The sequence below is a fragment of the Apus apus genome, chromosome 3 (assembly GCF_020740795.1).
Source record: "Apus apus isolate bApuApu2 chromosome 3, bApuApu2.pri.cur, whole genome shotgun sequence".
NCBI lineage: Eukaryota > Metazoa > Chordata > Aves > Apodiformes > Apodidae > Apus > Apus apus.
Window position 1 is genome coordinate 19,170,537 of NC_067284.1, and position 142,438 is coordinate 19,312,974.

The 142,438-nt window shown below is 38.0% G+C and overlaps 1 protein-coding gene across 2 annotated transcripts; it reads left to right on the forward strand.

The window, feature by feature from the left end:
• The first annotated feature begins 685 nt into the window (after positions 1 to 685).
• Positions 686 to 72,809, forward strand: LMBRD1 (LMBR1 domain containing 1). 2 transcript variants are annotated; one of them, XM_051613713.1, is made up of 16 exons: positions 686 to 777; positions 1,329 to 1,505; positions 9,987 to 10,047; positions 18,857 to 18,954; positions 19,952 to 20,019; positions 24,281 to 24,369; positions 25,100 to 25,173; positions 41,107 to 41,232; positions 43,623 to 43,775; positions 47,683 to 47,747; positions 48,455 to 48,557; positions 49,689 to 49,793; positions 50,936 to 51,085; positions 57,874 to 57,952; positions 71,580 to 71,671; positions 71,827 to 72,809. In XM_051613713.1, exons 1-16 carry the CDS (start codon positions 718 to 720, stop codon positions 71,944 to 71,946), a joined length of 1,620 nt encoding a protein of 539 aa, XP_051469673.1. In that variant the 5' UTR covers positions 686 to 717; the 3' UTR covers positions 71,947 to 72,809. The 2 variants fall into 2 exon arrangements, with proteins under 2 accessions (XP_051469673.1, XP_051469674.1); XM_051613714.1 differs by lacking the exon at positions 57,874 to 57,952 and having other exon boundaries at positions 71,827 to 71,924.
• Positions 72,810 to 142,438: the final 69,629 nt, after the last annotated feature.

Here is a 142,438-nt window from a genome sequence, read left to right on the forward strand (position 1 = left end):
ACAAGTGAGAGAATTAAACTAAAGTAATTTTACATGTTTGTGTGTATAAAAGTAATCCTTGTGTTTCAGGAAGGTGAGCTTGCTTTGTATAATACCATCTGGTTCCCCTTTCTTCACAGAACTGGAAATTAAAGCAAGTATTTCGACTCTATGTGTGGATTGGCTAATTGCACACTGCCTGACGGACCTCGCCTTCGGGACAACACTTTTACAGGGGGAAAAAAAAAAAAGAAAAAAAAAAGTAACAATTAAAAAGTTGGAATTGCCTGATAGCTCTTAGTGCATCTTTTAACTCTCCCCAAACCCCTCCTTCCCTGCCGCCTCATAAACAGGAGTTCCTGCCTCTGCGGAACCGGGGGACACGCCGGCCGCCCCTGGCAGCGGCCCCTCGCTGTGGCCCAAGCTCCGTGTGGCGGGGCAGGGATCACCCGCGCCTCTCACTCGTCACAATCCAACGCGGCGGACATTCCCTGCGCGGCGGGCCCCTGGTTACCAGGCCGTCGCTCTGCTTGCTGCGCCCGTAGCGGGACGTGCCGCACCGGCGCAGGAGACACCGGTTGCCAGCGAAAGCGAAAGCGGCCCCGCACGGAGACACGCCGGCCCGCCCCGCGGGGCTCCCGGCGGGTGTTCGATGCGGTCCCCATGGTGACGTGATGCCCGCCCCCCTAAAAAGCCCCGCCCCGGGGAGGCGGGCGGGCCGTTGGGACGGGAGCGAAGATGGCGGCGGCCGTGTCCGAGCTGTTGACAGGATGGTGCCTCTTCGGGCTGGCGTTGCTGGTGAGAGGCCACTCTCCCGTGGCCGCGGCCTGGCTGGCCCGCGTACTCCTTCTCCTCCCCGGGTTCGGCGGGATCCCCGCCTTCCGTTCCGCTGGTCCCGGCCGGGCTGGCTGCTCCTCCTTCCTCGGTCCCCTCCGTTCTAGGTCCGGGCTTCCTGGCTGGCCTCTCTGCCGGTGTCCCCCCTCGGCCCGCCCCAGCAGCCGGCCCTTCCCTACAGCTCCTGCCGGGCCTCGGCGGTGATGGCCGTGGTGCCGTAGGACACAGCAGAACCCGGGGCTGTCCCGCCTTCCTGCCCGAGTGCTCAGCTCCGCTTGTTTGTGTGTAGCCGGCTTCGTGTGCGAGTGCTGCTCTTGTTGCTCTGTCTATGGTTAGTGAAGGCAGAAAGAGTGAGTTATGTGTGGTGAATACAGTGCAGATACTTAAGCGCTCAGGTAAAAAATGTGCTGATGCTGTGCCAGTCATCAGTGCCAAGGTACGAGGTCTAACTTCCTTACCTGCTTTCTGACATCCGTATTATGCAACTCATAATTATCTTTCCACGTGTGTTTCAGGCTATTCTAATTTTCTGCTGGGTTTATGTGCGCAAGTATCAGAGTCGGCGGGAAAGTGAAGTGATTTCTACCATAACGGCTATCTTTGCATTGGCAGTTGCTCTTATCTCATCAGCGCTACTACCAGTGGACATCTTTTTGGTTTCATACATGAAAAATCCAAATGGTACATTTAAGGTATGGACATTAAAAAATGCTGATCACCGCTTCAAAAGACACACTTGTGTTTGAAAGAAAATCTTCTTGGATTGTCAACAGTGTTTAAAATCGGTGCTAATACCTGTTCTAGTGCCTGAGAGCTTTTTGAAAGCTGAGAACTAGTACTGGGAATATAACACTGATCTGTGTTTGTTGTTTGAAGTGCATTTCAGTTGTCATTTCTATTGTTTATATTCTCTTCACTTACGAATGCTCATTCTTTCTAATGTGCTAAAAGGAGTATGTAAACCATCCATACTTGTAATGGAGAGCCTGAGTTAATAACGTGTTTTTTAAGGAGTTGGAAAAGCCCTTCGGGGAGGGGAATGCAAGTAGTATAGCTTCTTGGCTGATACCAACTGAACTAGGGTTTTTGTTAACTTAAGCTGTTGGATTGCTGTGCACAATGAGTTCTTAATGAGATGAGTACTCATTATAGTCTGCTCTAAGCATTATTGTAAGCATTCTTCACAATACTTAAAGCATTGACTTTTTAAATTTACCTGGAGAGTTCTTGAAGGCATTGACCCAGTGTTGTTGTTAGGAAGCAGCCATTAAAAACAGGTCAAACTGGAGCATATTAATAACTTGAATAACAGCTTAGTTTGGTTTGGAGCCTACCTGCATCTGTAGTATTAAGAGATGATCCTGCAAAAAAATGAGAGCATGGACAGATGGTAAATACCTGCACTCTAGACTCAAAGATTTCATTTCCTTCCAGCCCTACTTACATAGAAAAACCTGCATCCTGCCAGGTCCTCAGTAATGCTTCAGAATGAGCTTGTTGCCAATACAGTCCCTTTTGGCTAATGCTCATGTAAATGCAAGTCATAAGAAAGCTTCAGAATAGAGCTGTGACGTAATTTTTGTTGTATTTATTGTTCAGTGGTAACACAGAATAAATTAACCTATTGTTCAGTTGTTGTTAAAAGTTTGTATCTTCAGACATTTTTTATTTATATTTAAAATAGTTGTAGAAGGTGAAAGAGGCCTTTCATATATCGTACTAGCAGTTCAATGAGAATAATACTGAGAATTAATACATGGAGCCTGATTAGCTAGAGAAGTAACAATGATGGAACTAGGCTCAACTGAAAAATGCGCGTCTGCTGGGCACTAAGCAAAATTTCCTGTTGCAAAGGAGACCTATTTTGTTATTGCGTGTGTCCCCTGACTCAAGACACAAACCTGTGAGGAGAATAGGAGGTCAGATGTGGTCATGCAGTTGCTACAGTTGTAAGTATGATTAATGGAAGGAAAATTAACAGTGTTTAGAAGACTGCTTTTCTTGACTTAAATTTCTTTGTTAATGGCCTCATGCTCTGGTAACACGGGTTGGGTAGATTCCGTTTAAACACTGTACCTGGAAGCAAGCTTTCATGCTTGTGACAGGGCTTTTCTTTCTTTAAATGCTTCTGCTTAGTTCCTAATGTTTGTAGGTGCTGCTGGTGGCCTGTTGAAACAAAATTGGTCCATACAGCCTTGAAGTATTCTTCCTTCTTTTTTTAAGGCTTGGCTGGGTGAGTTTCTAGCTTTGCAGCAGTAACATGAGATCCTGTGATATTAATACACAGGATCCAACATGAGCGTTGAAATTATGAAATAGGATTGTTAATTAGGTCTTCCTGATAAAGTTGAGTGGATCTGAGGTCAGGCAGAACATACAAACCTGTATGTAAGCACGCAGCTTTATTGGTAATTACAATTTAGGAGTCAAGTTAGAAAGATGACTGCATCCTTAGTATGAAGTCTTCGTTAAATTTTGAAGCTTTTAACACTGTCCTGGTTAACATGTTTCTTTTCTGCTACTGCTTCACAAGCAGGACAGACTGGATTGTGTTCAGAATATTTTCAAGAGACTACTTTGAAAGTATCTATCTTTCAAACCCAGCACCTTTGAAGTCCTATGTCTGATGCTGGGATTGGAAGGACTATGACCCTGGCAAGAATCCTTTGTTGTTTTGAGTGGCCAGAGTGAGTAAAGTCTTTGCCAAAATCATCTTCTCAGTGAGTTTTTCAGCCAGATCCAGGTAGCAGATGTGGATAATATTCTCTGTAGATAAAACATTAGTTCATCAGAAAACTTTCCAACTGGATGATTTCAGAGCTTATGCCAAAAGAGCAGTGGCAGTTATCCAGATCCTAGGTAAACAATTTTTTTTTTATGTGTGTACTCTTTTGCTCTATGTCCCAACTGTAATCCCTAGTATCAGTGTTAGAGATGAGAAAGTCAAGGATGCTCAGCTTACAAGGAAAGGAACTATATGTGAACTTTCTGTTCATTTTAACGTGTCTGACCCTGCTATCAACTTGTAGATATTTTTGAGGTTTTTCTGTGAATTAAACTGCAGCAAACTTGAGGAGGTTAAACTCACGTAATAATCTCATGATTCAAAATTCTCATTCTGAATTGTATGTTCGGTGGCAAGTGAAGGTGCGTATCCTGGCTACACAGATTGGTTTAATTGTCTGAAGGGTAATATCCCGGCAGATTATCCTTCTCTTAAGACTGTCAAAATGATGCTACTTTCTGAATGAAGTGCATTAAAACAGTGTAGCACTTTTCCATCATGTGCTCTGAAGTGTTTTCCTTGACAAAGGCCATATACTATACCTTGGTCAGCCTCCGTTAATCTTGAGGTTTTGTCCATTTTTACAAGGCTATTAAAATACTGTTTATATATTTTTCACTTAAGATGAGTGTTTGACCTGTTTGACTCAGGTTCGACAACAATGCTCTTGATCCCCTCCCACCCAGGGAAGGAGAGAGAGAAAAAGAAAGCGACTTTGCTGGATTGAAAACTAACCTACATAGCTTTAATTAAACACTAATGATATAAGAAAATACATACAGTTATATACAAATATGGTCAGATATGTGCAAAAGCCTCTCACTTCCCCCCACCCCCAGCAACTCCCACAGCACTTTCCTTAACTGCAAACAGTCCCAAAAAGTTCCAGAGCTGCTGGAGAAAGCACAGAGTGATGAGGGTCAAGAGAGCTCGAGCCTGGGGGTCGATGGTGATGGATGGATGGAGTCGTCCCCGGACGCTGGCCGTGGACGAAGAGAAGGGAAGAAGAAGCAGGAAGGAAGTTGTCTTCTGTGATCTCTGAGCTTACGTAGATACATGGAATGGAGTATCTCTGGCAAGTTTTGCTGTCTGTCTAATTCAGCCTCCTACGGGGGGGTCATAGATCTCCCTGTAGTGTTTGAGCCAGCAGAGTAAAGGTGCGTTCTTGAAGATCCAGCAGTTAGAAAAACATTCCTCTCTTATCAGCCTTAGTTAGAATAGACTGTTGCTCGTTAAAAGAACCTTACTGAAGGGGAAAAAAAAAAAACAGAGGAAAATTGGCTTCATCCTGGCTCAAAGAAGGAGTTATTCTTTACTATAAACATGTGACTTGTGGCATTTGGTACCTCACCATATTTTGTGATGCCCACCAAATACTGTCTTAAAGCTTTTATTGTGAGTGAATTGAGCAGTTTTAGTATTAGAAGGCTTTACACCATTGTTGTGTATTCCTTTAGTAAAGGAACAGCTGTGTATGGACTTGGGCGGTCAGTGTTCCTATGTATAATAGAATTCACTGCAGCAACACCTTTTCTGGAGGCTGGGATTGCTTTGATTCATAGTGCTGTTAAACAGGAAAGCAGGCTTTTGGTTCTGGTACTAATCAAAAGAAATTGAGTACTAGCTTGTAAGTGAAGTCCTGTTAATATTCACCAGCACTGCTTTAATCTTGAAGATTGTGGCTGTTACATTGACAGTGCTTTAGTTTGTGCAGTGGATTTCAAATACAACCAGTTGGATCTGATGTATTTGATCTGAAAGCTTGTTTGATTTATAACAAGCATTTAGGAACAGAAAACCTTACCCTAGCTTAAGGACTTAAGGTTGCTTCTCGAACACAAGACCTCTGGGTCTGACCTACAAGTCTCATAAATATTTAAAACACAGCTGCTATTGTCTAGCAGCAGGAAGACTGCTTGAAACAAGGATGTTATTGTCACCATGCTGTCCTTTTTACTCTGTTGTTAACACAGCAGAAGGTAGGGGAGGTGATGTGTGCTTTTCTTTTTGAAATGTATGGATTCTTGCTGCTATATGGAGTTAAAAGCCAGTGATATTTTTTTTGGCCTGGTTAGACTGAGCACCACAAATCTTGAGGGTCTGCCTGAGCTGTCTAAAAGCCAGTTGTCTCCTTAATGATTCAAGGAGTAGCTTCTGTTTAATGAGACATCCGTTTTGCATCTTGGGAGTAGCTCATTATGTAGCTAGCGGCTCAGGATACAGAGCCACTAGAAATGTCAGATTTTTTATTTTTTTTATTCTGGAAAGGTGTTAGCTGAGAAATCATTATCGACTGAGACTTTACTTCCTGTCCTGAGTAGGAATTGCTAACTGTGAAGTAACAATACTAGGCCAGAATATTCACAGTAGCCAGATGTGGCTGAGATGTGCATGTTTCTAGATATCACTTTCCATCTGGCAGTCAAAATCCTGGCACTGTCCCATTTTGGTGATAGCAGGCTGGAAGATCTGAAACCTGGATATGGAATTTCATTTTTTCTAACCATGCTATGACTCACTCTTCAGTTTTAGATATCGTATCTTCCTTTTGTTGGCTAAGCTTTGGGAGGGGCTAATCAGCAGACGGATGGCTTCATCTACATCTGATGAAACATCACAAATACAGAAACCTGGAATACTACACTACTTAAAGCTCTTTTAAAGTACATTTGCTGAGAATGGGAGCTATATTCACTGCCTACTCATAAAATTCTTGCAGGCCCCAGCAGTGACAGTAGAAATATGCCCTTTAACAGGGACAAATAATGAAATTTATGGCCATTCCCTCCCCAAAAAGGGTAAAAAAAAAAAAAAGTCTGTTTAACTTGTACTGCATTTGTTTGGGGAAGTTACTTGAACTGTTTGCATAGTACTTTTTAAAAAATGTTAACATAAGTCACTAACTGGGTATTGTTGCTGGGAGAAGGAAGTCTGCTCAATGATTACTGGGGGGGAAGCAAGTGTTTTCCATAACTGATTTTCTGTAATGTAATTACAAAAATATTTTGAGGGACCTCTACTTTGGTTTTAGCTTTTAGTTAAATGGAAGTGTCTTAAACTGCCTTTTTTGTATTCTTATTTGCATAACAAATTTTACTTATCTGTTTACTTTTTATTCTTGTAGCTGTGTTTAAGTTTCCTGAACCCGTCAACATAACTTCTGTTGAAGGAATACCTAAGAGTGATAGCTTAATGTATGCTATTATACTTGTAGCATGTCCCTGCAATTTGGTGATTCCCTTATCTATCAAAACACTGCATTGTTACAAGTATTTTAAAGGTGACTTGATGTGTGGTTCCTAAAGTGCATGAAACAGAATGAAGTACAGCAGAAGAGTGCAGAATGCGTTTTTACTGCAGATCTTGAGTGAATTTGTGGTCACCTTTTCACATCTTAAACTGCTTTTGAAGGTAGTAATGAATTTTCACCTTTGTAAGCTATTGTTCTTCTGAGGTATTTGCTGTATATACTGTAAGCTTGGGCCATAATAGATGGAGAAGAAAAGAGTCTACGTTAGGAGCTGTCCAGATGAGTTCTTAGCTGGGTCCTGGATGTGCTCTTCCAGTAAATTAATGTGCATCAACTTGATATATTAGCACTGCTGCTGAGCATGTCAGAGCTCTGGCACTCACTAGGCAGCAGTGCTGCTTGCTTTTGACAAGACAGTGCTGCTGTAACTAGCTTTTGAAACAGCTCATGAACCGATAGCTGCTTTTAAGCTGCTGTTGACATGCATATCGATAATTTGCCAGTAAGAGACAGGATTTTTACCTTCTTAGTTTGTTTAAATGTGGGGCTTCAGTGCCTGAGTGACACCTGACAGAACAGGTATGATGTACTATTAAGTTGCCTCACGTTACCAATTAGTCTTGTGCAGAGTAATGCAAAGTTTGTAAGTTCAGGCACATGCACACAATGATGAGGTGTGCACATCTTTGAGTCTTTGCATCTTTCAAGTAAGATAACATCTTGATATTTTAATATGCTGTAATGTATGTTTTCTAGTATATTACTCTGGTCCTGTACACAACTTTAACGGCTAAATGAGAAGCAATTACGATGTCCTGTTATCAGTGCTTTTCTGGAGTTGGAGTAGGAACAGTTTTTTGGCAGTTAAACCCTATTGTATTTCAATGACTAGCCACCACCTCCTCTAAAGTGACTGTACCACTTAGTGTCTTACTGTTGCTTTTTTGCTTATTCTTGGTTGGTACGGGTTTTGAAATGTCTCCATTGCTCATAGGAGAGACCTTTATGAAGTACTTGGATGTAAATAGTGCCACCTGTTCAGCTCAGTCTTGTTTTTCCCTTGGGCATAATTAAAGCAGTGTATTTCCTTAATTTCTAACACTATGCAATTTAAGCACTTTAATATTCTGTGGATGTCTTAACTTATCATAATCAAATTCTTTCATGATGTTTCTATATACAAAGGCCTAGACATTTTTCAATTGAAATGCTATTGGGCTTGAGCCTGACAGTCTTTGAAGATTTGGCTTACTACCTACCTGAAAGGCACTTAACTTAAGCTGTTGCTTCTTTCCCTTCTACCAAAATATTTTTGCATCCTTTCTTTTTTGCTGATTAGATGACAAAATAAATGTATAATTTTCTTCTGAAATTCCAGTTGGCTGATAATCTAATTTATTTCGAACATTCAACTTAAAAGCTTAATGTAAAGTGGCCTACTGGAAATCTTTAATATATTAAACACGAAGACGATGCTGATTTTCTGAGATAATAGAAAAACGACATGTTTATGGTATGCCATCAAGCCCATAATCCATGAGAGTTTAGGCAGACTGCCAAATATCATGTTACAAAACATTTCCCTTTCTTAAACCAATAGTTCTTCTTAAGGAGAAGAAAAAAGGGATGGGGCAAGAACTTGGACGTAAGCCTTCTGACTGGGTGTGATTACTGATGGAGCCAGAGTTGTATCTTCCATTCTCTGAATGGAAGTGGAATTCAGTCCAGTTTCCCAGGGTTGGTGGTGCAGTTCTGAAAAAGATTGGCTTTTGTTATTGTTCAAATAAGCGATATCAATTCTGTCACATTTGGATAGTTGTAGGATCAAAATCATAACATGCATGTGCCCTGTAGTTTTATGGTAAGATCTGAGATACATTACTCCACTTTTAATATTTATGGCTTTTTGATCAGCATATGACTTTTTTGATAGGAACTTCAGGAAAACAGTTTGCCCTTTGTTATTATGTAAAGAGCTTCAGTGCTTAGGTCAGAAAGTCAAGACTGGCATGCAGTTAGTGTCTAAGCTTTACTAGTGTGCATGGTATCCAGCAATCCGACAAATTTTTTCTTATACCTAGGTTAGCTTCAGAACACAGTATGCTAATTTGAATATTCATGTAATTCAAATCTTGGTCAAATGAAAAGTTAAAGACTCATATTTCTGAAAAAGGGAATGATGGCTTAAACTATGTGATTAACTAATAAAAATAGAAGTTTTTAAGCTACAATTGAGCACAATAAAAAGCTATTTGCCATTTGTGTGTCTATGTTGTAGTCATAAGTATTCTGTGTTAGAAATGCTGGGAGCACTGCATATGATGTCGAGCTGTGTGGCCCACAAGGCAGACATGGAGCGGTTAGAGCAGGACCACAAAAATGCTCAGAGGGTGGAACACCTCTCCTATAAGGACAGGCTGAGAGAGTTTGGCTTGATCAGCTTGAAGAAGGGAAGGCTCCAGGGAGACTTTTGTCCAGCTGTTCAGTACACAAATAGGGTTTATAAAAAAGATGAAGAAACCCTTTTTACCTGGGCCTGTAGTAACAGGCCAAGGTACAACAGTTTGAAAGAGGGTAGATTTAGATTGGACATAAGAAATTTTAATATGAGGGTGGTGAAACTTGAACAGTTAACCCAGGGGAGTTGTGAATGCCCCATCCCTGAAGTGTTCAAGGGCAGGTCGGATGGGGCTTTGAGCAATGTGGTCTAGTGGAAGGTGTCCTTGCACATGTCAAGGGGGTTGGAACTAGATGATCTTTAAAGGTCCCTTCAAACCTAACTGTTCTAGGTTGATGTTAAGAGACCCTACTATCAAGATACTGTGGGAATTAACACAAGACTTAGGAGCTGCCAAAGCTATTCTGTTTTTTTCTGTAAAATCTTCCATTTATGAAACTGTCCTGTGTTTATTCCCCTATGCTCAGTCATTTGCACCTTTGCTAGCATTCTGTAGCCAGTAATTTTTAGAAGCAGTTTCATAAAAAGATGTTTAGAGTGCCATTTAAATGTCAAGTACAGAACAAAAGTAAATGTACTTAATCGTTGGTTGTTAAAATTGTATGCACTGATAATTTTATTTCAGTTGTGTGTTGACAATATAATGTATGATAATGAAGGATTTTGTCCTTTTTTACTAGGACTGGGCTGATGCTAATGTTTCAAGGCAAATTGAAGACACTGTACTTTATGGATATTACAGTAAGTATTTTTAACTTAGATTTTTAATATTTTTTTCAATGAATAGGACCTTTGAAGTTATGAAGTTTTTAGAGGTCATACTGGATTATTCTTTCTGTTTAAATGTTAATAGACTCAGTAGCAACCTAAAAATGCAAACATACTGAAGGCCAATCCATGAAAAGGCTAATCGCTTCTGTGATACAAACTACTTGTTCTGTGTGTGCACTTCGAGGTCTGTTAAGGGAAACACATGGTTTTGCTGCAATTTTTATGGCACTTAAACTTGTGCAGTGCAAAACTTGCTTATTGTGTATAAAGTTCATACAACTTTGAGTGCAAAGCTTGTGGTTTAAATGTTCAGATTTTAAATACTAGTTTGTCTTCCACAAAGATTCTTCACTATAGAGTAGTGAAACTGCTTTGTATTTACTTTCTGCTCTTGTTAGGTTGCTAAGAACCTGTTTCACATCCTAAGCATTTCACAACTCCTAATATGCTGCAGTCTTCAAACTCTTCTGTGGACCTTTTTTTATAGATTTGTGAAACTGATGGATGAATTTCCATAAGTTGTTTTGGGCTGAGTCCCTTTTTAAACCACGATGTCTCTTGGTAAATCATGAACTAATTTGTGGAATAGGTTTGAGCTTAAACCTGAAGAGTTGCTTTTGGTTTTGGCCTACTTTGGTCTACTTTAAATATTGCAGGACTGTTTTATTTCATAGCATATCCTCCAGATGGTGGTAGAGATTTAAAGATGGCTTTAAAAATATTTTTCTTTTATTATCTTAATTTGAGGAATTGATGCACATTTTTATAACTAGAGCTACATTGAAGTGAACACTAACAGGTGGCTTAATTTTCATCAGTCTCCATCATTCCTGTATAAAAACACAATGCCTCTCCTGCATTGTTAGGTCTTAGTCCCTTGCTGCTGTTGCACAGTAGAGTGAAAGGAGAGCTGAAAAGGAATAAGTTAAATAACTCTTCCAGTCTTGTAATGCTATTCCATTTTTTTCTACTCATACCCTCTTATAAAAGCATTTGATCTTGGCATGTTTTTGATAAACAGAATGAGCAGAATTGAAGTCTCCTTTTGTACTTAAGGACTGGTTTTGGCTGAACATTATTTTCTTGTCTCTCCTGAAAATGTAGTGATAACTATATAGATCTTACTTTCCTCCTGTAGCTGTGTTGGCAATTTATATTATGAAAAATTGGTACACTTATGTCACTGCCCATCAAGCTAAGTCACTTTTAGCTCTAGCAAGAGCTTGGGAGGCTGTGGTTTAACTGATGTTTTAGAATATTGAGGATTACTTTACTGCCTGTATTGCAATTCACTGAGAAAGCTGTTACTAAATGTAGAAGAGGTTGTTTTTTGGTTTTTTACAGAGGTGTTAATGTGATGCATAACAAGTATGATTTTTTAGAAGCAATGTGCCAGAATATAAATTAGAAGTCTGTTAATAGTATTGACACTTACTGTGATGACCTGCTTCAACCTCCTGCTTCAAGCAAGTGTGTGATGATGACTTGAAATTCACTACTGTTTTGTATTCCTTAACTTTCACTGGGGAAAGCAATATGTCTGTTTTTGCAGTCTGGATAAAAAGCTTTTTCAAGACTCTTTTTTTTTTAAGATGTGAGAATAACATATTTTGGGAAAAAACACTTGGGTTTTCTGAAGTAGCTTGTGACTTCTCAGCAGGAGAAGTGAGGGAGTGTGTAACAAAGCATTGTTTTAAGCAACCTAGTCATATTGATATTATGTAATGCAGATGATACTATCTGGAAGAGCAGAAGTTTTGTGTGAAGGAAGAATATTCTTGAGCCCTCCTGTAATCTCTCAAAGGGATTTCAGAAACTGTATTGACTTCTGATACTCTGCTTGAAATCTTCCTAGTTCTTCAAGATACTTTGGTTCTTTCTAGTAACTTAATCTTTATTGTTCCTGGTTGTCCCTGCATAGTAGTAGGAGAAAGAAACAAGGTCAAAACATAAGGGAACACTTCTGTAATTTACTTGCAGACTACTAACAGGTCTAACTTTCTTGTAGTTAATGGTCTTTGTATTGATATGGTGCAAAACAGCAGAAAATTAGTTATTTTGACTTGAGATAAGAATTGCTCTCTAAGTTGAATCTTTAAAACAAACTTTACCAAGGAATTCTTGCTGAAGGTGGCAAGAACCATTGTATTGGCCATATGGTGAAGCACTTCCAGTGGTAGTGCTTCAAACTTCTGATACAGCCCAGAAACATGTTTTAAAACAGATGTTGGACCTCTGAACCAGAGCAAAGAGCAGTCCCTGATTTAAAACTAAAGTTCATGGAAGTGCAATAACAAAAGCTGACACAGTCTATCATGTCACAAGGGAGTTAGAGGGAAGGTGATATCTTTGTCACGTGGTTGACTGGCTGTTTGCTGCTGCAAGACCTTTGAGTTTGAAGATTAACTTTCCAGGAAATAACAGCACTTTTAGTGGGCAGAACAACAGGTAATTAGATACTTGTCTTGGGGTAACTAACTTAAATGAGCTGATAAAAGGTGCTGCTCTTTCTTTTTTAATACATTCTAAAAAATAAAAATTAAAATCAGATGATCAGTCTCCTGTCTTTTTTTTATAGGAACTTTGCCAAATCTTTAGAGTTTCCTTTGCAGTATAATAGGAAGAACAATGTTTTACTGCTTTAACTATGTGAGTTATAAATTTAACTTTCAATTCTAACTAAAAAATTCAGTCAGCTTTCAGACCTCACCTGATGAATGAACAAAAAGGTCAGTCTTGGAACGATTCTGCAAAGCTGCTTTTAAGTTATTTTCTTTCTGTTATTCTTATAAAATTACTATGCTAACAAGGCTTTTCAGCACAGCAAGAGAGTAACTGTTTTAAAAGTAAGTGTAAGGTGGAGTTCATGCTACTATGTATAAATGAAGTTACCCTTAAGTTGTAATATTAAATTGTCTTGAAATACACTGAAACCTGTAACTTATAAAGAGCACATCTAAGGTGAAATTAAGGACTAAGTACAACCAGACTTTTAATGACTGGAATGAGTCTCGTGCTGAATCTTGCTGTGTATGCAGATCCTGTCTGAGTTGATATAGAGTATGCTATTAGAGCTTAAGGTTTTTAATGCAAAACATCTGTTACAAGTCAGCATCGGATGAGGACTTCAGTTCTTTTAGTAAGCATAAATTTGAAGGAATTGTGACTATCTAGTGGCTTCAAATAATGTCTGTGGGACAGAAAACTGCAATGGAAGATTCCTCATTTTAGGTGGAGGTGACTGCCTGACAGGCTTATGAACAGCCTGAAGATACTAGTCTGTATTTGGGTACTTCCCAAGGTTTTTGCTGAAGAACCATCAGTGAGAACCATTGTAGCTCTACGGATCTGCTGACTTCCACAATTGAGCTGGCAGAAACAAAGCTTTAGCTGCACCTGGAATTAACTTGGCTCAATTTTTGTAGACTGTAGCTTAAATAGTGTGAGAAGTATTGCTTAAGTATTACAGCTAGATGCTATCTTGAAGTGGAAGTGCACTATTTGTGCTAGAAGGGGTCCTGTTTCCGACAGCATGCTGATGTACTCTTTGTCCCCTTGCCTGGGCCATTGTTAGCATTTGGTGGATGCTTGTTATGTTCTAAGCCAAATATCAAAATTGGTAGAAATTAACTTTTGACTTTTACAAGTGCTGAGGTTGGAAAGTGCACTCCAGAGATAATCTAGTTCAATATACTCCCTATTCACATCAACTCATTTATGCCAGTATCCAGTTGAATTCTAAATATCTCCAAGGTTAGAGAGTCTACTGTGTTTTTGAGTAGCCTGTTCCAGTTTGACTACAGGCAAAATAAAAGTTCTTGTTTAAGCGGAAATTTCTGTATTTCAGTTTATGCTCATTCCTTTTTACACCTTCCCTGAGCACCACTGAGAAGCCTGCTACAGTCTTCAGTCCCACACAAGTATTATACACATGGATAAGATCCTCCCAAAGCCTCCTTTTCTTCAGGCTGAGCAGATTCAGCACCTCTCAGATGCCCTAAGCCCTTAATTATTCTTGCTCTCTGCTGGACTCTCCAGTTTGTGTTACTCTTGTACTGGGGAGCTGAGAACTGGACACTTCACTCCCAATTCTGAAGTGCTGGTGACATTACATTGAGTCAAGGGGAATAGCTACCTTCCTCCATCTGGTGATGACACTTCCTAATGAAGCACAAGTTGCTGCTGGCTGCCTGTACTGCAAGACTGCTAGATCTGTGATTCTTTTCTGCCAGTGTGGTGGATTAAGGTGATCCAGGAAAAGGTCTGGCAAACACTGGAGGTGATGCAAAGAAGAGTTCTAATGACAAATGGATGGTGGAGAGGGAGGAAGGGGGACCTTTCCTTGGATTAGATATAACTTGCCTCTTAATGCTCACTGAGGAAGGCATTTCAGCATCTGACTGCTGTGGTCAAGGAAAAGAAATTCTGATTTTTCTTTTGTTATTGGTGTGGAATGCTGAAGTGCATTGTGGGTCTTTTGAGTGCTCATGGTTAGAAGTAAATAGTTATGTGTGAATATTTTAGCTACAAACTCTACACAGTCATAAGCTCACAGGTAAGACCCATGCTTTTAATTTTTGTGTTTCCAAGTTAATCTGGCTCTGTAGTGTGGCTTTTGCCCATGCCTTTGGAGTCAAGAGTGGATCCTGAAACAGAGGAGACTTGAATCTATTACTGTGGTACAACTTCACATGCTGAGTTTCTGCTTGAGGGATTTAGTTTAGCTAAAGACCAAGCCCAGTGTGGTAAAGAAAAATCTAAGCTAATCTTATTTCTTAGATGAGGATGAAAACTGAAAGCTTTTCCACAGAAAAAGCTGACCAAACAAGATCAGATGAATCTCTAATATCCAGTTACACTTACTGTTGCTCTAAGTGAACTATAGCTGCTTGACAGTACCACAACAGCACCTTCCTTGCTGCTAGCTTTTTGATGTCATTTGCCTGCTTCAAATGGACTCATTTTGATTAGAAAAAGGGAATAGGCCACAATGCTCTAGTGCTGGCTGTCTGGGTAGTCCTAAGGGCTGAAGCTGCAGGAAGTGACCAGGCTTGCATGCTTTCCCTAAATATCTCCTCCTTTTGCCACTACTGAGAGGAGCTTGATGAACCATTGGTCCAACTCCACTTTTGCATTCAGCACTGATTTTTAAACAATTGGCTTTTTAAAAATTTATATTCAGAATTGCAGACATAGAAGGATGTTTCATTAGCAAGGACTGGCAGAGCTGTACCTTGTTAGAATACTCCAGTAATTTAATAGACAGTTGTCTTTTTGATGATGAAATTCTGTGAAAGGCATGAATTTATATGATCTGGAATGAGAATAAACCATGGGAATCAATCTTTTTAATGTGACTGTATAGATATTGCAGGACTGGCTAGGTAGATATTTCTTGTAGCTTGCTACTGAGCTCTTAGATGAGTTTTGTTCATCTGGTCCAACCCTTCTAGGTAATGCTATAGTTTAAATGAAATGGCTCAGCACGCTGTCAAGCTGAGACTTGAAACTGACCATTGTAGGGCAATCTACCACTTCCTTTGGGAGATTATTCCAGTGTATAACTGTTCTCATTGTGAAAAATTTTCTTCTGGAGTCCAATCAGAATCTCCCCAGGGCAACTTGTGCCCGTTACTGCTTGTCTTCTCCACATGACTCCTTGCAAAATAGGAGTCTTCATCTTCTTTGTAGCCACCCTCTAAGTACTGGGTAATGGTAATAAGGTCTCCCTAAGCTTTCTCTTCTTAAGACTGAACAAACCCAGTTTTCTCAGCCTTTCCTCACATGGCAGGTCATCCAGTCCGCTGTTCATCCTTGTGGCCCTTATCTGGACCCTCCCCAGCCTGTGTCATTTTTTAATAGAACTGTTAGTAACAATGCTTAGTTCAATAGAATTTAATTCTTATTGAATGAAGTACCTTATTTTGATGTGTCTTTGATTTGGTTTTACATGAAGTCTTTGCATATTGCAACATATTACTGAAATGGTGGGTTCAGGGAACTAGTATAATAATTTTTTTGACTGTTTACTGTGAAAATCAGATTGATGTGATATGTAAAAATGTTTAAGGTCAGCCACCTAGTTGGCACACAAACTCTTCTGGATATTTATATAGTCATGGTATTGAACTGTTATAACTTCTGTAAAGGTTTTGGTTTATAGAATTGCCTCTGATTTAAGCTTTGCTGTACTGGTTTAAGCTTGCTAATTCACCATTTGAGTTGAGAGGCACCACTTAGTCAGCTTAGAAGGTTGTAATAGATGACTTAAAGGTAATAAGATATATTTCCAAAGCTTTTTGACAAGTCGCTTGCCAAACATTTGTGATGCTCTTTAAAAGCTGAATATGGTTATGTTAATAGTGTTAAGTGGAAGTACTGCTTTTGGTAGCATTTCCTGAACAGAGTTGAAAACTTTCCTTACTTAATGTGTGCTGTTCAGATGCTTGTACTATGACTGACTTTCAAAACCTGGTAAAGGCTGGACAAACTATATCAGTTCAACAGCCCTAATCCAATTAGATAAGACAATAAAAAGTTCAGTTGCTAAGTGTAACTGATTCTCAGTAGCCATTGAGAGTAGTCCTGTGCTAAAATACTGTAGCAGACTAAAAAACCCACCAAAAAAAAAACCAAAACAAAAAACACTTAGAAAACTGGGCATTAGTGTGAATTATTACAAGAAAGTATCAGGAAACAGCTTTCAGAAAGGAAAGGATTTATAAATTCATAACATGATGATAAAGCATACTATATAAAAAAAATAACCAGGATATAGATTAGCTATGTACTCAGGAACTAAACAGCAGTGGCTTAAATTAAACAAAAAGCCCTTAAGTTTAGTGTCAGAAGCCTGAGCTGTGTGCTCTTAAAATTGGATTAAGTTACTGCAACTACAGCATTTAGGTAGTACCAATGTTCTAGTGGTATAGTGGTAAATGGTAGCCCTGTTTCACACAGTTCATAGGTATTCTCTTGAATCTGAATATTTCTTCCTTCATCCTCTTGGACAAAACATGGATGGATCAGAGTAATTATCTAATGTGCTGTGGGTATACCTTGTATAGTAATGTATGCTGAAGTTAATAGTAGAACTTGTAAGTGAGGATATTTTCTGTGCTTGAGTGCCCTCTGTGGGCTGATTATTCTGATCTTTAATTAATGATGCATATAACTTGCCTAATTTACTTGTACAGTGCAATGTGGATTTAGTACTATTCTAAAAAAGCAGACTTTTAGATTAGAGAGGCTTGATTTATGAAAATATCGACAATATTGAGGCAGTTTGAGTACTGCTCTAAAAGGTCCTAGAAGTTTAAAGGTGTCTTTGAGCCCTTAGTTTTATGCGCTTGACAAGTGTGAGAGGGTTTATGATCTAACCAAGAACTTGTTCCATATGGTCACTAACTTGGCACTCTAAACAGTAGGTACTTATAACACTTTGGAATATATTTTTCCAAAGAATTAACTCAATTTATAAATAATTTCTCATTCATATTTAGTTTCTAGATGTTGATACTTTATTTAGCTTCTATATCACCTTCAGTAAAAATGCTGAGGTAGATTTCTTTGAAGCACATGGTTACTGTCAGGAGCACGCTAGCCAAGATTATATTGGTTAGCAGTGGAAAGGCGCTAATTAGTTACGCAAAATGAGGCAAAGATTAAAAATAACCAAGGATCAGAGGATTTATGTGGTCCTGAGTATCTTTACTTACCCATTCAAAGGGGGGATTTTGTGCTTGAATGAGCAGTCTTGGCTGCATAGTATTTTTAAAGTATTGAGAGCTTGGTTAACTATTCTAAGATACCTTTCCTGTGGGTTACAAATACTGTAACATACAACATGACAGTTTTTAGTTTCTTAATAAACTTCACGGTGTAATTTTTTTAAGTATTGAAGGATTTTGCTAAGTCATGATGTCCTAAAAAGCATGTCACTTGTAATACATAGGATTGAAGATGTAAAAGTGAAATTCTTGAGCCAAAATTGGTCTTCTACCTATATATTACTGGCTAATCGGTCCAGTTGATTTTGATTAGCTTTCTTAATGTTTTCAAACTCGCCGATTAATATGTGTAAAGTCTTGCACATTGGTTTAACCATTCGCTTCTGTTAAACTGGTTTAAAATCTCTTAAGATCACCTGTGCATCAAAGTAATGTGAGAGTGACTGTTTTGATGTATTGGCTGCTCAGGTAAGTGTTGCAATCTCCAATTACTCCCTCCTTTAAAAAAAAAGAGATGTTAAGCAATGATACTATATTGCAACAGCTTGTTCTGTTTTGTACTTTGAGGTCATCGATAACAGAACCACGCCTTCCATCTATCATCTTACATACATTACTAGTAGAACATCCTCTGAAATGGAGTCCAGTGATCAAAATAGCTTTACATTTGTTACATTTATGTATATACCTCTACTATGAACATATTCTGTTGTCAAGTGGCACAGCTTGCTTTTACGCCCTATCTTCTCTGCTTCCTCTTTCCCCATATACTAGTCCTGTATATCACCTGCAAGCAGATAATTACTTTTAGTCTTTTTATCATTGCTGAACTGAAGGCTAGTCTGAAAGCATGAATTCTATAAATCCCTTGGAGTTAACAAAATGGTAATAATTCACATGCTGACTAGTGAATAATTATAACAATGCTTGAAAGTGGCAAGAGTGAGAACAAGAGAACTAATATTTGATTCTTTCATTTGGATTATTATGCAGTAAATTAAATGCCAATGTAAATTTGTGTTTTCATTTAATGAAATTATTTCTCCTAGCTTTGTACTCCATCATACTGTTCTGCGTGTTTCTGTGGATTCCCTTTGTCTATTTCTATTATGAGGAGAAGGAAGAAGATGATGGAAACACATGCTCAGTAAGTTCACTCCAGCAAATTCACCAAGCAATCAAAAGACAAATGAATACAGTAAAAAACAAAAGCAAGAATTATTGTTTAACTTGAAAACGCTATTAAAATTGTAGTATTCAAGTCTATTACTACAATTCCTTTAAATATAGAGACAGCTCTTAATAATAATGCTAAGTCTGACAAAGTCTACTTTAAGCACCGTGGTCTCACATGAAACGAAACTTAAGTGAACTAACTAATTAACATCAGAATAGCCATGAATTTTTTAAGCTTCCTATAAATTCCTTTGAGCTTGATTTCATATGCAGAATGTTAAAACTTCTTACAAGAAATTTTCCTTAGAATAGAAAACATGTATGAACAGGTTTTAAAGTGAAGTGAAAGATTATACTGATTCCAAGATAGACATTAAATTTGAGTACTTTACTTCTTGTAGTGTTTGCATTTTTCTTGAAGTAGGCAGTAGCAATTTACCTGAAGCTAGCACTTGGCAGGTTTTGTAATGCACTGAAGGTTTTTGACATGCATGACATTCCAGGGAATACAATAAATGCATGTCAGTAAGATGCTATCTTCTCAAATGACAGCACTTTTTTCAAGAATCTTTTAATCATTGATCATGATAATTTTACTCTCTATTCCGTTGTAACCTTAACATCAAGAATAAGACTTTTAATCATAGCCATAATATAAAGCATTGGTAATAAGAATTTTGTTTGAGTGTATTTGCAGTGATAACGTGTACCCTGGCTTCTGGCCACAGCTGCTCAAGTGCATTGTTTATGATCGAAGTATAATTCCGTTTCATTGTTCGTAGTTCTCAAGCTCTGAGACTCTTCAACAGTGTTTACTTCTGACTTGTATCTAAAACTACTCATATTTTCAGTGGAGGTCCTTTTATAGAACACCTGTTAGGCTAAGTATGCTTTGCAATAACTTGTTGGACAAATCTCATTGGATTTATTTTACACTAATATTTTAACTTTCTCTTTGATATATGCAGCAGGTTAAAACTGCACTCAAATATACTCTGGGATTCGTCACAATTTGTGCAGTTCTTCTCTTAATTGGGTGAGTACTTACGTATTGGACATTAATGGGAATGTACTAAATAAAAACCCAAACTGAATTTTCTTCTGTGCAAGACTAAAAAGGTAGACTTGTGTTGCACTCAATCTGTATAATGAATATCTAGTTTAACCTCTAATAAGGCTTATATATCCTGAGAATTAGGTACCTGAAAAATAAGAGTTTAACTGGAAACTAAAACATTTTTTTTTAAAGTGTGATAGTGCCTCTACGTTCTGCCAGGTTGTCCAGTGTTAACACCCATCAAGGACATGATGGCTAGGAAATTTACTTATGACTGTATTGATATCCTCGGGTACAACAGGAAGTAAAATATTTGTGCTCTTCCTGTTTTCTGCCTCTGTGAAATGCTTTCACGGACATCCCAAAACAGCTTTGAGGAGTATTTGTTAAGTATTACATGCCTAGTTCTTTCCTAAATGGAAGTGTTCTGTGAAGGACATAAGTATAGTGTGGGGTTGTGCCTTGTATGATACAGGTCTTGCTGGCATGTGTTTGAAAGGCAGACATTACTGAAGTGGATAACATTTCTGCAGCAAGGGCTGTTATTCTGAAACTTCAGACAATACTAAAAATTCAGTGCTGCATAATATATCCAGTTAAAAATTTTTGCAGTACCTCTAGTAGGTGTTGGCTGAATCCTCAGTAGCTGAAAGCATGTTTTTTCCTTTCTTCCAGTAAGATGGAACTTGGTTCTTGACTTCCTAGTTGTCTTCTCTGCCCTTAGGCTTGTTCTTTGAAGTCTTCACAACTTGTAAATTACAGCAGCTTCCACAATCCCCTCTGATACTGTGGTGTATGACAGTGAGATTTCCTTGCAAACCAGAAAGCTTTAGTACTTGGGCTGGAACTTTGTTACTCAACAGTGTTTTCTTGTTAACTTCCTAGTAAATAGTTTTGTGCCTACATGATTGCTCTATCATATCAATACAACCCCTGTTCTGATTGATTTAGCAAGTAACTTGTATAATTAAAACCTGTTCTTCAGAGATAGGTCTACACAAAAAGTCCTTACATCTTTCCTTGTCAGCAATCCTCAAAGAAACCGGAAAAGCTGGATTAAATTTGAAGTTTAGGAATATCTTATTCTTACTTGGATGTTTACCTTGCTCAGTTAGAAATCTTTGTGACTATTTGGGGAACATAGTAACTCTTTTGTGCCGGATTATATTTGGAAGGTTTTTTTCTAAGTTTGTAACATCTCAAGGCAGCATTCCATTGCCTAAATTGTTAGCAGTAGTATTTATGGCTCATATTCTTTGTGTTATAAAGCCTCTTGCTGTGGCAAAGTGCATGTGTGTAATAGCACTTAAATGCTCTGCAGACAGATAACTTGATGCAGAGTAACATTAAAAGCAGAATATAGGACAAATATATACTGGGACACTTGGAACTAGTATTTACTTGCAATGCCTTTTCATTTTTATAAATTATCTACTTTCCTTGAATATAGGTTACTCTAAATATGTGCTGGAGGCAAGGGGCTTCATATACTCTAGTATACAGTAGGGGACTTTTATAGAGCATTCTGGTTTGAACTAAAATATTGGCTTTTGAGGCTTATGAATGTTTGGTTCTAAAAGGAGTTTCCCTGTCAGAGTTTGGAATTAAACTGAGAACCTTAAATTTTCTAGAACCATCAGTGTTTAAAAAAGCTATGGATATGTCTAATGAGTCTATAAATTATTATGCAAATTATTTTATAGCAGAACTCACTTTAAGGAAATGAGTTTGAATCTTGTGTGTTAGTAATTATTTTCCCAAGGATAACAGTTAATGGCAGTCTTTGATTTGAGGTTCAAACTTGACCCTTCTACACCTGTGTACCATGCCAAAATGTAATAGTTTAAAACTGCTTGTCTTGCATTTACTTTCCTTGTTCTGCAGCAGAGATATTGATCTAGATCTTAATCGTAATATTCCCAGGATGTGTTTTAAACAGCATAGCAGTTTGCTTCTACTCTTAAAATTACTGCAGTTAATAATTTCATTTGTCTAGAACTCCCAAGTGTAAGACATCACATCACAGCTGAGCTGCTCTATTTGCTTGCACCAACTCAAGTCTCAGCTACACCTGTAAAACCTTGCACTGGCACTTGTACTCTACTTACTCACTATCAGTGGACTGATTCATGTTTCATCACAGCGATGAGAGGTGAATAGTTACTAAGCATGGAAACTTCTTGTTCTCTTGATAGCTGTGATGGCCCTCAAGCTGCATTGACCATTTAGTCAACACAGCAAAATAACCAAAGCTTTTGTCAAATTTCTTCTTGATTACTGTGTGTAAATAATAAGCTTGGAGTGCTGTGTACTGTGCTGGTGCAATTGATGGGCTGTGTTTTAGACTTTCTTTGGGAATATGGACTGGATGCAAGTCTGTAGATGGCTAGGCACGTTAACTCTGTCTTGTTCTTGTGGCCTGTTAAGCTAGAAGCCGAAAGTCTGTTCAAGTGGGCTAGCTAGTCTTCTGGCTAGTTTGCTGTTATTTGAGGGACTTTGGTCAGTAAGGGAAATAAAACTCCTGCTTGCTTGGGGCTAAGGTATGTGAATGTATAGTTCCTATATTCCTTTGAGTTCCTTATTGCGTGGAACTTGAGCAGGGGCAGAATCGGATGTCCATATCCTTCAGTCAAGATTTTGCTGAGTACTAATTGAGAAGCATGTATAGATCGTACTGTGGCTTCTGCTTGCTCTGATTAGTGTCCCTTGATATGCTGGTTGTAGATAGTATCAGAAAAAAAAAAAATCCATATTGCTCTTGGAGAAGGGGAAAAAGGGCAAGCAAGTTATAAATATCCTAAGATGTTATTCCATCTCATTTGTTCCCTGTATGTGGTCTACAAATTTATATTGATACCAAAATAAAAGGACTTGAGCTCACTTAGAATCTCAGAGTCTGCTATTTTAATCCTCTGTAGTAAATAAACCTGCAGTTATTTGTGTTGCTATTTCTTTTAAGTAGAAATGTTGCTTGACTTTGTTTTAATACCTGTGTCTTGATCTTGCCTGGCTGCTGTTTTACAGGAAGAATTACTACTAGAGTCAGATGCAAGAGCAAAGCCTAGTGTTAGTGAGCATACATAACTTAAGTAAATGCTATCCTTAATCTACTTACACAGTCAAGAAGCTAAGTCGAACATTTTTTTTTTAAGATAAAATTTTTATTTTTAAAATTTAACTTTGTTTGCTGAGTACAAATTTGGGTTTGATGTGATAAGTGCACACAGTTAGTTTTAAGCACTCGCCTTTGAAAAACATGCTTATATGCTGCATTTGTAATATGAGGTGTACTCCTGGAAGATGTGTATTTGTTATTTGTTTATTTGGACTTGAAACAGAGATCTAATTATGTATTCTTTCTTACAAGTGTCCAAAAGATACTTGTGAACAGTCTTTATGGACTTTGGTCTGGTTTATCACATCCTTTACCTAAAAAGTTTCTCTCCAAATCTGACTTGTGTGTGACTTGTAGGCATTCTGTTTTTTATTTGGAAGCTATGGCTTCAAACTGATATAAAGGTACTGGTTTTCCACCTGTCCAAAACTAGCAGTTTTGTCTGTGAAGATGCTGAGGAGTTACTCTTCTCGGACTTCAGACAGAGACTGACAGCAGGGAGCTTTCAGCTAAGGAACCGTTCTATCTGACACTCTTCTGAGCACTCTTCTAGTTAGTTGCTGCATATTTGATGGTCAAAAATATTTAATTAACTTCTCTGCATTTCAGTTCTCTGGGCCATCTACAGAACAAGGAATGGAATGCAGCAGATGTACTATTATAGTAACAGAAGATAAACATGTCCCTTTAAACTTTAATATGGGAATAATTATTTCTTTTATTCTAGTTTCTGGAAGTGTGAATATATAAGAGGATTTGTCTCAACTGATGCTTAAAGTTTTTGAGCTCCTCTGCACATCAGTCAAACCAACATAGTAAATCAAATTATTAAATCTTTTAACAATGCTTGAATGTAGGGTCCTTATCTCTGGTGGGACTGCTAAATAGAAAATCACTTGTTCATTGACCTCAGACCTGACTCTGCACACACTCACAAATGTCCTCTGCTGATCTAAATAGAGCATTTGAGGGGAATGTGAAATAAATCAAATAAACTTTTAAACCTGATGTCATACAATTTTTCTTCAGGAATAAATGGATTTCTATTTTCTTAACTTGGAAGTAGAATTATTTTTAAATTTGACTAATTAGGGTAAGTAAGATCACTTTTGTGCTTTGTTACAGTGCTTTTGTTCCTTTGGATATTCCCAACAAGAATAATTCCACAGAATGGGAGAAAGTGAAGCTCCTGTTTGAAGAATTTGGAAGCAGTCGTAAGTTGGAGATCTGTTCTGAGCTTTGCATGAGTTGCTACTAACTTATTTGTCATAGCCCTTAATGACTGAACAAGAACACTAACTTTCTTGGTGACAGTTTTTTAGTTTGACTAACTGCTTACCTCTGCTAAATCTGCAGTAAGTCAGACAAACTCCTTAGTCCTCTGACCTTGTCCCAGTTTGTACATCTGGATGTACTTGTTCTGAGTGAAGCAGAGGCCTGCAGTCTGACTTGTTTGGTTCTTTGAAGGATCCATGCTTGCCTGATTGTCTGGATAGTGCTTTATTATGAGAAATTAGGTGATACACAAAATAAAGACTAACTATCTAGAATGTATGCAGAAACTGTGGAAAGTACCGCAGCACCCTGTAAAGGCCAGAAATAAGTCTTGAAGACGCATTAGACAGCTATGGGAGCAATTTAATAAGTGGCTGTTCAACCATTTGACTGACTGCAACATCTGTGAACTTACAGCAAAGGAGAGATGGCTGTCCTGTTTCTTGCAGTATAGGAGGAGGGCCTACTACTGACAAAAAGCTATGATAGGTGAATTTTTCATGCAAGTTGTTGCAGCTGGTAACTATATCTCCTATATATATTTTTGGGGTGTTTTCTTCAATCTAATGGACTTAAAAATACCTTCAGGAAACCAATTCAGGAAGAAATGTTCATATAACTTTACTGTATACATTTTCGACAGGCTTTCTTTTTTTTTTTTTATTCCAGATGGCTTGACTGCTCTTTCATTTTCCATTAGTTCCTTGACTGTGATTGGAATGTTGGCAGCTATCACTTACACAGTAAGTTGTTATGCAAATGTTTCAGCTCTTTACATTCATGGTACTTAACAGTTATCACTGCAGGTTATCACAGGCTATATATACCTGAATGGAAAACTGTAATCATGTAAGTAGGTAGCTTCAACAGTTTTCTAGCTATGGATTTTCATGGTTTGAAACACTACTTGTAAGCTTTTGAAATGAGAGGAATAACTTTTTTACTGCAGGTATAAGAATCACTGTTTCAGTACTTTAGCACAGATCAGACTTAAATGTGTTTCTGCAAAGGGAAGTCATATTCCTTGTGGCTTGCAACACATATTCGCTGGCTTCTGGTTTTAGGCCTCAGCCTCTTTCTTCATACAGCAGTGGAGAACAAAATGTTTTTTCTTAATCATTGAACTATGGCATAACCTACACTTGGTCTGGTCAATCTCTGATATTGAATATAACCTTTGCTATAAATTTTTACATTGATGTTTTTACCTGCTGAACTTTTCAATAAAAAGTTTGGCATAATGGCTTGATTTGTAAAGAAGAATGCAACATATTCTTGACCATAACTGTCTCTTTTTACAAAAGGCTTTTAATTCCGTTAATGAAAAAGTGTCTTTAACAGAGCATTGCTTCCCAGTTCTGTATTTCCAGAGTTAGAGTAAGGGTAAATATCAAGGCCTGTCAATGTTCAGTTTTAGGTATGAAGAATCTGCAGTATCTTATGTGATGTGTCTTAAATCAAAAATAGTTAAAATGTTAAAAGTAAAGAGAGTTTGAAACTTTTTAGAGACTTGATTTCTAAAGCCTTTGGAATGTTCTTGTTAGTTCTAGGCATGCAACTGAACTGCTGCAGTTCTTGCTGTAGCTTAGAATGATTCAGAAGTGTCCATTCTGAAAGGAATTGTAAATCATATAATTAAGGTTATGTTAGTTCAACTGTTTTGCTTTTATGTGCAAAAGAGAGGAACTATTTCAACTTACTGGCTTTGACCAACATCTGATGTTCATGTGGTCACTTGCTTTTCCAATCCGTTATTTCTTCAGTCACAGAATAATCAGCTTGTTTATAGTGCTACATGTAGGAACTCGTCATCAAGGTGAAGTTTTGCAGCAAATATGAAGATTTAGATCTTAAGCTAACTGCAGACAAAGCTTTAAAATGTCTGAGATGTCAGTGTTTTCCAGATAAGTTCTAATCTTAAAGTTTGTGTCCTTGCTAAACTAACTTCCTGTTCCATTGCGGGCTGGCTCTGACATGGTAAAGTTGTTTCCATGCAACTTTGCTATCAAATTCTAAATGGCTCTGTAACGATAGCTCATGCAATATTATTTTAAAGCATTGCTAGCCAAGGAGATGTTTTGTGGTAGCTTGTCAGGCAAAGCTTAAATGGATAAAATTGTCATAGGACAAGGATATAACAGAGGAAGAGTGTTTTAGCCATAACTGGGTAAGAGGGTAAAGTACCCTCCAAATACTACCTTTAGACTATTAAGCAAATGTAAATTGAGTAACAGGCATAGCTAATGATTTTCTGTCTCTATAGTAGTGACTTAAGGTGCTGTAAGTTACAGCAGGATTAGGGGAGGCAATTCAGTACAGGTTCTTAAATGTAAGTGTCCAAACATTGACAGCTTGGTGGTTGTCAAGCTCTGTGCAGTTAGGGAAGAGAGCAATTTAGTAGATCAGCTAGTAGATATAATACATTTCATTACTTTAAGCCTTTTGTGTCTGACATTGGTCACTAAATCATTTGGGCTATATTGCTGATATCTTGATCATGTGCTAGTCAAAAAAGATCCAGACCTCTGCTTAGCCTGTAATAACATGTCAGCTTGTAAATTTGTTTCCCTTAATTATGGAAGGATAGATTCATCTCTTGTTCAACTGCATTGCTGCAGAGCATATGTAGTGTTTTTAACCTCCATGAGACTAACATTAAGAAGAAACTCATTAGCTGGGAGAATATCCTCAGTTTCTTTCCAGTTAGTCAAGTATGTTTTTTATAACTATTAATAAACATGTATAGGCATCTAAAATGCAGTATTTTATTTTGAACAAATTTATTGCTGACTGAATTGTAAGCTATGTTTAAAACAATAGAGTTTGGAAGTATTTTAATTTATTGCTAATATTCCCTACTTCCAGTGTTATATCCTTATTTATTTTTGAGCACAGATTGGTAGTAGGCACCATTCAGATGAGTATCACAATATACTTCTGTCCTTAAAACTAGCTGAACCTGGAGATATGTGACTTCTGCTATGTTAAATAACTTCAGTGTGCTGTTGTCTGTGGTTTCTCAGATGAAGACAATACCTCTGTCCTCAGTGTTGTTGCCATAGTCTTACTGTATTCAGAACTTGTACAAATCCTGAGTGGTAAATAAGGTGAAGCAACAAGCATGAGAAATAGTCTTCTCTGAATGCCTTAATTACTAAGATTTTAGGCTAATCTGTGGCTTTGAAAACTTCAGCTCAGGTGTCCATGAAAATACCCGGAACACGGAATGACTATTTACTTACTTTATAACTGCTGTATGTGATCCTTCTGAAACTCTTGTGTTTTACAGTAGGTCTTAAGGCAGGGTAGGAGAAATTGAGGAGAAATGCTCAAAGCCCCATCCAATCTGGTCTTGAACATTTCCAGGGAGGTGGGCATCCAAAGCTTCTCTCAGCAGCCAGGGTCTCACCACTTACAGTGAAGGATTTTTTCCTAATGTGTACCTTAATCTACCCTCTTCCACTTGAAAGCCATTACTCCTTATCCTATTGCTATATGCCTTTGTAAAAAGTCCCTCCCCAGCTTTCTTATAGGTCCCCTTTTAGGTACTGGAAAGCTGCTATAAGGTCTTCCTGGAGCCAATAGAAGGTCTGTGTACTCCAAGTTGGAGCAGGAGTAGATTTTTTGTTTTTTATGTTCTAGTCCTTCCCTAACTCTTTGCCCACTGTCCCTAATACCCGTTCATATGTAAGCCATTTCCACCTTTAACACCCTGACAGTGTGAGCAGTGCTGTTCTCGTGGTCTGAAGAGTGAATTACCATGTGACAGCATGTGGATACCATGTACCTTCATTCCAGTTTATACTGTAGCTGAGCTTTTCCCAGTGGTATCACTTAATGCAAAAGTTACTTCAGTAGTGAAAAGTTCCTGGGGTATCACACTTCCCAAAGCCTCAGAGAGATGTGGGCCCAGAATGTAGCCTCTCAGTCTCTTAACAGTTTGTATTACTCCACTCCCTCTAACTGGGAGAAGGAGAAACATAATTCTGGAAACAGTAACTGTTTTTCTCCTGAACTTCCCACATCTTTGTGTTGTGATTTTTTTTCTTTTTTTTTTTTTTTCCTGCCTTAGTCTTGTATAAAAGAAAAATTGCCTAGATAAGAGAGAGACGTTAGTATACAGGCAAGTCTGTGAGGCATTGTCTGTTATGCCTCTGACTTGACAAGTAAGGAGGTAGGCAAGTTTTTTTTCAGTCAGCCTTCTGCATGCCTATCAAATTGTCTGTCCTGGTTTCTAAAAGTGGAAGTCCTTTGTGTGTACTCATCAATCCACTGCTTGATAATTTGTCATAGATTGGTTTTCTTAAGCACAAAGAGAGAAGGCCTTTATGTAAGGTTCAACACAAGAACAAAGACACCTACTTCAAAATTTTCCAGAGGTGATTGGAAAAAAAGCTAGAGAGAATACATGGGGACACAATGTGGAGTATCTGAGTTACCTTGTCTCTGAACAGAGGGATCTCAGATCTTTGGTTTATACTAGTTAAGAGTGGAGGATATGTAGTACAGATATAACTGAATTTTTTTGTTCCCTTGACTTTTGAATATCCTGTCCCTTTGCCAGTGTTACAATTGTATTGTTAAAGGGAAGCTTAGAACAGGTGTATTTGGTCTTATGCACACTCATATTCACCTTTTTACTCTAAAGAAAAAAAAAATATTCTAAATTAACATATATGAATATTGTATTGTAATCAATGATATGTTAGCAAGTACTTTCATATCTAATTAAAAATGGTTTTACATTGAATGCCCACTACTTAACACAAAATAGTAAAAGTAAATAAGAATACTGTGCCTGCACTGACTGCAGTTGACTAACTCAAAATTATTTTGTGGAAGAGTACCATGAGGCAGATGTATAAAATGATTCTATTTAAGGCTCTTGAAGTGCAGTTTATCCATTCTGCAATTAATCAAATTCAGTTAACTGTGCTGCTTTGTGTGGCCTTCAGTGTGAAAAATAAGATTATCGCAGTTCTAAAATTGCACTTCTGTATTGTGGTAATATACAATACTGTGAGAAGTTGGGGAAAAGAGGCTTTGGCATTGGCAGCAAGCAACCTTGAATTTGAGAAGACACAGAGGAAAAGCTCACTTCTGAATGTGTATGTTCCTAGGCTTTCTCTCTGGAAGCATATTCTTCTGCTTCCACAGGAGGAGGGATGCTGGGAGGGGTGTTCTTTAGATTGTAAATAGCAACACTTTAAATTATGGAACTAACAAATTTACCCCAATGACTAATCTAGTTAAAATCTATTTTTTAAGAAGTACCATTGGCATTGATCTAGTGTTCTGGGCCTCTCAAGGCCTGAGTTGATTTAATATATTGCTCTTCATGAACAGCTCCCCAAATACTTCAAGAAAGAACAGACTTCGTCAGACTACACCATATTGTAACATGTGGTATGGGGGAGGTTTTTTTGGTAGGGAGGAGGTGGATGAGGGACAAGACAAACTGAAGTATCATGCTGGACCAGACTTGCTGACAACTGAGGACTTGTATTACTGAGTATGATAGGTGGATAACAGTACAGTCATTGTGGCTGTCATTATATTTGCTTGCTGATTGTTATGTTCTGTGGCTTCCAACATCAAAATCAGTTCACTGAATTTGACATGGTACCTACAGAAAAGAGCTTTTCTAGTAGCTTGAGGAGAAATGCAAGATTTTGCTATTGAGTTGTGAGCTTCTCCTCAGCTTCTAATTGGAGGTAGCATGAAATACACTGTCAAAGCCAGGGATACTAAAGAAATAGAACTGCTTTGGTATAAAAAACTCATGAGTTACTTAATTTCTCTGAAATACTAGTTAATATGGGGAAGGATTAGTAGCACACACTGAATCTGAAGGCATCTCATGTCTGAGGGTAAATCACTAGGAGGGTACTAGTATAGAAATTGTCAGTTTAAGGAGTTAATGTAGAAATTGCTTCTCCCAGCAGAGAACAGGGCTTCCTCAAAACTATTTTCAGTGATGACTTAATACAGAAGATGGAGTATGTTTCTGCAGATACTCTTAGTTAAAAGCAAGATATTATAAGAGTTAGGTTTTAATTACAATTTTACACTTGCTCTGAAGTGTTGCTCGTGAGTCAACAGTTAATATTTGAATAAAGGAGCAAATAAAATGTTTTATGGCATTTCTTATCACCATGTCATTCAAATGAGGATAGAAATTAGATGCGAGGAAGATGACTGAAGAGGAGGAGAAGTGCTCAGAGAGAGGACCTCAACTCCACACTAAGTGGAAAGTAAATTGGCTTATTCTGTTCAGTCTTCCATGTGATGTTTGGGACAGTCCTGCCACAGAATGTGGCAACTGAATCTGTAATGTTGTCTGGCTGTGGGCAGTGTGGTTTCTGAGTCTGAACCTTTTTCAGTAGTGTTAGATTTCTGCAGGAAAAACAGAGCTTCTCTAACACTTGATTGCAAAAGGAGATGAAAGGTGTCTAGCATGAGGCTAAACTTTTTGAAGACAGTGTGTAAAGATAACCTAGAGCAGATGTATTAGTTTTATTTGACAAATCCTAGCATTATTAAAAAAATCTTTAACAGCAAATTTTCAAATTGCCTCTTACTTTTGTCCTGTACGCCTTTGTTCTATGGGCTGTTTGTTTTCTACTATAGCCATTCCAATGAGCAGTTTTTCTTCCTAAGGTACTTGTTTTATTAGGAGATGGGCACAGAACTGAGCTGTCTAATTTTCCAGAAAGTTAAAACTTCTTATGGAGTGTAGGAGGCTTAAAGGCTAGTACCAAAAAGAAAAAAAATCACTTGGATGTGTGATAAAATATAACACTGTTTTAACAATATGAGTTGTTTGAAATGTAGTATGATAACAGTTTAGGTGACTACTGTTTCTGTACCTTTTTCATATTGCTACAGTAGCATTTTAAAAAAGTAAATATCTGAGAGCAAGTATATGCACAGGTATGCATAGCGCTTAACTTTTGAAGCTTCAAAAATTGTATTCTGAAGAATACTTTTGAACTAAACTGTTTCCAGAGTAATGCTTTCCACTTCAGCATTCATCTCTTGACACACTAATATACTGTTAGAACATGCTAATATCTGTAGTCAGTGACGTAGCCCATATTGAGAGTCTCCCATAAGATCTTCAGAGAAGCTTGTAAAATAGGGGCTGGATTAGTGAGGTGGATTGAAAAATGGCTGAATGACTAGGCCCAGCCAGTGGTGATCAGTGGCATAAAGTCTAGTTGGAGGCCAGTCACTAGTGGTGTATGCCAGAGGTCAGTACTGGATCGTGATCAACATCTTCATTAATGATGGGGATGATAGAGCAGTGTATACTCTCAGGAAGCCTGCAGGTGGCACAAAACTGGGAGGAGTGGCTGATACTCTGGAGTTATACTGTCATCCAGAGGGATCTTGACAGGCTGGAGAAATGAGCTGGTAGGAACCTCTTGAAGTTCAGCCAAGGGAAGTGTGAAGTCCTGCAGCTACAGGGGAACAAGACAAGGCACCACTATATGCAGGGGACCACCTTGTAGGAAAGCACATCGAAGTGAAGGACCTGAGGGTTTTGGTGGACACACAGATAACCATGAGCCAGCAATGTGTCCTTGTAGCATAGAAGGCTAATGGGATCCTGGTCTGCTTTAGGCAGTGTATTGCCAGCAGGCCATTGGAGGTGATCCTTCTCTGCTCAGCCCTGGTGAGGCAGCACCTGGTGTGCTGTGTCCAGTTCTCAGTACAAGAGAGATATGGAGCTACAGGAGGGGGTCCAGTTAAGAGCCACAGAGACTGCTAAGGGACTTTCCTTCTATGTGGAAAGGCTGAGCATTGTTTAACCTAGTTCCTGGGGGGGGGGGGGGCGGCGGAACCACAAAACCCAAAAACAAACAAACCAAACATGTAGTACTTATTAATGTAAGCAATGCAAATTATTTTCCATAATTTTATAACTTTAAAAACTTGGTTTTACAAGAAGGAAACCTTTATGCTTTTGTGGATTGATTTAAAATATATAAATTCCGAATTTTTAACTTTCTAAAGGGAAGTCATAAAATAGTGGTTTTATCAAAGTTATAAATGAAATCTACAAATGTTCACATGATAGATGTATTGATAGTACTGACGAGCATAAACATGGATGTTGTTTTTCTAAAGTACATGCAATGCTTAAATGAATAACACTGTTTAAACTTATTTCTTGATATGGCTCAATTTTCAACATAATAATGAACTGGTAATTGCTTTTCTGTTTTAAAGCTTTACTAACACAAAGTCTACTTTTCTTTGGGATTATATTATGCATAATACTGAAGTATAGCACTTGATATTTAAAATTGTTTTGTAAGAAATTTGAGTAAGCAATCCTCAGGGGGGCTCTGCAAATCCATGACCTTGATGATTTATACTGATAGCTTTCTATGTCTATAAACATGGAATATAACACGAAAATGATAAATTAGGGCTGCAGTGCTTTATTTGAAACAGTTTCACAGATGATGTAGTTTGCATCTATTCTTTCATTAATGTGTTTTGCATTGAAATGGTTTTATATTGCCTTAGGTATTAATGCAGTAGTTGTTGTCAGCTCCAGATTGCTATTTGAATTCAAGGCAGAATAATGTATTACACAATGATAGGCAGATTAATTTTTGAGTGATTTTATGCATCTCATTTAGTATGTCCTTGAAGGATGATTATAATTGGCTCTAATTTTTTGAAAACACTTAATAAGCATTAGATTTCTTATGAACTTGTAGAGTGATCCTCTTTCCTCCATCCTGAAAGAGATGTTGTAAAGCTTAGTTTGTCTACTCACCAATTTAATGACCTCTTCACACCTAATTTTTTGTCTGGAGTATGGTTTACTTTTCTTGCAGTCAACTTATTTTTATTGACGGCTAGAAAGCTTGAAGCCTTTTATAATCTTGTCTAACTTTAGAAGTACTCATTTACTACTGATTTTCTTTTAGGCAGACTTCAAACAGTTATTGAGAAATCTAAGTTAGCTGCATTGGTCATCATTACCACTTAATCACTTAAATGTCAATTCTTAAATATAAAAGTAATTTCTAATGTTCAGTTCTCCATGAGGAAGTAAAGAACTGAAATAGCAAACCAGTTTGAATGTTCTTTGTTTTAACAGCCTGATTCCTACTACTCTTTTTGAGAACAGTAGATATTAAACTGTTGGATCAATGATAGTTTTCACAGAATGGTTTGGGTTGGAAGGGACCTTAAAGATCATCTAGTTCCAATCCCCCTGCATGGGCAGGGACACCTCCCACTAGACTAGGCTGCTCAAAGCCCCATCCAACCTGGCCTTGAACACTTACAGGGATGGGACATCCACAGCTTTGCTGTGAAACCTGTTCTAGTGTCTCAGCACCCTCACAAAGATTTTAAAGTTGCAGCTTTAAAGTAAGTTTATCTTTTGTTTGGTGGTTAATGCTCTTCTAAGCTTGATGGAGCAATCCAGAAGATGGCACCTGGACGAAATAGCCATGTCAACTGAAACAGAGTTAACTTTTTACAGATAATATGTCCAGTAAGAACAAGTTCACTGTGCATAGTAGAACAAGAATAGTGAAGAGGCTGTCATACTTGGTTTCTGCGTTTTAGAAACCCTGACCACTTTTTTTGCCACTTAAACACTGACAAGTAAGTACAACAGTCTTTAGTCTCCACAGTATCGTGTCAAACATTAATATGAAAAATGAAGGTGAATGTGTACCAGAAAATAGTGATGAATGTTAGCAAAATGGTTAAAGAAGTAATCAATGCACTGTTCCAGTGTGCAGCAGATGGCACAAAGTGCCATACTGAACATACCAGTTCAGTTTAGTTGGTCTGTTCCCTGTTTTGAGATCTTTTTATAGCAGTGTTTATACAATATTATGTGCTCTTATATCAAATGAAAAGTTAACCTATTGAATAATTTTTCCAAAGTGAATGGCATGAGATTTTCCTAAATAAACCAAAAGAAAACCCAGCTGTCAATGAGATGGTCTGCCATCTTCAGATGCATTTAGAAGGCTTGTTCCTTTATTTTTCACAATTTAGGGATGATGTGTGAATCATTCACTGCTTTCCATGCTTTATGATGCTCTGGAAATGAGCCTCTTGAATTCCAGTTTTTGCCTTTAGAATGATAGTGTGTGTAGATAGCCAGAAATTGGAAGAGATTTCTTCAATGTGAGAAAGTAGGTGACTGTTGCTCGTAGAATCAGATTGCTTTACAGGAAAACTGTGCAGTCTAGATGCACATAGAAAGGTACAATTTCAAGAAAGGTGGAGTTGTAGTTCCTCTTACAAAAGCTCAGAAGTGTTTACCTGTATTGGTAGGATAAGTAACAGTGCACTGCATTTGAGACTACTTATTTGGACTAGCTTAACTCCCTCAAGCAATACTGACAAGGGTGTATTGTATCCATGTGGAACAAAATTGCTATGAGAGATAAAAGGTATCGTAGTGGGACTTCCCTCATGCTTAACAATTTAAATAAAAAGCTAATTAAGATTCTTGAAATGGAGGTGGTTGGGGGGGGGCATTTATATTGAGATAAATTAATTGCATTTCTTTAAAGCACTGCATATCCTAAGGTAGACTTTACCTGCTTTTTAACTGGAATAGATGCAATTTTGATCACAATTTTGATCAATTTTTGGTAGAGTTGGACGCTTTGTCTTTCATAGTTATGCCTTCAGGTGAAGTCTTGAGAAAAGCTATTGTAAGGCAACAGGAATTCTCATATTTGTGCATTTAAAGGTGTATCATATTTCTTTTATTCGGTGATACAATAATAGGCTGTTTCATGTGGTCTCGCTAGAGGGCAGTGCTATGCAAGAAATGTTTGTCAGTATTGATTTCTACACTTTTTGCACAAGATTATATATCCACCTTTTAAAACACGCAGTGATAACACTTAAAAGCCAAATCTGCTTGATATATGGACCTCTAAAAATAAATGGCATGGGCTGGGGGAGGGTTCTGTTATGCTGTAGAAGTACTTTCTGATAATTTCTTGAGATCGCAGGTTCAATTCTTAAATATCTTTATACAGAAAAAGTTGGTAAACTAAATTCAGTTAAAGTGCTGGTTGTGTACCAAACTGATCAGAAACAACTTACCTGTTTTGTTTGTATTCTAACAAGGAGAGATTATCCTGTTTGGGCCACAAGTTAATTATCAGACTGTTAACTTACTAGCTGAACATAGCAGATGTAGAAAGTTAAACATAATCAACTTCTAGTTAAACCATAATGCCTAATGGCTTCAGGATTTTTGCAATAGATGTTTGAAGTTAGCTTTGACACATTTAAAATCATAATTTCTAAAGTCATTTGTTATGTCATTTGTATGTTTTTTCTGTGTTCCTTATGACCTGTCTGTGTGCTTGTGGCTAATCTGGTTGATAATTAGGTGTTCCCACCTTAATATACCTTGTTCAGTGGAATTCTTTGCTAGCTTCTGCAATTCAAAAATACAAAATTGGTGGCTATGGTTCTCAGTGGAAAACCTTTCTGGATCTTTTTAATACTCAAGAGTTTATTCCTGAAATAGTTGCTTGTAGCAACTTCTGTATAATGTGATTTTACAATTTGTTCCTACTTCAGTTTTTTTGTCTTCTGCTTATGAGTGACCAAACTAGTAAGTACTATTTCATTATCTAGCTATGGGCTATGTGAGTTCAGCAAGTCTGAGGTGTTGTAACATGCTGAGTCTGAATGAGACCAAAGGATCAGAAGACCAACTCTTCTCTCTGTTTTAACTGTGGAAGGACAGGAGAATAGCTGGATCTAATGCAGACAGGATGGGAAGGAAACAAACACCAGAAAAGTGAAGATGAGGCAAATGACATGTAATCTCTATTGAGGTATTTTAGTGCCCAGTGTGGAGCACAGTGTATTTGGGTTTGGTGACATGCTGAGGGAACAGCTAGGGTAGCTTTTCACTGTTCTTCAGTGCCTGCTGATACTGCGTAAGTAATATTGAGCAAATTGTTGCTTTCATGTGAGTTACAGGCTCCTCCTTCACTGATGACAGATTGCTGTGCAAATTCCTGTCTTAGACCTAGCTACCACTTCTGTGAATAACAAATAAAAAGTGTTGAGAGGTTTTTTTAGGCTGTTCTTTTTGTAGGATAGGTAAGCTGGGTTTTCTGTTGCTTTCCTTGAATTGGTCTGTTTGGTTTTGTTTCTTCTCCTTCAGGGTAGAAAGCCACATACTTTAAGAGATCTATAAAGTATAAATATGAACTTAATCCTTCCAGAGCTATTATCTGTATTGCCTGTGGGCAGACTTTAAAATCAGCTGCTCACGGATGGTGTCTTTAATTTGTACTTAATAGGTAGTGAGCTCTTTAGATTTGACTTTCCAGCCCTTAAGCTAACTGATCGGGATGATGTCAGAATATTCTATGATTCTATATCTTGTATGGATCACTTGTGGGGATTCAAGAAAGAAGTATTAGCTAAAATATGTTGGTTTAAGTATAAATATATGATTATTTTTTCCTACTGTAAAATGGGGTTTTAATGAAGCTTATCAAACATTCAGTAACAGAAGAGGTAGAAATCTGAGACTTTAAAGACCTTTGGAGCATATATTATCAGATACCAGCCTGAAGAGTTAGTATTTAGTACTAGATTCAGTTCATTGTGAAGAACATGTGGAAAAAAACAACCATATATGCTATAATTGCCTATTACGTTAGGATGACAGTTTTTGCTTTTTAGTGCAGTGCCTTTTACCTGACTTAATACTACTAGGCAAAAGTTGTCTAAAAATAAGTCCTAGAAACTGTTGTTTCAGTGATATAAGTATGTTAAGACTTGATTCCTGGTTTTATAAAAAATTATAAATGTAAATTAAGTTGTGTTAACTACTTTAAAGGTTCTTCTGATCTGTTTATAATCATATTCAAAACTTTGAACCAACAGTTTGTTTCAGGGCTGAGCTCTCTCTTGACTTAAGGGTACATCCTTGGTTTTCTTGTGCTGTCTTTGATACATTGCTTGCTTGTTGAGTTGCAGATGTTCAAAGTAATAGCCCATGAAGGACTCAACGCTTGCATTTACCCAGGGGATTAAATTGTTTTTTTTAGAGTGGTCTTGAACTTCTACATCAGTCTGAAGAGAAATGCAGCCCTGAACCTGAGCTAATACAGCTTCTATTCAGACCTGTGACATGTGAGGTGATTCATCTTCATGTCCTCCATTCTATGTATTTGTCTTGAAGGATCAATATGGCTTTTTCCCCCCACTGATGATGAGAGGCTTACTTGCATAATCATCTCGCTATTAGCATCTTTTCTATTCAAGGAAGGAATTAAACTGCCTTTATCACTAGAGAAAACTTGATGTTCAAGTATGTAATGCACATCTGCAAAAACAGCAAAACAATGCATCACTTAAAGATTTGGCACTTTGCTTTGTAGAAACTTAAGTTTAGGAAATTTAGAACTCTGGGTTTTATTCCTTAACCCTGTCTGTGGAGTGAATAATTATCTGTTAGTTGATGGTGGCTGTTTGAAGAACAGGTGGAAGCCTCTGCTTAATGGTGAAATCTAATTGCTTCTAAGCTTATATTTGTAAATTTGTGTAGACATATTGTCATAGCAGTTTCTCATTACATGTATTTCTCCATACTGAATGTCTTTGGCTCTGGATGGAAATACTTTGAGTTCTGCAGAGAAACCTTGGTTAGATTGCAGCTTGCATTCTGGTTACAAAATTGGATGGTGTTTATATTTTTACTTAAGTTTTGGAATTAATGCTACTAGCAACCAGACCTGAGTGAGGTCTTTAGGGTCAATATTGGCTCAATATTACTTAGTCTTCATAAATTATATGGATGATGGGATTGAATATAAAGTAATCAAACTTGAGAATGTTATCAAACAGAGAAGTATATACAACAGAATTAAGAGCCATCACAGAGATACTGGCAGGTGGGAAGATTGAGCCAGCAAGAATGGCATCAGGTTTAGCAGATGTTAAGGCTTTATCTTGAGTGGATTAGTTCCAAGCAACAGTTCATTGTGGTGTCTGACTGGCTGGGGGATGGCCCTACTGAAAAAGACATGGAAGTCCTAGTAGACGGCAAGCTGAGCATAAGTCATCGGTGTATCCTGTAGCAGAAAGGTAAACAGTATCCTGGGCTGCATCAGCAAGAACATAGCCAGTAGATGAAGGGATGTGGTTATTCCGCTGTACTTGACACTTCCAAAGCTCCACCTGGGAATACAGTGGCTTGTTTTGGTTCCCTAGTTTAAGAAAGTGAAACTGTAGAGCCTTTAGTGCAGGCTTGTGAAAATTATCAGAGTTAGAGAACACAAGTCATAAAGAAAAGCTGAAGAAGAGATAGGTTATGGATTGGTGGAGACTGCTATCTAGCTCCTGTAGATAGCAAAGCAGCTTGAGCCTCTCATAGGAGATACTCATAAGGGGAGATTTGAGTCTTCTTTATAGACAGCATTGTAAAGTTAAATTATTTTAAATTATTTTAAAAGTTAAATTCTTTTCCTTACCTAAAATACTTGCTCTAGTAGGTAGGCCTTTCTGTGGCTGTATAGCTGTGTTCAAACCAGAACTTTTAGAATGTCTTGGAAAGCATGAAATGTTTTTGCTGTTACTGGCCTCTAATGAGATGTCTTCCACTTGTACAGCTTTTACAACAGAAAACTAAAATAAGGACTGAAATTGTCTCATATCTTTTGTAGCTAAAGAAAATAGAGTTTAACTTTATTTGGAACAGTCTGTAAACAGTGCTGCAAATACTTTTTTAAAGCTGTATTTTTGGGTGACAAATGAGGCTGTGTCAGCTGTGAAATCATGAAATGCTGAGCGGATAGCTAATAGCCTACCTTATTCTCTAGGAGTCTGTGGTCAAAACAATTCTAATACTTTATAGAAATACAAGTTATGTAGTTACGAGTTGTCAAAGATCTAGCTGAATGTGTTCTTCACTAATACATACTTGAAAAAATATTTGAAAGAAAATATTTGTCTCCTACCTTTATTTAAATGCTTTAAAGTGATTGAACAGGTACCACAGTTCCTTGGGTTTGAAACCTGTTGAGAGTCACATATGCTGTCTGCTTGTTGAACTTACCTGATACTGTTGCAACAATTACTCGGAATTGTCACTCTGAACATAAGAAATCTAATTCCACAGTAAGTGAACAAGGCTATCAACCACTACAGTTCTTTTTTTATGCTTTCATAGCCAATACTTGGAGGAAGGTTACTTGAAATCAGGTACTGTCACTCTCAGGGTAGAACTGAAGATTGTGGACTCTGTACCAGATATTATATTGAAATGGTAATTAATAAGTTCGTGTGGTTTTGAGCTACAATATTACCATATAAGACCCCTTTGTAAAAGGGGCTTAGAAGCGGATGTTGGTGGCAGGGTATAGGCTATGTTGAAAATACAACCCCAAAATGGACAAAAGTGTTGGTTTGAGTACAACTCGTGGGACATAAGTATTTCTGTGTAGGTCCTTACACAGGTCAAATTAAGTCTTGTGTAGAGAAAGCTCATGTGATCTGTCAACATGTATGATGACATAACACACTAGCATTTGCGTTAAATCTATTCTCAGTATGAAATACAAAGCTGTGCTCGAAGAAAGGAGTGGTATTCCTGTGAAAATCTATCTCTATATATATTTCTAAAAATCTATAAAACTGCTTATTTCTGAATTTACTGTATGTTCAGATAGCAAGCTTTCTAGAGGAACTGTGTGTGCTAATTGTGATTAAGAGAAAACTGAGAGAAAACTTGTCCTGCTGAGCTCTGTACCAAGAACATTGTACCACCAACAACCTCCCACTCACAGTAAAACAAATAAAAAGTCTGTGGCTAATGTCTCTAAACTGCTTGGAGAAGCTTCTGACCTTGATCTAGATCTGTAAGACTCATAGGGTAGTAGGGAAGAAATAATGACATTTTCTTGTCTATCTTGCCTTATATAGGTTACTACTTACATTAGTGGAAAGCTTATAGACTGCATTGGAAAAATCTGGATTTAGTTTTAATATAGAAGTTGGCAAACACTTAGAATGCTATAGAATTTATAACTGGGAGTAAATGCCAACAAAATTGATTAATATGAATGAGTATGTAAGCAGTCTTTGAGTGTAACTGAGTTTAGGTTTCACTGAGCTTTTATTGTATCTTTTTACTGCAGAAAGCTGTTGTTTTTTTGAGGAAATCATGTATTATTTTTTAATTTAAGTAGAAAGTAGAAGACTACTGGCCACAAAGAAATTGTGCATACTCTGGCTTCTAAAATTATTTAAATTCAATAGCTAGAAATTTCTGAATGAGACTCTGTTTGGTTATGATCTAAAGAGAGAAAGTTAAGGTTTTAGGAAGCTACATGATTTAACAAAAAAAACAAGGGCAAGCTTGTTTAGTGAGCTATGTTTTTAGGAAATCTTAACACATGCTATTGTTTCACTGATAATGAGACATTTAAGTACTGCTGGAACAATGCAGGACACTGGAATCTGTATGTTTGTTGTGATTTGCTCAAAATGATGATTATTGATTGCATTACTAAGGGTTTGTGAAAGGAGGCGGGGAGGGAGAAAACCAGCTGTGATACCTTAAGGCTGCTATATGTTGCAGCTGTATCAGATGAAAATACATGGCAGGTAACTTGAGTATGTACATGTCCTTTTCATTTTAGGCTTATGGTATGTCGGCTTTGCCTCTAAATTTGATTAAGGGAACTACCAGTGCAGCTTATGAACGATTAGAGAACACTGAAGATATTGAAGAAGTGGAGCAACATTTATCAAGGATTAAATCAAAGGTATGGGCTTCAGTGTTCTTACTTTCTTAATTTCTTTCTAGTTTGCCTGTAGTTTATGGTCATGGTCAGAGTTTTTGTTCCAGAAAGTATAGCAAGTCAGAAGTGACTGGCTTGGTTATCTGAGTTATTTTGAAACAAATGTGGTCACTTGTGTAGTAGAGAACAAGTTTTCTCAGTCCTGTAGCAGTAGTTATTTATGTCTAGTTGATAATGGTGCTGATGAGTAAAACTTGGACTTCTCCAGTCCTTCTTGGATGTATTGAAGAGTTAATTTATAGAAGTTAAGAATATTAACCACAGTCTGCTACCAGATACATAATCCAATTTGTTCATACTTACTCAGTGTAGTTGTCAACACTGGCTACTTGCCACATGGAGCTGGTATGAGTTAGATTCATCAAATTATTAATCGTGTTAATGAATAAATTACAGCTCTAGATATTCTTGCTTCCCAGTTAATGTACCTTGGTGTTATAAATAATGTCTTTATGAAAAGTGTACATACAGAAAACTCTGTTCAGAATCCTAAACATCCCTAGAATATTAACATCACTCATAAACCCATGATGGCTTTGCAGCTCACTGAAATGTTGTGCCTAATGTGAGCAGGACACTTAACAACTGAAGGAAAAGATTTGTTTATGTACAAGATGCTAGGTATAATTCACCCTTTTCCCAGTCAATTTCAGAAAATGGTTTGACCTGTGTTTCCATAGTCCTGATTGGAGAAAAGGCGCCGTAAGATGCATCTCTTCCATCTTGGCAGTCCATTGTTTTGTGCTCTGTGATAGCAGACCTTGGCAGTGTTGAAACAGTTCCAGCAGTCCTCCCTTGATACTTGGCTACCTCTACACAGTGTGGGCATCTTCAGTGTTCTAGAAATCTTATTGCATAATGAAACCCAAAATAGTAGTCTCCCCCCAGTTTAAATTGTAAACTTCTGGGTTTGTACAGGGTACTACTACAGCAAAGGCACCTGTATTACTGAAATCAATATGAGGAAAATGAGAATTCCCTGAAAAATGCAGCATTACTTATTACAGAAGGCTATGGTGGATTATGAGACTTTGCAAGCAGCTAGTCTTGCTGTTTGATCTAGTTAACAAATAGGATCACAAAATAGAAAGTCTGTTCTGTCTGTATTTTGATGTGACCACCAGTATGAAGTATTTTTCCTAGGTTTATGGATTATAGTCAGGATTCTACCTTGGTGTGTAATTGAAATCTTAGTTTTCCAGTGACATTTGCATGAGGTTAGTAAGAAAGTGAGTGTTACTGAGGGTATTGTACAGTGAAAGCTAAACATGTGAAAATAGGCTATTTATCTAATGAAGAAATTCAGTGTGCAGTGTGGTCTTCTGCTATTAGTACACCTGGTAGCTCTCTTTCATTAGTCTTAAATCATCAAAGCTTGGACTTGCAGCTTGGGAGCTTGGACTGTTTTCAAAAAGTCTTTTTCAAATCACGCAGGTGTTACAAAGGGTATGGAGGATTTGTTCCTGTTCAAAGTACATTGTGATCTCCAATTCGTTACATGTGCCTAGAATGTGGTCTTATTCTTGGAACCTTTTTGAGAAGTGTATCTACAATAGATTTAAAGATTTGCTTTACCTTCACTGGGTGTTCAGTGTTTCAGCATTTGCCAGAAGGCTCTTTAAATAAGAGGAAAAAAAAATGATGTAGTAAAACTCCAAGAATCTTTTTAATCCAAGGATCAGTTTGTTATACAGTAGCATCAATGTTTGAAACTATTTTGGTTTAGTTACATAATGCCTATTTTGTTGCTTTTGCTTATTAGTGTATAACTCAGATTTAAGGATATGCTACTCGATTTAAAGAGGGCAGTGGTGCCTACTCAGTGTTTAGAGGCTCAGAATTAAAGTACATTTTAAATTGTTTGATACTTATGTTTATCTGAAACACTCAACTAGTTATTGGTGTAATGGTGCCTCTTGTTTAGACTTCTGAAAGGTTAATTTTTGGAACAGCAAGTCATCCTGTTCTTGCAAGTACAAGAAACATATCTGGGTACTTGCAGTAGGATGCTGAAAATAAAATTCAGATGTCAAGCTTAATTTACTGGCTTAATCGTGGAATTTGATTGGAAGAGACTTCTGAAAGTCATCAAGTTCAACGCTCTACACAAAGCAAGGACCACTTTCAGGTTAGATCAGGTTATTCAGATCACATTTGGGCATCTTAAGCATTTCTAGCCATGGAGATCACCCATCCTGTTAAAATTTTTTACCACCTTTTTTGCTATGCATAGAAACAGTGTGTATTATGTGCTATGAAGTCTTTAGAGCTGTTGTAGCTCAGTAAACTTGATACAAGTCTGTTTTCTTGATTCAGTATCACTTAATCTCAACACATTATGTTTTGGTAACCAGTGCAGAGATGGTCGGCCTCTGTCATCAAGGGATAGACGGACTGTGCAGCAGCTGGAAGAGAGACTAAGGACGCTTCGGAGAAGAGAGAGGCATTTGGAGTCCATTGAGAAAAGCTGGTGCACCAAGTTCTGTGAAGCCATCCGACCTCTAAAGGTAGAAGTTTTTCTCACTTTTTGAGACTTAAATGGGAGTAATTTCCAGCTTTCTTCTTCCCATGTAAACCATAGGTCAATTTTATCAATTACCAACCTGAATATCAATTGCTTATTTTTTAAATTTATTATTTACACAATGACAGCTCCATAGCAAACTGAGTTCTTGGAAAACTTTGCTTTGCCTGAAGTATGATTAAGATTGTAAAGGATCAATTCCTAGCTGACCTATTATGTTGCCACTACCATAGAAAGTATGAATATTTTACTTTTTATCAGGCATGTGAACATGGGAAGAAGAGATGGAAGAATTCTGTAGCTGTCAGGTAGCTTAGGTTAATCTAAATTATCTGTAGCCAGCAGAAGCTAGAGATACTTTGATTTGGAATGAGTATGTTGCCAAGTAATTATTTGATCCTTAGTAAGCTAGCTGTGTAGAACTTAGATCTTGATACTTAACCAGTGTGAAGGAAACTGTTACTGGGGCAAAGCTTTGATCTTGTTCTTTTTGATCTTAGCACTTTGATTTTTAGTAGATACCGGGTTTTAAAAAAATAGTACTTCTATGGAATATCAATCCAAATTCATGGAACATATCATAAAGACAATAGTGTACTCATGACAGAGTGGTACACTTGAAGTCTAGCAAGGGAGAGGTAAACTGTTCTCCCGTCTAATCTTAAGGATAATAAGGACTTTAGGTGTTATCAGTCTCTCCACCTCCTGCTGAAGGCCTTCAGTTCATGATGTCTTGAGGGTGGAGGGCTAGGGTATTCCTCCTCTTTGTCTCCCCCCATTCTTTGGAGAAAGTTGAAAGAGGCGAAGCTGCAGGCAATTCCTTGGATAAGAGCCATGCTGTCAGAGAGTCAGTGCAGTCAATTGAGGTGATGTTGCTAAATGCTAACGGGCTTTCTTCCTTTCCTCCTGCATTCATAGCTGCGTCTTGTACATTGGAGAGCTTGGCAGCAAGAGATGTGAATATACTATGTCATAAGTTTACATAGTGATAACTTAATACTATTTTGTTTTATCGAACAATAATTTTTAAGCCATGTTTGCCAGTTTACCTGAACCTTCTTGGAAAGTAGGTCATGTTGTGCAATAGAGTGGTGAGCTGACCTGGCTGTCTTCAAATGCCCATGTAGCTCCTTTCATGCTCCCCATCAGCAGGATGGGGGAGGAAATAAGATAGAAAAACACGTGGGTAAAGATGAGCAGAGCCATCATCAATTACTGTCATGGGCAAAACAGAGTTGAAGAAAATTGCCAATTAAAATTTATTTTAATGGTAAAATCCAGACCATTTAAACCATCTTCTTGCTCCCTACTTATGCTTCTGTAAGCTCAGCTTCACTCCTTAAGTCCTGCTACCAGTTTGCTCTGGAGGGTACCAGCCCTGAGAGGATGACCGATCCTCTATATTTTTGTATTGCTTCAGTGTTGGTTCAAAGTCATGGACCAGCTAGACTAAACAGATTCAGGTTTGGTTGTTTTTTTTTCATTGATACATGAGTACCACTGTAGAAAAGAACTATGCAGGTGGACATTCTTGTAGCTTCTTGGAGGGGTGAATATTAACAGTTTTTGGAGGTTATTGTTTGCCCTGACTTATTAAAATGAAATGTTTTTCACCTTTCCACTGTGACCTAGAAATAGCATGCTGCCATTTTTGCTCTATTCTGTGTTGACCTTTTTGTCCTGTTTTTTTGCTGAGCTGTATCTTTTAATCCCAGATGTTCGAAAGCTTTAAGTAACCTAGTTCTTACCATCATCTGCTTTAGCTGCTTCCTTACTTGCCTGTGTAGAAGCAAGGAATTAATTTCAGGCATCAGCATAAGTTGTATTGGTAGGTATTTCAAGTAATTGTTTTTATAGTGTCTGCAGCCTTGTACAAAAACGTGGTTCACTGTTTTTTGGCAGTTGAATACATACTAGCTTGTACAGCAGATTGTAGATTAGAAAACCCAAGCAGACACTTAGAGGTGGTCAAAGTCATGCAAGTACAAGGCAGCAGCTCTGAAACCTATCCTGTTGCAAATGCTAGTGTATAGATGGATATGGCACCTGTGTTTTGTAGCTGAGGGTTATGAGGAAGTGGCCTGGCAATGGAGCAGTTCAAACTGATTGTAGTAGAGGTTGTAACATAATTTGAAGTATGGTTGCCTTGAGGTCCTACTTTCAAAAGGACTAGGGAGTAGGAAATAAAGACTGTGTTACATGGCAAGTTAGATTTCCCTTAATATAAATCAAGGATTTTTTTTTTTTGATTTTTTTTTTTTTTTTTTTGTTAATTACCTTACTAAATTCCTCTGTGTGGTGTTTGGCTGAAACCCAGGCTTTTTGTTTTTGCTGTTTCTAATACTAAAAGCTTTTCAGCATCAGTTGATAAGTAGTCCTACTCTGAGAATAAGGGGTTTTGATTAAGTGCTGTCCTTTGCACTGAAATTGAACATGTGCTCATGATCTCGGGGGCTTGGATTTCTACTGATTCATGCTGTGACACAAAGCAAAATGATTTTGTAAACTTTAATGGCTAAGTGCATCTAGAATCTTTGAAGATATTCTAGTTGGTTTAAAGCTAGTAATCAGCACTACTGTAGTGTCACAATAAGATTGTGGATGACAGATTTGTCCTTTGCTGTAGGTGACAAGTAAAAGGTTGGTCTACAGAGTTTTTGTTTATTCCTGGTAAACTTAGTATACAGTTTCAAAAGTCTGCTATTGCTGTTTTTAAAAATAATAGCAACAACTGATTCAAGTATAGCAGTTGTTAAAAAATTTTTACCTTTACTTATCTATGTTTATGACTTGCTTGCTAAATAGCCACCACTCTTACACTTTTTTTGTTTCAAATTCTTGAGTAGAGTATGCACTGCAAAGGAAGACTGTAGGAAAAATTACTAAAGGGATAAGAAAGTTCTTCCAGAACCTTCTCCAGAAGAGAGGCATTTATCTGGTTGTGATGTGGTCATAGTAATTTCATCTTATGTTAATTAATTGTGGATAGATAGTGTTTGAGAATAGTATTTAAGTAGTACTTGTTTAGACTTACTGAAACTCAAGTATTTTTCCTATTACCTTGGTATTTGAGTGTTTTTTCTAGTACATTCTCATGTCTTCACATCACTTTGAAGTTAACCTTCTATATGACTTAAACCTTTGAGTCATAATATTTTGAATGTTGTTGCTTGAACTTTGAAAATTGCTTTGAAATGCTCTATACTGATGAGTTAACTGACACAACTTGCAGACAGAAGTAATAAAGTTCACCAGGTATTTGGGCTAAGTTACTTGAGCTTTACATCACTTCCTCCAAGTGATTTGGACTTTGAGTGTTTGAGTAGTGCTTTAGAAGGGATGTCTCTCTAGGGGAAAGTGAGATAGTCCTTGTAAGCTGTGCACATGTTGCCTCCTGTTGGAAGATGAGCACACAGTGTGGTGACCAAGGGAAAAGACATCTAATTTCCTTTAATTATACCCCAAATGTATGTATATACTTAAGGTTTTCCATTTAATACAGCAAGTACAGGTTGTGCCTTGTACTAAATGCTGTGTTTCATTTCATGTAACATCTCATCTGTGTTCTTAGTGATGCTTTTGATGTATGGGTAGACTTCTGTATTGCAGTGTAGCACATGATGTACTTTAACACTGGATTCTGAACTCAGTGTATGCACCAGGTGATTCTCATCTTGGATTATCAACTTTTTAAATGCTAGACATAAATCCTGTTTAACAGAGTAAATATTTTGTTAGCACTTCTCTCAAGTGTTTACGAAAAAGTTAGTTTCAAGTGTGTTTGAGGTGGTCCAATATCATTAGTCCTTTACAGAAACTTAGACAAGTCTTCACTTCTTGTATCAACTGCAAGCACTTTCAATTATATTGTAATAAGTCTTTACTTCTAGATTGTGTGGGGAGTATTCTTCATCATTGTGGCACTGCTCTTCACTGTCTCTCTGTTCTTGTCAAAGTAAGTACATTTCAACATTTTTCTTAACCACCTAAACTATATAGTTTCTGCTCTAACATAAAAATTTGGGTGGTTTGCTTCAAGAATCAGCCCACTTCTTCTCTGTGGTACATTTCTGTAACTAGAGCTGCATTTCTTATTATAATAGTGTATATTGAAACTGAACAAAATGTGCTAAGACAGATTCAAAAAAGGACATGGTTCAGCTTGATTGACTATATGTTGCTGAAAAAATTCTGATTTGGCAGAGAAATTTAGTATAGGATAAGGAAGCTTAATTCACACTATAGAATAATTTTGATTGCTTGAATGACTCAATGCATCTAGGTACTTCTTAGGCTGGTAACAGGTGCTTAAATTCTTGCAGTAAATGACATGTATAATCCATTTTTATGTATGTTAAATTGCAATTGTTTCATGATATTGAGCCAGCTACAAATCTGGTGGATTTCAATGAAGATTGAAGGTCTTAAGTGTTGGCATTTTTACTTCTTCACACTGGGCAAATAAGCCCAGAAATCAATATTACTTTTCACAGGACAAGCACAAGAAGTGTGGTAGAACAAAGCATGTGTCCATATAGATGTGAATAAGCTGTCAGTCTCTGAGCTTAGTTCAGCTTCTTCTGAGCTGCCCTTCTAAATGAAATTGAGGACAAAGCTCTGGGAGAACCATAGTGCTTACCCAGTTTTTCTTAATTACTGCAGTTTGGACAAAGCTCTTCATTCGGCTGGCTTCAACTCAGGATTTATAATTTTAGGAACTAATCTGACCAATCCATTGAATATGCTGTTACCTGTTCTTCAAACAGTAAGTAAAAAATGGGTGATATGCAATATGTAAGGATGCCCTCTCTGTTTTCTGGTAAGCTGTCAAAAGGCAAACTACACTTCACCCCAAGTAACTCATTAAAACAAAATTGTCTAGATGTTTGCTCTGTAAAAGCAAGGCAACTTACTTTTTAAGAATCTTTTAGTAACTAGATGCTGATTATAAAATTTTGGGTGGATGGAAGCCAGTTGCTGGAAGAAGGTGGTGCTTGAAATTAGCTTCCATCTGATGAGAACATAGCAGCAATGAAGAAGGACATCACTTGTAGTTATCATGCACAGAATAAAAACAACTTTCTCCCACGCCCTAGTTGTTTGCCTAATTTATGGTTTATACCCATAAGTGAAGTAAATGCACTTTTTCACTTAATAATTTATTGTACACTAGAAGACATATTGCACTCTGTGCAGTTATGTATGTTACGGTAATGCATTAGTCTTTGAAGCAAACAGTACATAAAAACAAACATCTGTTAACTTCAGTAGGGTTGAAAGGCATCAAGGCCACATATGAATTTAGCAGTCAGTCACTGGTAAGCTAAGAAAAGCCTTAATGTAGCCTAGTGCTTTACTTCCCCTATTGGAATTCTTTACATTTGCTTGGTATAATGCGTTGGCACAATGGATTGCTTCCCCAGGGTTTCTAAAACTATTGAACACTTAAGCTTGCAGTATATTGAGAAAAGTAGTGTTCAGCAGTACAATTATCTCAAACTATTGTTAAAGCAAATATAAAAATCAAGTTTTGTATGCAAATATGTACAGAAATGTTCACAATTTATACAGTTCTAAAATTATTACTGCCACTGTGAACAGCCTTTCAGCTGAGCTCTCAGAACATACATTTTTAGGCCAAGAAATACTTAATTCTAACTCTTCAAAATTAAGGCAAGTTTTAAATGAAGAAAAATGCTTGGTTGCTTTCCCAAACTAATAGTGCAAGCTCTGTTAGCAACATTTGGAGCCAGCTATGTAAAACCTTTAAATTGAAGGACTCTTACTACCTCAAATGCTATAGGTAGAAACTACTTATTTAGCTTTCAATGGGGAAAGAGCTTGTTCTTGAATTTCAACATTTTTGTCTTTTTAACTGCCTGTGTTCTTGTTTTAGGTTTTTCCCCTCGATTATATTCTTATTACAACTATTGTTATGTACTTTATCTTCACTTCGATGGCAGGGATTCGAAATATGGGTATATGGTTCTTCTGGATAAGGGTAAATGTTACTTCAGAGTTCATAATGTTCAGTAGGATGTTTGAAGAATGTGATCATATATTAAATAAGTAGTAATTATTTATTAACTGTGTCATAAATTCTTGACTTTGAGAATAGCATTTTCTGTATGTCTAATGAGAGTTAGAAGTCTATTGTACAATTTTCACTGCTTTTCAAAGTTGTTAAGGTGTTTGCTAAGCTATCAGACCAAAACTGATGTTCTACTTTGATAATACAGTCAGCTGACTCAGGTGTTCAATCCATGGCATTTTGGCTTCTGGCTTTTCAAAGTTAAAACCATATAAATCTGATATACTGGAAGTATTAGTAAATTCTGTGGTTAAAATAATAGCTTGAGAAGAGAGAAAACAGTACGGTGAGGACAAGGCATATCTGCATAGATAATATTTTAAAAAGGAGCTTCGTATGCAACAGTACGCCATTTAAGCCTATGATGCTTGTTTAAATATTTCCCTGCTCCTGTGCCTATTTTCCCTTTAATACTGTAACCCTTTCATGTGGTAACACCCCAAAATTGTGAACAGTGACCCTGAATCCTAGTAAAGAGTTGTAAGATTGGCTGTTAGTTTGGGTCTTCTGTCACTTACCTCAGCTGCAAGCTTCTTAACCATGATGTGGTACTCACATTGACCCTTGGGGGATTACAGAATAGAGTGGTATCTACAGGTTAACAGTGAAGGATTATATGCAAGTTTTCTCAGAGCCTGTGAAGATTATTGCATAACTCTGTCCACTATTTTCTAGATCTGAGTAGAGGTGTAGTGATAGATGATGATGCCTCACCTTGACCGAAGGACACGATATTCTTTTATAAACTAAGGCACAGTTGATTACCAGTGATAGGCAACACCATTTAAAGCTTACTAATAACTGCCACTTTAATCAATGTTCTAGGTCATTAATATGAGCAACAATTATTTGGTTAAGTAGCTGTGCTTTCAAATTCAGGCAAAACCACCTGAAAACCTGTTTTGATTAATTGCAATTAAGTTGTCATATGATAACTTTAGCAGCCTTCTTCTTCTGTCTATAGAATTAGAGCTGTTACTTGAATTAGAGAGGATTTTAAATGTCTTCAGAAAAAAAAAAAATATTAATATTTGTATGTTTTCTGCTTTTAGCTTTATAAAATCAGACGAGGAAAAACTCGACCTCAAGCACTCTTGTTTCTCTGTATGATTCTTCTGTTGATAGTTCTTCATACAAGTTACATGATCTACAGTCTTGCCCCTCAGTATGTCATGTATGGAAGCCAAAAATACCTGGTACAGGTGAGATGTCATTTTTCTTAAATGTAAATTTGCCTTCTGTATCAAAAATGCACTGTTTACAGTGACTTTTAAAGCAAGGTCCATTATCAGTTTTGAGGACTTGTGTAGCCAAGTTACTTTAACAACTGGTAAGTCTCTGGATAATACACTAACCAGAAACTAGTTGTACCATATATAACATAATTCCCAAACATCTTCAGACAGTGTAAAACTTTGAATATTGCTTCAGTTCTTTTGACAAGACAGCTGTTAGCTTCTACTAGATTTTGTACTGCTATGCTTAGGTTACTGAGTGATTGCAATGAGGATTAATTTTAGTGTGCAAGGATGTCTATAGAGTGGAAGCAATGTTATTGTTTGGTAGTTGATAGCTTTTACGTGCATATGTGAGAAATGACAAAGATAATTTTATATAGTAGAGGATAATAAGAATTAAGCTGAGTATGTGCTGATAGATCACATTTCAGACTCTTTGGACTGTCTAGCTTCATGAAACTCATTCCAGTTCTTGTTCTATAAAATCTTCTACAGAATTGAGTAGTTAATATTAGTCTCTACTTTTGTTATTACACTTCTGTGTACTTCAGGGTTGTGGTTTAAGTCTTTTGTCTTCTGTACCTAAAGGCTTTAACTGTTGTATTTCATCTTAGTTTGAGTGGAGGTCTTAAGATCTTTTGGGAAGTTCAACGTTACACATCATAAGCATCTTGAGGGGCTTTATGGACAGCTCTTTACCATGATCTGGTATCCTACAAGGGTAGGCTTTGTTAGACCTGGTCTTTCAAACATAGACAGCTAACCAGGTCCAGATATCCTGGTGTGCTGTTTGGTGTTAGAAGTATAAGCTTCACAAAGACAAAACAATGGAACCAGAGTTGTTGGGAGAAGAAATTTTAATGAGACTGAAGTAACTAGGTGCTGTTTTGAGCATTCAGAATACTTCTATCAGTTTTCCAGGAGGCTGTGCCTCTGGGGAAAGATTACATTGCTTTAAAAAAACCAATCACCTACCAACCACATTCAGCTGAAAATATTTAGTAAAATGTGTAGCTTATCAGCATCAGTTATTTCAGTTTAAGCAGAACAGATGCAGAATACTTTGAGCAAAAGGATTACAAGAAGAAATTGAAGTTGACCTAGTGTTAAACATGCTGAAGAAGAGGAATCTGATCAACTTAAGTGGGCTGAGTTGATGTGGTAGAATTTTCACAGCAGGAGGTAAAGCATTTAATAAATGCTGCTCTTCTACTATACACCTTCTAATGTACTGTACACTCTTCTACTCTTTACACCTAAATTGTCTGGTAATGGGAGGCTGGTCATCCTCATACCAATCCAAACGCAGTAATAGAATCACTGTAGGGGACTTGAATATTTGGTGTTTAGGAATGCATTTTTAATATTATGCTAGATATAACTAATACAAAATAAATATGCTTAGGAATCTAGAAATGGGCTCAACTGGTCAGAATTAGGGTAGCAGCAAGAAACTAAGCTGAAAATCAGTTTAGGAAAATGGTTGGCTTCTGTGGTGAGTTTTCATAGAATTCCTGGCATGATTACTTACTATGTATGTATTCTAGAATATGATACAGCTGTATCTGAATTAGTTATGAACTCAAGTCCCTGAAAAAGGCAGTTTGTTAGGTTTGGTTTTTTTTTATATTGCAGACTGATTGTATGTCTCTAATTACAGTGCAGAACAATTGTGGGTGGAAAGGTAGGAAACACAATTACATTAAGTCTCATACCAAGCCAGTCTTTAAACCTTTCAGTGACCTGAAAAAAGAATCCATCATGATAAAGCTTGCAGATAACAGGGAAGATAGAAAAGTAAATAATAGTCTGTAGCTAGCAGTTTGTTTTGCTTTATGAATGAAATGACAATGTTTCAATAAAATAGTGTGTATATTAAGGGGGCAGAAGAATTGGGACTTGCATGTTAATAGTTTATGACAGATGGTATCAGAGCATAAATACATAGCTTGTAACAAATAGAGCACAGCAGTAGGAAGGCTCTTATGTCATTCAAACAGCTATTGAAATGCAACCCTGGTCAGTACTGCAAGAAGGATTAGCTGGAGTGGTTGAGTAGAGCTACAACTTTTAATTTAAAGGATTAACAAACTGTTACAGCCAAGATAGCTATCCTGGATCTTTAGCTTCTTATATTGTGTTTCAAAAAGCTTTGAAAAGAGCTATGTTTAAAGTCCATAGTTGTTTTTATTGTTAAAATAACATAAAGCATAAAGAGTATGATCGTAAATTACATCTGGACTTCTCTGCCCTACTGAGTGATGACAAGGCTTTCAGACCACATCCTCTCAGCCTTTCAAAATGTGCCAGACACATTTCCTGTGTCTGACTGTCCTGGTAACTGGATGTTAAATTTTTGTATTTTGAAATGCAGAGTCATGTTGGCTGGAAATCAAGAGTTGTACATTTTTCTGTGAATGTTAGCAATAAGGAGGTGGTTAAGTTATGAATTGGTTATTATGGAACTGAGGAGTGACCAGGAACATACACAGGAACTGGTCAAATTAAATAGATTTTGTGCATATGTCAGGCTTCCTGATGATGGAAGCTCTGTGCACCAGTTTGCTTTGACAGCCTAGATTTTTATTGCTCACACACACCATAGTCAATTTCAACATTTCAGGTAAAACCATGGTAACCAACACAGTACAGAGTCAATAAATAAGCAATATTCTGTATCAGCTCAGTGTATGCATGGGCTGATAAACATGTATGTCAGAATCTGGGGACTCACAGTGTGTAAAAGGAGCACTTCCCCCTTTTCTTTGCTCTACAGTGATTCCCAATGTAGTGACCTGTCAAACTCATTTGTAACCAAAATTTATAGTGATGCATTAGACAGGTTAGAATTCCATTTGAATCTTGAATTGTTTCCTTTGAGACTCTTATTCTTGACAGGACATTTTAACTTTGAAGTGCTGTCTTGTCTTCCTTTCCTGCTACAGCTAGAAAAACAGATCTCTGGTGAGGCAATTAATGTTAGCTAGACCTGGGCTACTTGCTTTATTTAAATCTTTGACCATTGGTATGTTCAAAGCATTTGTTCACAATCAGGTTTCTTTAGTTATGATGTCTGTAGGAAACTTTTGAAAGTTCTTTTGGATTTAGTGTCCTTACCAACTGAGGGCCTGTTTAGGTTTGATCAATGGAATTCTTCAAACACTGAGGAATGGTTGGGGTCATCTCTTAGCCTTTTTAACATCTGTGAACAACTGTGAGTCTCTTTATAGCCTTTCACAAAGGTAGAGTTCTGTCCACATCCAGACCTTCTCAGCTTTGTAGCAAAAACAAAATATTGCCCATAAGTGCAAGTGCTATTTCTAGTCAGTGAGGCCTTGTTTTTTCCATTTGTTTGAAAGACCACTGCTTGCTGATGTTTCTGCCTAATGGACTTGTAAGACCTGACTGGCCCAGACAGGAATTAAAAGGTCAGCATTTCCCATAAGTGACACTGTCCCTTTGCCCTGGTTGAGGGCCAGAGCAGCAGCAGTCACCTTCCTTCCTCAGCCTTTGCATAGATAATTTCGAGGAGTGGGGCTAAGTTGCAGGACACTGAGTATCTCCATTGTCATCAGCAGGAATCCAAAAGTATTGATTAGGTGGTGCACAAATAGATGTTTTAAATGTCTTGATCTTGAACATAAGCAGGAATAAATTATGTAATGGGCTGTAACCTAACCCTTTACATGATAGCTTATTATTTCCCTAAGTGTCCAAAAAGTGTTAGCTTTTGAAGCACACACAGAGTTAACAAGTGCTTGGTTTTGTCTTCGGCTTGACTTTGAGGCATCCCATTTTCAGCTTTGGACTAGGAACTGGAACACTGGAGTTTTACTCTGACAACATTCATACTAGAAGTATCTGAGCCTTGAGTGCTCTACTCTGTAGTGCTAAGTAAATTATTTTGAGGAATTGTTCTGTAGATATCTCTCTGTCACTTATGCATCTCTGTCCAGTCATTTTCTTGGGCAAAAGGGGCTCTACCTTCTGTGTATGTATGCTAATAAAAATCTGCTGAGGTGACAGCATTATGGGCATAGCTCTCATAGCTTTTCTGGGAAATAGCACGATTTGGGTGCCTCTGAAGTACCTGAATGCTAATGCACAGAGCAGGGAAAACACAGGAGGAATTAGAAGCTTACATGTAGTTGCAGCTCTGCAACCCACTGGGATCAGAGACTTGGTGAAATAGCTCTCACAAGTGGAGTGCTGCCATGGCTTAGGTGTGAGCTCTGAGAGAGACAGTGGGAATGGCTAATAGGGAGAGTTGACCTTTATGTGAGAAAACAGTGGGAATGTGTGGAGTTTTGCTTTAGCACCAGCTAAGTGCTTATGGAATGACATAAGGAAGTAGTAGTAGATGATCCCTTAAGACAACTATAAGTAAGTTCATGTTCTCAGGTTTCCAGTCCTCACAGGAGGCATGAGCCACCCAGGTATCTGCTGAAAAAACAACACAGTGAATACAAGCAGTACAGGAGGCTTCTAGACTGCACTGACAACTTCCTGACACAGGCAATTGAGGAACTGAAATAGGGAGATGCTGTCTTGGACCTGGTGCTGAAACAAGGAATAAATGATCATGGGCAGTCATGGCTGCAGTTAGCATGCAATGGTGAAAGTTCAGTATCCCAAGAGGATCTGAAGAATACAAATAGTAGGATCACAGGCCTTGGGCTCAGGAGAGCAGATTTTGGCATGTTCAGGGACCCGTTTAGAAGAGTTATAGTGTATAGAAACTGATTATGTACTGGCAAAGGTGGGATTTTTTTTTTTCTAATTTCATTCAGTGGATGAAATGATACTGAACTCTTGTTAAATCTTACTATAAGTATTGTTACTTTTTAGCTAATCTTTTAATATAAGTAATAACTTGCAACTTGTTTTTGTGTGGGTTAGCTTTGTGTAAGACTACTTATGCTGTAATACTTGTGTAGTTCGTGCAATACTACTTATTCAAATTTAAGTTTCTTAAATATATGTTAGAAATTCTAGCCACGTAAAAATGAAAATGGTTCGGCTGATAGTTATGAGATTATCATTAAGTTTAGCATGGCAAATGTGATTATTAATTTTTGTAAGGTAGGGTTAATGCCATGAAATGCTTTACTTTGTCTTGGTTTTCAAATACATGTTTCTATTTTTCATACCTGTTTTGGGAAAATGCAGTAAACTTTCAGTGGACCTTGACAAGATTTTTACTAGTGTAGGGGAGAAGGACTGCTAGGGAAAGAGGCTGATTTTATGGCTTTAAGGTACACCCTGGTGCCTGGAGCTTGTGGAAAGCATTTAGAGTTGAATCTAGATATGTCAGATGTCTTAAATTACAGGATTCTTCATGGAGAAGAAGGATGATAGCAGACGTCGAAAAAAGCATAGGTATTATCAAAGGAAACCTGCAGGTCTAGCTATTGTTGCATGTTGTATTTTAAATTTCTGCTATTTTAAAAGAAAATGGATAAAGATATGGAAGACAGAATTTTGAGATTGCAAGATACTGATTGTTCTGTGCTTTTTTTTGTATGTCTTTGTATTACTGTACAATGTATAATGCTTTTCATTGAAAAAAGCACTCCCCTTGACTGATCAGTGTAAGCTGTGATGGTGACAGCCAGCAGGACTACCTTCTGGAGCTGGACAACTGCTTAATGTGCACTAAAGAATTGAGATTGCATGTCATTTGTTCTTAGGCAGTTGATCCTATCTGCACATTGTCCTTTTCTTTTCAGTTCCATTTTATTTCCTGGTATCTGTACCTAATAATTCTCCTTTTGGATCAGTCTCTTCTAAGGGCACCAGTGGTTTCCACGCTTCCACGTGTTTGCATGAAATGAATGTAACTCTTCATGTAAACGGTTGCTTTTTTGGATAGACACTTGGTTGTTTTTCTTGAATGTTCAGAGTGAAAGCTGAATTTACTCAGTAATGATACCTTTGTCAATTAAGTTGTCAGAAGTACTTTGTTTTATGTGCCATCTTGTGCTGATTTCTGGTGAGTTTTAAGGGACATGTTTTCTTCAGGCTGGAAAGGAAAAGGTGTTGACCCCTACTGATTTCTTTAGAGGGCTTCCTGTTTCGGAAATGAGGGTGGAAGTAAGTACAGTAGATATGAGACCCTTTAAAGTGAGTTGGTGTATGCAGAAATCAATGTTGTACAAAGGATTTGCACTGGATTCTGCTAAAATTATTCACTGACTATTTAAAAGTAAGTGTGGTACATAAAGAGTTCATATATTCTCTGAAAGGGTCAATTTGTACCAAGATTTGAGACATCAAGCAGGAATATTTAGGTTTTCTGTGGTTTGCTTTAACATAACTTGTCTTCCTCCACCCTGGCTATCTAAGTACACTGGATGCTAGAATCTAGCTTTTACCTCAGAAGTAAACAGTATGTGGTAACTTTAAGTATAACACTTCCACAGTGTCTTCAGCACCAAAGTTGAATTCCAGGTTAATTTTATGCACTGTTAAAAGGTTTAATTTCAGAGATGAAGTTTTCCATGTGTCTGGAAAAGTACACAAGCTATTACTCTTTTTAAATGAAAGCGTATTTAGAAATATTCATGTTGTACCACTTAGGGTTCCTCTGCATATACTGTTCAAAAACCATTTTAATCCTTTTGAATATTGTAAGAGATTTTTCAAAGGCTTTTTTATAAAATTAATAATTTATTGGGAGATACTTGTTTTGCTGTGTATGAAAGAACACTGCTGGTAAACTAGTGTACTAATTATTCATCTTTATGATGCAGACTAATAAGACAATTGATGGCCAGCCAAGGAATGTGACAACATTTGTATCTAAAGATTGTGATGCAGATGCACCTGAAGGTAAAAAAAAAAATAAATTCTTCTATTTCCCTTGTGATATGTGCATGCTCAGCTCAATAACAAGCAGCTCAAAAGTAATGAGCAGCTTGATCTCTTCATGGTTTTGATTTGCTTTGGTCTAGTATGAAGCTTTTATTTATAGCTATGTCCAGAAAATAGCTTGCTTACAGCTTATTTAATTAATTTGAAAAAATTACTGTTTTTAGTAGAAACCTTGTGTAACAATGCATTCTAGTTACTTTTAAGTCTTTCATTTGCTTTAAGGTGTATGTAGAAGACCTGAAAAGTAAACCCTGTGCTTTGGATAGTTTAGCATCTCAAGTGTCACTTCAGTATATACATTTATCATGCAAACATGTAAAGAGTATTCTGTCACATTTTGCAGTGTACTCAGGAAAACAGATCTGAACTTCTCAGTGCAACTTTACAGATAAGAATTCTGCAGGTTTATTCAGGTGTAAATAGGGGCTGTTCCGTGAGCAAAAACACTAGTGGAACTTGACATCTTAAGCTTTTTTTCTTGTAATCCACTTCATTTATAATTCCCTACAACATCCAGTATAATTCTCAATCATCTGTATTGTTAGCCATCCCTTTTTGACCCATTGTTTGGGCAGAAAATGTGTTCTGGATATTCTGGAGCTGTGAGTAGTGACTAGCAAGCAGATGGATAATTGTGGAACTTGCAGAGATGGGAAGGCAAAGAAGAGCTTAATGCTGAATTTTTTTTTGAGATAATGATAATGTTTTATTTAGACTTTATTTCTATGTGAAACTTGCTAAAGCTGGGAATGAGTTTTCACCTGGTTTCATTAAAAAAAACAAACTAATGGAAATAATTCTGGATTTGGTTTTTATAATGTTGTCTTTCCCTTTCCTTGTCCTCTGTATATAAACTATATATCTTTGACAGTTTATATTGCAATAGCCATTGTACTGCTGATACTGCTGTTTAAGGTCACCATCACTTTTATTCCTTTTTTTATCCCTTAAAAAAAAAAAAAAATCAGCAAAAGATTTGTGGCTTTCAGAACGGTCCAGATTTTCTCACACTGAATCTCTCAGTTGTTTTCTATCTGTCAAACTTTCAGCTCCTCTGTATAAGAAGGAACTGAATTAAGTATTTATATACTTACAAAGATGCTTGATGGTGTTTGTTAATCTATAGAAAAAATATGTTGTCCAGTGTTCTCATCTAATTACCACTATTCTGTAGCTACTGAATTCTGACTATGCTTCTAGAAGTCCTTACCAACTCCTTGTTTTCTTCCAACTTGTGTTATTGGGAAAGATAACTTTTAATTTGAGACCATTTTTTTACTAGTGGAGATAACTGGGCCATTGTTTTTTTTTCCCAGTCTCACGCTGTGATCTCTCTTGCAGGGTGGTTCCCTGGTATTTAAACTCGTCCTCAAATTCAGTATGCAGGTGTTAGCCTGTTCCTGGTGGTTCATACCATTTCCCAAGGGGGATGGATTTTTCTCTTGTCACCTCCATACTTCAAATAAATAATTCATCCACTTTTTTTTTTTGTAGCTATTTTTATATTTAATGCAGTTTTAAGTGTTTTGACTTTTTGGCAAATGTAATAGTTCAATTAATATTTAAGCTGCCGTATATTTGTGATTAAAAATAGAAATTCTTCTGTGGCAGAGTCTGTAAGAGCAAAATCTGTTGTCTTTCAAAATGAGATCACTTTGAGTGGGTTGTACAGATCTTTATTTCTTGTAAACAGCTTCTTGGCTTGGCTAGTATTTGCTGGGAGAAGAATATACTCACTGGCATGAGTAAGTTCTTTAGTCTTGACTTTTCTGGGAGAAATTAAAAACTAGTCTGATTTCCTCAGACTTTGTTGCTAAACTGTAGGAACTGGGGTTGGACTGAAATAAACTTCCTAGATTCCACATATGCTTGATGATATTTGAGTACTTTGAATACTTTTTATGATTTATTTGTTTTCCTAATTTGCTTTGATCAATGGAAACAAAGCTGATGCTTAAAACTAGTGTACTAGTGTACTGAACACACATGCTGTCCTAAGTGGTGGCTTTGGTTTGCCATCATTAACATGTGCTGCTGCACTGGATATCTGAGTCGTGTTCTTGTAACAGCAAAAAGGTGGAGAAGGTATTCATATGCTGTTCTAGGACAGCCTAGTGTAAGTAGAAAATGGATGGATATTTCTTAAATGTGAACATTAATGTGATCAAAAGGCTCTAGTGGAGTTCTGTGAGCAACAGACATAGTCAGGCCATTGAAGGTTTTTTATAAATGAAAGAAATGTTTTTCTAATACTCAACTTTAAGAAAAACAAAACAAAACAAAAACCTCATTAGTGAAAACACTTTATGCATTTTTTCATCCTGGTCAATTTTAGAAAGAGGAAATGTAATGATTGCCTTAGAATACCTGCCATTTTTAATAGGTGGTAATGAAAACTAAAGACAATAACTTTTGTAGATGCTACTCTTAGGCTATGTGTTCAGTTGGAATATGTTGTCAAGTGATACTTATTTAAAAGGTAGGATCTAGATTTTAGGATAAAATTTCTCTCAGTTTTAAGGATACAAGGCACAGAGCAAAAAGACGCAACTGATTTCAAGTTGAGATAAAGGTTGGCCAAGCACTTGTGTTTATTGACCTCTCTGGTGTTAGGGTTTTATGTAAACCACTGAACTGGAACTAAATGCAAATATTGGTTTGTCTTCTCAGCACTTTATTTTGCTTTATTTAAGCTGAATTAATTAAAACAGGTGTTTTTCCTTAAACATAAACCAAACTATGACCTCTTAATGGCTGTGCTGACAGATGAGCTTATAACAATCTGCTCTATTGACTACTCGGATGTTGTAGATTTGATCTCTACTTACTGTAACTAAGTACACTTTTTTCTTTTCTGAAATGCGGAGATACCTGATCTGATCTTGTTGCAGCAACTAATACTAAAAAACTTCAATCTTGTTAAACTCAGGCTTTAATGAGCAGTGTTTTCTATATAAGAGTTTTAAACCAGTGCTAGGCTTGATGAAAAGGACAATTACACTTTTTGAAGAAACGTAAGGCAGTTAAAATACAGTCTTATAAAAACACAGTCTTAAGTATTTAAGGATAAATAAATAATTTGGGGGGGTTTAGCATTATATTGTCTGCTTTCATGCAGCTAAGCTTGTCTCCATTTACTCCTAGGATCCAGGAGGTGAATCTGCTTTATACTGAATGCCAGGGGCCCTAACATAACCTCCTGAAATGGACAAAACAGAAGCTAAAAAGTAATAGAGCAGGCTACATCATTAAAGTACTGTTTCTTAGTTACACTTAAACATCTTGCACAAAAGGCTTGTGTTCTGGTCAACAAACTTTTTAGAATTCTTTCGGAGCAGCACATTTAATAGTTATGGGCAAAACAAGCTTTAGTTTTCAGTGTTGGACACAGTTGGGCAAAGACCTTGTTTGATCATTTTCAGGGACTAATGCCAGCTGGAGTGTTGGGTCTGCAATTCAGTTGAGCAAAAGGTTGAGCAAAGGAGCTCAAATATATGATTGACTCTTGCAGATGGACTAATGCATTGGTAACTTGGCATAGGTTTAGCTGAACAGGTTAGTGAGATTTTGTGTAGATGAGCAATAACTCAGCTCCAAGCTTGTGTACAAGACTTTTCCCAGCCTTGCTTATGAGATCTGGTAAATACTATCTGCTTTTTTTCTAGACCAGAAAACCATAAAGGTTGTTTTTCAAACATTATTCACTGTAAAAGCATAGTATGCTACGAATCCCCCTTGAGTTGGACTCTCTTATTTCCTTAATTGGCAAAATGAGCCTTACTTAAGCCCTACTAGATGCTGAGTACAGTTTTATCTGCTGCACCTTTTGTATAGACCTGCACTGGCTTCAACTGCCTATTAAGTGGGAAGGAAGAAGGTTATCTCAATTTCTAAAAGCCTTGAACTGAACAGGTCTTATTGTGCTAGTTAGAACTATGCCTTATAGGACACTCTTGTCAGCTGGCAGTCAACAAGTGCAAGACCTCAGGCTTTATTTTAACCTGAATAAAGACTAGATGTAGACATTGCCCAAGGTAAAAAGGAACATCAAATATGAATGCCAAAGCAGTAGTGTATTTTTTTTCTCCTTAAGAGAAATCCAGGAAGCATCCAAAGTGAAAGCACAAGTAAATTGCTCAGAACCTTCAATATTAGTGATTTTGTGTTAAGTATATTACGACCATCAATTACTTCTTCCAAATGATTGTTTTAAATAAATTAATTTGCAAAGTTATAATATGCTTCAGAAAAAGTTTAAAGGGGGATTTTAGTGAGGACTTAATTTTCCTGTTACTGAATGACCTTACCAGTAGTTTACCTTGAATTTCTACTTATACCTAAGATTATTCAAGGCCTTCGTAACAATGAGATAAACAAAATGGTGCATGTTTGATTCCAAACTACCCTGTTTAGGTCCTACCCTTGTGAACAGTTATGAGCTGCTCTGAACTACCCCTCTTCTCACTACAATAGACCATAACTGGAGAGAGAGGAAGCTGCATTTACTGAATTCTCTGAAGTGTTGAATATAGTTTAGCAGTAAAGCAATTGCATAATCTCTTATTGGGTCAAAATCCTAGTTTTATTGCCTGTTGGATTTAAGTCTAACAGTTAAGTGAAATGCTCTGATATTATCAGTACTTTGGAATGAGTTGAAGCTCCTTAGAGTCGAGGGGTATGCATCCATTATTAAAAGGAAGTAACAAACCTAGTGCAAGTACCCCTTTGAGTAATAAACCTACCAACTATTTGTCTACAAAATGATCCTTTTAATAAAGGAAGTTCTCTTACCAAAATAAGGTGACATATTTGGCCTCTCTATAAAGGACACCACCAAATCTTTTAATCACAGAGAAACATTAATTACAGTGTGTATTGGAAATATTTCAGTAAAAAGTGGGAAGCTGCTTCTGCTAGTTTAATCAAATTATCATTTTATCTTGGTACAGACAGCTGATGAATTCATTACATAACATGCTCAAGAACAGCAATACAGAGAACTAAGCAGTGTATAACTATGGCTGGTGAAGCTACATACAGACATTTCCTGTTCATCTTCAAATATGGCTTGCCCAATAGAATTACACAGAATCAAGTCATGAACATGGTATCCTTCACTGCCCAGGATGTATCCTGCAACTGCATGGGATTTGCACAGTCCTGTGTCATTCATCCAGTTTGAACTGTGTGAGAAACTTGACTGGATTACAGTCAATTGTGTCATAAATTATGTGACTGAAGGAGGAAGAATATGGGAAAGATGGAAAGGAAGCCATTGTTTTCAAAGCATCTTGAATGAGAAGATCACAAATTCAAATCCAACTTCTTATTTGAAATAAATTGGCATTGGGTCTTTTAAGTTTGACTCTTTAGTGATAGTCATAACTGGCTTTGCTCTCCAGAGGATAACTAAGCTGTTCCAGCACAGAAAGTTGCCCTACTTTGTCAAATGCTTCTTTGAGTGTTAGCTGGCTAAAAATACTTAGGTCTAAGAGGACAGAATCTGAAGTACTCTGTGTAAAGATATTAAGAGGTCAAGATCAATCTGTTAAAATGTTTTTATGCCCATCCAAATTCTTTTACATGTAGCGTGATCTCAGGATGGGAAAATAATGAATTCTTCTGACACAGGACAGACATCCTTCTTAAGTAGTGGTTAGCTAAAGACAGTATGAGACAAGTAGAAAGGACGTGACAAAATGAGGTTAACATTGAAGGTCAAGTGGTGTAACGTTGTTTCAAGGTGAACCCTGAACTAGAATCAAATGAAACTTGTACTAAGCTGGTACTGGAAAATGTGGTACGTAGGTAATGGAAAGAGTTTTGATTAGGATGATGACAGGTTGTGATGTCCACTGACTGCTTCCTTCTGGAATCTTGCATCCATGTTCATCACTAGGACATTGCCTTCAAAGAATTGTTTGCCCTTAGTTAATTAAAGATGTTTAAGGGAGACTCCGGAAGCACCTCTTGCAGAAGTTCAAATTTCAGTTGGCAGTTTAAAGGCAAAAAAATGGCAATTATATGACTTGTGTTCAAATGTGTCTGGCCAGTGTTTGCAATTAATTTAAATTGCATGTAGTGTTTAAAAAGATATCTAGTTTTAAGTGAAACAAAGCACACATATTCCCTCTGTAGGTTGATCCAATGATTTCGTGTTTCATAGAAAAAGGAATGTTACCTCAGTTCGGAATTAACATGGCTTCAGAATTTAGTCATTGGTTAATTATGTACCTTTTCACTATGCACATGGCTGTGTAGCATTAGTATTTTCTTCACTCAAAGGTATTTAATACAGATTAAAATCAAGTCATCCTTTAAACTTATGAAAAACAAGATGAATGGTTTTAGCTCTCTGAATCTCATTAAAGGTTTTTCCTCTAGTCTGTCAATACGTTAAAATCTTGACACACTCTGATTGTCTGTAACCAAACTAAAATAGAAACCTTATAGCCAGGTGCTATTTTCCATTGTAATGCCGTAGCCATGCTAGGATGAACTCCAAATCTCAAATGGCAAATAGAGGACTGATAGGCTCTTTGAATGTATAGAGGGAAGTGGTGAGAACTCTTGCCTACTTTTAGCTAAACCTTGTTTGTGCTTGCCTCTTTGTAAGATCTAATGCCCTTTTTCTTCAACTCAAACCTGCATTTTGTGTTCATGCTACTTTAGTCAAATTTGACTGTTGGAAAAATTGGTTATATGACCCGTATCGCTTTGTTGTTAGTATTTAGCATTCAGAAACTTTGGTGACTGTCTTCTCCTTTCAGCACAAAGTCTTGGAGGATCTTACTGGAAGTCTACTTAAGCTATGAATTCTTGCTAGCACTGATAAGACTTAGAGAAACTTCAGCCATTTAATGTCAACATTCATAGTCTGTAATTATCATTATGAAGTTGTATGACTACTGCAATAGTTCATGAGCTGCAATAGTTCTGTTACAAAATCAGATACAACTGTTTGTTACAAAACTAGACCTATTCCCACTGATTCCATAATTTTCTGGCTGTCTAGGTTTATATCAGGTTGGATTTGATCTGCAGATATGCCATATGAGATATCTGATGCAATCTATCTGTAGCTTGAATCACTAAAAAAAGCAGTTTACCTTCTAAATGATAGCTTGTCCCATGTAGTTTTTTCCATGTTTGTCATTAGTCCCTGGTTTCAAAGTTCCTGGCACTTACCCTGCTGAGTATTTTCCTGTGGCAGGATTTGGTTGCAAACTCACTGCAGCTCTTGTTGAATAAGGTATGTTTTTGAACTAGACTTCTAGTTTCTACAGGTCTCTCTTGGTGCCATCTTAATACCACTTCCAGCTAAGAAAAAACAACCAAACAAACCCAGAAAAAATCAACTGGAATGAAACAGCAAGCAGCTTTTTGTGCTTACATGTTTGACCTATATTTAAAAGGACTGTAGATAGCTGCAAACAATTGCTTAACATCTGAGGGATTTGATACTTATGCTTCTGTAGTGCACTGTAGTATTTCAAAGAGCTGTCAGATTGAAATGCTGGAAGCTTAGTGATTCCCATCTCTTTGAATGTAGCTGTTGTAGTTACAACCATTTAAGAAATATTTGCAGATGCTTGCTACAAGTGAATGAGCCGATTTCTGCAGGATGTTTTTCAACGTGTTTTTCAGTCTGATAAGGGATTGAAGGTGTAAATTTGTTGCAAAGATGAGGCAAGCCGTCATGAAGCTCTAAGACTTGCATTATAGTGAAAGCTGATACAGCAACAACTTGAAGATTTAAGCAATTTCAGGAAAAAAGTTAGCTCAAGGGAAGGAATAACTGGTATGGGATGCCACAAACTAAAAACTGCAAGTTTTGTTTAGCAGATTGATTTTTAGCTGGTGAAACCAGAGAAGAAGCAGCAGAAGGGCTGGCTTCTGAATTGCAAAGATAGGCTCAACAGCTGAATGAGGCTAGTATTAATTTTGTGTGTGTGTATGCATGTGTGTATGTATATATATTACAGCAGAGAAGAACATGGAAGAAGTGGGGATGTACAGAATTGGAATATGTCAAAAAACACTCGTGTAAAAACTGCTGAGTAACAGGCAGCTAAGAGCGCATAGTCATTTTCCTCGTTTAGCCAACAGGAAAAGAAGAAATACTGCATTTGTGGCTGGAGGCAGCTGTTACTGTCACTCCATCAATCTGTTTCCAGAGAAACCTGTGAAAGTGATATGTGAAACACAATCTTCAACTTCCATAGAAGTTGAAAATCCTAGAGTAACCTTAACACTTAAAGAAACATGGATGAAGTTAAGTTAAGTTGTGATATTATAGGTACAGAAGCAAAGGGGAAACTGGTAATTGTAGAACTTTTAATATACCTGTTAATATCTGAAGACTCTTGAAGCTTATTTTGTCTTGTCTGTCTGAACTCTTTGGTCTCTGACCAAAGGCAGAACCAGAAACAAGTCTCTTCTGGTTTCAATCTTTAGCAGAGTATTTATTTGTAAATATTATTACTTGCTGATTATTTCTACTATTTTGTGTGTTTGAAATTTTATTAAATGGGAAAACCAGTTTGTCTTGAGACTGCTGACTGTACTGTAGCACTCCTTCCCTCTGATGGTTAAAAGTGATTCTGATCACTTAACGGGAATTTATACTACGAGTGGAAGTGTCACTGCTTCTTGAGAGAAAAATCAATTGGACACTACGCAGCCATCAATATGGAATATGACTGTATGGGTCTGACAACATTATACTTGGTTTCTTATCTAGTTGAAGTGCCATGGTTTCTTGTGGACCATTAACTTTCTCATGCAGTTTCTCTGTACAGGTGAAGTTACTTTTTGGTCAGTTTGTTTACTATAAATTGACTCTTTGCATTGTATCTCTAGTAAAATATTGATTTGTAAGACAAAATTAAATAACAGGACTTCTATTCCATGTACTCTATAGCCATATATAGCCAATCCATGGGTCTTGCACATTTCTATAGTCTTTCATTAGTGGCCTGAATTACATTACACTTGTCCAAGATAAGATACTCAATTAAGACGTTCCTTTTCTTTTGAAGTCTGAGAAAGCATTATGGGTATTGCTGTAAAGAAAATGTTTCCATTATGAAAATAGCAAGGCTTTGTCAGAGCCCTTCAGTTTACCTTAGTGTGTTGCTTAAGGGGCATACCTGTCTGGGAAGCATTCTACCATCCAGTAAAACACACTATCATAGATCTTTCAAGTAAAATAATCCAAGGCTGCTCCATCTTCTGCCATTGCTTCGTTTCTGGTAAAGTGATGTTCCTTTGAGGCTGTTTTCAAGACTGAAATCTTTGTCCCGTACCTGTGCAGTTCATAAGAATTCTTGTTTTTCTCACTTTGTTTAAAATACTGATACTCTGTGGCAGAGAAACGTTTATCTGGCATCTACAACTAGTATCAATGTTACATCCAGGACGATGTTTAGGAGTGGTCTACCATGCTGTGTTCCGCAAGCTACAGATAACGACACTTGCTCTAGTTGTTTATTCTATCTGTCAAAGTGCATTTTAGCTTTGTTGCAGGAAGACCACAGTAAGAAAAGATTAGAATAAAACAAGCCAACTGCCACTAAATGGTTTTTAAACATGCTAAAATAGAACTGACTTGGCCTGTAGGAATGTTGATCATTCTGTGATATAAGATGCTGCTTGTCTGAAGTTGTACAACCCAACTGAAGCACAGGACTGTCAGTAAATAGTAAACTAGGTGAGTCATTGTATCTCAGTGGCACAATGAGAAGTAATATCTGGAAATCAGCAAAAGCCTAGAAAGAAATAATTTAATGTCACAGCTGTTGAAATGCTTTGGCATCTGAAGTACCAGAGGTATGCATTAACCGTCATCCCAGATAAATGTTTCTTTCCAAATAATGTGATTCAAACTGTGAGTAGGAGCACAGGCCAGATGCAGGTCCAGAAGTAATACCTGTAAAGTAGTAGTGGAAGTTTCCCCTTAGAAACACTTTCCCAGGTGAAATCTCAAATCTTTTGAAACTTGATGTATAATTTAATTTTATAAACATATCAAACCCTTTATTGAAGGTCAAGTTGCAAGTTGGACTGCAAGCAGCAGCTGCTTTTTGCAACACAGCATTTGAATGACTGGCAGCATCACTAAGTATTCTTGGGTACCTGAAGCCATGCCTTCTATGCTTTTAGGATTTGAAATATGCAATGCTTATACATTCTAGCACAGTGAAGCTGCAGGCATTTTTTGACAGTAGTTTTGAGTGTGTTTTAAGCAAACCTAGGTTCTGCTTGAAATTGGACGTGTAAGTTTCATCTGTCTGTGAATTGCATTCTTATTCTCAGTTGGGATTTTTCATCTAAAATGCCATGTTTAGTGTTATAGCTATCTGTGTTGTCTCAATGTCTATCTTCATGTAATATGAATTGTAATGCATCTTTACTTCAAGATGAACAAACATCTTCATTGTATGCTATGTGCTCTAGCTGCTCCAGTGGTTCACTGCTTGACTTGCTGCAGTCTATCAATGCTTCTTACTGTCGAGCCCAAAATGGCACTATTGCAGATGCAATTCCAGTCAGAATAGAAGCAAGCAATTGCATCCCTGGACCTGTTGGCTGTACTCCTGTTAGTGAAGCCTGGTATTCAGCTATATTTTTGAGTTGCAGATGAACACTGGTACCTATATTTATAACTTGTCTGCTGGGACATGAGGTCACTTTCTGCAAAGTTGCATTCAATCTGGTCAGCCCTCAACCTTCACCGTTGCACAGTGTCTGTTTGTTCCAGGTGCAGGACTTCTGTCTGTGTTAAATGTTGAGGACTATTTCACGGGGCTGGGAAAATAGGCTCCCTCTGAATCTTGCCATTTAATGTGTTAAACCTCTGCTCCCTACTTCTGCACAGTCTGATTTACAGAGGATATAATAAGTTCTGTTTTTCAGTTGATTAATGAAGAGGTAAAACAAGTGTACATGTCAGTATTGACTCTCAAGGAATGCCGATGTTTTTAAAACTGTTATTCACGATGATTTGTAACTCCTCCCTAGGGAGCCATTAACTTCTGTATAGTTTGTGAAAGCTCACTGTATGTTGAGATGCAGAAAAGACAGGCTGCATTATCTGTAAATGAGTTCTCATCATTTGAGTTTTTGGTGCATGAAATTACTTTTTAGGCTTTAAGATTTATTTATCCTTCATCTTAAACTAGCTGATTTACTTCACAGAAGAAGGCTTTGCTTGAAAATACTAGTACATTGAGCCTAAGAATTTTCTGATTCATTAGAATGAAAAACTTAATCAGTCACTCTTTGCTTAAAAAATTGTCTTTAATTGTGACTGTTTGGCTTTGTCGCTTGGCTGGCACTAAGTAATATGCTGTATTCTTAAAGTGGTGGGAGTTACCTATCAGAGGTTTGGTAGCTTTCCATATATACTGTTGTTCCAAACAATCAAGATATGTCAGTAATATTAACAGTAATTACCTTAATCCAGGTTATTCCTTATAACTCTTTCTAAATCCTATCATTTGGAGGAATCATTGGTTTTAAATCTCAGGTTATTTGGTAATATCTTCATCTGGAAGGAATAACTAAAATTTAGTTAGCTGAACTTGTGACACATTTCGTAGAAATTTTTTCTCAAGGTCAAACTGTTCTAAAATATTTACCATCATCTATTTAATCCAATTACTGTAGAGAGCCATCTGAAAGTCTTTTAGCTGTTTTTTAATTCGAGTAACCAGCTGGAGAGCTGCAGATGGTGTTGACAATACTATCTGCAATTATGAAGCATCTTCAGTTCACTGGCATTTTTTACTTTGTCAGAAACTTCACCTTTTCTATGGGCATATCATCCTAGCAAATAATGGAATGTTGGGTGGTGTGCTATTTGACAATTTTTTTCCTCTTAGGGTAGAGTAAGTACTTACCTTGTAGGGTAGTTACTATTGACTGGTGTTAACAGTGCTGGGGAGCAGCTGAACCAAAACAGTTATATCTGCATAACTGAGATGTAGTCTGGAAAGCCAGGAAGGATTAGCTCAGCCAAATTCCTTCCTTGTGCTTTCACTCTGTATGTGCTAGTGGAGAAGCATGCTTTCTCTAATTAAGCTGTTTTACACTTCAATTATCTGCAGAATGTGTCTGTCTGTGTGTTGCATTCTTTGTGTCTAGTAGTTGTGAAATCCCAGTTTAACTTTTTTTGTCTGGTGATGCTATGGAATGGATTTCAGAAATCAGTCTGCTGTATAAAGTAGTATTTAACTTAATGCTTTCAATTATTCTGTTAATTTTATAGAGTGTAAGTTGTAGGAGAACTGTTGAAGGAATGGAGTTATTTCTGTTTAGATAGTCATTCTAGACGCTGTAGGGATTTGATTTGGGAGCGCAGGAAGGGATCATCTTGGCAAGCAGACCTTCCTGAAAAAGAGCTATCCTTAACTCCTAACTTTCCTTGCCTCAGAAGATAAGGAGCTATGTGATGTGATATTGTTAAAGTAGTGCTTATCTAATGTGGAAGTTGACTCTTTAAATAAAATATTTATCTTCAGATACTGATGATTGTCAGCTCACTAGCTTGTAAGATGCCTGCTAAAAGTTAAACTAAATAAACAGCATCATATAACTCACAACTTCAGGAGGGGGGAAGTCTGTACTTTAACTGCGCTTGGAGATGTTTCCAAATATGGGCTCACAACTGAGGGAAGAATAGACAAATTCTGGGTTGCTTACTTTCTCTAGGGTTCAAATCATTTAGAATACCAGTTTATTTTCTGAAATGGGTTTTAGGTGGGGTTTGAAGCATAGTAAATGAGAAAAACAAGAGATGACATTGTACCTTAGCATAAACTCTTAAGGAGAGGTCAGTCAGCTGGTTCATGTGCCCTGTGGACTGCCCTCTGACACAAGCCCTTGAATGTTACAGGCTTGGTGGCCCATACAAGTCTTTATCCTACCTGCCTGCAGTCTTAAAAATGGCTTGACAATTTGATTCTTAATGCTATTGAAGTCTCTACTTTGTGATGGAGCAGAATACTAAGTATTTTTAGGTGTTGCTGTGTGTACGATGCTAGAAAGGGAGTAAGACTTAACCAATACTGTTGGGGTACAAATAAGCACTCTGTGATCTGAATCACAAAAGGCCCAGTATGTTGTGGGTGGTTTTGCCCACACAGCTCAACATTGAGCTGACTTTGATTTTTACAAAACTTATGCAATCCTTGTACAAAGACGTTTTTTTGAAGTACTGAAATGTGTGGGTTTTTTAGCACAGAATCTGCTTTGTATCTCTTCCTTATGGCTACAGTTTATTTAAAATGAGAGGTGAATAATTATCTGTGCCCTAACAGTAGTAGTTGCCACATCTGTAGGCAAAATTATACCTGATAGCAGAGAATTTGCCTGTGTAACTCTTACCTTAGTGTTATCTGTTTTCATATTCACTATTCCTTAACAAATATCCTGTTTGTATACCTGTTTGGTAAAGGACAGTATATTTGGTTTAATGGAGTGCTGAATACTCTCCAAAACTGTTAAATTATTATCCTATAAATTAGAATGGGCTGATTTTTATTTGGTCAGTGTTAATAATTAGTATTTGTTCTCCTTTTAGATCAGTGTATTGTTACCCGAACATACCTCTTTCTTCACAAATTTTGGTTCTTCAGTGCTGCCTATTACTTTGGGAACTGGGCATTCATCACAGTAAGTAGTTCGATCACTGAATCCAATTGGATAATTTGCAGTAGTTGTCACTGAATCATTTGCATCACCACACTGCCATTCAGTTCTACATATATTGCCCTTGTATGCCCCTTAATTGAATAACACTAACTTTTACTACTTGTTTTTAATTTCAGGTCTTTTTAATTGGATTAATTGTTTCCTGCTGTAAAGGCAAGAAGTCAGTCATTGAGGGTGAAGTGGATGAAGATGATTCAGATATGAGTGATGATGAACTGTCTGTTTACTACCGTTGATAGCCTTTTGCCTTCAAGCTGGAGAAATGTAATTTAAAGTCATGTTGTGAGTTGTACCCATGTGGAATTGGTATCCAAATAAACATCCTTGCACCTGTAATAATAGGGGAAATAAGTGTACTCACTTAAAGGGGTAAAAAACTGAGTAACACTGGGTATTACTGTTATAGCAGAACAAATACTGAAGCTGGGTTTGAATAATATATAGAAAATAATTAAATGTATATGTAACTTTCTGATGTATAATTTGATGAGCTATTGTATCTTTCAGAATTAATGGTACTTTTCTGTTAACTTAGGTTTTCTTAAATACTTTGAAGTCTAACTTTTATTTAAGCTCAAATAAAAATAGCTAAAATCCTGCAAAACAGGTTGTGTAAACATTGCTAGAAAGATTTGGAAGAGGTTTACACTTTCAGGAGGATGTGATTTGTCTTTCATGTTAGTTCTGCTGGTGTTTCTGGGATTCCCATTTGAAACTATAGCTAACAAGAGACTGTCCTTAAAGTTTGCCAAAAATAGAAAAATAAGTTCTTTCCATACTGTTATCCCCACTGAGTTACCATGGGAATCCTCAGGTAACTGTGGTGGCTTTAGCTCTTATCAAAGGAAATCACTAGTGTAAATGACAATATTCAGCATTGTTGCAGTGTTTTAGTACAGTTCAGTTCTGCTAACGCCAGGAGCCTGACTTAGTAATAAGCAATGGGGAATAATTAAGACGTGATGGATTTTTAACTTATTTTTCTCTTACGCAAATTGTCTAGTTTGAAGCTTTCTTTCAATATTTAATGTAAATGTTGTCAACTTGTTTACAAGCCAATATATTTATATAAACACAGTTCATAAATATTTTTGTCATTCGTGTTGTCTTTGTGAAGTTATTTTAGCTGTATAGTTAATGAGCTTTACTTCTAAGGCTGAAAAAATATCTTCAGATATCCTTTGACACACTCTGAAAGAAAAATGTTTAAAACTACAAGTTTTTAAACTTGTAATGCTATCTGAGAGAAATTAGTCCATGCAAGCACATGGAAATATAGCAGGTAATTTTTTTATAAGACTAACTCTTAAATAATTATTGAAATGTAAGGGAATTATTGATGTCCTGCTTAAATGTTTGCAAACTCTTACTGATAGGTTTTTGTTCAGTTATTTCAAAAGCAGTCTGCCTCTTCCTGCAGTATTTCAGAACAGCATGCTCTCAGAAGCTTCTGAAGTTTTAGTTGGTTTCAGTATTTCAAGAAGTTTTAGATGAGTTGCTTAGTTGATGCATGAACACAGGGAACTGATGTTGGGACTCTTACTGAAACAAACAAAATTGATATGTTTTAACAAGCCTTCTGTGCCAACTGCTCCAATAATATACATTTCTATGTGGCAACCTTGAAGAAAGTCTGTTGTAGCTTGATCATAAGCTGCAACTGTGCAGTCAAGTCTGCTCAAGTAATACCAATCGATTGTTTTGCTACCACTGAGGCATTTGAAAGGACAGAAATGTATTCAAACACTGATAGTAGGCACTGAAGCTTGACTAGAATGTCTGAGCTCCCTTTGACTAGAATTAGCTGAATGCAGTTTAGACATGACCATTGGGAAAACTTTCAAGGAATTACTTACAAAAACTCCAAGTAACTCAAACAGAAGTTGGAACATGATGCTAACTTCTTGGAAGTTGCATTCAGAGGTTATCAAGAAGTTATGGAGTTATGCTTCTTTGTGGATGCCCTGGTGAAAAACATTTAAATTAATTGCTTAGATGTTCGTGTTTTTTCTGGATTTTGTTCATGTTTCAATTTCAGCTTTATGATAATTAACACTAGTAGGATTGACAAATGTCACTCATTTAGCCTTTAGCTGTGAAATTATAGTCTAGAATTTTCTGCTGGTTTGAGTAAATTTGAACTTCCAGTCATGTTATAATCTAGTAGTCTACCTTGTAAGCAAACATCTAACCTCGGTGATCTTAGAGGTCCTTTCCAACCATGATAATTCTGTTTGTGTTTCACTACTTTGATTGTATGAATGATATTCCAAATCCATCTCTGTAGTGTGAGCTTTGAAAACTTCTGAATAGCTGTAGTGCTATTGTCAGACCTGGCATAAGTCAGATATTTTGTTGTTGTTGTAGTTCTATAGTCAGCTTCTACTATGTTGGAGGCTCATGAACATTTAAAAACCAGTGAGCATTACATCTTGCTGACACATCAAGCATAAACCACTGTCATCAGAAATATGTTTAATAGCATTCAGCAGAAACATATGCTAAATGGTTCCTCATTTTGCTGCTTGGTCTGTAGGGATTGGTAGATTATCTAGATTTACAAATCAGAAATACAATAAAGCCTGTAATAATCTGCTTTGGTTGTTAGCTGAAAGTTGGCAGTATACAGCAGATTTCCTGCTGATTGTCAGAAATGAGCAAAAAGCCTTTCCTAGTAAAGAGTGCAAAGAAACATCTGCTGCTTTTCTGTATTTTTTGCTTTGACTTCAGGAGAAGTTTTAAGAGCAAACTTGAGATTTTTGCACTGCGAACAGTAATCTACTTTTAGATAGAGAGCACCTGTACCAGAGTCATGCCACACAGAATGGTCATTTCATGCTCAAATAATGTGACCATTTAAGCTAAAACCTAATGAACACTTTCAGTGCTCACCTTTTGCTTCTAAACTGCCAGTGTAAACATAACTCATCAGATGATGTCTGACACTGCTTAGACATTTTATTTCTTGGGTTCACATCTATTTTGCTGGTTGACTTTATCAACATAAGTTGCTGTATTGAACAGTGGCCTGCAACAGCGTTTTGAAAAACATTACCCCCTTGTAGAAACTATTATGTGGCTTATCATAAAATACTGGTAACTCATGGCACGCATAGCAGAGTTACAGCTGAAGTGTTCAAGAAAACTGGTTAAGTGTAGAAGATAAGAGAAATTGCCTTTATGTAAGTAAGTAGATATTCAACCCATTATGACAGCACTGTAACAATTCTGGGTACAAATAGGGAAGTAAAGCACTGCTTGTGAGATTAAACAAAGGAGAAGGATTTGTCTTTTTCAAAAAGCATCCAAAATAATTTGAAATACTCAAGCTGTAACATTTTTCAGGCTCTTAAGTTGAAGATTATAGTTCATATTGATAATACATCTTACAGTAATGTAGATTTTTTTCTTGCAGTCTTCTGTGAAGTCAGTTTTCCTGCAGATAAAGCAAAGAAATGAAATAGAGAATCACTTTTTTTTTTTCCCCCTGCAAATGTGTATTTTGATTATACTTCTCAAAAGAAATAAAAGCCTTGGGGTTTTTTTGTGGTACAGTGTAATTTTCTGTTAATGGTATAAATTTTGAAACAAATTCTGCTTCTAAATTAACACACTTGCCAATTCTGGCTAATTAAATTAATAAGTAATTCTAGTGTTCTTTACCAGCTTTAGTGCCATGTGGTTGTTAGAGAAATTGTCTGAAAGTTGGACAAATTTTAATCCTTCTATTCAGAGAGACTTGTGTGAGTGATAGCACTTCAAACAAAGTTCTTTGAAATAAGTAGAATAATATTGGCTTCTGGAAGGTTGATCTTAGAGGTAAGCCAGACAGATCTGGTAAGTTTCCTGATCCTCCTGTGATCACCATGTAGAAGGACATATGGGGCCCTTCCCTTGTAACAGCTGATTAATGTTGAGTCTTGATTTTGCTTGTTATAAACATACCTGCTTTTTTCCCCAAGAAAAAACATGCAGGTTGCCTGTAAAACATACAACTTACAATTTTTGAGCAATTTTGAAGAAAGATATTAAAATTCTTGTCATGAAAATCCAAATATCTTACTAAAGGTGCAGACTGCAGGAACAATCAAAGCAAATGCAAGGCTGAACATGTGCATAGCTCCTACTGAAATTCAAGTCTGGATGTATGGCTTTTCAGCAGAGTGTATTGAATTTCCTGTGAAGAAGTAAAATATAGATTGATTCAATAGCTACTTAGCTTCTGCTAAGCTGCTTAAACATAAATCATGATGTTACTATGAGCTATGTAGAGTTTGAAAATTCTCCCATGTGTAATAAGTGTATTGCTTCAACTGAGAGCACTTCAGAGTCAGGACAGTAAGAAGGACTTTAATACAAGTGAATGTCTGTTTTTCTTCCAAAAACTTGCTGTTCATGTACTTCTGACAATTAATGTGCAATGTAATGTTATCACTTAGGACCTAAACTTGTCCAAATTGTATTTCTCCGAACTTTTAAGTTATAAAAGTGTAAATCTGAACCCTTACTACCTGCAGACTTTACATCCTTTCCAAATAGCAATGTTCAATATGCTGGTGGCAGTGGAATCTGATTTGCATGGAATGTTCTTTTGGAATGGGGCAGTGAAAGAAACTTAAATTTATTGTAAAAAAAAATAAATGTATTTTTCTGTTTTGAGGTGCATAGTCCTGAGTGTAGAACAGCACATTATTTGAACCTGAAAATTAAGGTCTTACCTATGAACATATCTTTCTAGTGCATGGAGGAAAAAAAAAAATCACAATTATAAAATCTGAGGTCCAGAGGAATCCTCATTTTCCTAACTATGAAGCACTTTATTTTTTTTTTTTCAGAAATTGATCTTGAAGAAATAGTAATAGTTTTATTAATATCCTTAACTAGAAAAATAAGCATTTTTAAACTGTGCAGACACTGATAACAGGATTATTTTAGGGTAGGATTTTCAAAAACAATGGGTGCAGCTCCTACTGAAAGCCTCTAGGAGTTCAGATCCTGGGTGATTTGGAATGTGCTGCTTTATCCTGGAAATACTTGGTGAATACAAACCAAGCTATTTTATTTTCTAATTCATGAAGAAATTAAATTTCTGAATTGGAAAATATATTCCTGCAAAATTAACAATTTACATAATCAAATTAACAACTGACGTAATCATCTTAGAATGATTTTCAGGCTTAAACTAGTCATGTCCCCAGTTCTGTAAGGGAGCAGAAGGGTACTGACAAAAGCTGGTCTGCGTCTTTCCTGAACTAGCTTTGAGCATAGTGTTAGGAGATTTAATTATAGAATGGGTTTTTGTAGATAATATTTTTAATAAATTACTCCTAGCCCTGTGCTGTTTAAAGCCTGTATAAATGCTGCCTGATAATATGCTGGGAGAGGCTGACTTCTTTGGGAAAAGAGTGTTTGAAGAAGTAATTTTTTACAGACAAGACAAAGGTTAAGAGAAGACTCTTCTATGTGTTGATCCACAGAAGAACTCACAGCTTGCACTGTAGAGCTCAACACTACCTAAACTTTAGACAATCTGGTATCTGAAAGTTAGATGCTGCTTCATTCTAGGCTAATTTGCATTATGGGGAGAGTTAGTGCTGCAGGATAGTGTATGCAAAACCAGAGCACTAAGAAAGGAGCTTGCTGGTTACAGATGCCCAGCACCCAAACCAGATGTTTAGGTTCCCTAGTTTTGATCTATAAAGAGGCTTTCATGGCTGACAAGGAATCGGATTTCTCGTGATGAGTTTAAATCTCAAGGGCTATAGCACCTGTTTGAGAATGTGGCATTGCATCTCCCATAGGCAAAAGAGAAGTGTCCTTTTGTGGAAGCTGGATAGGGGCTGAACCTGGATTTTTTTAGATCCGGTGTTCTGAATCTTTTGCCATCATAGGAAAAGCTGGTTAAAGTGTGTGCAGAACTTAGTTTGACCAAGTCCTATCTAAATCCTGAGACATCTAATTTCAAACAGACTAATTCCAGGTGTATTTTAAAAACTTCTAATGCATTATTTTAGCTACCAGCTTTCCTAGATACCTGTAATTTAGTTCCTTTGTGTTTTCAGAGATGTCCTTCTCAGCAGATATGCCTAATATTTGACTTGTACTGTTTGAAATGCAGCTGGGTCTACCCACTTCACACAGGTAGACAACTGGCTGCAGTACCTGCTAGGTGTTGGTAGATGATGTCACTATCTGTAATTTGAAAGTAGTTTTCACACCTGGAAAAGAATCATCACCATTGTGCTTTGAGGGAGTACTCAATATGCCTGCTGTTGAACTTGATGTATTACAGACTTCTAAACATCTGTTGACAAAAAGAGAAGAACAGAAGAACTAGCTTTTGTAGCCAGTTGCTCTGTGGTGTGTCCATAAGCCAAGGGTGGTGGTGGTGTTCTGATTAGAGAGCAGTGCACCTGCCTGGCAGCAAATTATATGTTTTTGTGGCCTTGGAGGTATTCCAAGAGTGGCTGGATCTATCCTATAGGCTTCAGAAAAACTGCATTGTAACATAGAAAAGCAAAAGAGCACTCATTCATCCCTCATCCTGCTATGTTGTCCTACTGAGCAATGGATTTATCATGCTGTGGAACCAGTGCTACCAGTGTGATATGTGTGGAACCACCATTGATGTGCGAGACTTGCTGAGCAGGCAAATGGTGCCAGCTCTAAGTGGTAACAGTAGAAATCTACATCCCACTGACCAGGGATGCTGCCTTTTTGCAAAGATTAAGCACATCTTGCTTTAAATGAAGCTGACAATCGGCATACTGATAAGCTGGCATTCTCCTGCAGTGAAGTGAGGAGCTGTTTTAATTCCTTTAAACTGTTTCCACAGATTTCCGGTGCAACTGCAGAAGTCATGTGAGGATGGTTCTGTCTCATCCCCTTAGCTATGTGTGAACAGTCCTTGTTTTGACAGGCTTGCTGGATTTGTCTTCACAGTTCACAGTAAGGCTCCTAGGTTCCCTGCCAAAGACACGGTGATAAGTACGTCATTCAGACTTGGCAGGTCTGTGGTTGGGCTGGATGAGTAATGTGGAGAAGGGCTGCTCCTCATGCATGTGAATGCCTGTCTTAAGGAATGTACTCTAAATAGAAAGGCTAGTGCCTGAACAAATCTTTGTAGCAGCAGCTCTGACTTGTCTGATATGATGGGGATGTTTTGAACTGAGGAGCTCACCTCATAAAAATACTAGCATATCACTCCTGATAGTGTTACTTATAACTTTACTCCATCTGTTTCTGCAGTGCCTTATGTAGATTTACCTATTAATCTTAAATTAAGCATAAGATATAACTCAGTGTTCTCCAATGACAATTTTTTAGGCTTTGGTTTTGCCTTTGCTTTTCATCTTTTTCTTTAAAATGCTTTTTCAGGATTGTCATCAGGTCCTATAGATAAATGATCTCTAAGTACTTTAAGGAATCCACTAATTTTGTTACAGTAATGATGCAAAATTTATCCTCCAGTAGTGTGGGAGTTGCATTTAAGTAATCTGGTTGCTTCTCCTGGGTCACAGTCCTCTCATGGATAAAGGAAACTACAGGCTCTTGCTGTACCTAGTGCCCTATTTTTGCACTCTGACACAGTTGTATTATTTGGACTTTTCCCAAAATTGTTCTCAGTGATTCTTTTGCAAATTCTCAGCTCTTACTGCAAAGATTATGCTGCTAGTTGGCAGAAGTGCTTTTTTTCCCTTACATTTTATCTCAGTTCGTACAGCTTCATTATTTTTTTAAATATTCTCAAATCTGTAATGCTCCTATGAGAGCAATTGTAGTTATAAAACTTTACGTATTGAAATTGACTATTAAATTACATGCTGGATGAGAGCAGTTCTTCATGGTGTAATGGATTCAGCTAGCTGCTCTTGTTCCTACTGTTCCTGTGAGGATCCTACTCTGTAGTCACCTGGAGTGGCTGTCATCAATACGAAGGAAAAAAAACAAACCTATCTACGGTGCTTCAGAGTGAAGTTTGGCAGAGCACCTCTGAAGCTGCACGGTCTCAGCAAACTATATCCAGTTTTTAAATACCCATAAAGCACTTTTGTTTGTTTGCTATTGTGTTAGTCTCTCTCAAGAGCTAGTAATGAGTCATTTTGTATGCATCTTCTATGCTCATATGCATTTCTACACCAATGACCTAAGTTTGATTTTAAAAAGTTCCTAGGGTGGAAACTGTTTCCCAAAGTGTAAAATGGTTTGCTTTGTCTCATCTTGTCCCAGACACAGGAATGTTAAATGAAATCAACATAATGTGGACATGTCTAACATTTGACATGTATTTTGATGTAACATACGAAGTTTAGTGTAAGTTATTTTGTGTTTAAGCATACTTGGAGTTATCAGAAGTGAGTTACCAAAAACAGGGAGTTGTTCTCAATCTCAAATCGGATTTATATTTTATTTTTTTTTTAGCCGGAGAAATAAAAAAACCCCACCTGTATCTATGAAAGGTAAACAGTACCTACTTGACTTAAGAATAGTCACATTGTCCATTAGGTAAGGAGGGGAGTAAGATGAGGATCAAGCTGAGTAATACTGGACTGCTTTAACAGCTTGCTGCCAGAAGAAACATTTTTGCTTGCTTTTCTTGTCCCTCTCTACATATTCCTGCTGCATCTAGTACTAACCTTATCTATTTGTGAAGTGGCTCAGTTTGCTGCTGTAACAGGAGTAAACAGACTAGGAGAAATCTGTCTAAGAACTAATGTGCTCTACCATGTAAGGAAGGAGATATCTGTCTGGGCGGCAGAATTGGATATGAGCGTGGATATGATGCTCTCTCAGCTGCTCAGAAGGACACTTATCTAACTAAGGAAAACCTTTTGATTAGTCTTTGGCCACAGTGAAGTTGTGGCTGGTCATCAAGGGCTCCTTATCTCTCTCTTCCCTTTTTCTACCTCTGGCTCCTATTGTGCCCTGATCTTACTTAATCTTGACTTCTAAACTGTCAGCATGTAACAACTTTTTAAATAATAAAAAATGTGCTCTAAATGGCAGTTTGATAATGTGACAGTTTTCACATGAAGGTGCAGATTTTTGGTATGCTGTAGTAATGCCTAATTGCCTTGCATGTGGCTGGAGTATCCAAAGAGCAACAGACTTGCATGGACCATGGAACAGCAGTCACCTGCAATGAGAGAAGCCAAGCTTTTTTGACAGGTTGCCTCAAAAAAGAGTTGTTGGACTGTGCTGAGGCATTGCAGTGCACACTTGCTCCTAGAGGGTTCATGAGGAACTGATCAGAGTTGGGGTGGCTCATTATCACCTGCCTGCTCCTTAGCAAGTAAGTGCATTTGTATTGCTTGAGCAGGTGTGCTTACAGCTAGCTGTGGAATAAGCTGAGCTGAATTTCATGCCCCAAGGAGAAGCCTAGAATAGTTTTTAAGACAAAGGTGGAAAGGAAGGGCTTTAATTACAGTAAAAGATAATCCTGTGAACATCAGCAAGCAAACAAGGAAGGACTCCTCTGTGACTCAGGGTGAGTCTTAACGTGTATTGCAAAAAACAATCAGAAGATTCACTGTTTTTATTGTGCCAGTCTTCACTGAAAGGGCCACAGCTGAAGGATTTAATCCAGTGAAGAAAAGGTAAAATGTGGCTTTGAATAAAGATGGAACAGATTAAGAGGGTACTTCAGTAAGATACCTTAGGTTGGGTTAAGCCTGTTGAACTTTAACCTAAGATAAAACACTCCCCCATGCTGCTGCTTTCCCCCTGCTCCCCTTAACACTAGAAAAAAAAAAAATAAGGGCAAATCTAGTGTTTCTTTCACCTGGAGAGCTGAAAGCAGTAGTCAGAAAAGTCTAGCCTGGTCACCTTCCAAGAAAAATAGTCAAATAATTGCTAAGCACCTGGAAGCTTTCTGCCCTGGGAAAGGTATGGGCATTGTGGGCAGAGAAGAAAGTTTTGGCTTTAGAGAGTTTTGACAGTCCTGAGGACATTCTGATAAGCAATCTCAGGAAACTTACTAGTAGGTAAATGCAACAGTGATTGGAGAACTGCACTCAGCAGATATTAACTGGTCATTAATAAACTAGGAAAAATGTGTCAATTTTTTTTTTTTGCTGTCTGTCCCATGTCTAGTGTTCTGCAATAGTAACATTATGGATGGACCTGAATTGTGGAATGGTGGGTAGATAGGAATGGGTGGTGTGATCAGGCAGAAATCCAGTATGAAGAACAAGTGGCTACCAGTTCTAGTTTAGAAAAGCCTCTGAGAATTACAGTACAAGCTAAGTGAGTAGAGCTTGTGCCTTCTTTGTCATCCCTTAACAAATGTATAGGAACATGTCAGTAAGTAGCTGACTTGCAAGAACTGTAAAATCATAGTTCTGCTAAATTCCACTCAACAGTCTCAAGGCTTAGCTTGGAATACTTCCTGCTGCTCTGGTACTGCATTTCAGAAGTGTGTAAGCAAATGAGAGAGAATTCTGGGGATGTTAACAGGAATGATTTGGTGTCAAAACTTGACTTACTGGATGAACTTCTGGGAAAAACATTCTAATTGTAGGAACAGTGAAGTACTGAAACATGTTGTTTAGGAAAGTTACAACATTTGGCAAGAGACACCTTTGACTAGCTTGTTCTTAAACATCTGGTTGAAGGGAGGTGCCTGTCTGCTGTGTCAAGGACCTGCAAGATTCTCCATTATGCTTCCAAATACTTAATCTGTTAAGAGAGGCTTGTGGTCATGCTGACCAGCACACATTAGGACCCATGGATTTCTCTATGTCCAGATTGCTTAATTGATCCCTAACCCAGTCCTCATCAACCAAGGCAAACTCCTCCTTTATCCTGAATTCCTCTGGGGCCTCAGGGGTCTGTGACTCTTGTGGATGGTCTCCAGCAGTAAAGACAGACAAAGAAGGCATTCAGTAACTTCACCTTCTCTGGATCCTCTGTCCCCAGGGCACCCACCTCATTCAGCAGCAGGCCTGTATTGCCTCTACTGTTAGTTTTGCTGCAATGTATTTGAAGAAGCCCTTTCTGTTTCACTTGGTCTCTCTTGCAACGTTTAATTCCAAGGAGGCCTTAGCTTTCCTAGTTGCTTCCCTACGTCCTCTGTCAACAGTCCTGTATTCCTCCCAAGTGGTCAGCCCCTCTTTCCATGATCTCTAGAATCTCTTCTTCTACTCGAGTTTGTCCAGCAGTTCCCTCTTTAACCATGCAGGTCTCCTGGCTCCCTTTCTTGATTTCCTACCTGTTCTGATGCTCTGATCTTGAGCTTGGAAGAAGTGAGCTACCTTGGGCCCCTTTACCTTCTAGTATCCTGTCCCATGTGATTTCCCCAAGCAATTGCTTGAAAAGGCCAGATGGAGGTGTGGAACGTATTTTATAGCATGGTGATTTTTCCATGCTAATTTAAGTTAGTTATAGGTGTTTCAGGTTCTGGGTGTTGCAGGGTCTGAATCCACACTATAGATAGAAGTGGCCCTTCTGAAGTTAATGCCCTGTTAAAGTGTGTTGTACAAAAAGTAACTTAAGTTTTTTTGTGTGTTTGTTTGGGGGTTTTTCTTTTTTTGTGTGGTTTTTTGGGGGGGTTGTTGTTCTGGGGTTTTTAGTTTGTTTTTCTTTTTTAAATATTGTCAAGAAGCAAGTAAAGAAGAAATAGCAACTTTTATTTCAACTGATTATCTCTTTAAAAGGTAAGACTAATACTGAATATGCAGTTCTGTTGACTGCTGAGCAAAGATAAATTAAGACCAAAACACAGATACCTATAAAACTGTAAATAAATTTTGTTGACATAAAATCACTAATGGAAACGGGCTGATCTCAGAAAGAATTTCTGAAAGTTAAGGAAATAAAATCAAAATCTGATTCAATGCTGCAGCTAAGTAATATACCTTCCCTCTCCCTCCCCACCTCCCTTTTAAGTGCACTTGTGTTCCTGTTTTCACATTGGAGAACTGATAATAAGAGGTATTCAGTTAATAATAGCAAGAAAACGTTATCCACAGAAAAGAATGTTGAAAGTACAGAAAAACATTGCAAAAGAAAATGCAACTGGTTTGATGACTTATTCTTTACATTTATCGAGCTGTCTGTGCATTGCTTACAAATAAGCTTGCTTATATGTTCCAGCCTTTTCTTGGGAATTGAATTTAAGCTATTTCATTTTTATTTTTTTTATTCCTTGTTGTAGTCCTGTGAAAGTGAGTTAATGACCTTTTCCATCTTTTCTGGAATTTCTTTTCTTCATGGCCCTGATCTTTATCAGTTGTATATAAGAACAGCTAAAGCACACAGGGATAGCTTTGGTGGGTAAGACATGTGTCTAGTTCTGGATCCTGAAAGCTCAGGGAAAGAGAGAAAAATATGGCAGATGCATAGCAATGTTTTCCAAAACATCAATATCAGTGGTTTGTTGGAGTCTTGCTTTTTCTCTCTGTTTCCAGCCAGAATTCTTGCCTTGTTTGTCTTCTAACTATCTTTTCCTCTTTTGAGTGTCATGTATATGGAAATTCTCTGGGATTATTAGCAAGGAACAACGTCTATCTCCTTTTGCCCTAGACTTTCTCACTTGACTCTCCTACATGTAGTAATTTGAACCCATTCTCATTTAATGTGCTATGGTTTGGGTATTTTTTTTTCAAATTTTAAATTGCTGAACACCTAATGAGCTGTTTTTCTTTATTTGTTCAAGGATATTTTTTTAGTCTGTTCTCTTACTATCATTCTTCAAGAAATGGAAAATCATAGCAATCTCTCTCAGCTATCCTACCTAGCAAATTTGTTTTCAACACGTTCTTAAGATCTGTGCATCTCCTTCTTTGCTTAACTAAAAATGCTTTAGCAGTATCATTCCATAAATGTTTCTGTACAAATTTGCCTCTTACCTACCTTCTCAACTAACTTTTTTTCAAATTTGTGAGAATTAACTATAGGAAAATCTTGTTTTATTTGTTTTCCTCAACAATTACTGTACTTTAAGATGTTGATGAATAATCTGCATTCTTGTTTCCACAACAGAGAGCTTAGCCATATGATATTTGGTTGGTTTACAGCCTAGACAGAGAATTGTTACTATAACCTCATCTACTGTTTAGACATGAGTAGTAGTTACAGGAGAGAGAGATGTGGTAATGTGGAATTGATATGACAGTAGGTGAAGTTCTTACTTGGAAGATTTGTTTTTTTAATTTCCTTTTGATCTTATTTAAACCATACCCTTGTTCTCAGATGTTCCAGTTGTATGTTCTGTTTTTCAGGCTGCTCCAGGCTAAGCCAGAGTTTCAGCCTTTGCCGTCTGAAGTTGTTCTACTCTATTAAAATGGTTACTAAAGGAGAGGTTTAAGGGAGTGGAACATCTCTCTTATGAGGAAAGGCTGAGGGAGCTGGGTCTCTGACTTGGAGAAGAGGATACTGAGGGGCAACCTCATCAATGTTTACAAATGTGTTAAGGGCAAGTGTCAGGAGGGCGGAGCCAGGTTTTTACAGTGATCTCTAGTGATAGGACAAGGGGCAATGGGTGCAAACTGGAATACTGGAGGTTCCACGTAAACATCAGAAAAAAACTTCTTTACTGTGAGAGTGACAGAGCACTGGAACAGGCTGCCCAGAGAGGTTGTGGAGTCTCCTTCACTGGAGACATTCAAAACTCACCTGGACACGTTCCTGTGTGATGTGCTGTAGATGATCCTGCTCTGGTAGAGGGGGTTGGACTAGATGATCTTTCCAGGTCCCTTCCAATCCCTAAGATACTGCAATTCTGTGGTTTACACCTCTTTTGGTGGTGTCCTTTGCCACTTACCTATTGTGAGTATCATTCTTTCTAGCCTAGCTGTAGTGGGTTGACCATGGCCAGCAGCTAAGCACCTACCCAGCTGCTTACTTGCTCCCCTCACCCCATCATGGTGGGGTGGGGGAGAGACTCAGCAGACCAAAACCAGGAATATTTGTGGCTTGAGATAAAGACAGTTTAATAGGTGAAACAAATCTGTGTACTCAAGCAAAACAAAGTAAGGAATTTATTTATTAGTTTCCATCAGCACGCAGATGTTCAGCAGCTTTCTGGACAGCAGAGCTCTGTCATGTGTAATGGTTACTTGGGAAAATAAATGCCATAACCATGAAAGTCCTTCCTGCCTCCTTTTCTCCCTGAGTTTTTATTGTTGAATACAACATATGTTATGGGATGTCCCTTTGGTCAATTGAGGTCAGCTGTCCTGGCTATCCCCTCCCAAATTCTTGCCCACCCCAACCTACTCACTGGGGAGCAGCAGGAGAAATAGATGGTCTTGGTACTGTGGAAGCACTGTTCAGCAATAGCCAAAACACTGGGGCGGTGTTGTTTTAGTCACAAATCCAAAACGCAGCATCATACTGGCTACTATGAAGAAAGTTAACTCCATCCCAGCCACTCAATACATGAATAAATTCTTTAACTGATCTTTTCTTCCTTCTTAGTTGCCCTGTGTGTTCTGTGTAGCTTATTGCTGCCTGTGAGTATCATGTAGGTATGCCCATTTCTGTGCTTATTTTGTGTGGAGACTATGGGCATTTGGTATGGGGTTGAAGATTTCTCTTAATTACTTAAAAAGTAATGTATTATCTATTCTTAAAAGTGAAGCTATAAAAACAGTATGAGAGAAGAACTGAGTGCCACTTTCTGTTGCTTCAGTTTAGGCTTTGACTATATTTTCTTCCCAATTTCTGGCAGCGTCAAATTTTCTCCAAGATTCACAAGTGCATCCCTGAAGTTTCTGTTCTGATCTAATTTTTACTCAACTCCTTTGAAAGAAAGAGTTCAAACCAGATGCTTCTATAGCAAAACTAACTCTGTTTCAGTCTTTCTTTATGAACCAAAGTACTGAATTCTCTTTTTACTGTCTGCATTAGCGGGTAGTGTGATTTGGTTAAAAGTAGATATATGGAACACATCACTTGGTAGGAAGACTCTTGTTCTTGATGCTATCTACATTTTGGAAGGGTTTCTTTGAAGTTCTAATCCTTCAGAATGTGGTTGTGGTTCATGGGGTTCACTCTGAATGTCTGTCTTCTGGGTTTTTTTTTAATAATAATAATAAAAAAATCCCAGTTTGTACACATGAAGACTACTCAGCAGTGTGAATTGATGATAAAAATAAGTTGCTCATTTTTGAGAGGTCTGATACCTGGGAGGGACCTAAAGGGACTGATGTTGTGCAGCTATATCGATCTGTCTGGCAATAGAACATACTGTGTAATGACTGTGTGATAAAAGTTGTGTCAGCAATAAAACATCCCTTGGCTGTTTCACCTGTGGGGTGAAGCAGTTGGTGTTTGACCTGTTCTGAACATCTCTGGGATTAGGTTCCAATAATTTATAGGGCTTAAAAGCACCCTTTAGCTTTCTGTATCTAATGTTTTACTGCATGAAACCTTACTGCCAACAGGAGGGACTTCCTTGACACTAGTCAGAAAGCAGGTAGGTAGCTGTGTGTCCCATTCTTAAGTTACTGTTTCTATTCATTTACAAGGAGTTAAAATATATAATTCAACCCCATGTGAATCTGCACCTTATACCTGCTGCTGGAATGCTTGAATATCATGACTTAAAACTCTGGACTGAACCATTAAGAATTTTGCCAGTTTTTGAAGAAACAGACATGTGGCCACATCCATTTATGGCAGTTCCCAGCACTCTAATTTCAGAGCATCATTTACTGGAGGGTCAGAATCAACAAAGCAGAAATTAAATATCAGAAAAAATGCAGCATGCTTTGCTATGGCAACCTGACCATCCTCTCATCTCAAGTGCTGCTGGATGCTGCAGAACGATTTAACTCTTTATTGCATTTCTGAAGCTGTGAGGGATGAAAACCAGTAGTTGTTGTACCTCTATTTGTATTGAATTTCATTACTGCAAGTGTAGATCCAACCGTTCCTTTCAAACCCATGGCTTATACACAGTGCTTTCTTTGTAAGTTCTGTTCCTTGAGCCTTTTGAAGTATTAGTGTGGGATGACTAATTACATTCTCGTGAAATCTTTTTTGTCTGCAAAGATTCATTCTGATGGCTGGTATTATTTGCTTTGTTTGAATGGGTGTTACAGCTAAAATTTTTGCACTCTTATGTGAAATACATTGTAGTGAAAAACTGTAAAACATTCTCAGCTCCTTCATGCGTAGGAATTCATGAGCTGGAGACAACGGTTTTGTAATTTTAACAAACTGTCATTTTTTTCTTGGAATGCCGTTTTATTGAAATAGGTAGCAAGATAATGTTTTGATTCCAGAAAATACTGGCTGAAGGGTTGGGACAACAGGGCAGCCTCATTTATGTTAAAAAGTTGTAATGACAACACAAAGTTATCACTACAGAAAGATAAAAAAAGTCAGGCTTTTCTGTCTCCTGGGTCTCAGTTCTTTTCCTGAAGGCTCTGGTCTGATTCAAAGATTCACAGTGATCTTAAAATGCCATGCAGCATGATTCCACACAGGGTTTATGTGGGAATCTGCTGCAAATGAAACGCAACTAGATGGAAAAAGTGAACCCCAGCTCCTCCTCATAGAATTTGGAAATAAAATGTGCTTGACCTCACCTGTATGTACACTGAGGTTTGGATAGGGCTTTGAAGTAGGAAGGCTGTGGAATCATTGTATTTCATAGTCCATTTCAAATCAGCTTGGCAAAGGATCATGTGTATCACAAGGCAACAAATCAATGGAACATCTGTAATTTATGAAGTTTTCCTTGACCATGTAACTAGAAAATAACATAGTAACTTCTTAGGCTGAAGTCTTCAAAAGGAGAAAGACAAAAAAATCCCATTACTTGAAAAAGTGTATAGGAAAATACTAATGATTTAATTGGCCACATGGCTGAAGGGCCACAAAGATGATTAAGGGACTGGAGCACCTTTCATATGAAGAAGGGCTGAGAGATCTGGCGGCGTTCAGCCTGGAGAAGAGAAGGTTCAGGGGGTTCTCATCAATGTACAGAAATACCTGAAGGGAAGGTGAAAAAAGGACAGAGCCAGGCTTTTTCAGTGGTGCCCATTGACAGGACCAGACGCAGTAGGTACAATCTGAAACACAGGAGGTTCCCTCTGAATGTCAGGAAACACTTTTTCACTGTGAGGGTGAAAAACCAGAGAGGTTGTGGAGTCTCCCTCATTGGACAGATTCAAGAGTCATCTGGACAAAATCCTGGGAAACTGCCTCTAGGTGGCAAGACTGTTGGACCACATAACCTCCAGAGGTCCCTTTCTGCCTCAGTCATTCTGTGAAAATCAGTCCACAATTACCATAATCCACAAACCTAATTCACAGAAAATGACTTATTTTCATATGTCAAACCCTTTTTCGTCAGTTCTCACTTTGGACTTGGTTCATCATCTGGTCAGTTCCATGTGTTATCCTCTACTTGAGATAAATGATCTCCTTAGGTGCTAATGTCTTCATGCTCAATGTCAGTCCTTCCTTAGTGACCTTGATGACATAAGTGAGGAAGCCATGGCTAGCTGTTGAGTCCTCATGACACGTGCATTTTTGTGCTTATTTCTGTGTGTGTATATATACATTTATGCATACACACATACATATATATGTATTTATGTAAATGTTAGCTGTTGTAAATGCTTACCCTAGCCCCAAAAGCTCTCAGTCTTCTTGTCATCATCTCATTCTAAGTTTGTACTCTTCACCTGTAACTAGATTAACTCGATAGCTGACTGAAGTGCCAGGAATGAAAGCTCTCTCTTTTAATGGCTTTGTGAAATGTTGGCAAGAATGGAATCCAATCATGATCTACATCTTGCAGGATTCGTGTAGCATAGACAAATGGGTTCTGCTTCTATATTGCTCAGTCCCCCATGCAGTGACTACTATTATTTTAAAGTAGAAATTAAGCCAAAACTCACTTATAATTGCTCACTATTAAGTAAATGACACTCTTGTTATTTAAATGCTTTTTTCCTCCTACCTTGTTCACATTCTTCATTGTAATAGCTTATCATAGGCTTTAGATGAAGGTTTCAGTGACACAGGTTTTTAAGATATTCCGTGGAAGTCATAGAAAAATGTGGTATTTTGCAAAAACCTTTTTGTAACAGGTCCTTACAAGCCATGTGTGAGAAGACCACTGTCATGCTGAAGAACTCTACCTGAATACAGTTTTAAAGTATTATCTCCAGTGCTTCCTCTTCTATTGAGAGTGTAGTGTCAGTCTAAACCACCACTCCTAGCCATAAAATAAATAGCCTGGCTCCATTTTTCTATCATAGGTTTGGCTTCTTGTGCCTTCAGCCATACCTTATATCTCCATTATTGCACCAAAACTGCTGAATGTCAGGAAGAGTATTGACTCTTTGAGGAATTAATCCTTCTTTTTACTGAATACCACTTCAGACTTAAAGTTCTGGATTGCATTTCAATTGAAATAAGTGACATGTGTACAATAGATTCATATTTTTTTCTTCTTGAAAGCCTATTTGAGGACTTGCAACCATCAAGCCACATTAAATAATTTAAGATTTTCATTTATAGAGTTTAGTAGTTTCTGTAGGAACTTCTAAATTAGCTGTCATCTTTCCTGCTCCAATAGCAATCAAACAGGAACAAAAAAAAATGACAATTGTTACCTTTGTTAAGTTTTTTTTGGTAAAAATTCTGTATATTCCTTGATTGTTTTCTTCCTTGGAATTTAATTTTGGAAGTTCATGAACATTTTCTGTCTGAAATGAGTAGCCTCACTTCATCTAAGTAAATCACTTACATAAAAGAACTTCCACTTTTCAGTAATGTCTGATGTGGAAAATCTGTGGCTGTATCAAATCAGTGAGCACAATGACTGAGATTAGGGCTCTGTCTCTAGATTTCCATAATCCTTCTGTAAAATCCTGATTGAGAAATAAAATTAGAAATGTGAAGTCAGCAAGAATTGGAAGAGAAGTGGTATGAAGATTATATATTCAATTAGCTATGTATTTAGGAAGACAGTTGCTCATTCTTTAACTATTCCAGTCTTAGACACAAGATGCTTGTAAATTCTAATTTGGTACTCGTCTGTCTGGCTTAGATTTTATGTCAAGAATTACTATTCAGTGTGAAAGGTGTGAAATGTTTACTTGTTAGAGAAAAAAAATATTTCTTTTTGAAGTTTGTTCCTTAAAACCTAATGTGACTCTTACACTTTTTTTCCTTAGGAGCCCTGAGAAATCTGTATTTTCTGAGGAACAGAAGAATCTCTGTAATATTCTCTTCTACAACATATATATTTTTTAATTGTATTTTTAAATCTGCATTGGTCAAATCTACCAGTTTAAGGGGGAAGTTTGGAAGTCTTGCATGTCCTGAATGGAACTGCTCCATGTACTCACCCCAGCATCACAAGGGGCTGACAGTTCATGTTGCTGTACATGAAGTCACAGCTGAAAGCATGATGGTGGCATGAAAAACAAAAATCAGTGGACTTTGATGGTTTTCTTTTACCATTACATGATGATGATATTTGTTTCTTTTTAATTGGCTGGCTGTCACTGAGAAATACCCATCAGTATATGTATATGCAGAACCCGTCAGCTCCTGTGAGTTTAATTTAGATTTATATGGAAAGTTCAACTGATTAAAATAAATACAATTTAAGAAAACTTTTATACAATAACCTCTTCAAAGGGCTAAACTATGGGGTTTTTTAGCTGTTCTTAAGGTCTAGAGTTGCAGATGGTCTTGTTTGCAAGTAAAAATAGTAACTTTTGTCATGGGAGGGGAGTTGATTTATATGTAGTGAACATTTCTTATTAGGGTTTTTGCACTCATTTAAAAAGTGTGATTTTTTATGCTTTTCAAAAAAGGTACCAAGGGTCATTGTAAGTGAAGTGGAATCTTTAAATTATGATTCCGTTAATTTTAGAAAATTCACGATTTCCACTGGGTAGCTTTTAATAGGTAGCTTTAGCAGGACTTTCCTGAATTGGCAGTAATCCAACTCATTGACTCCTGGTCTTAGGAAGTGCTATGGATGGTTTGTCGAATAGCCTAGCATAGTGCTCCAAAGCAGAGTAAATCATAACATGTGAGACTCGGGTGTGTGACCAATGTGTTTTGTTCACTTGTTCAGCAAGTAATTAGAGGGAAGGTTCCAGCCCTGGCACATAACACAAGGTATCCTGAAGAAGGGTACCACCACTGCTATAACTATTAGCTCTATCAACCTTCAAATATATTCTGTTTGCCCTCTCATCAGCATAATGTCTTGTACTAACTGCACTCTTGTAGGAGTCGTTCATTTTCACAAATACAAAGTCAGAAAGATTTGAAGAGTTTTCACATCCTCTAATCTTACCCCATAATTCTTCCCTTATCTCCTTTTTTGACTTGTATTTTATTTTCTGACATTAACAAGAAAAAAAAATATGCTTGTATGCATGTCTGTACACTTTTAGGAATACCTGCATAGTTCAGATGAGGAAGGTATCAGAAAATTCCTTTCAATTAAATGTAATTTTGAAAAGCATGGTAGAAATTTTTTCTTATCGCTATAGAAATCTAAGGAAAGCTGTTGTCTTGTACATTTTTCTGTAAGGATTGTTTGATTACTTTTTTGAATGCTCTATTAGAGAAGAGCTTGAGTGAGAAAAGGAATTACGAGAAAGGTCTTTCAGTCATATAAACCTTGGCATTTATGCAGGAAGATTTAAATGGCTTTTAGGCTTGTGAGCTAGACATAGCAATAATTTAGTTATGAATCCTGACTATGGAACTTAAACAACAGTAGTAAATAAAGACCTTGCTTGGCTGAATATTTTACAAGATGGCTACACCTTTTTATTTTTAATAATTTATAGAAGTGGATCAATTGCAGAGCTAACTTTATGATTAAAATAATATGTCTTCAGTCTGATATAGCAGGAATAATCCACAACTGAAGTCTCTTTTTCCTGATGGTTGCTTAGACCTCTAACATCCCTTTCAGACCCAGTTCTTTTGTTTTCTAGGGAGAAAAGCTACTTCATGTTGTCTTTTCTTCCTTTTCCTCATAAAAAAATGATACCATTAGAATGCCAAATGTATGTATTTTAATGTGTATTCTTGTTGTCTATATTATTCAATCAGGAAGAGATAAATTTTTAATAGATTTTTACTTAGCAAGTTCTATCTGGGGTTGTCTTTTGTTCATTTTATTAACAGTATCATCTTTTCTGTTACTGAGTAGACACTTCCTATGTGAATGGTTTTGTGCAGTTATAGAAAATAAGGTGCTTGTTATCTTCCACTTCTTGGGATGCCTGCCTCTTGGCTATTGGTAGTGAAATTTCACAGTGTAATTTATCATTGTAAAATTGGTAATGAACAGGACTGACTTCTTGCAGAATTATCTCTTGAAGATGTGAAGGCTTTTCCATGATATTCTGTCCATCAAGCTTTACCTGTCCATCACTGTATAGTCCTTATGGCAGTTGGACAACCAAGTAGACTTTTGGCATAACTAGCAGTTACTAAGTCCCATGTCGGGACTTCAGTAAATTTGTGTGTTAATTACATGGGTGCTTCCTCTTTCTCAGAAGTCTGAGCTCACAAAACCAAGCTACTTCCCCTACCTCACTCTCTAATTATCCTACATCTTCTTGTCATGTGCATAGTAGTTTTGACTCTGGACAGTGCCTCTACTAGCCCTACATTTTACTCATGCACTGAGGAAAGTAGAGTATTCTCTTCCCTGATTGTGTTGTTTTTTACTTATCCAGGAAGGTGAGGCTGCAGTAGCAGAAAAAAAATTGCAGGTCTTCCTTTTCTTGATGTCATAGATCCCTCAGTGACCCTGTCTTCTCAAATCTTTATTTATTCTTGCATTTTTGAAATCAAAATCATAATGAAATTTTCTTCAGGGTGTTTTGTGTGTTAACTGCTTTTAATAGAACCTCTGAAATGCTGTTGTAAAATAACTTGCTGTTATAGTTTGATATTATGCTGGAATTATTTCATGGATAGTACAAATTTGAATTACGATAACACATTCTGATTAGATATTTTGAATTCTTAATATGCTTCACTTGACATTATTTTTGTCATCAAAATTAGAAATCATTAAAACCAGAGAAAATTCTTTTCAATTCAAGAGTTCAGAACATTTCCTTCAAAATAATTATTTAGCCCTCATTCACTTGCACTTCATCTGGAGTTGGAAACCACCCATAAAAGAATGAGTGAAATGTGAGAATTAATTCCACAGAGCTCCTGAGAATGTCTTTTATACTGAGGATCGTTAAGAAACAGAAATCTAATTGCCATCTCTGTAGCAATAAGATAAATCCTGTTGAGTCTGGATATCCTGATGTGGGTACATAAAAAAAATGATGTACTCGTATGCTCCTCTAAGTGCCTCAGTATAACATTTAGCTCTTACTAATGTTCACAGAACATCCATTAGACTTGCAGTTGCTGTAGCTGACTCTGCAACTAAATTTTACTCATCACTGCCTAAATTCTGGTAGCTTCAAGTCACTTAGTTCCTCTCTTATATAAAAGTACTGGCAGAACTGACAAAACAGACATTCTGGAAGAGAGAGGTTCTGATACATATTTAGATGTCATATAATATAATTAAGCATATGTCTTCCCTTCTTCTTTTAGAGACCACTGATTAAAGAATTAAGGTGTACAGTGTTTTTCCTCCGGTCCTTAAGTTTTATTGTCTTGTAATAAATACACTTAGTACACACTACTTAAATATTAATTGGGTGAAAGACAGATAGCAGAGCAGGCTGGGGCAGTACAGGCTAGCAGTTAGGGCACCCACTAGGGAAGCAAAACACCATCATTTTGTTTCCTGCTCCAATGAATACTTAATATGAAATACTAAAATATTCATTGGTAAGTGAAAATGGTATCTGACCATATAAGACCATTTTAGGTTGCATGAAGTTAAAATTAAGGCAATCCTACAATTAGCCTGAAGAAAAAGGTACAACATCTGACACTAAGTATAATTAGCTGATTGTCAGGAACTGCTGAGAGAAAACTTGCCACCAGTGTTATTGAGAAATATCTTTCCAAGTTTTTATTGGTAATTTAAAATTATACATATTTGTTATAATGTATGATGTGATAACTAATTTTCATTTTATTAGATCTGATGGGACACAAAAAAAACAAACCAAAATTGATAAGTTTTCATTCATTTATTTCATTCATAACAGCTTGGTCAGTACCAGAACTGAAAAACAGACTCTGCATATTAAATAGCACTTAGTTGTCATATTTTCTAAAAGAAATAATCACATGTTAAGCATGTTATGAAGTGATAAGCACCAATCTCATTTGTTTTTGTGGATAAATTTTTATATTGCACATTAATATTTTGATGCAGGACAGGACAACAGGAGTTCTGGAGCCCTCAACACAGGAAGGACATGGAGCTCTTGGACCAAGTCCAGAGGAGGGCCACAAAGATGATCAGAGGGCTGGAGCACCAACCTGTGAAGACAGGCTGAGAGAGTTGAAACTGCCACTGAAATTGCCCTTAAATTGAAACCTTTGTTCATAACTTCATTTGAAAGGTGAGATCCTAAATGGACAAAAAAATTAATATTTCCTTCTTGCCTGCTGGTTGTAATTAGTCTGATGTATCTTTTCCCCCTCTTCTGATCTGAAGTATGTACACTCTGTGGCATTTTAAAACAGTCTCCTCCCCTGTGACTTCTCACATTTGAAGTACTGGTAGGTGGTGCGTAGGTAAGGTGAGCAACTAATCACTCGTAATGCAGTTCTGCCAATCAAACACATCTGCTACTTTTTCCTTAGCACAAAACACTGAGTACAATTTTGATTATTTATAAACAATTTCAGGGAAATATTTTATATAGCACACGTAGTTAGCCTTTAGATATTACACTGTTATATGAAATTAATGTAATATTAACTTGGCATTTTTGTCTTAAAAAATAGTCTGTGAAAGGTTTAAAACAAAGGTGATTGTCTGAAGATGTTTGGCAGTATTATACAAAAATGTTTGAAATTGTGGCTTTTCATGACTTTTTGGAATTCTGTATTCAGGTAATTACTAGTTATTGATAAAGTATAATTTATTTTTGAGAGTTTTTTGAATATTTGATTAGGTGATATAGAGGTAATGATCTATTCCATCCTCCCAGTAACATTTGGTTATAAAACTAGCCTGTGTTTAGTTACCATGGTGATAATGTTTTTTTAATACACCTTTGTTCTACTTTTTTTATTCTGTAATGAACAAATGTATGCTTCAAGACTTTTCTTAAGCCTTCATATGAACAAAAATTTGATATATAAAAGCTTCACAAATTCCAAATGAAATACTTTATCAATGAAGTTGAGAAGAAGTATTTCCAGAGGTATCTTTATTCTTATTTGTAAACACCTTCCTTTTAAGCTACCGATCTAGGCAATATATCTCTAAAAAAGGCTAAAATATGTGATACAATAAAATACAGTAATTAAAAAGCCCCCCACATAGTGGTTTTGGCTCCTGCTTTCAAATATCATCTAATGAACAAATGAAATTCTGGCCTCTACTTCTCCAAGTGTTTAGGACACAAGTTGTTCACTATTCATTCATATCTAAACTCCTATTGGACATGGATTAATAAGACGACAATAATGGCAACTTTTCCAGAACTGAGTATTCAGTTCTGTAATGCAAATCTGTAATGACCATAGAATGTGTGCTAGAAGGAAACTTAAGAGGTAACCTCATCTGTCTTCTGCTTCAAGGGTCAGTTAGATTATTTGTTAGGGATATTTGCTGCTTTTTAGATCCCAATGATCTTCAGTGCTCTAAACTACATGCTTTCTTATGGATCAAAAGGAAATGGAGGAAGTACATGCAAATTATTTAAGTGTAAATGTGGTAACCTCAATTTTATTCTTTATATATCCATGCATGTTGTGTAAGCTAAACTAATTATACTCTTCTGCTCCAAATCCTGTTGCTGTATAACTCAATATCGGTAGCAACTGATGAAAGCAACTGAAAAGATGTTCTTAGAAAGAGACATCATCATTTTTGGGACAGCAGTGGGGAGAAGAGAGAGAGTCATCACTGGAAGACACAGGTGTGGGAATCTCCTCAAATATCTCAATCTAGAGAAAACTGGGTTATGTCTTTACTCTGCAGATTGGTCATAAGACCTACAGACAACAAGACTAAGACACATTCCAAATAAATTTTGAGTCTTAAGTTAATTATTTGGAGATTTATAGGAGAATTCAAAAGCAAGATCTGCAGCTTATATGAGCAGAGTTGTTTGGGCAGAAGTAGGAAATGACTGGCAATGTAAAATTGCAGATGTAAAAATATTTAACTGAATTATTGTGATTAAGTGATCAGCTCTGAATGCTGAGACTTGGACTTTGATTTTTTCTGTCTAATCTGTTTACTTACTGCTGAAGGAGAAACAAACACAGTAGGCTTGAATCTTTTCTACGAATCATATTTGGGTTCAAGTTAACCTTTTTTTCAGGTGGCCTATTACCACAATCACAATCTGTGTATCTCTGGCTGCATAAATAGTGTGCTAGAAGTTTAGCAGCAGAACGTTATCTTGCTTCAGGGATTTAACCTAATCACAACCACTTAACACTTAAGGTAAGAACACAAGGGAAAATTGTTTAAGATTAGTCTTATTCAAAATACATGAAGCCTTAAATACAGCAAAGGAAAGGAAACAAAAAAGAGACAACACTGTATTTTTTTCTTCTTATTCACTAATGTTCTTTTGTCTCCTCTTGACTATTGGCTGAGTTGCAAAATGGCACTATGATAAACTAGTCCCTTAATGGATTTATTAGGAGACTATTCAAATGGTTGAAGGGGCTTTATTAGCAAAACTTTAATAATTGAGCCTTTTGGTAGAAAGAAAACATTATAAACATTATCTCATTACCAATCTTGCTTCCACCTTGCAAGCACAAGGAAAACATTCTTCAAAAACGGACCTGCATTCTCATAGCTTTTTCAGTGATTTTTCGTGAACTCTCATACAAAGGGTGGAAATGTTTAATTTGTTTCTGGTTCCTGACTCATGTACTGCATACAAAAAATTCCCGCTAGCAATCTATAGCACCCTGCTATGAAAAATGGACTGTTGTTCCACTCAAAAAAATGTCCTGAGACCGGGTTCCAGCATGAGACTAATTATTTGGGGACCTCTTTGTCTCCCCTGCAGCTCCTCCTTTTCTATGTGTTTTCTAGTGATGGCAAGAATTCCTATGTTCCATTTAAGGGTGGAAAAAAAAAAAAATTATATACCTGGAGGGAGAAAAAGAGATTTTGCTGCTTTGGCTCACTTCAAATTGGAACCCTGTAAAGCAGAGAAGAGGCAGCATGTGCCTTTCACAAGAACAGCTCGGGCCATCTGCTCCAAGGGAACATGCTGGGGTGCAGGGCAGGATGGGCTACACTTGGACCCTGCAGTTCATGCCCTCCATATATATATATGTGTTATTGGCAGGGAATGTGTTTGTCAACAGTCTTAGGGAAATCTTTTATGCCTCCGTAGATATTTTTTTTTTCTATTAGTAGAGTTAAATGATTGATATTCATGGTGTCCTAGTAAGGTCTTTTGTGCAGATGCACAGCGGAAGAAGGGGTATAGTTTCACGTTAAGGCTTTGGCCAACTGAAGTTTCTGGCCCAGCACTGCAAAGTTCCTTCCATGTCCCCAGCCCTGAAGGAGGAAGATGATCCTTAAATAAGATATTTTCTTTTATTCGCCCTGTCTGGATAGCCCATCCTTTGTTGATGTATGGAATCTTCAGTCCTGAGCTTTTGTCCTAGCTCTTGTATATGTCCAACAATGGCAAATTATATTTTAGAGAGCGGCAGGGAAGGGTGTAAAAGACCTTTTAGTACAATATCAACTGTCTTTCTCTTCCAGTTCATGTTTCCTGAACCCTCAGACCATCAAGCAAGACAGGACTTTTGTACCCAGAGGACAGAATGAACAAAGTTATTTTTGTCTTACGTGGTAAGTAGAAGTGAAAACAGTTTGGCTTATCACGTTAACACCAGCCTTGGGTGTGTGTCAGCAGAGCAGAGCTGAAGTTAACTGTACAGCACTCTGAGAACCTACGTGAGAACTACAAGAACTTCTGATCATTTACATTCAGACCTTGCATGAACCTGTTTCTGAGCTTCCTTGCACTGGAAGGGCTGTGTTTGAACTTTTCTATGAGGATTTATATACGCTGCCTTTAGATTTCTGCCTGAGATACTCTTTCAGTCTTTAAGCAAGAATGCGCAAAGGTGGCCAAAAGCTGATGAATGTACCCTCAGAGTTAGAGGTTGGGGTGATACTGCTGTCTACAGTGGGGGCTGTGCTATGAGTCAAGGCCTTGTTCCTTCTTCCTCACACCATAGTTCAGGGCTTGTGATACTGTCATGGGAGAACAACCTAGAAAGTTTTGTTACGAAGTCTCTCCCAGCTGGACCCAGAATTGTTAATTCCACTTCCCATGTTTGAGGCTGTGTCTTCCCAAAGGGACATACAGATGACCACACATGGTTGAACCAAAGTCCCAGCACACAAAATGGTTTTGCACAGAATGCGTCTGGAAAACTGCAGAAAACAGGATTGGATTCATCTGTTTAATACCTTTATCAGAGGAGGTGTTGGAGGGCTTGCTTATAAAATGTGTAGGTAACACCAAACCTGGGTGGCACCAGTTGATATGTACAAGGGCAAGACTGCCATCCAGAGGAATGTAGGCAGACTGGAGGAATGGAACAATATTGACTTAATGTAATTTGGCAAGGACAAATTCCAAGTCCTGCACCTGGGAAAGAAGTGCCCCTTACTGTGACACAGACTGGAGGGCAGTGAGCTGAGAGTGAGCCAGCAGTGGCCCTGAAAGCAATAAGGAACAACACCATCCAGGGCTGCATCAGTAGGAGCGCAGCCAGTAGGTAGAGCAATGGATTGTTGTCTTCTACTAAGCAATTGTTATATTACATCTGAAATACTGTGAGCAGGTTTGAACAGCCCAGTGCAAGAAAAACATCAATAAACTGGAGCAAGTTTAGCAAGGTTTGCATTGTCTCGAACTGCTGTTGAACTGTGTCTTGAGATCCACAGGGGCTCAATTGCTGAGTGAGGTGGCAGCAGCTACCTCTACCCTTGCAACGGCCTTCACTCTTACATCTTACACTTCCCACCCCACTATCTCACTTTTCAATTTTAAAAGCTGCTTCCCACCTCCAGAACAAAGTGGGATCTCTGGGAGGATGTTTTCAAGAAGGCAGGATTTTGAAGGAAAAGCTGTCATATCTCAATTTGTCTACATACCTCAGTTTGACTGTGGTTGTAATTTGGAAGCTGATCTTAAAGGATGGGTCTGAAAGAATATTTTAGAGCTGAATATATATGGCTGAGCCTTGAGGGGACTCAAATTCCCAAACTGCTCCTTCAAGACCTTAAAAGCTGAGAGTCATGAATCAGAAAATCCTGACATGAGTGTGGTAATAGGAGTTACTTATGATACATTTAGATGTGTCTTAACACATGCAGATATGGGCCTTCTGACAATACCTGTTTGAGCCTTCTGACTTTGTGACCTATTTTCAAGCTTTTCTCTGTGACCAGAAAGGTTAGGAATATAAAGTAGGGGTTTTTTTCCTGACTTTTTTTCTGGCTTTAAATTGGTAGTAATGTGCTGGTGTTCAGACAATGTCAAATGTAACTTTTTTAAGAAAAAGGCCCATGATTAAAATCCATGAGCTGGTAACACAAGAAAAATTTATGAAAGTATTGTAATTTTGTTTTATTTTAGATATAATTTATATGAACGTACAGTATAATTCTTATGTCTAAAATCATAATTCCTCTTAATTGACTGCTTAGCAAATGATTATCACAGTTATTTCTGAGGTTTAATATCAGTAATAAAATAATGCTTGCTTTCTCTTCTCTAATGAGTCCATTGGCTCCAGTAAGTGTGGCAAAATTTTTCTCCATAGCAGAGAAAAGCAGCTGAAACTAGAGAATTTCTATGTTAGTAGCAGGCTGCAGTGAGAATCTTAAATTATCAGTTTCTAGAGCGAATTATTATTTGAAGATTTATGCTTTCAGCCATGCATTCAATGTTTATATCTGATGCCAATCTGCAGGGAAATATTCCTGACAATGTTTTCCTTGTGCTCTGCACTGACTGATCAAAATTTACAGCTGACCTCCCTGACAATAATTCTGTCAGAGGATTCGTCCTGCAGGCAAATTGCCAACTCAGACATGAAAATCTGCAAAGGGAAGAATGCAGAAAGCCTTTTGTATTAAAAGTGTGGAGATGTAAATTTTCCCTGACAAAGCTGGCGTTGTAGCTTCTTTTGCAGCTTTCTCCTTCATTTTTCTTCCAGCTGAGGAGGGGGAAATGATATTTTTCTTCTCCCAGGGCATGTCCAATCATACTAAAATGCTTTTCTACTAAGTGCCAAGGACTCATTACTGTTCTTACAAATTTGTCTCTTTAATGGAAATTCGTGGCCTCTGAGAAAGTTTCAGTTAGTTCCCAATTCCAGGTATCAAATTTTCTTCAAGATATCAAAATAGAAAAATTTCATTATGTATTAATCTAAGGGAAAGATTATTTTCATTGCAAGGGTTTTACTGGTAGTTCATGCCCCTTAAGAGCTTTATGGCTATCAAGTGCAATGTGCTGTAAAATGTGTCAGTGATTCAATAGAACACACCTTTTTATTAACAAATAGATACATAGACAATTTCACAGGGATTGTGTTGCTGAAGGTGGTGTTTTTGAGCTGGGAAATACATTCATCTGTGTAACTATGTTCTGCTTTATGATTCACTTGTGATGTAATTAACAACATACTTCTCTACTCATGCTCTCTGTTGGCTGTTTCTGGGTCCTGTAGAGTAACTACAAAGATCAGGAAGATGAAACTAGAATTTATTAAATAATTAACACAAATTTCATAGATAAAGAGTGTTGGAAGCCTCAGGGATGAAAAAAACCATGCAGAAGCACTACTCTGGCAGTTATGGTCAATTTATGTTGAGTGCAGACATGATCTCAGTTCAATTCCTGCTTCTTTTGGACCCTTCCCAAGTAGTTACAGGTAATTTATGTCAGCTCAGGTTTTTGAGCCTGGTCCCTGTAGCAAGGCACTGCCCTTGTGAATGTGTGCTTTGCAGAAGCAGCCAGGACACTGAAATAAGCTCCTTTATGGCCAAAAGGCTGAGAGAAATCTCTCCCAGGCAAGAAGCAGCAGATGATATGCTCAAAATCTTTTTATGGCCAGAAGTGAGCACATTATATATACATACATAGAATCACAGAATGGTTTGGGTTGGAAGGGACCTTAAAGATCATCTATATCCAACATACATACTTAGAACTAAGAATTTATTGTTGGGCCAGTGAATACTGTAACAGTCCAATCAAAATACAATAAACATTTATTGTCAGTCCATTTACAGAAATACCAACACTCATTGTCCACACTGATTAAAAAGAAATTCCTCTTCAATACTCTTACACAAAAAGCCTACAAATACAATCCCTCTTCTTGGGTGTGATGCTCGTCCTTCTAACACAGCTTGGACAATGCAGACTGACAGCTTGTGCTTCCTGGAGCAGTGGGGCAGAAGGTGTTTTGACAACCCATCAGCATCCTGTGGTCCTCAGCAGAAGGAGAGCAATACTCATGATGGGGCTCTTTTCTCCTCAGTGTTTTCCTTTTTGCTCTGCATTTCCTTTCTTCTGGGCTGCTGGCTGTAGCCTGACAGTGACCCCCAGACACACAAAGGGCTATGGTCTGTCGGGCAGTGACTAGGGGAAGGGACTGCATGTTAAATCAGTGACAACCAGTACAGCTTCTTCTCCTTCTTCCTGTCTCTCTATTTTGCATTACTCTCTAGTGAGCTTTTCACTGGTAGATTTGGTCCCAGGCCAAAGACTTCAGAGTAATTTGGGGTTTGCTGATTTAGGCTTATACTTATGGTCAATTTCTTCTTTGGCAGCAGCAATGTTTATTTCATTGTCTGACTGAAATATTGTCAAGATTTGGTCAAGAAACACAAGCACTGCTTTAGCTAGTTCACAATACACGACAAGTGATGCATATAACATAAAACCTAAAAGTCATGTTTCTAACATGAACTTTTAGCTCCTGTCACTGTCAAAATGAAAATTGCTTACAGTTAGTGATTATGTTCTTCCTCTAGGAAAAAATTAGATGGAATTTAAAATTATTCAGGAAGTTTTCATTTGACAGTTGGGTGCATTATGAGGAGACAGACTGGGTATTGGGCCACTACAATAGACAGCTCTAGAGCCTGTAAGTCTTGCCAGCTCTTGGTGCAGGTCACCTGCAAGGGAAAGAAAGGCCCTTTGAGCTCTTCTGTCACAGTGTGGGAAGATGAGAGACTAAGAGGCTTCTGAGAGCACTGGGCCTTCCAAGAAGCATTGGTCAGTGCTGCTCCTGAGGGTCCAGCCCCACACAGCAACAAGAACACCATCAGATGGCCCAAACAGCACTCCTGCCAGCAAGTACTACCACCGGAGCTCACCCTTCTACATGTTTTCCATGATAGGGTAAACTCAGCCCTTTAAACCATGATAACATACAAAATGATCTTCTTTCTCCTTCTGGCCAAAGAAAAAACTCTTAGCTCCTGATGTCTGAATTCAACAGTGTGCAGCACTTTAGGACTAATTCTGACATAAACAATACTTGAAGAGCTGGAGGTAAAAATGGGTAAAATGCAACATAGCTTTCTAAAATGAGGTAGATTGTGCCAGGCTGTGTTTGGTGCAGGTCTTCAGGAGCTGGCAGGGGGGGCTTGGAGTGGCCTGTGTGAGGAGAGATCCGGGCTGTCCCATACCAGACACAGCCAATTCCAGCCAGCTCCAACCGACCCCCTGCAGTGCACAGCTGAGCCCCCCAGTCAAGGTGGTGGTGCCTTGGGAAACCGAATTAAAGAAAAGGCTTAAAATGCCACAGGGAGAGAAGGATGGTACAGAAAGTGTGAGAAACAGCAGAGGGAACACCAGGTCAGAGGCAGAGGATGTGCTCCATGGCAGAGTGGGTGGATATGGCCTGAAGGAACTGAGGCCCATGCTGGAGAAGAGAAAAGAGTGAAGAGAAAGGTGTGGCCTACAGGAGATGTTATGGACTGAACCCAACTAGTGTTCCCCATTTCCCATGCCCCTGTCCTACTTGGGACCAGGGGAAGGTAGAGCAGTGGGCAGTGAAGGATTGAAGTTGAGCTTGGGATGAGAGGAGGTAGGGGAAAGTTGTCTTCATATTTATCTTTTTTTCTCATTACCTGAATCAGTAATTAAATAGATATTTTACTTGGCAATAAAATAGTTTTTCCTTTAAAGTCTGTTTTACCTGTCATGATAATAACTAAACTATCTCCCTGCCTTTATCTCAACCCTTGAGATTTCTCATTCTTGTTCCTGTTTGTCTTATTTTCTTTCCCTGTCCTGTTGACTGAGGGAAGTAGGGGAGTGAGCAGCTGGGGAGCAGTTTGACTTCAGTAGCTGGAGACATAACTTGCTGTCCTGAAAAAGCTTTGTTAACCCTACAGGATGGAAGTCCAGTTTGAAGTCTGAGCAGCTAGGGAAGCTGTTTTTCATAGAATCATAGGATGGTTGAGGTTGGAGGGCATTCTTTGGAGGTCATACGGTCCAACATCCCTGCTCAAGCAGGAGCACCTAGAGCCAGCTTCCCAGGAGCATGCCCAAATAGCTTTTGAATATCTTCAAAGCAGGAGACTCCACAACCTTGCTGGGCAACCTGCATCAGTGCATGGTGACACTCACAGGAAGAAATGTTTCCTGATGTTCAGATGGAACCTCCTGTGTTTAAATTTGTGCCGTTGCCCGTCACCGGGCACCACAGAAAGAGTCTACCTCTGTCTTCTTTGCACCCTCCTTTCAGGTATTTATACACTGATGAGATCCCTGCTGAGACTTGTCTTCTCTGGGCTGAACAGACCTATCTCTCAGCTTTTCCTCATAAGAGGTACTCCATTACTCTTGTCATCTTTGTGACCCTTTGCTGGAGTGTATTCTTCATATTCATGTCTCTTTTGTACTGAGGAGCCCAGAAATGGACACAATATTTCAGGTGGCCTCACCAATGCAGAGTGGAAGGGAAGTATCATCTCCAATCACCTGCTGGTAGCATTCTTCCTAATGCAGCCTAGTATATCATTAGCCTTTATTGCCACAAGAGCACCTTGCTGGTTTCTATTCAACATGGTGTCCACCATGTCTTCCTGGTTCTTTTTCTACAAAGCTGCTTTCCTGCTGGTGGTTCCCCAGCATGTAATGCTGCCTGGAGTTGTTACCCCCACCCCCCAGGTGAAGGACTTTGCACTTTCCTTTGTTGTTCTTCATAAGGTTTCTGTCAGCCCATTTCTCTGAATGGCAGCACAATCCTTCAGCATGGTTGCTTTGTTTTGTTGTTGTTGTTTGTTTGTTTTTTTGTTGTTGTGTTTGTTTGTTTGTTAGTTTGTTTCAAAAAAAGTGGGCAGGTTCCACTGGAGAGAGAACTGTCCAGCAGCCATACATAGAATAGATCCCATTTGCAGTTCAGTTATATAAGGTTGGGAACATTTTAGGTAAGAAATTTTCTTGCTTTTGGAGTAATAGAATGGCTTTGTTTGTGCTGGCTGCCAAAAGCATAAAGTGTTTACCTGGCAAAGGGTTTTTCTAATCTGTATCATAATCTGTCCAATTGAATCAGGGAGCTTAAATGAGAAACTCAACTGTGAACTTGACAGACATGCATTTAGGACAAATTTTCACCTAAGAAGTACACCTGATGTACACAAATTGCATACTAGATACGCTGTCACAGAACTCAACTAATCTTTTAAAATAAGGTAGCAGCCTTAGTTAGAGAAATAAAAGCATTATATTTGTGTTTTATTTTTGTTAGAATTGTTTGCATATGGAAAATTGCAAGGTGAATATTAACATGGCAACAGGTTAATGCATTGACATCAGATTAGTGAAGACAATTTCCATAATTAATCATACAATTCTTCATTTATTTTTATCAGAATCAATGCATTAACTAATAAAATGAAGAGCTGTTTAGAAAATTAACATTTCAGGTAGACAAGATTAAAAGCTAGACAAAATAAAGTGGTTTTAGGGAGTTTTTTTCCATCAGTAGTGCATATGGACTTCATTAATTCCTTCTGCTAGGACACGTCAAGGTAAACTAGGAAGCCAGATCTGGCCTTTGAGCATTAAATATGCTACTTGATTACTGCAATGTTTACAATAACTTTATTCTGCCTTGTCAGAGACAAATCCATCTGGTGTAACAGATGTTTTGTGAGCCCTGTCTAATCTCATTCTAGTTGGAGGACAGCAGAGGAAGAGGTTCCTCTCCCTTGAGGGAGTCTTCTAAAGGAGTTTTTAAAGTAAATCTGCAGAGCTAGGGCAGATTACAGGGTAGTGACAGATCAGATGTGGAGGCAGCTCTGAGGTGCTGAACAGTGTACAGGTGACTTGGTCCAAGGTCTTTGTTTAGGAAATGGAATTCTGCCTTAGCGGGGTGAAATGCTTGTAGAATGGACAAGGACTGTGTAGTAAAAACCACTATTCACAGAATTAAATTAGAGTCCTAAATAGTCATGGTTTGAGCTGATTTTGTTTCCAGAGGAAATGTCTGGGTAGTTCAGCTGAACCCTTTTTTGATGCCAACAGCACACTTGCAAATAATTTTAGCTTTAGTATACCTAGAGTTTCATGCAGTGAGTTAGAAATACAGGGAGGAAGCATCATGATACTCTGCAGTGGTGAAAGCAGTATGATAGATCTTACATGCTGTGAGAATGATTTTTCTGGTCTCGTAAGCCAAATTCAGATGTGGTCAGTTGAAGTTAAAGTAGGAGAATTTACATCTTCATAACATTCTCTAGTATATCATTTGCATCTCTTAGACTATATATATTACGGCCTTGTTTTATAGCATTTTTTAAGTTGGATCACTGTGCTTACACTAGGATTTTAGAATTTACTTGCTCAGCATCTAGCAGAATGGCATGAGATAGTCAAAGCAGAATGGCATTAATTTAAAAGAATGATCCTTGTGTTTCCTTAATTTGTCTTTCTCTTGGGTTCATATAAAATATTTAACTGCAGAGATAACTTTGTTCTTACATGTAGAGGGCCAAATTACAAAGGTCATGTGTAAAGGTTGCAATGTATATGAATTAGATTCTGTGGGAGTAGGAAAGAAAGAAAAGAAATAGCTCCTCAGTCCCCCTTACACCCATTTGCATTCACCTCTGATTCAAGCCCAGCGAAGCTGAGTTTTAATGAACCATGCACTCTGGTCTTAAAACACTAATGTAAACTCTTCCATCTTTGATTAGTGGAGGCAGCAAGGTATTAATTTTTAAATGAGGTGTTCTGTGCATGGAAACTTCTGCCAAAGTGTATCTTAAATTCCTGCGTAAGATGGAAATCTAAACAAGGTGTCAAAGGAAGAAATGAAATAGGATTGTCAGCTAAATTTTACTAGGAGAGATTATATAAGAAAGATTCTCAGTAATACTACATTGCAGTGAAATCCCACTCTAAGAATTACTAATAAAATAATAAAACATTTATTAGACTCAATTATGCATATCTGAAACCATTTTGTGTAGCTCTTAATTTAGCCATAGCTTTTAAATGAGTAAGGACAGACGCATTAACTCATTTGTCTGCTTCCCAAGCCTTTATTCCACCCTTAGGTTTGCTAAACCAAAATCTTCTGTGTGTATTCTAAAAACCTCCTCCCAGAGGATGGATTCAGAGTTTGATGTGGTCACCGCTCAGTCTGCACCAGGGCTTGAGACAGCAACAGCAATGCCACTATAGATGTTATCAGCTGCCCCTGTTTTGCCTCATGCAGTGTTAGCTTGTCACAGGCTATTTGCTCATTGTACAGGATCATTGTGCAGTTGAGAAAAGGGATAGCTTTTAAAGACTAGCTTGAAGTTTAATGACCACCATGACAGGGATTAGCCTACAGCAACTGGTATATTCTTCAATATACAGAAGACCATATTTAGGAAGGGATTCGGTGGCTTGGGAGAAAGTGTATAATGCTTTTTTCCCCATGACTAGACAACTACATCCTGCAGTTTGAGTCATGTCTGCCTCTGTTTCAATTAGGAAAAGGAATTTTCTTGGTGTTTATTTTATGGCAATTACTATGCCCAACTCAGTTTTAAAATTCCTTAATGGTTTATAATTTGTAGCCATCTGTCAGTGTTCTGGTAAGGCATAATAACTGTCTCCTGTTCTCCAGCATTATTATGTTGCTCTGAAGCATCTTTTTTCTCATCCCTACCAGTTGTTATAATTTACCCTACATTCCATTATACTGTAATTACCTCATCGTCTGTGCAGACTATGATTTGGTATTTTAAAAAACAAAGGGAGATTCAAAATATTGGTCAGGAGTAAATAACTTTTTCTCATCTTTACCTGCTGTGTATGGCTGCTCCAAATTAAGCTGAGGTAATAGGAGAAAAGAAAGAGAGAGGTTGTTTGAATTAAAAATCAATTTGGAACACATAGCACAAAGAATGCTTCTTTATGAGTCATTTTTGGTTTTCACCTTTTTCTGTACCTGTAATCATTTATGCTAATTATAAGTGAAGTATATCTCCCTTACACACACATGAGGCTGGCGATTATATGTGACTTTCAAAACCAGAAACTTGTAAGAAAAAAGTTAGAATTACAATGCTAGAAAATACAAGCTATGGTATGGTAGGTTTGGCATCCAGGCCTGTATTTGTCTTGGAACCAAAGCACTATTCTCACTTCACTGCACAGAAGCACAATCTAAGTTTAGGATTTGTCTCTTTCAGTTATGTGCTATCCAGTTACATCAACAGAGAACTTGTTTAAGGACCCATTTACCTTTGGTTGAATTTAAGCCAGATTCTTAACTGGATAAATTGCCTTGTCCATGAATCCAACACAGCTATGTTCATGCATCAGTTGAAGACCTTGATAGATTACCAGCAACTGAAAGTAGCTGATTACCTAGTACAGAGGGTAACAACCCCTCTGTGGGATGGAGTGGAGAGCCCTGTTGGTTGGAAGCCTCTCTCCCTCACTGCCAGATGGTAGACTTCTCTGTTTTCTCATCCCACTGTTTCCACCCTTTGCTCAGGAAAGCATCTCACCCTGCAGATGTGCAAATGGCATATTTCTGATAATTGTACTGGCTTCAGTGCTGTTCCTTCCATATAAAATATGAAGAAAATGTGGAAGTACTTCATGAAGACCATGTTACAAGGATGAAATGGTTCCTTTGACTGAAATGATTGGAAAGGTTCCATAGGAAAAAAAAAATCATACTTGATAGACTTTGTCAAACTACCTGAAATTCTTTGTATAGTCATGTAAATCTGAATTGTTCTTGTAAAGGTATATGAGGAGGGCAAGTATCATGTGACAGACCAGTAGCTGATGTTATGCACTAACTTCAAACCTACTGGACTTAAGTCACAGAACCACTCAATGCCATAGTTCTTCAATTACAGAAAAGCACAAAAGTATTTATTTAATTAAAGATCAAAGTCTGCACATACTCTAGTGATGACACATGACATTCTTAAGGTATTCCCATCCCACTATCCAAGGTTATGTGTATAGAGTAACCTTCTGCAGTGCAGTAAAGGCAAATCCACATTAGCCCTGCATGAGCCAAGTGGGATGTAGAAGCCCTGTATCCCTTTTTTTTTTTTTTTTTTTTTGCACAATGCAGATCCAAGCTGAGGTGGCCTGTTGATCTGGATAAAGTGTCAGATGACATATTCTGCCTTCAGATCTTGGTTGCATGTCCATATTATATTTGAATAGCACTATATAGACTGGCAGCCTTCATCTTCCTTGGTACAAGGATATTTACACCAGCCTTCACAGACAGAAGCAAGTGGAATGTAGTTTAAGAAGCCAGACTTCAAGGAGAACTATAATAAACAGACCAATAAAAATGTTGTATGAGGTTGAGTAATATACTGAAGAACAAACAGCAAATCAATGGTCTATTTAATCTGCAACTCTTTGGTGTTGCCTCTGATATTTCTTTGCACGGTGTCTCATACTTTGCATCTGTTGGCAATGTCATAAACATACGATTAATATAAATTACAATTCATGATATTCAATTCTAGTCCTAAAAGACTGTTTGCTGAGGACAAGCAACTAAATAACAAGACAAGTTCCAGATGAGCTGCTTGGCAAGATAAAATAAGTTCATTATAAAAAATGAAAACATAATTTTAGTGAAGGTGGCTTACATATAGCTCTGTCACCTCCTACAAAGATCAATAAAAACAACAAAAAAATCCAAAATTCCCTTTTAAAGTCTTCACCAGCATCAAGGATTTGCCTCAGCAATGACTTTGTGAGACTGAGCTCCTTAATTCTTTTGAAAACATTATCCTGGAGATAATAAATGAGTGACTCAATGCTTTGGCACACTCATGAAAATGTGAACAGTTGGGACCACAGCTAAAGGCAACAGATGGGGAGTTCTCCAGCTTTGAATGTGCAGTAGGAGACCACAATAATTCTGTAAGCATGCCAAAAAACCCACCAAGTTGAAAAAAAAAACAAACAACTATTAGGCTTGTGATTTCCTAGACTCTTCAGTCCCCAAACTTGCTGTTGAGTACCTTCCTTCAGGTCCACCTGATTACTGGGCTTTCACAATCTATCTCATTAAAAGCAATGCTAAAACTCACCCCAGAATGAGTAGAGCCTCTCAGTTTCCTTCATCGCCTTTAAAAATGTCACTTTTATGATATATTTTTTGGAGACTGGCTGAAGGCTTTTCATGTTTCAGCCTTTAACTGTATGGGCCATTATTGGCAGTGTTAAAAATATTTTACATGGTTGGTGCTACATTACTCATGGCAGTGTCACCAGCAGTTTCACTTATATTCTGTCCACTTCATATCAAACTGTGTGCTGAACATCCCGTCTCTGTATTGGACCATAGGAGAGGGTAACAATGTGGAAAGGATTGCAGTGATTTTACTGTTCTGACGCTCAGCTTTTTATCACTATGTCAACCTATGAGACTGAATATTTAGGCCAGCATCCAAGGTTGACCGAGACACATGTGACAGCTAACCAGTTAGGGACCATACCGTGCTGATGCTAACAAGCTGGAGAAATCATCAGTCAGGGAGGAGAGGCTGAGATGAGACTTCAGACAATTTGTGATCAAGACTTGTGATTTGATGTTGCATCTGACTGTGATACTGAATCCTCATTTTCTCTTAGATAATAATTTTGCAGCATTCTGGGCAAGATTTTATGAGCAGTGTAGTATGTGTTTTCTGTGTGTAGACTTTGCCCAATGAGCTGTGAATCTACCATTTCAAAGCTTCATTAGCCCTGAAGGTGTAACTACAAATGTAAGTTGTTCAAAGCAGAAACAACTATGCCAGGTGCAGCCCATACATGAAGCAAAAACTTGCAGGGCTGCTTATTACAAGGCTCTACAGATCGTTTGGTGGTTTCCAGGTGATTGCAAGACATCCATTTGCACTAAGAGAACACAAACTGTGTTGGAGCAGTCAACTGGAAATAAAATAAGTAGGATTAAGCAGATTTTTTTGGAAAGATAATCAAGACAGCTAATAAAGTTTAAAATGCAGAGTAGCTAACCAAATTCTGATGTTTATTTTAAGTGATTTGAATTAATCCTGAGTCATTACTGACCATACCGAGTAGATTTTATTGATTATACTAGGAATTTAGACATCTAATATACCTGTAGACACTCTCATGTAGGTTTCTAAAGGTAGGTGTCTTAGTCTGGAGTTGAATCTCACTTAACTTTTCTGAATCAAATTGTGACATTGTTAGAATCAGCAGGAGTTGACTCTTAGCAAAAAAGAAAGGCTTTTCAGCTAGAACTATTTTCCTAAGCTTATTTTTCAGTTCCAGGTTTAGATATTCTGGTGTCATGTGAAATTCCATACATTCTGTAAAAATCCTTGTTTATTTGGCATCATAAGATGATGAATCAAAAGTAATATTTCTGATTAGTTGTTCAAATGTGTGTGTGTTTTTTAGCATAAATATAATATAAATTGAAAAATTCTGAATTTAAGCTTAACTACCAGAGCAAGCAAAGCTTCATTTCAACTTGTGAAATTAACAGCAACAATAAGTCTCCTTTTGAGAAACATATCTGCATCCATAGCTAAATCTGTATCTGTATATATTTAGACACAGTAAAATACATGGCTTCCTAATAATTAATCATTGTTATTTTCCCTGTGTGGTATTTTGGAAAAGATACTCGATTAGGCTTAGCTGTGGCAATACCAAGAAGAAGAACTTTATGAGAATCATGTTTGTTTAAGTATTCCAAATGGCAGAAATCAGAATGAACTCTTCTCCAAAATACACCATAACACTCCGTAGTGAGTACTCTGGGCATCGAGCACACCTAGTCCAAAAGCCTGGGGGACTGCCTGGTTCTCACGGAGTTCTGCTCAGTTGAGCAGTGGACTTGTTTCGGATCTCATGTTCCCCTTGTGATTAGCAGAGGGCGATCTATAGGCTATGTCTGCCTGTCTGGCAGCTCAGTCCCTCCCTTTACAGACATGTGCAAAGAGATGAAATATTTGTTTCTTTGAAAAGTGTATGATACTCATGACAGCAGTCAAAGAAAGGAAGGAATTTTTGTCTCTTGCCCATGCCCACAGCCCAAGTAGTCTTGTACAAGCAGCAGAGGAAATCTGTGGCCGAACAAGAAAATTACTTTTGACACCCCAAGTCACAGCTCAATGCCTTGCCAACCACATGTTTTTCACCAGGGAAAGTTACCTTGTTTTCCATGAGAATACTTGCTTGTCCTGTGTAAGTAGGGTGATGTTAGTGCCCTGTTGTTTTTAAATATTCCTGCATATTATGCTACTGCTGGTCAGGCAAAGAATATCTAATAAATGAAACAGCCTTCCCATGTCAGTAATGTACTCATTTATTAATCATAATGAAAGTAATTATTTAAAATGGGTAAATCTGAGGTAGTGCATTTTTCTAGTTTTTCAAGTGTGTAAAAGGAATGATTAATTCCAGTATGGGAAGACAGTTAATCACAAAATGAAAATGATCTAAAATCTATATATTCCACAAGGAAAAAAAAAAAAAACAGCAAGAAACTTGCCAGTCTGATAATGAGGCTGTGGGAGCTGGAAAATGTCAATAAAAAGTCCAAAAAAAGCTGATCCAAGGAATGATTTAATGAGCTTCTATTTCATAGCATTAGACTTTTTTTCTTTTAAATGGACATAGTCAAACAAATAGACATGATTTGTTTTAAGGTCAGTTTAATCTTGTGGAAATGTCCCTACCTGTGCATTTATTTTGTTCTTAAAATATTTCACTTTGGGAGAAATTTTATAAGATAATAACTGCTTATAGGCTGTTATGCCCTTATTTCCTCCTTTATGTCTGTGCAGTAGCCAAGAAATCTTCCCATACTCTTCCTTTTTTTTTTTTTTTAGTAACCTCAGTGATTTAATTTTGCTGAAACCAAATCAATTGCTTACAGTCAACTTAGAATTAGATGTAATTCATATATTAGTTATTTAAATGATCTCTTTTTTAGGTTTGACTACCCAAGAAAAAGATGAGTGTTTCATCCAGATTCAGGTCACCAAAATGTCTAGTTTCAGAAATATCAACATATTTGTGGTCATGCTTTGATTTTGTTTTGTTTATGGCTTGCTACTGTAGCATCTACCAAATGTTTTGAGCTGAGGCTCCATTTCTTCTCCTAAATCTCCCTTCCCTCTCTTTTCCATGTCTTGGACTTTTCTTGACTTTTCTCCAGGTTTTTTTGTTGTTGTTTATTTTTGTGTTTGTTTTTTGAATCAATGCTCTGTGGCAAAGGGAGAGGCTTCTGGAGAGGCAGTAGGAAGCCATAGCCTGCTAAGAGCACCTGGCCAGCTCTGTTCTAGGTGGGGGTGTGGCGCACATGCAGTTACTAGATACATGGCAAGGTAGAATGGAAATGGTCCAATCTGGACCTTAATTTGGCTCTACCCTGCAGGGTCTGAGGTGCTCACAGTCCAGAGGGATGGTTGAGACACATCATGGATGAGAACATGAGTCCCCTGTTTACCTGAAAGGATGTAATGCACATGCTCAGTGCTCCTCTCTTTTTTTAAACTGGTAGGTTGTACCCACAGAAGCAAATAGGAGATGCAGGTGCTTGTCTTAAGTTACACTAAGAGATCAGCAGAAACCTGCAGAGCTTTCGTCGCAGGGAAGATGTGGCAGATCAATAGGAATCTTATCACTGTGTGTGAAATATAAAATTTAATGGTGCATTAAGTCACAGTTTTGTGTCATGTTAACCCACCTCCAAGAAAGCAGTAAGTTTCAAAGAGTAAGAACTGTCTTTAAATAGAACAATCTGTCTTATATTTGGTCAGCTATTAATCTGAACTATATTTCGGTCTTTCAGACTTGTTGATTGATCTATGTAAAGTAGGACTGCCATGTAAAGGTTTATGACTAAAGGCAAGGTAGGTTAATTACTAACCAATGAGCTGAATCTTAAGTACCCTGCAATGTAATTCAAGACTTATATAGTGTTGATTAATTAACACACAGGCTGGATTAAGACCAAGTAAAGAGGAAAAAATGCTGGTGGAACAATAAAGGCAATAGTTTACTGTGGTTGTATAGGAACATTCTCTTCTGCTTTTGTGAAGTGCCCAGTAAGTCTCCATGAACCACTGCATTTTTTGTAAAGAAATATACCGTTATTTCTGTTGCCACTTGATGCATATGGTATATTTTCCAGGGTGTTTCAAGCCGACTGATTATTGAGCCAATGTGTGAAAAATACTAATCTTAATAAGCCTAATCTTAATATAAATGTCTTCCTCAATTAGGTCTAATTAAAAGGGATTTCTAACTGAAGCCTGTTGACATATATATGTGCGTATAGATCTCAAGCTCTTTCCTATAGAATCTTGTTGCATTTACCACAGATTCTGCACAATGATATCTTGATAAAATTAAGGGTATTCTTACTGGAAGTAAATTCTAATTTTCAGACTAAGAAAGGATTTACTGCTGATCAGTGACTTTGAAATAACTTTGTTCTTCTCCATGAGCTTTCAACCAAAATGGTTTTCCTCTGCTCAAATGAGGGTATAGGAAATATAAAATGGCTATAAAATCTGAAGTTCAGTCTTTAATTTTACCAGACTAATTGATTAATGATCTAGATTATTTTTTTTCTTTTATTTTTTTTCTCTCTTCTTCTTTTTATTTTTTTTCCTTTTCTTCTATCTGTGGTGAAATACTAGTCCCTGCAAAGCTATAGGTCTGCACAGAAGCAAAGCAGGGCCAAGGGAGGGAACACACTGCTAGCTGCTGCACTCCAGCCTACTTATGTTAGCATGGGAGGACGTGACCCTTGAAGACCATCTTGTCTATTGAAATAATTAAAAAATTAGACTCTCTTCTTCAACAACACTTTATAAGTAGTATATCTTCTCCTATTTTTCCCCTTTAAAATACCCTAGTTTATTTCACCCCCAAAAAAATGCTGACTGTAACCTGGATTCCTTATCTTCACGGCATCTGCATTGGACCAGTGCATGGTGTATGGCCAGGCTTGTGATGCTGTAGGAACAGCAAAATCAGAGGTCATTAACCCAGCAGGAAAATCACTTGCCTCCTTGGCTACGGGTGAGAATAAACTGATGAGATATTGAGTACAGATTGTCCCTGTGAGTGGCTGAAACCACCCACTTCTAAAACATTGGCAGCAGGTTGGAGGCAGTCACTGAAGAAACTGATTGACTGACAAAGCTTTAATTTATAGCAATAACAACTTATTATTTCTGTGCATGCCAAAAGGAAGGTATATTCTAAGAGAGCTTTGGATTTGGACCCATTCGATGCTTACATTGTGGTTTTTTTATTCTTCTGGAGGCAATACCATAAATATTGATGGAACAGACTTGGTGATTTGAAAGCAATGACTGCAACCTCAGGTGGAAATTTGCATCCTTTAGTGCAGCTGAAATCTGGAGTAGCCATCAATAAATCAATGCAAAAAGGCCCTAAACTGCTGTAGATATCTATAACTATTTATTTCTGAGTGCAGTCTAATCTATATTGAGAGTATAAATAATGACTTACATGCTTTATGTGAAAACTTTTTTTTAATTAAAGAAATATGATATAAAAACAGAATTTAGATCAAGTAAGGCTGTAATTTACACTCTGTCAATGCAGGGTTGCTTTATATTGAACATTTTTTGAAGTTTTGGGCATTTAAATGTAAACTGAACAAAAGATGGAGTACACATCATTTTCCTTGAGATGCCATTCCCCAGCCAAATAGGTGTCACTGTCAGGGATATTTGCTGATTCCTTGATTTTTTCCTCCTAATTGGATTCCATTACTCCCAATTATATAGACTTTTACTATTCTAATGGATTAATCTTCTTTTAAGGAATGTACATGGGTATTAGTTTTTTTCAGTAATAAGCTATGCAGTTGCCAGTTTCAAATGGATGTACTGCTCATTCTGTAAAGACTGATTAATTAAAGACATCATGCCAAATATTTGCAATATTTGAAGGAATTCAGAGTGTTCACTGTAACAGTGGGATGTCTCCCAAACCTTTAAACTACGGTAAAAAATGTCAGTTCCAAGTTGATAAAGGAACTTTGCTCTGTCACTCTCAATCAGCCTTAACCCCGCTTTCAGCCCTCAGTCCTCCATCTTCAGAGCTGAAATCCTATATAATTTTGTCTGAGAACTGTTTGATTTCTATGTTCAGAGCAGGCCCAGAGGGCCCACACAGCACCCTTTTCCTACCTCAAAGACCATTCCTAGCCCATGATGAGTCCTCAAGTCTGTTTCTTTTTCTTAACACATGTAGGCTTTTCTTGAATATTATTTTTCCTATTAAAGGTTGCCTTTAACATACCTGGTGGGCTGTGTGCTGCTGGGACTGCAGGGTGACCTGTGTAGGCTTGGCAGCAGCTGGAAACCCCACACTGTGCCTCATAATTGCAGCCAGTAGAGGAGCACATGGTATTTGGGTGTGTTTAAGAAGTGGTGGAAGCTGCCAGAGGCAGGAGATACATGTGGACTCATCTGAGGAGTTATGTGAGGACATGCTGATGAGGCACAGAAGGAGACATGTGGAAGGGGGATTTGCTGGGGACAGTGCTGCAGCTGCACTCTTGGAAAGAGGTGCTCTGTGACAGAGCGGAAAAGTGCCTCTGGGGGCACTGTGGCCCATGGTGAGTCATGCCACAGCAGGGACACCCTTGAGGGACTGCAACCATGGGTAACCCACACCGGGACAGGGCCATCCCTGGTCTGTCACCCTGGATGAGCAGAGGAGCAGTAAGTGGCGAGGAGCAGTGGAGGAAAACAAGTAAGCAGCAAGGAGGGGCAGAAATAAACCATTACAGCCAGATTCCAAGCTCCTGCACCACCCATTGCCTCATGCAAGGGATTAGGAGAGCCTGAGTGTACTGCACACTGTAAAAAACAAAAAGAAGCTGGGATGAGAAAGGGTGGAAGAGAGGTGCTGGAAGGAGGAGCTGGACCAAAGGAGAACCTGGGGAAAGGAGAAGAAAATAATTTCTACTGGTACATCATCTTATTTTCTTTATTCCTAAATGTCTGAATCACTAGATAGAAGTTTATATAAACTGGCACTAAATTACATTAAGTAAAATCCTTTGAGTTTAGAATGTTTTGCCTGCTTGCATAAGGCCTCCAGCTGAGAGCTGACCAGCCTTTGCAGGGGCTCAGCCTTGCTGGGCCTGAGCTGAATGTCTCTGGTTTAACCCTTGCACTGGGGACAGTGACTGCTGCCTCCCCTGATCCAACTTCAGCTCTGGGGATGGTCCCACTGGGGAGGGGCTGACACCCTTCCCTCCTCCCTCCCCCAGTCACTGCCTGACAAACCATGGCTCTCAGGGGCGGGGGAGTGGGCATGAAAAGCAGAAGCTGGGGGCTAGCTGCTGGTGGCAGCCCAGGAAAAGGGGATCAAGCAATCCCAGGACTGAGAAGCAAGCCTCACCATGAGCATCACCTTCATCCCATTGAGGACCACAGGACGCTAATGGTTTTTCATCACAACTTCTGTCTTTACTGCTCAAGGAGCAGAAAGCCATCAACCTGCTTTTGCAATCCTTCCAAAACCTTCCAATCCTATGTTGGAAGGATGAGCATGACACCTAGGAAGAGAGGTCCATATTATCCATATTATTAGGCTTTCCTCTATAACAAATTAAAGAGTATTAAGCATAATTTTTTTAAAAATCAATTTGGACAATGAGTGCTGGAATTCCTGCAACTGGACTAACAGTAACTCTTACATTTTTATTTTAATGTTAAAGCGTTCACCACCTTAACATTAAATTTTTAGCTTCTCATATATAGTTTTTCCTTTTGCTCTTAAATTTTTTTTGGGAATGACAAAGGAGGGCTGATAATGGGCAGACTTCCCCCTAGCACACTTGTCAGGAGAAGCTCTGAGGAACAGAGGTCAGCTCTTTTAGCTTGCCTGTCTCCTGCGAGTCTGGCCTTTGGTGATAGGATTGTCCTTTGTTTCACTGGATCTTGTCCAGAGAGTGTAGTGCTGCTTCAGGCTTCAAACTCACAACAAAAGAATGCCCCAGGGAAATGCAGAGCTGGAGAAGACCTCACAGGATTATCAAGCATAAACCTCTCTTCTGAAGTAGCATAAAGATTAATTCATGGATGAATATTGGAGTCACCAGGGGCCTTCAAAAAAAGCATTTCTACAACTTTCCTAGGTGGAATTTCACTTCTCTGTGTTCATTCAAGGATTTGTCATAAAATTCAGGCTATTTTTTGTGTTTGAAATTTAGGATTTTTTATGCATTTATCTAGGTGTTCTGGCCTGTGGGCAGCTCTGACAGAGTGATAGTGCACCAGCTCCAACACTGATCAGTTGCTAAACTCTAAACCTCTTGAAAATGTAGGCAGAGATCAATGTTACAATGGATGCACAGTCAACTACGGTGAGTATACTGCCAAAAAAATTAATACGCTCATGTACCCTCTAATTTACCTAATCTATAATCTACTGACCATCTCTTCCTCTCCAGCCTGATGTTCCCTGGTCGTGCAGCTCCTCTAGGTATACTTTAAATACTTAAATCAGGATCATACCTGTAATTTTCACTTCCTTTTTTCCTTTTATCACACTTTGCTTCCCATTTCCCTTTCTTTTACCCACTTAAAGCTTCCTGGCCTCTGCAGACACACCTTTTGTCTCACCCTACACTTCCAGCTAAGATGAAGTGCATGTCTCCCACCTACTGCTTTTGGTGCAGAAGCAGCTGCTGCTGAATTTCACTTTGAAGTGGTTCCTGTAGCACGACGGTATTTGTTTTTACAGTGTAAGGACAATGGATCTAGGTAATATTTCTTCAGACTTTTTAGAATAATGTGTCTCAAGGCAGTTTCTGAGTCCTTGCTAAAGCAAGATATATCTACTGCTTCTTTTTAATCCATTATGCCAGTTATATTGGCAGACAAGGACATTAGATTGGTTTGACATCATCAGTTCTTAACACACTCAAGTTGGCTGTCTTTTATCATCTTACTGTCTTCTGCTGATTTTGAATTGATTATTTAAGAGTTTGTTCTAGAATCCTTCTGGGAATCAAAGTAAACTGCTCTGTAATTCTCTGGATCACCCCTTCCATCCAACCCCCCATTCACCTCTTTTAAAAGATTCCATTTTCCAGTCCTTTGGGACTTTTCTGGTTGAAAGTCCAAAGATTTCCGAGAATGTTCTTGAGCCGAAAGAGATAAAAATGGTTTGTCCTAATTCCTTTTCCCTAGTGTATATGGTGAAAGTCATAAGACCCTGCTGAATTGAGTACATTATTTACTAAATATTGAACCTCTTTTTTTTGGCTTACTTTCTTGCTGATTTTTAAATTTAATTTTGTTAGGCCTCAGCAAACAAACTTTGGGACGAGTGAAGCCCAGAATATAAATGAATTTTCTGCACTACTTGTTACTGCTCCTCTTCCTGGACCTCTAACTTTTTAGAGCAAGGAATTTTCTTTAGTATTTGTAGAAATGTATAATAAATCCTATTTGACAGACTGTAATCTTCTTCATCCTTTCTCCTTCTTACATGCCTAAATCTAAATAAAGAAATAGCCCCTTGGAGATGCGTAAGACTCTTTACCCTCAAATGAGGAAAGCGGCTAAGTGTCTGGATTAATAGGGATAGCTATAGAAGCTTTGAGAGAAAAACTACTGTGTCAAGATTAGGAGCAGTATTGTCTATTAGGCATAATAACAGACTTTGTGGCTTTTTAACACTAATCTTGGCTCTCCTCTAAGGTTAGATTGCTTCAATCTTTGTATCTTTTGAACTGGTATCTCCATAAACCCCAAAATAATGTGTTTTGAATATTTCAGTCATACCCTTGGGAGCAGCGCAGAAATGGTTACGAAAAATATCTTATAAATGGAGAGCAGAAGCACCTTGTATGAGCCAGCGAAAAATATTTGTATGGAAATTCTAATCCTTTAAAAATATCACTTTATATTTATGGAGCACCTTCCACCAAAAGATCTCTAGATGCTGTAGAAAACCTGACTCCACTGTGGTGAATCCTATGAGGAAGAAAGGAAGCACCTAAAATGTATATCAGGACAATCAAGTATGGAGGATAAATGACCTATCTAACGTTACACAGAAAGTCTCTGAAGGGCCAGGATTACAAATCCAGGCTCCTAACTCATAGTCCTTTATCTTGATAGCCTTCCCCAATATAAATAACTGCTCATAGTGAAATGGTCTTCTTTAAAATGGAGCTACTGCTTTGCTCTAATAACACGAGAAAACCATGGGGGGAAAAATAAGAGAGGTCTCTTTAGTACCCATCTATTCCAACTTCCTTTTATTCTATTTTCAAGGACTTGGTCTACAGAAAGTCTTCACTGGTCATAAAAGATTCCGCTCTTTTAATTAGAACATTAATATCCCCACTGTTTCCTTAGCTTCTAACTAAGACTAATTTTAATTCTTCCTCCTCCAGACACTTGGCAAAGAATGTGAAGGCTTAGTATCAGGATGAGGTTCTGTATGCAAAGCTTTCTGAGTCACAAAACTTAAGGCTGTGCTGTTATACCTGTCAAATTTTTTTGTATAACCGTACCCATGCAGACAAAAGTCACATTATCTCTGCACCACAGCAGGATTCGTTTGCTTTGCTCCTTCACTCCCTTGAGCAGCATTTTTCTGTTTTTTGAACTGAAAGGAATTATGTCATGAAAGTATGTTTAAAATGATTGCAATGTAACAGCAAGTTTACCTCTTCAAATAAAAATAATAATAATAAGCCCTTCCAATAAGCATGTTGCTTAGCAACATGATGCAGGGAGCTGGAGCAACTCCTGGAGTCCATTTGAATTGACAAGGAAACTGCAGGTGAGTTACAGAGCTGGGAAGCAGCTGGAAAACAAAGAGATCACAAAACCCCAAAGTTAGAGACAGAGAGATTGGGTTGACCAGTGTGATGGGAGGGACAGTCAACTACCACAAAATAAAAGAAATAGCAAATGTAAGAAACAGAAATATAGGGGAAATTCAGATACATTTAAAAAAAGATGGTTAGGACTCTATTCAAGCTATTACTCTGGCCAGAAAATACAATTAGTTTTAATCCCTGAGTAACTACAGGAAATAATTGTGCATGGTAGATGTGAAGTGACATGGATAGGAAAGATTTGGGCATGTGCATATTCACAACCCAAAGTTAAGTTATCCCTGCACTTGTTCAGTCACAAGCTTGTGTGGACTTGAGAGGGATGTGGCAGCCACCTCAGTGTTACAGACATCCAGCCAATATCTGGACATCTGTATCCCAGCTCCACTATTCCAGGATGGGAAGAGCATAGGAGGAATAAAGCAATTTAGAGAGTGTTTCTCTATGCTCTGTAAATTTGATGCTCTTGAATATTCATGCCCATCTGAATAAACATGAGAAAAGAGGCCATATCAGTAGCTGTCAACATGCACACCTCTGAGATCGCAAGTCACTCATCACATGCATTTAATTGGTACCAGACTACCAAGTTTTCAGCTCCACTCTAGATGTACACAGCCACTGAGGGAGTCAGAGCTGGGCCAGGCACTCAGGGTGTGTTACAGCTGGTGTGGGACTGTGGAGCGTGCACTGCAACTGAGTTGTGCTATGTCTCCCAGAGGCTCCAGACTTCCCTTTCCATAGTCCTTTGCAGTTTATACTCAGACTTGCTTTGTATGAAAGTGTGTTCATTAATAACTGTTAATATACTTGACATTTCTTTCAGTACTTCTTACCTGAGGGCTTTCAAAATGCTTTAGAGTTTTAATGAAAATGAATATGCATTGTGACCAAATTCTGCCTACACTAATGCTAGTTCATAATAACTGCATGGATTTTAATGGTGGTGCCAGATTTACACCACCCCACCTGAACGCAGAAGGTAAGATCCTGTATCAGTAGCTGGGGATGTGCGACAAACACAACACACAGTAATGGCTTCACCTTCTCCCCCAAGAAATTACCATCTCTGGAGTCAAGTGGGGGAAAATCTTTAACAAAACCAGTGTAGATATTTAAAATAGGCTAGAATCCTTTGGGAACTGATCAGAAAAAAACCTGTTTGTTGGGTTGTCCAACAAGTTTACAAGCAATGTGTTTGATGCCATATGATTAATTACAGCAATCACTGTAGTACTTCAAGGGAGAGACATTTTAAATCATATCTGTTATCATTTTGACACAATTCATTATTTAGGTACTGACATAAATGTACATGTTTCTATGGTGTTAGTCTTTACCCTCTATTTAAGAGAGAATACCAAGTCTCCTTACATGCATGTGTTATTAACTACTGCATGAATGTGTGCAAAGTGAAAAAACAGGTGTCTCTTTTCAAAAGCTATAAATACCTTTAGGCCAATGCCATGGCCCATTAGTTATCTTAGTGTACGTGGGATTTACCCATGCTTTCTTAAACATTTTCTGTAATATGAACAGATATTGTTGAATACTGAGAAGTTCACACAGAACGAAGGGAAAATGCATGTGATAGTGGTCTCAAGAATATAGAAAAGGAGATATCCTACCACTTATTCTTTTCTGTCATGTGTTGGACATAATATATGAATGTCACAACAGATTTTTTCCTCTTCTGACTATTTTGCCCTGATAAACTTTGGTCATGATGTTTCTGTCTGTGATTAATGCCTTCTGCAATTCTGGGTGGCTGGAATCATAGAATCATAGAATGGTTTGAAGTGGAAGGACCTTTAAGATCCTGTAGTTCCAAACCACCTGCATGTGCAGGGACAAATCCCACTAGACCAGGCTGTTCAGAGCCCCATCCAACCTGGCCTTGAACACTTCCAGGGATCAGGCAGCCACAGCTTTCCTGGGCAACTTGTTCCAGTTTCTCACTAACCTCATGGGAAGAATTTCTTCCAGTTTGAGGCTATCTGTCCCATCTGGGTGGAGGTGAGCAGGGGTTCTAAAACCATCCTTTGTTATTTAAGGAATGTGACCTATGGTAATACAATATATTAATCATCAGCATTTGGGAATTTCTTATTGATATGGAGCATTTTGGTGCCTGTATATCCTACAGACTTCCCACAAGGTGAAGGCAAGTTCAATATCCTATTCCCTACCTACAAAGCCCTTGGTCTAGGCCCAGAGGATCTAAGGGTATGTCAGTGTTGCACTGCAGAACTCACTGCAGTAGTTCCACAGCTTGTGCAAAAGAAGCAAGCAGAGAGGTGGAAAACAAATGTGGTAATATGACAGTTTGTCCAAGATGACAGATTTCAGGACACCAGCATGGGTGCATACCTTGGCATGGATGCCTATCAGCTCCTACAGAGAGAGAGACCTCACAGCTACTCCAAGTAGGCATAGTCTAAAAGGTCTCCTACCAGTCTGTGTAGACCAACTTACTAGTACCCTTTTTGAAGTAAAAGCAAACTCAGCAACACATCTGTTCAGTGCATGAAGGTTTCTGAGAGGTTGTTTGGAACAAGATATGTTAGAAACAAGGAATCACCTTTATAGCTACTACTTTAGGGCCCTCAGTTTTCCAGAATAAGTACATTACATGTAGATTTCTCAACTAAACAAACTTCCAGAATTTAGCAATCTGGATGTTCTGCCTGTAAAAGTCTTCATTTTCAGAGAAGTCAAGGGAATAAAAGCTTCAAACATGACTGACTTTACTTGTGTCACCTCATGTACTGTTGGGTAAAGCCATGGGATGTATGAACAGACAGGAGCTTCTGTGGAAGGAACTGCCGCTACTCATGGGCAGCTCAGCTGGGGCAAGCATGGCTGCTTCCTGCTAGTGTGCATGACTTCTGGGTCTGATTTACCTGCTCATATCATTGAGGTTAAAGGGGTGTTGTGGGATAACTTTTGTTCTCTTAACTCAAAAACAGCTTCTGTTGACGTAATGTCTACCACCATTTTATCTAGCAGTTATCAGTTTTTAAGGGGTGGCAGCTGTCACCTCATGCTAGCTAAAATGTTTTATTTCAGAGTTTATCATCTTTCTGGACAGGTTTTTTTTTTTTTTAAGAGATGAGGAAATAGACTGTTCTTCCCTTTCCTGGTTCTCTGTCTTCTTTCCCCTTTCCTATGCTAATTCATGTGCCAAACACGGTGCCTTTCTCTTTGAATGCTGCAAACTAAACCTGCTGCAGCTTGGGGGTTGCTATATGTGCTGGTCTCTGGCTCTTTGGGATGTGTCAGTGCCAAAAACTGTCGTCTTTGCCTGTTGCATACACCATGTTTATTTCTCACAGGCCTTTAAGACAAATAAATGCAGGGATTTGTGTAGGTGTGCCTAGTTTTTGTTATTGTTTGTTTCTGTTTTTTTCTTAACTCAGCTGTCATTCCTTGTTAGAAATGCTCTGTTATTGGTCTTGAGGAAGCTCTCAAACCCAGATATTGTGGGTGGCCCAGATGGTGCCTCAGCTGAAGAAGGAGATCTTGAATAGAATGGGATACAATACTCAGCAGTTTACAGACCACTGCTGTAGCTCTCAGGTGTTAAGGGCAAAATGTATTAACCACTTTAGAACAAATTAATAAATTAACCAAATGGCTGAGAAGAGGGCAGAGAGTGCATAATTATCACCAACTATGTCATCAGGACATGCTTCAAATAGGGAGCAATTTTCAAAAGCCATCTGAAAAAAATGACCTACTTAGAAAAGGAACCAGTAAAAAGCTCAGACCAGACTTGTGCCTGCTTCTGGTGGTAATTCAAGTGGAAATGAAAAGATCCCTCAGTGCTTTCTGAAGAGAGAAGAGGAAAATATAGCTTTCCTGGCCTGTGCTCCATCTGCCAGTAAAGCTGACTTTAAAGGCTAAAACTTAAAGTAAGTTACTGCCAGTGCTACAGCAGCTACTGCAGTTGCCAAAACAGGCATTTACAATGCTGGTATCTGACTTATTCCTATGAGTCCCTCTGAGAAGAAGACAGTACTCCTCGTAACCCCTCTAGTCTTTATTGGAAATTACATTTATAGACACATATTTTTATATAATAATTCCTTTTTGTCCCCACTGTGACACATCAACTAGTCCTTGTCATACCAGTCTCCTCTAGGAGTAGACAGAGATATTTCTCTGCTGCCTTCTGTACTCAGGGAAATGTTATATCTATTACCAGAGCCTCTGATAGCTAGAAAACAAAATGGAAAGGATTTTTTTCATCCAAATATTGGATGTATTTTTGTCCCAATAGCTTAAACCAATTGTACTGAAGTGTTTGCCATTAAATAGAAATCTTATTTTATTGTTCATCCATTTTCTGAGCATTCTAAACTTTCATAAATTAAATGACAATTGTTGAAAAATGTGGTAAGAAGTGTTTAAAACAGGTAACATGTTATAGAACAGATAAGTAAGGACATCTCTCTTTTCAACTCTGGATTAAATAAAAGGGTAGTCAGAAACAATTAAATGATCATATATTTTTACATTATTTTCAGACTATAATACATAATATTTTCATCAACCTATGTGCAAATGTATCAAACTATCATAGTACTGATTAGTGCCAGAACTTTCATTAACAGGAGTACATGTGGACACAAGCTCTTCATCTTATATGAGAGCTGTGGTCCTGCCTTCCACGAAAGAGTAAATACATCTCTCTGCACTGTTTAGCTCCTTTAACTTAATTTGCTAATGAAAGCAGCTTCAGCACAAACAAGGAGGATATTCTCAATGTTACAGCAGACCCAAATAAAAAGTTTGGAATGTATTCTGGGATTTTCCCCTATTTTGATTTGAAAACTAGCACTCTCAAGAACTAAAAACTCTAACTTCTGTAAATGTGCATTTTTTCCTGATTTTCTGCTGCAAATAATGCTTGGTCTGCTGGGAACTCAGTAAACAGCTTGTTAGGAAGAAGGTTCATTCTGATTTGTGGTTAGAAGGCTGCCAGAGCTACAGCAGCTATGGCAGTTCTTAAAGGAAGTGCTTACACTGCTGTTATCTGGCATGTGAAAATACTGTGGGCTGGTGTAAGATGTAGACTGATTTGTCCACCATGGGCAGCATTCCTGACTGGGCTCCAAGGGTTTTTGACCCCTGAAGTGCTCACATGTTCAGCACTCCCTTCTAGCCTTGTATCATGTCAACTGTCATCAGCTGAGACATTGATACTGTAGACAAAACCGGGCAGTGAGCTTGGTGGTGAATGGGTAAGAAGAGGAACTGGGACTGTGTCTTGGGACTGGATTGGGAAACCTAGTGAATTGGAGTAAAGAGGAGAAAGGTGAGGAAAAATGTCACTTGAGGTGGAACTAATAGGCTACCCCTATACTATTGAACCATACAGAGCTAGTGCCCATACTGTGGCTATTAGGCCAGCTAGTACTGTCTGGCCACATCTAGACTGTTTCATGCATTTGTGCTTCAGAATATGGTGACTGCCCACGTCCTGGAACATGTCCTCAGAACCTGGAACACTTCAGTTTACTATTATGGGCACAGTCTTGAATGATGTTAACTTGCTACTTCTACCAGTATCAGTAATGCAGGAGGGTTGGATCTTGATGATCTTCAAGGTCTCTTCCAACTTCAACCATTCCATGATTCTATGATCAGTTATCCAGTTCAGGCTACATATCATTTTTTAGTTCTGAATATTTTTCCTCTTGACATGTGACAGTTGAAATTATGCCACAGAATGGAGTTCATGAAGAAAGAAATTATGCTAAAAAAGCATTATCAAAGCTGCAAAATCAGGCTTTCAAAAATTTGGAAATACTAGAGTACCTCTGATGCATATACATTAAGATAACCTTCAACCATATAATTGCAGGCTAGTTTTCCCAGGACATTTCCCTCACTAGGTGCATACAGGAGATAGCCTTGGTTTCTCTGTAGTATCTGCTAACAGTATCTGCTAACAAAGAATTTGTTGCAGTCCAAGCACATCAGTCATTTTTGCTGACTGTACTGGAAATCAATTGAAGATGTTATTTTGTTAGACCTGGGTATGGAAAATTATGAAAAATCAAAGAGAAGAAGAGGGATATACACATATATATGTAAATAAATATTTTATATGATATGATATCATATGATAACATGTGATATGATATAATATGATAGGATATTATATGAAGGTAACCAAAGATCAATCAGAGTTATACTGAATATATTTATATGCATGTAGTAGACACTGGTGTATTCAGTCTGCTGATGTTCAGCAGGGCCAGATGCAGAGGCTGGAAGCTGCAAGCCCACCTGGATGCAGGAGTGTTCACTGGGCAGTAAACTCTAAAGACAGCTGTGGTTTGGGCTCAGTGATGATTTACAAGGGCAGTGTGAATGTGAGGCTGGCCATAGCTGTCCCTGTAGAAACATTCACAGCAGCTCTGAAGGAAGCTGTCAGTGTGAACTTGTCAGTTTGGCAGCACAGCCATGCTCTGTTTGTGCTCCCCTCTGCTTTTCCCTTCTTGTTCCTGGGGTATGAAAAGGACAGGGTTGAGTGGTCTGCAAAGAGTGAGGCTGTCTTTCCTCAGCCTCCTAGTAAGAAGAGTTATAGCTGACACTAAGATTTGTATTTGTGTGTACTTTTCTCTTTGTTAATGATACTATTACACCATATTTCTTATGCTATGAACATAGTTTATTACTATTAAAGAAGAGGCCTTTTTTTCTAGTGTTTTCCCTCAGGGGATTCCAAATGACAGGTACTTGTGGATAGCAGCACTCTCACCTCCTGCTTCTTGGACTTTATGAGTGTGGGATGGTCATCTAGTAAATGGGGTTTATACATGGCAATATATAAGTTCATTCGAAGTGCCAGTGGCTAATTCACTGGGACATGCTCTTAAGTTTATTGGATTTTGCTCAGTATTTTACCTGAGCACTACTCTTCAGTTTAATTAATTACTGACCAATCCTAGCAGTATCTTTTACCCTATTAAATTAATCACCTGCTCTTTCCTCAAATCTCAGCTGGCTTTCTATAGCAATAAAGAGTTACTTAACTTAATCTAAGCCCTTTTACAATGCTTATCACATTCAATCTTTCTACCAGACTATCTATAAAGTTGACCTGGCTCCTCAGAGAAGACTTCCTCTTTCCTTGGAAGTGATTTCTTGAGTGATGCCCCATTTTCAAGGAGACAGCATAATTCTCTAACAGCTGCTTAAGAAATTAGCCCTTTTCTTGAGGAAGGCTGGAAAAAGTCTGGGCAACAGCACCATTAGCTGGCACTTTTCCATTCCATATGAATGATGGTCCTCTTGTCAAGCACTGATTCTACTACTTTAATGACTGCAGTCTTGACCTTTGCATGAACTTTTCTTCTGTCTCCTGGGAGCTGTGTTTGAAAACAGTTCAAATTTATGGTGCTTGACTGTGCAATGTTTCTCAAGCAAACACAGAGGCCAATTAAGTATGATAAGAGTCCTTTATTTGTCCTTCAGGTTTGCGTAAGAGATTGTAGTTTCCAAATAGAAATGGTTTTGAAGGAATATAACTTAGAGGTTTCAGGTAGTAATTTTTCCTATACTTTAAACAGAATATGATTGTTCTCTCTTCCTGTAAATTATGCACGTTTCTGTAGCCCTTAGCAGTCTGTTACTATAACTAGTCTTCAGTAAGCATGGTCCTTTAAATGTAGTTATTTCTGGAGTCCTTCACAGCTCTCTAAAGTTTCCCCAATGGTGATACTAAATTGAGGCAAACATCACTTTTTAGAGAGCCAATATTTAGAGTGCAAAAACTCCTCACTTTAATAATTCATACTGAGCAGCATTCAACTTAACAATTGCTCATTTGGGTGAATAAACAACATGGGTTGGTAGCTTAGCTGAATTAAATTAGTGTAATATTGTTTCAGTCACTAGAGCTATAGCAGTTTAGACCAGTAAAACCATTTTTTGTGGTTTTGCTATTCCTTCCTTCCTTCCTTCCTTCCTTCCTTCCTTCCTTCCTTCCTTCCTTCCTTCCTTCCTTCCTTCCTTCCTTCCTTCCTTCCTTCCTTCCTTCCTTCCTTCCTTCCTTCCTTCCTTCCTTCCTTCCTTCCTTCCTTCCTTCCTTCCTTCCTTCCTTCCTTCCTTCCTTCCTTCCTTCCTTCCTCCCTTCCTCCCTTCCTCCCTTCCTCCCTTCCTCCCTTCCTCCCTTCCTCCCTTCCTCCCTTCCTCCCTTCCTCCCTTCCTCCCTTCCTCCCTTCCTCCCTTCTTTTTTATCTGTCTTTTCTTTTTTATTTTTTTATTTTCTTTCGATCTTTCTTTCTCACTCAAGCATTCATAACTGTAGTAGAGGGCAGCTTCACATCATTAATTAACTGATTCATCCAGATAGCCCCCTTGGGAGGTAGGGAGGCATGGTATTCATTTTACAGTTGATCAACTAGGGTACAAAGGGATGCCCTGTGAAGATGTTGACATTTCTGTAATGTCCATTATCTCACTACTTTCAGAGAATTGCAGAACCATAGAAATGTTGGCTGGAAGGGACTCCTTGAGACTACTTCCCTGGCTGAAGCACAACTACTGCTGGTATCCGAACAGGTCAGCCATAGCTTTGTCCAACTACGTCCTGAAAAGCTGCAAGCACAGGGATTCCATAACCTACTTCCAACTCTCCTTTGTAGGCCATGAGCTCTTGGCCTTTGAGTATCTCAATATCTTGATACTGGATTTTCTCCAGTTTCTCAACATTGTATTTACCCACTATACGGTGCCTTTCTGTACCTTAGTATCTTTTAAAATCTGATTCAAATAAAAAGATTGAGTAATTTGCCCAAAACCAGCCAAGATAGTTATTAGTCATATGCTCCAAGTAGTATAGGAGTCAAAAAGAGAGAAAATTAGAGAGATTTTAAAAATTACCCAGGCACCTAGCAGCTTCTGTGACTGTCTAGTATTATCTTGAGCCGCTTCCTATTGACTCCCAGGCAGGCTTTCACTTACAGCATCTTAGAGTGAGGCCTATAGCTTTAGCTCCAGTGTAACTGCTTATGAAACAAAAAGTAGATGGATGCAGGCTACAATGTATTCAAGCTTAGGGGGTTGTGTGTGAAGCAAGGATGCGTATAAAGGTTTGTTTGGAAGGATGTACAACAATTGATGGTCTGCCAAGTATTGCCATTAATGAACCCACCAGAGATTCACTTTACTGTGCTTAAAGTCTTGTTTCAGCCTGGATATTTGTTGGCTTGCACACAGGTTGTTAACATTTCAAACCTTTATCCCTATAAATATCCCCAGAAATTCATAAAGAATGCAGAGGCACTGTACAATTTTTGGATATCGTTCAGCTTCTAGAATTATGTGACTAATGTTATTATTAACATTGCTTTGTTTTTATTGCCATTGCATCTGGGAGCTGTGGTCATTACTTCAACTCCATGCACTGTTCAAATGCAGAACAAAGCAATAATTCCTGGTCCAGCCAGTATTCAGCATAAGAAGAAAGAAAGTGGATGGGTATAAACACAAGAAGGAGTTCAGGAAACAGTAAAATGACATTAATCAGAAGGGTAATCAGAACTGTCACAGTACCAGAGGATACTATGTATCTTTGTAGGCAACATAGTATTGGAAAAAGAGTGGGCTTCTCCTTTGTGGAGAAACATATATAATTATATAATTCGATGAAAAATGTGATTTAAGTAAGGTCTGAGAAGAAAAAATAACTTTGCATCACCTATATTGAGCATAGTTTGAAGACAGGACACCCATCACAGGACTCCCATGTGACAGTGCAAGATTTTAGTGAGAATTCAGTAAGGCAGGGGTAAAATTAAATGTCCCTGTTGGCTGGTGTAAAGAGCTGCTAGCTGGAGGTGAAAAGACTTTTATTTGGAAGGGGGAAGCTGAGGTTACCTGTGGATAACTGCTATCATCTCTCTAAAAGTAAATGTGTTGAAACTGTGGTAGGTAGTAAAAAGCTAAATGTGATTAATTTGGGACCGTTCTTTTCCATACCTTGGGAAAAGCAGTGGGGTTGGCTTCTTGGTAGAAGACTCAAGCTTGTCCCTCTCCTTTCAGCTGTTGTGCTTCTACCACTTCTCCCCTCTGAAGTTTTTGGCAATATTTGCTTGGCATACTTCTCCATCAACATTAGCCTACCTCTGTTCTATAAAATTTGCAAGGAAACATGAGTTCTGAAGTAGTCTGCAGGTTTTGTAGTGTAGGTGGCATGCAATGATGGCTGTCACTTTCATCCCTTTTGCTTCTGATTGTTGACATGACACTTTGTGTTCAGGGTCTGCAAAGAAGGTTTGACCACCTGGAATAGTTTCTGTCTCATTAACCACTTCTATTATTTCTCTTCTTCCATTATTTCTTTCCATTAGAAATTATGCTTTCATTATTTTTCCCCGGCTCTTACTAGCAGGAGGTGAGCAATAGGAAGATCACAGGCAAAGCAGCCAGATAATTAACACATCTGTGCACCATCTGCCATACCTTCCTGACTCACCAGAGAAAAGCTCTTCTCCTACTGACCTTACTAAGAACCTTTTTAAGAGCTGAGAGATGGTCTATGTTAGGCATGAAATGGAGATAAAGCAGGGAGGTACTTAATATGTAATGAATGCCATGAGCAGTTATGAATCACAGAATCACAGAGTGGTTAAGATTGGAAGGGACTTTAGAGATCAGCAGGTTCCAGTCTTCCTGCTATGAGCAGAGATACCTCACACTAGACCAGGCTGCACAAAGCCTCATCTTGCCTGGTCTTCAACTCCTCCAGGGAGGGGGCTTCCACAACCTTCCTGGGCAACCTATTCCAGTGCCTTACTACCATTGTGGTGAAGAATTTCCTCTTAATGTCTAACCTAAATCTGCTCTTTTTCAGTTTAAAACCATTACCCCTTGTCCTATCACTGCCGTCTCTGATGAAAAGCCCCTCCCCAGCTTTCCTGTAGCCTCTTCAGGTACTGGAAGGCCACAATAAGGTCTCCCTGGAGTCTTCTCCAGGCTGAACAGCCCCAACTCCCTCAGCCTTTCTTCATGAGCATCTTAGTAAAGGCAATGCAGTGGGCAACCAGAAGAGAAGTCTAGTGAAAGACTGACTACATGAGAGAGCAAGAGTTATCCATAATGATTCATTCCCTTTCAGCCATGCTTATGAAAAAAATTAGTATTTCTTTTAATGTCAAATAGCATGGAGTGGGATACAGGGGCTGGCCCTGGCTTTGCAAGTGTCAAGTGTCTTTGTTGACAGAATCAGTGTGGGACACTGGAAGCGTGTGGATTCATCTCACATGATAAGCCTAGGAATGTATAGGGGAGATAAAAAGGATTTTATTTCAAATTCTAAACATTGTTTGTTTGGTTGTATGGGTTGGGTTTCCCCCTCCTCTGGATGAATGTTTGGACTAGGTTATCTTAGTGGTCTTTTCCAACCATGAAGATTCTGCAGTTCTGTGGGTCTCCTGAAAAGATGTGAGATGTGCCTTGAAAATTAAATATGCTTCCTTACTCATATAACCTATATTTGAAAAGAATTCCTGTAGAATTTCAAGTTCACCTAAATAATTTAAACCACACTTGTGAGTGCGTACCCTGAACTTACTATAGCGAGGGAGATCTATTTCTTAATGTGTTTCCTCTGAAAACACCGGTAGGATTTGAATCTCTGAAACTAAGATTCTATCAGAATACAAACACTGGAAAATCTGCTGGCTTTGACTCTTTTTGCAAGCCCCTTCTTTACTGAGTTTTCACACTTTTTCTTAGTTGCAGATGATATTGTTGCAGTTCTTGCTCAGATGCTCAGAGGTAAAGCTTGATCTCCCTGTTTCCTCATTTTGCCTAACCCAGCATCCAGTTCATTCCTGCCCAGACATACATAATACTCTTCTCTAAACAGAAGCATAACATTGAAATGTACTACAAACAATAAAGAAAAATATACTGCTTGTCATAAATGTGAAATAACACTTGTCTGTGAAATCCTTTTAAGATAATACAGTTATCTTTGGTTAACCCCTACATTTCGTATTTAAATGTGAATGGCAAAATTAAGTAAAACCCTATACTTAGTTTATATTCTTTAAATATATTTTTCATTTAAAAGTATAATGAAATATCTATGGTGCTAAAGTCTAAAGCTCTTAGAACTTGAATAAAATGTAAAAGACCTCAAAATAATACACATCTTCATATGCAATTCTTAAAGGTCTTGTTATACTCTTGTAACTCCAAAATAAGTCAAGCATAAATATACAGGACAACTCACCTATAATGTTTTTCTCCCTGAGAAAAGTTAGGGTTCTGAAAGGTTATAACAGATTAACTTTTTCTTATTGCAAGCCAAGTAACTCTCTAATGTGTGTTATGTTTCAAATCCCTTTGTCTTAATTTTGTTGCTGAGTTTGAGACAGACCTATGTGACAAAGCTCTGAAACACACACCTTGCTTGTTCTTCAAGCTTGTATGAGAAGATCTTATATCAACAAACAATGGAAAGAGTAGTCAAGTATTTAGATTCAGGAGTATATTTCTGAAGTGGACCCTACTTTGCCCTTCACTTAGATGTAAATGCACATTGTCATTTACATTGGTATTTTAAAGCAGAAAGGTCAAGAAAAAAGACTTGCTTTCAGTCATCTTTCCACCTTGTCTAAGAATGACAAGTCTGGAGGTTTTCAAACAGTTGAAACTGCTCCTGTTTAAAGCTATTGTTTGGATTTGGACAAAGCATAAAAAAGTGGACTGACTTTATAAGGTATTGCTTTTTTGTTTTAATGAAACTGGAGAAAAGGTACAATTAATGACCCAGTTAGGCCCTCTTACCTGCACCAAATACTAGATGCTATTAGTACAAATGCAGAGAGAGTTCCTTTAAGGATTTTGTATCAAATACTAATCCTCTTTGTGTCTTTTAAAACCTCAATAATTTGTTGGAGCTGTAGCCAGTCAGTGAAAACCATTGTTGAATTACTGAACATTTGAAAGTACACCAATAACATACCTTGTCATATGCTTGTAAAAGCCTCCATGACCGTAAGAAAAAGTCAAGCCCTTAAGTCACGTAGCACTTTTTGCCTGTCTACAGTAAATACTCCAGGAAAGCAGCTCACATTGTTACCAACAGCACTGGAGAGATGTATAATCATTTATAATACAACAGGTCAAGAACAGAGAGACCCTGCATTACAAATCTTGCATTAGGTTACATGTAGCAAGCAGTGCATAAGACTGCTATAAAAACATGGATATACTGAAAGAATATTCACCCTTTTATTAATGATCCTTTAGAGAGGTTTTTACATTCTTCCATATATTTTCTTGCAGCAACTGTCCACTTGATCTATTGCATCCAATAAAGAGACCATGTTTGCATCGACATCTAGTCTTGGAAATAGATAAATGAAAACTATCAAAATTAATGTATTGATAATGGTTATCTTTACACTCTTCTTTTAGTTCTAGTGTGCCATAACTCAAAGATATAAATAGCTTTAACTAATCTGAAGGAAACTAGACCTTATTTTTGGTTTATGTAGTAGTACTGCAATACACTGCATTGTAAGACAGAAGTGGGTTGTTGCAAGGGCTGAGATGTCTGCCAGTTAATGCCACACTGTCAGTCCTTCTGTACACTGGGTAGCAGCTGCTCACTGGAGTAGACTCTCTGACTTCGGCTGATGCTAATAAGCAAATAACTGGTCCTCACAAGTGACTAAGGACATGAGGAGGCCATAAGCATCCTAGACATTACTAGGAAACTTCTAGTTTGGTATGGCCCTCAGACTATTAACCATTTCTGCTCTTCCATGTGGGTAGTGATGAAGGCAAAATGCCCAGTCCAAGGGTGATCAAAAGTGATTTCAGGGCCTTGGGATGGTTGGTAGGGAATCTGGACAGGTTATTTTTCTCTCTGTTCTTCTAGTTGTGGGCAGCAACACTGGAAAAATAGATGCACCAAGTCTATTAATACATGGCTCTGTGGCTGCTGTCACCACCACAATTTTGAATGGAATGGCCTACATGGCACCAGGCTTGCTGTCATCAGATGGGATTCACCTTTCTCAAAGAGACAAAAGGGTCTTTGCTCACAAGCTGGTGGGACTCACTGACAGAACTTTGAACGTTAAGGGGGATAATATCAGGCTTGCCTGTGACAAGCTATGGGATGACACACCAAGGTTTGAGGCATGGGGTGCTAAATGAGGGCCCTCAGCCTCTCCCTTTGAGATGTGCTGGGTGCACTGGTGCTCACTTGAAGTCTTATGGATATGAGCCAGGGGCTTCTAAGGTAAGAGGAGCCACTAGAGAAACACCAATGAGATGCCTCAAAGGAATTAAGGGGTGTTGCTCTATGAAGGGGATAAGGCTGATAGCCTAGTTGAAGTGCCCCTACATCAATGCATACAGCATGGGCAACAAACAGGAGGAGCTGGAATCCACTGGGCTGCTAGAAATCTATGATCTAGTTGTCATTACCAAAACTGAGTGGGACGAATGCAATAATTGGAGTGTGGCTATGGATGGTTACAACTGTTCAGAAGGCCCAGGTGAAGAAAGTAGGGTGGATGCACTCTACATCAAGAAGTGGACAGAGTTTGAAGAGCTGTCTTTGAAAAATAGCTATGAGCAGGTTGAAAGGTTATGGATAAGAGTTAGAGACTGAGACAACAAAGGGAACATTGTGGTTTGTGTCTACTACAGGCCGCCCAAAAAAGGGGAGCTTATTGACAAAGTCTTCTTACTCCAGCTAGAGGAGGCATCACCCTGGCAGGCCTTGTTCTGCTAGGAGACTTCAACCACCCCTAAATCTGCCAGAGAAGCAGCATGGTGAGCTGCAGAGGATCTAGGAGACTCCTGGAGTGCATTGTGGATAACTTCTTAAGCTAGGTAAGAGACTGCTCTACCAGAGGGGATGCAATACTGGACCTGATGGTCACCGAGGCAAGTGAGCTAATTGGTGACATCATGATTTGAGGCAGCCTGGGCTGCACTGATCATGCACTAGTGGAGTTCACAGTCCTAAAGGATATGGGTCAGACAGAGTTAAATCAGCAAATCTGCTGATGACACAAAGCTGTGTGATGTGGTCAACACATTGGAGGGATGGGTTGTCATCCAGAGGGACCTGGAAAAGCTTGAGAGGTAGGCCTATGCAAACTTCTTGAAGTTCAACAAGGCCAAGTGCAAGGTCCTACATGTGCCAGGGCAATCCCTTGTATCAATACAAGCTGGAGAACGAAGGAATTGAGAGCAGCCCTGCAGAGAAGGACTTTGGGGTGTTGGTGGATGAAGAGCTGGACATGAGCTGACATTGTGTGTTTGCTGTCCAGAAAGCCAACCACATCCTGGGCTGCATCAAAAGAAGCATGACCAGCAGGTTGAGGGAGATGATTATCCCCCTCCGCTCTGCTCTCATGAAACCCCACCTGGAGTACTGTGTCTAGTTCTGAAGTCCCCAACATAAGAAGAACATGACATGGAGGTCCTGGAGTCATTCCAGAAGTGGGCCACAGAGAGGATCAGAGGGCTGGAGCACCTCTCCTGTGAAGACAGGCTGAGAGAACTGGTGTTGTTCAGCCTGGAGAAGAGAAGGCTCCGGGAAAACCTCATAGCGGCCTTCCAGTATCTGAAGGTGCCTACAGGAAAGCTGGGAGGAACTTTTTAATAGGGCTTGCAGTGAGAGGGCAAGGGATAATAGATTAAAATTGGAGGAGGGGACATTTAGATTAGACATTAGGAGGAAATTGTTCACCATGAGAGTGGTGAGACACTGGAACAGGTTGCCCAGGAAAGTGGTAGATGCCCCATCCCTGGAAACATCCAAGGTCAGGTTGGATAGGGCTGTGATCAACCTGATCTAGTTGAATATGTCCCTGATCACTGCGGGGGAGTTGGACCTTTAAAAGTCCCTTCCAATCCAAACTACTCTAGGATTCTATGATTCTATAAACTTTCAGCTTGTCTGAGGAGTAATACTGTAAATATTCAAAATACAGTGCAAACCTATTAAATAAAGGCCAGTTAGAAAGAACTGCAGCAGTGAGCAAGTCTCCTGGCTCTGGACTGTGCTGTTTCATAAAATGTTTTTAGAATAGTGTAATTCCACTGTGACTGCAGCAGCAGTGTGAGCTGTCGAGTAAGTCCCTGGAGCTTACATGGGTTTCAGGTCTCTCTCACCTCAGACCTAACATTAAGCATGTCTTTTTACATCATTTTTTAAAGGTATGTAAATGCTGACCTTATTTTATTGCCAACCTTTGCTTCTATTAACTATGAGGACTCACATAGTTTCAGAGCAGAGACCTCTTACGAGGTGCAGTAATTGTGGATGTGTGAGTTGTAGGTACAACGGGTATTCCCAGCTTATACTCCTGGATAAACAATGGTAATTCAAGTTATTCCTGATGTACTTAATTTCAAGTAAGCACTGAGCCATTTCACCTCAACCTTTTTAATGTAGGTCCTGGCAGATGTAGTTCCTAGCAGAAAAACTGCTGAGGTTGGGCAAGTACAAAGGCTTAGGCAGATGCAATACTTCCTGAACAATATAAATAAGTGTGATTTATAGCTAATAATAAGTGACTATGTGGAAAGGAATATTTAGGGTCATAACAAAATTACAGACTGAGCCTGCCAACTAGTTGGTAATTCTGGTCAGTTAAAGCATTTTTTGTTTTATCCTCCATAAAATTAATACATTTATACATGCTGTTTCTGCCTGCCAGGTGTCACCATAGGTCTGAGATCCGAGAGAGGTTTTGATGCAGAAATGGCTACAGGGAGATGTGGTAGTGTGTCACATGTAATGTTCATCTTTGCAGTAATTAATGTAAGCAGTAATGACCCCCAGGTCAGGTAGATTCTTATATTTAATGACTATCTGAGCACCAAACATTGCCTCAGACCATTAACTCCTCCAGACAGTCATTTAAGTTTGACTTAACCACCAGTCATTCTTGCCCAGCATTAACAGGTACTAATAGCTGGCTTCCTAAACTTTCCCTATCATTCAGTAGTAGGGAGTGCTACACCTTCTTCAAACAGAAGCAGCTTAGAAGTGTGCTGGTTTACACAGAATTTCCTGAAAAAGTGATTATCAGGCTAATAGTTGGCAATTGACTTGAGCTGTAGTAAAGATGATGAGATATTCACCCATTTCCCAATACTTATTTTAATTTTATGAGAAAATGCGTGCTGGAACTAAACCATTTTGTGTTTAATAACCTTGCTGTGATATTCTAATACAGAAAATAGCTGCAACCTACCCCACATTATGACAATACATATCTATTCATATTTACCTGAGTCCACAGCAACAGATGTTACTGTCATACTATCTGAACACCAGTACTGCCTGAGCTGTTTTAAAAAGTGGATTCAGGCACCAGTCTCTTCTGCTTTGAGGATTTAAAGAACATTTTAGCATAGAATTTTTCCATTACACTATCTCTGCAAATCTTTCTAGAAATCCTTACAAGGTCTATGGTGCATGAAAGAGCTGCTTTCTCATTCTGCAGCAAACAAATTGAAATTATATCAGTAGGCACAATATTAGATGGCAAGGTAACATTTTCAAAGGTCATTCACAGTATCTGACATGGAAGAGTTTGCAACTGAGAGTGGGATTTCTCTTACTGCTTTACCAGCACCAGGTATACTAATCAGGATATGCACATCTGTGTTCCCAACTAAAAATAATTTAATAATAAATCTCCTCTTCTGTGAAAGCGCTCTTCTTGTTTTAAAAAAGATCAAATTAATCTCATTTTGACATAATAACTCAATAAACCAGTAGAAATGTGAGTAGCATAACATTCAGTAGTGTAGTAGATTAATTTGATCATCTTTTTTCTTATTTTGGTAAGGTCATTACCTAGTGGCTTCACATCTTAATGGAGGGGATGAAAATAAGAATTGAAAGCAGTCATACTAACTGGATGCTTCAATACTATTCCATATAGGAGAACCAGTCACAATTTTACTTCAATTAAAAAGTTGTTGAATTGCTCATTGGCAATCTTAGCATAAGTCAGATTTGATTAAAAAGAATAGAAATTACTGTAGAGTTTTTGTGACTCTCCTGAGAAGCCTTTGTGTGCTGACTTGAGGAAATACGAAGTACTTGCATTAAGAAAAAAAGTAGATTGCTTTTATCTGTGTGAGGATTTTATGACAGTGTGGCTGATGGTGAAACTCTGTATAATTTCTGGCTTGTAAATTACTGGTATGGAAGATACTCCTTTGCCCAAAGGAAACTAACAAACATTGTATTGACAGATGAATTAATGTGAATCTTACTTCATGTCCATTGTACTTTCTATACTTTGAATCATATTTCCAGCAGTCATAAATAAATAGCAACAGTCGGAGTATAATCTGTTGGAGATGTACTACAAATTTGTCACCACAGTTCTGATTTCCCTTCACATCAAAATACTTCCTTTCCTTGCTAATCCCTCATACTCCTATCCAGTACAAAGTAAAAAATGTAAAATAATTTCTGGATCTTGCAAGAACCTAAGCTTTGTGTTCTATGAAAATTCTCTTGTTTGGGAAAAATGGAAGTGTTTTCTGAATGTTAATGACTTCAAGGAGATATAGTAAATGTATCTGTATGGATTTGTTTATCTCCTTAAAATATCGTAAAATGTATTTACTATATACATGTGGAACAGCAATAGCTGACATAACAGAAGTCTGGGACTTGTGTTTTATGCATGTATTTTAGAAGGTTTTTTCATGCTTACTGTAGCAAATAATTCTGTCATATGATGTGTCTCCCTTTATGAATTACTATAGTGTTCTATAATTCCTAAAAAGATTTTAAAACTTAGGGGAATGTAGAGGAAATGATATAATTTTGTTAAGGTGTGGTACCTCATCATTCCTTGACCCTTTGCTTAGACCAGAGGTAAATAGGTGCCTAAAAAAATAATATAATTGCAACTGTGATTTTTAAACTAGTCTTTAGAAAAAATGTCAGTAATGTAAATGACCAGAGTCGCTTTCTTCTGCTTCCAGAAAGGTTTGATTTTGGCTAAAGCAGCAGAAGCTTCAAGCCTGTATGGAATAAAGAGACAATTTTCATTACTCGTTTCAGTTTTGGTCAAGGGTTCCATTATGAGGAAATACAAAGAGGAATATTGTGAATTAATTGCTCTACTACCATTTCTTTCAATTTTAAACTCCAACTCTTCATTCACTTCCATATTTACTGAACACAGTTATTTTAATTTTTGTACCTTTTTGTTCTGAACTTCTTTCACTCTTTAGCTTTCCTGGAGTGTCCTTTGAGTCTTCCCAGAATGGTTTCCGTTATTTTAATGCTGACACATTTGTGCTATCCTTTTCCATAGAATGTTGGACTTTCACCTTTATAGAATTCTTTCTCATCCTTTTTAGAAACATCTAGGGGTTAAAGCTTTACTCTCAAATACTTTTGGAAGCATCTTTTGACTCTGGCCCACATTTATCACACTTTCATCTTTATAAACCCTGGTTTGTCTGGCCAAAAAAAAATGAAATAACCCTCTCTGTCCTACACTTCTACAATTTTCTCACCCTTTCATGATTCAAAAGTGGCATGGATTATTCTTGTGTCAGGTTGGAAAGGATAGGAAAGGACCTCTGGAGGTCAACTTCCACCACTGAAGTGAATCATGTTTCCCTAGACCCCCGAATGTCTTGGAGACCCTCTGCTGGACTCTCTCCACTATCTCCATATCCCTCTTGAGCTGAGAGGGAACAAAAATAGCCACTAGAAACAATTGCAGATGCATTTCACCACTGCTGAGTAGATGGGATGCAGAGGTTGATGCTGGTCTCTTCTCACAGGTAATTAGCAATAAAACAAGAGGGAATGGCTTCAAGCTGCAACAGGGAAGGTTTAGACTGGACATTAGGAAAAAAAGAAAAATCACAGAAAGAGTGGTTAGACACTGGAATAAGCTGCCCAAGGAGGTGGTTGAGTCACCGTCCCTGGATGTGTTTAAGCGTCGTTTGGGTGTGGTGTTGGTGGATGTGGTTTAAGGGAGAACTTTGCAGAGCAGGCATGATGGTTGGACTTGGTGATCCCAAGGGTCTTTTCCAGCCTGAATGGTTCTATGATTCTATGATTCCCTTGCTAGCCATGCTCCTCCTAATGTAACCTGCTATATAAATTGCTCTATTTGTAGGGGGAGAGCAAGGTTTTCACCTTGGTCCTTCCAGTAGCTTCCAGGGGCTTTTCAGCAGGATGATACTCAGGGGAAGTCAGTAGTCCTATGTCCCTTACACCCCATTCCCCAAGTCCATTTTCTTCTTCCCTAGTTGTCTTTTCAGTCTCTTTACCTCTGAGCTTAATACTGCCCTTTTTTTGGTAGACTCCAGCTGCAATTCCCTTCTCCTGCTGACTTTGTGCAGTTTATATTCTGTTGCAGACTACTGAGGCCACCGGTTGTTTGAGAACTTCTTTTCAAAGGGTGAAAAGATCCTGAAATACTGATTAGATGTTTGAAAACATTGCAAAAATAAAGTGACTGAGTGGGGGTTTTTTTGCTTCAATGCCCATACCATAAGGATAGAAAATTAAATTTTACATATGGATGGTCTGTTTTTTGTTGCTTGAAATTTTTACAGTGGGTTTGGATAGCTTATATTGCTCTGTCTCAACCAGAAATCATCAAATGTTTGCAGGAACTGCTGGCAGAAGTTCTGTGTTAAGTTTTATGAAAGCAGGTAGACGAACTCATAGCAGTGCCTCTAGCTTTCAAAACTTGGGTAGAAGAGTTTGTCATTAGAGATTATTACTATACATATGCTTTTTTAACAGGTGGGTTATATGAGTCTGTGGGAGCTGGAGAAAAATAGGACCAAAATAAAATAATCCTGGAAGACTAGGAAGATTATGTTGCTTTTTATGTCTGTTGCTTTTTCAGATGGAAAGAAAGCTAAATTCTGTGAAAACATATAAGCTTCAACAGAGGTGTCAAAGTCTCCATGGAGTAATATGTGAATATTTGCTTCTCATAGATCAGGCAATGTAGGCTGACTCTTTTCTGGTACAGGAGGGGAAAATGGTGGGGAGGGGAAAAAAAAAAAAAAAAAAAAAAGCCATTAAATTGCAAAACATACAGCATTTCTTAATGCAATTATGGGTGTCTTATAAAGGTTGATTGTCACCTACTGATTCTAAGCTATCTAGGTTCCTTATGTAGCTCTATGGGAAACAGTTCCTCTTCTTCCCCA

Coding starts and splice junctions, on each gene's coding strand:
- LMBRD1 (XM_051613713.1), top strand. CDS start 718: ATGGCGGCGGCCGTGTCCGAGCTGTTGACAGGATGGTGCCTCTTCGGG. Junction 25,174..41,106: donor TGGCAGCTATCACTTACACA/GTAAGTTGTTAT, acceptor TTTTCATTTTAG/GCTTATGGTATGTCGGCTTT. Junction 43,776..47,682: donor AAGCCATCCGACCTCTAAAG/GTAGAAGTTTTT, acceptor CTTTACTTCTAG/ATTGTGTGGGGAGTATTCTT.